Source organism: Mangifera indica, chromosome 2 (genome assembly GCF_011075055.1).
Source record: "Mangifera indica cultivar Alphonso chromosome 2, CATAS_Mindica_2.1, whole genome shotgun sequence".
NCBI classification, from domain to species: domain Eukaryota; kingdom Viridiplantae; phylum Streptophyta; class Magnoliopsida; order Sapindales; family Anacardiaceae; genus Mangifera; species Mangifera indica.
Window position 1 is genome coordinate 13,516,732 of NC_058138.1, and position 120,521 is coordinate 13,637,252.

Sequence of the window (120,521 nt, forward strand, 5' to 3'; positions counted from 1 at the left end):
CTTTTGACTGGGAATTACCACATGGAGTTGAGTTAAACATGGATGAGGCTTTCGGTCTTGCTCTGCAAAAAGCTGTGCCACTTGCGGCAATAGTTTACCCGCGGCTTGCTCCAAATGCTTACGTATCTTAATCAAGCTCGTTAGCCTTTCATTTGTGGGGGGCTGAGGATCCATCATGCTTGTTCTTCGTAGAGTGTGTTGAAATAATAAGAAAAAATTCATATTAACATAAGAGTGTCAACTAACTCAAAAGAGAATCTAAGAATATTTTCTTGTGTTACCGTCATGTAATATTGAGGTGATATTGAGGTGGGGTATCATCTCATAATATTGTTAAGGCCAAAGCACTTATTCCCACCCAAAATATCCTATTTTCCCAAATTTTCATCTATTAATTTTAAAATTTTTATTTATTTACTCTTAGATAGTTAACTTTATTAGTTTTAAAAACAAAATTGTTATTTCATATGTAATATTAAAAATAAATTTAAATTTTATTTTCTTTTCTCCCATAAACTCTAAAAACTAATTATTTCCCCTTAAGACAAGTTTTAAAAAATAACATTTTCCCTTAAGGTTTAGATTTCAAACTTTAGCGTCATCTCCAATGTTATTGCCAGCGACTTCTCCCCTCTGATGTTTCCTCTCCTTCCAGCAATCTCTCTCCTCTCACCATGCGAATGATCATACCAAAGATATACACAATCATGGCAGGCCTAAAAAGCTATAAAACTTACATTTTTGCGACCATGCATGAATTTAAAAAACAAATAGTTTTTTTATGTTTTACCTATATTGTTCATGTATTTGTCTACCCTATTACATAACTAGAGATATTAATAGAGAATAACAATGCCAAATGTCTTATTTCGCAATAGCTCAAAGGACTTATTCCCACCCAAAGTATCCTCTTTTTCTAAGTTTCTACTTTTTAATTTTGAAAATTTTATTTATCTACCAATGACATTGGCAATATTGCATGCCAAACAACATCAATTATTGGCAATCATGGTTTAGAGAGAACCATAGGAAGAAGAGCAATGACATTATTATCATGTAGATCCTTTCACATAGTAAATCCTTTTCTAATTGCTTTCCAGGTTGTTCATGGTCTAATCATGTTTTTCTTTTTTAACATGTATCTATCAAGTCTACTGTACAACTAGAGATATTTATAGAGAATGTCATGTAGATCCGTAAGTTGTATTTTTCAGGCCATTGATAAACCTCTTCACTCCAAAAATTAGATGGGTAGTAGAAGCAATATTACTACCACGTAAGTTGTATGCTCTTGACAAGTTAAACTCTACACTTTGAGAGTTATCAATGCATTGAGTAGTGGCATTTTTATGATGTAGACCATTTATATTTTGGATCAGCATGTTTCTAGGGATATGACTTTCAGGTCTTCCTTGCCATCTTTTTTTCGAAAAGTCCTAGAAAGGATGTTCTACCTAAGATTATCAAATTTTGGCTTCTTCTAGCCTTCAATAGGATATCAAAAGAATGGTATGTCAGTGATTAAGATAAGTTGGCATTTTTGGCGAGCACCCTCCTAGCACCAATCTGATGATGAGATTTATCATGACAAACTGAAGTATGTAATTTTGAGAATTACGTAAGATAGACTATGATGATGGTAGTTAAAATTGACTAATCAATTGTGTATATTGCATATGAATAAATGAGAATATGAGCGAATCTAAGACAAGGAACCCACAACTCAAGAGTTTACGTTTATAGTTATATTATTAATAACTATGTGAAAGTGCTTCAACTAAATATGAGCATTGTTTACAAGAGATATCTTGAGAAGGTTTTGATTTTGAAGGATCTCCAGTTAGTTTTATCTTTCAAAGAACCTTCTCACATATCTTAATATGATTCTTATATAATCTTTTATAGCAGATGACCATGGTTCTTCTTACCCTTCTTTTCCTCTAGAGGATTATATATATATTTATAGGATAAAGAGGAATGGTTATAATCTTTTTAATAATTAAATTCATATTTTGTTACATGTATGGTATGATAACGATCTTATATTTATTTGGCAAGAAATTATTGATTAAGGATAGGTTGTTGGCTAGCAAGTCACTTCCTTTGACAAGAAGCATTTATTTGTATGTTAAGTTGTTGGTCGCTATTCCTATAGTTGATTTTCTTTAGATGAATCATTTTAATTTGGTCTTTAATGGTATCATTTAGCTTTAAAATTAGCTTAATAATGTTAGTTTATTACTGGTTTACGGTACCAGTTTTGAAAATGTATTCTAAAAATTTTCAATTTTGTTTAAGAAGGTAGGGATAAGGTTTAATAAATAGGGCGACCTATGATTATTTACTTACATGAAAAAAATTAATTTTTTTCTTTTAGATTGCAATGTAGAGGTGTGTATGATCCAGTTTGGTGTATTTTAAGAATTTTTTCAAACCAAACTGAAATGTAATTTGAAAAATTTAAAAATGATTTGAAAATTTTTCAAACCAAACCAAACTGAAAAAATATGGTTTGGTATAGTTTAAATTATTATTTAAACTATAGTTATCAATATTCTATGATACATAATACGTATCTTACGATACGATATAATACAGATAAAAAATCATACGCATCATAAGGTGTATAGAATTAATACAATATAAAAAATATATCATACAATACAATACATATTACTAATATGAATTAATACGTTTTTAAAAAAAAAATAATGATGTAATATAGGTATTTATGAAAATTTTTCAAATGTTAAGGGTGTTTATTATATTTTTTAAAATGATAACATGTCAATTATAATTATTTATTATTTTATTGATATTTTATTATTTCATTTTTTTAAAGACAAATCATATAATGTGGTACATAATTCGATTAACATGATTTAAATTTTTTTAAATCATTCATTCATTTATATATATAATAAAATTAATTGAATTATAATTTTTTAAAATATAATATAAACATATAAAATACATATACAATATACATTTTAAAAAATAACAAAATAAATATTAAAAAAAATTATATATCTAATTATTTACTGAAAAATTTTATCAAACATAGTTATACGTATATATATAGAGTTTGTAGTTTGATTTGGTTTAAAAATCACTCAAACTACAGTTCAACTAAAATACCGTTTAAAAATTTTTTAATTCAAATTAAACTATTTTATAAACTAAATTATAATTTTTAATCAATTTAATTTTATAATTTAAATCAAATTATACACACTACAAGCGTAACCCTCCTCCTTCCAAGGACAGATATTTTAGATCCCACAACCATATGGGGGTGGCATGTCCCCTCACGCCAAGGACAGGTGCGCTAGATCCCACAAGCGTGTGGGATGGCATTGCTCCTGACGCCCAAGGGCAGATGCGCTAGTATAAAAGGTGAAGAAAAGTGGGTCATTACATGCCATGAACACACGGCAAGGCCCAGCCCGATGTAAAAAGGCATTTTTCACAGAATCACAGTGCATAATTTTACCAGCCGTGCCAAGGGTTTTAAAGTTCAGCCATGGCACGTGAACAAATAAAAATTAAAAATTATATAATTATATAATATGATGAGTGAACCTTGAAAGCCCCATTAAAGACCTTATAAAGCCCATCCTTTGACATTTCTTAACCTAGCACTATCTATGGGCACATAGGTGAATTTGACTCAGTATGACCCACAACCATGTTTACATAAGAAATAAATGTATTTGGCTCGACATTTTGAGTCCATTTCTAGCAAAATGTCAGTCAAGATTTGATAATACTCCTTCTCTATCATTAATATCAGTATTATCTCTTATTCATTTGACTTTCTTTTTCATCTTACTATTGTTTATCATTAATATTCATAGTTATCAATTTTTTTAGGTGTTACTTGTGTTTGTCATCATTCTTCCCTTATATTTTACTTGATATGCACTCAAAAATATCTTTAAAAAGCAAGTTAGGATTTACTTTTTTATTCTTACATTGTATAGTTTCAATGCTATTGTATTACTTAAGTATTTCATGATTTGAAGGTGTTACATCATAGTCAAGTGTTTTAGGTTTAGGTTTGAATAAGATTGTTGTTTTGATGATTAAGTTATGAATGTTGTTATCATTGAAGATAGTTGGAACCTATTTGCATGAGATATGATTAGTTTTAAGCCAATTTGGGAAATATTGTTCACATACCAAAGCATTTTATCACTTGGTATAAGTTACCTAGTTGGTGCAATTCTATGATAAGTGAATAAACAATCATGTATGAACTGATTTTGCTTATTCTAAGAGTGCAATTAAAAGAATTTATGGATTTAGGGGTTAAGTTAATTTTTTTCTTGGCATATACATGTGCCAACGACATAAAGACTAGTGTCTATAACTAATTTGGCTTGGTGGTGGTGGTAGTAGTGGTGGGGGCTAATTGTAAACATTTAATGCCAAGAGGGTGAAGCTATGGGCCAATTGAAATGATTTTAGTAAATGGGGGTAAGTAATTTTACCAATATAAGAAGCACTTAGGTTAAAGATATGTCAACGACATAAAATCTATGGTTTAGAGTTGATCTGATATGGAGGACAATGATGAAGATGTGATGAAGCTCGTTGTATTATCTGTGTGTTACATTGTTAGGTTTAGACAATTGAAAGGTAATCAATCTGAAAATATTATAGTTTCTCTATTACCTTTCTCAATTCAACAAATGTCCATGAAGTAAGTAAGTTTGGAATCTCACTATCACTCCCATAAGGAAGGTGACACTATAGGAATACACAAAGGTTGTTCATTGTAATACTAAGAAATCGAAGGTCTACTCAACGAGTCATGCAATCTTATGTAGCGTACTAGCGTCCCAAGTAACATTGTTATTTATATAATTATCATAACAAATTTTTTATTTTCTTATTTTGACAAATCGTGGATTTAGATTTATAAGAACCTTGATAACCTATAGACTTAGGTAGAGATGAAGTCCCAGGATGTTGAAATGGAAGAACAAAAACATATTGTCGGTGGGACAATATAAATTATATATTCAACTAGATTGTTGTAAATGACTTTACGAGTTTAATTGTTTGTATTAACATTGTAATTCATGTTGTTTTCAAGGTTTTACTAACATTGTTAATAAAGCAATGTCAAACCAATTGGCTTATCAATCCCTACGATTGATAGGTATAATCTCAAATTTTATTACATAAGAATAGTTAAATGTTGTAACAATGTATTAATGTAAAGTTGTAAATGCATATAATAAACAACAATGTTATGTATATAAACTTTTATATACAACATAGATACACAGATGATATGTTTTTATGTGATTAGATATTACTTTATAGTAATACTACGTGTACATACTTTTGGTATATAATTTGTATACACAAATAATGTGTCATCATAAGATTGGGTGTTATTTTATCTTTAATTCAAAATTATCTAATCACATAATGACACATTATCTATGTGTACAAATTATGTATTAAAAGTGTGTATACATAATTTTATTGATTATTTTATCTTTAATTTAAAAATATTCAATCATATAATGATAGATAATTATATACTTAAATTGTATATTAAAAATTTATACATATAATTTGATTGTATAGTAAAACTGGTAAAATATACTTTACCATGATGAATAATACCCCAACCGAATAAAATCATAAAGTCACCCTTTATATATTGATTAAATAATAATAATAATAATAATAAAAGATTAAAAAAACGATATATTTAACTAACTAACAAATCATGCTTTATCTATAAATTAGAAACCCTCCAGAACTGCAAATAACCTTAGTGTTTAGCCATCTCCCCATGTAGAGGTAGGAAAATTTACGTAAGCATCTATGCATGCATCAAATATTATACAATATTGACTATCCCTTCTGATGTACATGCCATATATGCTAGCTCTTTTTTCCCATTTCCTTTTCCATTTTCCCAATCACACACCATTATAATTCTTTCATAAGACGGTCATTCCGTTTAGGACAAGACATCAAACAAAAACAGTATCGCGCCGCTTCTTCGGATTTGCCTCTGGATTTCCTTTTCTCATCATCGCCACAAATTCTTCATAGTTGATCCGACCATCCTGCAATATGATATATATTTATTATCATTAATTATTATGTTAAAATGAATATACGTATTATATGTCGTTATATAATTAGATATTACTTTATCATTAACTTAAATATATTTAATTAACATCTAATTATACGATAATATGTACGTATAATTTTATTATTATTTTTAAACAATAATATAAGCTTTATTACATCATCATTGTCAACTTCAGAAATGATTTCCTTGATGTCTTTTCCATCACTCATGCCATATTCACGGAGAACTTGTTCTAGTTCTTCAGTGGTGATGTACCTATGTATAAACCAAAGAACAAAATTATGAAGCTAATAAACTACAATATGAAGTAATAAAATGATGTAATTAGCTATATAAATGTTTATTAATTTCACCCGCTATTGTCTTTGTCAAAGTGTTGGAAGGCTGTATAAAGATGTTCTTCTCTATCCATTCTGTTGAGATGCATTGTTGCAGTGATGAATTCATCGTAGTCGATGGTACCGTTACCGTCTGCATCAGCCTATGATTTTTCATGAAAACAGAAGGAAATTAGAACAATTAATTGGCTTAATATGGTCATTAATGTTTGGCTAACTTACAGCATCCAACAATTGTTGAACTTCGTACTCAGAAAGCTTAGTTCCTTGCTTAGCAAGTCCTTGTTTCAACTCTTCAAGTGTAATAGTTCCACTGTTATCAGTGTCTATGCTCTTGAACATCTCCTTCAGCCCCCTGATTTCTTCTTCAGATAGACATCCAGCAATGATCTACCAATAAAATTTAGACAAATTTAATCAATCTCAACTATTCAATTTCTGGTCATTAATTAGGTGAAATGTTAGTTAAGTACCCTGAGGGCAACTTTCTTGAACTTGTTCATTGCCTTGAACTGTTTGAGCCTACTCATAACTGCATTGTCCAGAGGAACATCTGGTGCTTCTCCATCCTCCTTGATCCATGGATGATCTTGTAAAAAATCATGAAAATTTTTATCAGCATAATAATGTACTTGATATCAAGCTTAGTTGTTAAATTTTTTTTTTCGATGGAAGTTGGAAAATTACCTAGAACTTGAATGGCAGTCAGCCTCTGCTTAGGATCAGAATTGAGCATCTTCCTAACAAGATCCTTCGCCTGGGGTGATATTGAAGGCCATGGATCACTTGAAAAATCTATGTGACCACGCAATATTGCATTGAATATCCCATGTTCGGATTCTGCCAAAGAAAAACACCACGTATTTGTGTTGATATAGTACGAACATCCAATAAATTATAAGCAAATTTATAGGTGCCATGCTTTATAAATTGAAATCGAAGTTAGAAAATTTTCTAATATAAGTTAACATTGATTATAATTTAAGTTTAATAAAATTAGATAATTGAATAGTTTATTAAAAATTTAAAGATGATTTTAAATTATTAATAAATTTAGTTAAATATACTTAAAATGTTATAATTTAAATAGACAACATTAATATGGATATTATTAGACTTTTGATAGGGTTCATTAACTACTATAAATATTAGTTAAGTCCCCTCTCTAAAATTAATACACTATAATCTTTCTCTTTGAATGTTGTCATCTAGAGAGGTTTTAGAAACAAAAGACTAATAACTTAAATACAAGTAATTTTGACTTGGCTTTGTGGATTCAAATTGTAAAGTGTTTCAAGTTTTCCTATAAACCCTAAAATTCTGATTATTAAATCTTGCTTGATTTATATTTGTCCAGGCATACTAAATCTTACATTACCTGCCCAGAAAGGAGGAACACCGCAAAGAAGAATGTAGAGCATGACACCAATACTCCAAATATCAGCTTCCGGTCCATATTTCCTCTTCAAAACTTCAGGTGCAATGTAATATGCGCTGCCAACAATATCCTTGAATACTTCTCCTGTTGATATATAAAACCAGTAACTATTAACACTAGAAGAAAAATAGTCTTCTCTGAAGCAATACCCTTGAGAAAAACCTGAAATCTCATCAAAATACATACCTGGCTTGTAAAACACAGAGAGACCGAAATCGGTGGCCTTGAGAGGAGAATCCTCATTCTTGTTGAGAAGAAGGAAATTTTCGGGTTTAAGGTCTCGATGAATGACCCCCATAGAATGACAAGTATGTATGATTTGAACGATCGTTCTCAACAAGGAAGCAGCGGCACGTTCAGTGTAATGACCCTTTGCGATAATCCTATCAAAGAGCTCTCCTCCAGCACACAACTCCATCACCAAATGAACTGAATTTTTATCCTCATAAGCTCCTTTGAGTTCCACAATATTCGGCTGACCCGTTAAATGATGCATAATCTGAACCTCTCTCCGAACATCCTCAATATCTTCCTTATTAATAAGCTTCCTTTTTGCTATAGTTTTACAAGCAAATTGTTCACCCGTCGCCTTATGCGTACACAAATGTGTAACACCAAACTGCCCTCTCCCGAGCTCTTTTCCAATGGTATAAGTGTTCTTAACATCTTCCATGGGACGGCCTAACACGGGTCCAATAGGACCGCTGCTTCCTCCGCCACTATTAGCCTTGGTGGAAGGCTTGGAGGAAGAGGTGGGACCAGGATTGGGAGTAGGAGGAGTAGTTTTAGGATGAGCTGTGGAACTATCGATGGCAGCATTATTGCCAGCGTTATTATCAGAAGAGCCTTTGTCCTTTCCATTATCTTCCGTACCTTGAGAGCAACAATTGCCCATATTAATGCGGAAAGGATTAAGGATAGAGGATTATGCTAAATAAAAACGATGGTGATGGGATTGTTGGAGAGATGGTGATGGGATAGTTGAAAAGTTTCGAAATCGTTGGTAAAGAAAGAAAGGCATGTATAGAAGAGACAAGAAAGAGGAGGTTGGAATTTTGGTGTAGAAATTAGGGAGGATTGATAGTGAGGAATTTTAGGACTAAAGCTTGTTGTTGAAAGGGTCAGGCCAGCAAGTATTTGTTTTGTGCTTTGAGACAAAGGTTGAGAGGATTTCCCGGGGCCTGTTTGTGATTTTTGTATTAACATAGTTTGGTAACTATAATTATTCGTTGGGTTTGTTTTTGCTATAACACTAATTAATTGTCTGACGTTAACAAAATTCCCAAAATGTTTACTACAATTCATTGGAGTCGAATTATACATCGTATTATATATTAAAAACTTAATTTTATATATTATATATTGAGTATCGTATTGTATTTATGATACAATTTTAAAAAAATAAAATAATAAATGATAATAAAATATAATTGATACGTCATTATTTTAAAAAAATATTACAAACACTCTTAAAAATATAAAATTTCTTATATACACCCAATTATATCATCATTTTTTTTTAAAGTATATTGATCTATATTAGTAATATGTATCATATCGAAAGATAAGTATCGTATCGTATAATACGTTTATTATATTGTATTAATTTGATACATCTCATGATACGTATCATTTTTCACTTGTATCATACGTATCATAAAAAACGTATCGTATATCGTAAAATACTAATAACTATGCTACAACTATATACTCTGGACAATCACATGGTTGGACTTACCAAATTAAGCAATTAGAGATAATCAACACTCAATAATAATTCATCCCTTAATCCCCTTGTCTAATTCTCAATAACAAAGAAAGAGCAATATCATGTGTATTCACTTTGAATACACAAATTGGTACACAGTTATATATATCTTTATATAATTAGAGATTATTTTATTCTTAATTTAAAATCACTCAATCATATGATGACACATATAAGTATATATCTATTTACATACTCAAAATGAGTACACATAGTTTTAGTAAAAAAAAAAAAAATGAATAGTTTAAACGTCTAAGCTGATCAGTTACAATATATATCTTTGTTTCGCAAGCTATAAAATCTGGGGTTTCTTTCCTGGTATACGTCTCTCATATCTCATTCAATCCTAGGTCTTTCGACTTGCTTGAATCCAAGTGTAGTCTTTCCTCATACCCCATTTTAATTCAGTCCCAGCAGCATTTTCAACCTTTATCTTTACCATGTAGGAATGTTACATATAAAGAGGGCTGGATCCATCAGAAAACATTTTGTGTTAGTAAGGATTGACGGATCAGCCTTGGTAGGATATGCATGTACTCCTCCTTATAAATTTGTGTATCCCCTAAAGTCCTGACAACTGTAAACAAACACCCTTAAGCATTTTCCATGTGCATCACAAACACCCTTAAGAACCACTTGGCAACTGTGCCATGGTGACACTTTACATAACACGTATATTAGCACTCTAAAAAAATGGCATTGCAGTGAAAGGGGAAGACAAATTTTGAGCAGCATTACCTGTAAATGGAAGAAAATGGTTGAGAGAAATTAAGATGAATTTAAAGATGTTAACCCGGGCACTACTATATCTTAGGTTTTTATCATTCAGAAAGACAAAGTTCTGAATACAGCATAGGCAAAGTTGTTAAACAAAGTTCCCAATCCAGTGACTTGTGAAGAAGATAGGGTTAAAATACAACAACAGAGGGAAAGAAATTGTATAAAATCCTTATCTAATTGATGAAAATTTTTTCACTCAAACATGAAGGGCAAAAATGGAGTATGCACTAGCCTGGAGATGATCTTTGCCACTAAAGAAACTGAAAATCTCTGAACAATGATAAAATTTGTACACACCATTATGTATGTATCCCCGGGTCCCAAAACTGACTTCCAAGCCCAGCAAAGAAGCTTGGGCGGTGTCATATGAGAAAGATCAAAAAAGGGTGAAGACATAAAACGGAAATAATCAAGGAAAATATTAGAAATTATGAAAAAAGCAGCAAACTATACAAAGCCATAATTCTCAAAGAGAAACCAGTATTTAAACATATGAAACTTTGGAGTTCATCCCAGTCATTTAAAACTAGAGAATTAGCCAATCCTAGTAAAAAATCTCAGCAAACCAAACTAGAGAATTGGCAATTTCCAAAGTTGCAAACAGAGATGTTCCTTTCCCGGCGACCCATCTCAGGATTTTTTAATTCTCAAAAAAGTCTTGTACACATTTTGTTTGTAATACAATCAGAGTCAGGAGGAGACGCTTATTTTCTCATTCACTAGTTGCATTGCAGAAGATTTTTGTCATCAATATTGTATTTCAAAGAGTGATGTAAAATGATTTTGGTACACAAAAAAATGCAACTGGTGAACACTCTGTTTTTTCTTGGGACAAGACAAGATGGCAAGTTCTCTGTTCCTGCTTGGTCTGCCAGTATCCCAAGGAAAGGTATAATTACAACTCAGAATAAGTGGATAAGTACTACTGGTATAAATAGTTTACAGAAACTATGCATTCTTTCTTTATCAGGCATGTTTAGGAAGAGAGAGTGGTGCCATACTGCCATTGATGTGTCTGATCAACATTTGGATCAAGTGGCTCAGACAACACCACAAAGAGGCATGCAGTGCAAGTTGTTTGCTAGAGTATCAATGTGATGAATCTGGGCGGAGTTTTTCTTTCCACCCAAGGTTTACCCCCAATACAATCTCTACCCACAAAGTTCGAAAATATAGTTTATCTACTCATCATCCAATTTTGGTAATGAAATCTACTGAATTTCATAATAGATTCAATAAAACATAAAAATGCCTTTTATTATCTTTACTAAAGCCAAATAAAAGTTTGCCTCCAATACTTTATTAATTCTTTCTACCTAGTTAATCAAAAATGGAATTGCATCACCAACTTAGTTAGTAAATATGTAGTATACGAGGATCTTATATATGTTTATTTTATTTTATCATTTTAAACACGTTTCATTATATCTTTGGATTATAAATGTATAAAACACATATTTTTTACCTTTACCATATTAAATAGCCGTATTATACGTGGTCATAATTTGACAATTTTTTCTTTAACAAAGAACTAAATGGCATCATTTTATATTAAGTATATAAAACTCAAACCTAACTAATGGCAAATTGTGTTTACTTTCTTCCAAAGTAAAAAATCTCTAATAATAGTTTTTTCCCTTGTGGATATCTAATTTTCACCATTAAATCATCATTTTATTATTCAGTTTATCGGCGTTGTGAAATGATAATTCACAATAATAACTTATTAAGTTAAAAAACTTATTACTTTATCAATTTTATATTAAAACAATCTTATAGTGATAAATTTGGTTTTCATTGTTTTCATTGCTCCAAAAAAAAAAACTTGATTGGTAATAGTATAATAAATCTTTCTTATTTATTTTTTATTAAAAAATACTAAGTCTTATTAATCTTATTTTGTAATGCAATCACTAAAACTTAAATTTTTTTTTAATTTACGGCAAATGACATAAACAAAATATGACTTTAGGGATATAATATAAAAAGTAGTACAATGTCTACAAACAATGATATGTTAATAAATAATTGAATTTAATTAAGTGTTATTTTATCTCTAATTAAAAATGTTATATTAACTTTATCTGGATAATTCATGAAAAGTATTAAAATTATATTAATGTTGTTGTAATTTTTCAAACTTATTATTTATGTATCATAATAAATATGTATATATATATTATTTATTTTTTCCGTATTCGAATTTTAGAATATTGATTCGCATATCAATTTTCTCTGTTTTCACTAATTAGGATCGCCAAAGACCACACCACCATCCCCCACACCAAACTACCACCACCACACCCCATCAAATTATGGATACTAGCAACTCCAAGGTTTCTAATTCACTTATCTTACTCCAAGAATAGCCTATCCCAAGGAACCAAGCCCTCCCCAACCGCACAAAAGGAATTTTTTGTGAACCAAATTTAGATAAAATTTGAGAATCTCGAATATGAGAAAATAAGTTTGATTGATCCCTCCGCTTCATAATCAACTACCACCACAACCCCTTGTCATTGCCATCGCCACTTGCAAACCTGTCACAACCCATACCAAATTGTTACCACCGTCACAACCCGACACTAGCAAATTATCTCATTCAATTCATCAAAACACACTCCCAAGATCCTGACTTTAACCTTTCATTTTAACGGCATTCAAACACATTCCCAAAACCCCAACATCTTCATGGAATTCAAACAAACTCATAAATAGTATACACAAATCAATTCATCAATTACCATAAAAATCTTCATTAATTAATGAAATTTCATTATAAATTCCTCTAAAATGCAAACAAATAAAGCCATAACCGTAACCACTGAAACCATAGAGAGTCGGGTCATGTCATTTCAAAACATAAACAAAGAGAAGAAACAGGAGGCGACAGACATGAAAAGAGGGCAGAAGGAAATAGCTTGGATTATTTGGATTAACTGAATTAACTGGGGAACTAGCTTGCACTAATTCTTGAACTTGAAAATGGCAAAGCTAATGATGATGTATTATGTGTTAACTGGTCGTAGATGAGGAAGAAGAAGCACAAGAAGAACTCAATTTTGGTGTCCAGGCATAGATGAGCGAGCCCATTACAAGGATGATTGCTCCATCGACAAAGCCAGTTGGGAGAGACAATGCAAGTGCAACAGTACATATACTGATATTTGCACTGCCATGTAAAAACCAACCAAACTTATTAGTTCTAACAATCCATGGAGTACCAACCAAAAAAATGTATCAACTTCTGTCACTGTGCTCCCATTTCTAACTGTTCAATACACTTGTTTCTCTGTAAAGCACCCAAATGTTACATGGTAGTGATGTGAGGTACAGGATTTAGCCTGTTTAACTAACCTAGAGCCGACGATGTGACGCAAGAAGAAGCAACTCATTAACAACCCCTACTGATCACCATCAAGTAGTTGCAACATTTCATTCATACTTTGGACAAACCAGATTATATTATTGCTTATTGACCGCATTTTTTGCTCAACTGCCATTGACTTCTTGATACAGGATACTTCTGGACTCAATCCTTGTGCTAGATCAGTAGCTTCTGACATTTGAAATCTAAGGTGAATTTTTGTGGTATTGGCTCAGGATTATCAAGTAATTTTTTATAAATTTTCTAGCTTTATTAAATGGTTCATGCCAAAACAAATCTTGAAATGCCCTCTCAACCTCACTGTTGCACCGACCCTAAATTAAAAAATTAAATTATCATTGTATCCTTGTTATTTTATATTTTAAAATTATCATACAATCCTAAATTAACAAAAGAAATAACATTTTAAATATTTAAATTATATAAAAAGCCTTTTATTTTCATTTACTTTTACCATCACCTTTTCATCCTATTTTCCTATAGGAAAAGGTACATTTATGATCTAATCAAATATTAGGGGGTACACTAAAATTTTTAAAAATATTGAGGGTCTTTTGAAAAGTTTATAAGGGATTATTGGAAATTTGAAAAAAGCTTGGAGTCTTTTAAAAATTTTGAAATATCGATACACTATAATAGTTTTAAAAATAACAATTATACTTTCATATTATAAATTCTATGAGTAAATATTATATTACGAACATTATACACATATAATACTTTCAAAATATATAAGATTTGAAAAGATTTTAAAGATTAATTTGTAAGTTTTTAACCCTTTTTAAAAATTAAATTGTTATGTTTAAAACTTCTAAATCTAATCAAAAGTTGTTGTTCATTATTTATTTTTTAAAAATTAATAGATAGTAAAATTATTACTTTACTTTACGTCATTAGTTTTTTAAAACAAAATTTGATTTTGTAAGAGAAAGTATTATGTATGCCAACCAAAGGTTGAATATTGTTTTTAAACCAACCTTGGGTAGGAAAATATCAATTACCCTTAAAAGACTTGTTATGAAAAATAGAAATTACATTAATGGTCGTTTGGTTCTCAATGAATAAAGATTATTTTATTAATTTATCTTTTATTACTTATATCATTTTGTTTGGTTTGTATAATAAAAAATTGCAATTATCTTCTATTACCAATGGTGATGTGATATATAATATAAGTGATAATATGATTACCACATTTATCTTAAGTATTAAAATATAATCTTGATTTTATTATAATTATATTATTATTTATTAATTTTTTAGAACAAAAATAACCTCATTTTTAATTAATATAATAAGTAATATAAAAAATATTTTAAAACAACCATACTCAAGATATTTAAATAAAATAATATATTAATATTTTTTTATTACCTCTAACCAAAAACAATAATTATTTATACTTACCAAATTATATCAAACATAATAATCATTTATACTTAATAATTTTTTAAGTAATTTATTTTTAAGGAAATATTTCATTTTCAATAATAAAACATTCTTTAAACTAAACGTCGTTTAATATTCATTCATGTAATTAGGAATTTTGTTGAACTACTCTCACACTTTCTTCAAGAATTCTAAAATGTTCTTTGTTTTTGTCACTCCTTAAACAAAAAAGAGAATTATCAAATGAATAAGCAACTTTTACAAATAATTTGCGAATCCAAATCTCGAACATTATTAGTGAAGGGGATCAAGAAAAATTTTTGAGCCACCCTTTTATTATTATTTATTTTTTTTAACTCTTACACATGGTGGATCAATGAAGAATGAAAACTAGCTAATTCAAGCTTAACAAAAATTGCAGTTATGATAACAACAATGTTCTTCCTCTTCCTTGGATTAACTGGGAAACTAGCTTGCAGTAGTTTCTGAGCTTGAAAATGGCAATGCTAATGATGATTTACCATATGTTAACTGGTTGTAGATGAGGAAGAAGAGCCACCAGAAGAAGTCACTTTTGGTGTCCAGGCATAGATAAGCAAGCCCATTACAAGTATGATTGCTCCCACGACAAAGCCAGCTGGGAGAGACGATGCAACGCCAAGGTATGGTAGTGGCAATGTGAAGACATACACTGATATTGGCACTGCCATGTAAAAACCAACCAAACTTGTTAATTTTAACAATCCATGGAGTACAAACCAAACAAACTGATATTGTACAGGCCGAGAGGAACATGATGCAATTGTAGGCTTTTTTTCCATCTAAAAGATAACTCTATACTAGAGATGAACTTGGAACTTGGAACTTATTCAAGGCTTTGTTTCTGCAGGGTGAAGATTGAAATCGGTAGAATGAATTACATACCTGAAAATGTGGAAGCAAGGCAGGAGACTACTGCTGAAGAAATCTTGAGGAGATGCAGCAATGATATGTTATAACCCATGTTGACAAGAATGAACAATATAGGGAGCAGCGGTGCACCATCACATCCTACACAAAAAAATTGCAAAGAATTTAAATCAATCAATTTTTGACATTAATATGCAATATCATCTCAGCAGAAAGGTTTCTAAAGCAGGAAAGAAGAACTAATCTGGATGACAACACAGCCTACAAAGTGCAAGTTGTGGTTATATCCGTTCTGTTCTTATAAATCCTCTTCTCCTGCTGTTAGACCATCACTGCCAATATGCATTCAAATTTTAGTTGGAACGCATGCAATTATAATTGTTTTCATTTTCAAAACCATATAACCTAATATATAACATCTCTTGTTTTCATGTCAAATGCAACTCAGCCATATACAACGCAAGTAACGACATACTAAATAAAACTCAGCATTATACTAGTAACGTCAAGTTGAAATTCATAAGAAAGCCCATGAAGCATTTTATATCACCCACTTAGCTGGAAACCATTTGTTGTAGAACCATTTTGGTTGAAAGTGAAGCATACACAGAGCCTAAATAAGTGAAAAGTGAGATTCTTTGTTGCCCATAAAAGTTTTCACAACATATCCCTCTTCAATTCCTCAACATGAGACAGTTTATAAATAAGGATTAGATGCATACGCTTTGGCTACCTAGGTGTTGGATGCCAGCAAATATGTTTCATCGCCCATACTATAGTATGGCATGGAAGTTACAAGATAAATCCTAGTTTGCCAAAAGAAAAAATGACAACTTACCATTTGATAAAGTACCAATGTTCAGAAAGCAGGCTGCACCATCTCTAAGATAGTTTGGAAGTTGAATAAATGGAATACCCCATAACTTTGACAAAAATGGTAGCAAAATGCATATAAACAGAGCCTGTATTAATTGAGTCAATAATTTTAGCCAGCCATTCAGATTTGTAATGAAAAAAGCATTAGAAATTGGTGAACTGCAATTGTGTGTGCCCACAAGAACCAAAAATATTAAGTCATAATGATTACCTACCTGAAATGCAGATCCATAGGAATTTACAACAAATAGATCCACTGAACCTCCCTGTAACAAATGCAAAGCAGTAATTTTTTTAAATTACCCAGGTATAATCCAAACATCAGTCCAGCAACATATTTTGAAAGTGGAACTTCTATATATATCTACAATGATACACTTGAATTCAGCCAGTGCAATACTTACTTTTAATCGCTCAGCTGCATTTTTAAAGATTATTTCCTACAAAACAAAAGGAAAAAAAAAAAACAGGTGTCGCCAGTTGGTGAATGTGATACAAGAAATAATTGGACAAGTTTAACTATTTTTCAGAAATCTTAATAACCTTTAGTACTGTATCAGCTGCTTGCAAGAGAAAAGAAATTATCATCAGAATACTCCAAAATATACCAGCATCCTTCAAGGAATGACCACTAGATCCACTGCATAGTGAACACAAGAAATTAAACCAAATACTAATCTTAATTATAAGAGCAATGATTATCAATTCTTTCAAGCTACAAGGACATGAACTTGAGTAGGGATAAGCTTACAGATATTTATACATAATTATTAATATGAGACTTTAATTGCAAACTTTTCAGACTCCATTTCATTAAATGGTACAAACTGAAATAGCTAACCTTGCTACAGTAATGATTACACCAATGGCTACAAGAAAACATCCAAGTAATTGGTTGACTCTATATCTTCTTCCAAGGAAAATAAAGGATAGGAGAATTTGCCATACAAGAAAAGTCTGCAAAAAGGATCATTTGCAAAATCAAGTTTGTCAAATAAACTCCCATCCGCAAAAGCTTAAATATTTGAAAGTTTTAACACTCTGAACTAGAAACCTGTGTAATGTAATAGAATCACAAAGCTAAATTTGTGTTAATGTTAGTAAAGACCCTATGATCTGATGGGCTCAGCCATTGAAGAAGTGAATTACTAGCTTTAGCAATCAAAACCAGTCACCAAATGCTTCTCACCTGAGACAAAATTGGGATTGATGCTCCAGAAAGAATTGCTGATGCAAATTAACAGAAACAAATACAAAACGTGAGAATTTAAAAGTGTACAGGACAAAAATTAGAAAGCGGACAAATAAAATGAATAAAGATGTGAGAACATTACCTCCAGCAGCCATTCCAGTAGCAGCAGCAAGAGCCTCCAAAAGGCCAACAAGCAAAAATGGAGCTTTTGGCATGGAAAGCATCTCATCTGTGACAATGCCAGCATGGTAACGAAGGTACAAGATAGAATAATATACAACTACATACCTGAATGGAAAGACATAGTTTCAGTTGAAGTCAAACATGAGAATTTGTGTCAACCATAGTTGGCAATGGAAATAAATTACAATGTTACTATGAGAAACACCAACATTTTTAATCAATGCACAAAGGATGAGTCTCTTTTTTTACTTTAATCACTTCATAAATTTACATGGTTTTTCTATTCTCTTTGTTGTACCATAACAGACCACAAAAGGCTATAGATGCCAAATAAAGGGTCATTCATTGTTGAGTCATTTCAATGTATATAGTACTAAAAGATCCTCAAGGAATATAATCTTTTGATTGGATGAAAGATTTATGGAATAAATTAAAGTTCCTGACCTTTGAATTAAACAAATTAAGGTCTCTGTGATTTCAAGACCAAAACTAAGTTTTCTGACATTGACTCTCCTAAATAGAAATCCCTCATTTGAAGCAAATACAAAGATTGAACTTTTTTTACTTTAAGATACAATTCCATAAATTATTGTAAAATCATAACACAGTTTTTATAGCGTTACTTGAATTTATTATATTCTAGTTTCTGAAATTGATTTCAATTCACAAAAGGTCTGTCCTTGTGTTAGGGACTTTCATGTTAAATATTGAAACTATATGGACTTACAGATATAGGACAATCCCATTAAGGCAAAAAGAGGATCAGGAGAACACGTGCCACGAGGTAGGCCACAAACACAATCATTATAAAATTAAACTTTCTTTTTATTTTACATAAAGGAGAATTTCAAGTTGCATTTTACTAGCGTCTTTGACTTGTCCTTTTAGATCCATGGATTTCATCAAAATTGAGCCCACCAACAATTACGATTTTTACTTCTAATATTATTCTTTCTTCTTATGAATTTATAAACTTAAAAATGAAAATTGGATGTAAATTATAAAGAGATATACAAACAAGACTGAAAATGAGAGATAGAAGGGGACATAGCAACACGTTTTTGCAGTAAAAGGACAACTAAGACTAGACTTCTGTAAGATATGAGGTTAGGTATTTTGTCCACTTTTTATGTACAGCCAGCCATTTTTTTCTAATTAAATAATATTTATTAACGAAATTATAATTTCAGTTAAGTCATCTTTATGTTTATTTTAACAAATCCCAAAAATAAATGTAAAATGGCATGATTCTTTCTATGTTAACAAATTTTGAAAAAGTAAGTAGTAAAAATACTAAATTAATAGGTACCCGAGAGTAGCAAGCTGGGCAAGAAAGAAGGGGTAATGCTTGAGAGGAACAAGCGCCAGTTTGTACAACACTCGATTTCCGACCCCGAGAACCACCGTGACCGCTGCCGCCACCACCACTTCCACCTTCCGACTATTTTCATCACTACTCCTCCTTTTCTCCACTGCGTAAGACCACGTCCCGGCCTTCTTCTTCTCCACCACCGCTTCCTCTCCCTCTGATCTCTCCCACACTCCTCCCAACCACGCCGCGTGAGAATTCGAACGTTGTTTTAGCGATTTTAGGACGAGCCAGGGTCGATGATTTCTCTGATCCCGTAATAGGCATAAATTCACTGCCGTTCGTGTCGGTTTTCGTGATTCAAATATAGTAGTGTGTGATGCGGAGGGACCGGCGGTGAACTGCCTGTAAGATGACGCCATTGTAGAAATGATAGCGAACTGATGTGCTGTAACGGAGGGCGATAGAGAGAGAAAGAGAGTTGTGTTGTTGAGACTTGAGAATGTGAGCGAAATTATTTGCCTGTGTTTATATATCGTTGTCAAAGCTAACTTTTCTATTCCTTTCAGAGAGAAAAGAAAGTGAAAAGTTCAATTCAGTCCCTTATATTTACATTTTTGTTTAGTAAATATCACAAAGTAGCAGTCTGGTTCTTGAAAGACTAGGCTGGATTCGAGCCAAGCCGAGCTCGGTTCGCAGCCAGCTCGGGCTCGGCTCGGTTTATTTATGGCCGGCTCAAGTTCGGCTCGAGCTTGACTCAAGCCGAACTCGGCTTGGCTCAAGTTCGGCTCTTTTTCGGTTCGGTTCATTTACGGCTCGGTTCAACTCATTTTTCATATCAAAACGACATCATTTTGTATATATATGGATCAAAACGACGTCGTTTTATATAAAAAATTTTAAAAAAAAAATCTACCGAGCTAGCTCAAGCTCTGCTCGAGCTCCATCGAGCCGAGCAGAGCCCGGCTCATTTCAGGCTGAAACCGAGCTGAGCCAAGCTCGAGCTCAAGCTGGCTCGGCTCGAGTCCAGCCCTATGAAAGGCGGACTTAAAGTTGGTTTCTGATTTTGTAGGGGTCGAAGGGTTACTTTTTGTTTCTGAGATTCCATAAAAAGAGTGCGTTTAATTTAATTTTTGACCGAGTTATGACATCCCTATTGTTTGAGAAAATAAAGGATAGAACCAAATGGTGTTAGAAGCTGCAAAACCCTCCCCTAATGGCTGGAGGGTGGGTGGAAATAAGTCAATTGTACTTTAAAAAATACAATGATAGGAGATCAAGACATTCGATTAGTAAAAGGAAAATAAAGTTATTGTTATCTCTTCTTGTAAACCTTGCCACGAGTCAGTTTAACTTATGAATTGGATTAGAATTGACCCATGTAAAATTAAAATCAAAATTGATCTGAATCAAAATGGGAACCAAATTTTGATGGTTCAATTCCAATTTTAATTTTTTTGAACCATCAAACCACTTATTCATAACCGGTTTATGAACCGACAATTTAAAAATTCATAAACCAAATTTTTTATTTTTTAAATTAAAAAAAATTCTTGAACTAGCAAATGCAATCTTTTAAACTCTCGTTTCTCATTTTTCATTTTCTCAATTCTTAATACTCTCTCAATCTTTCAATCAAATTATCTCAAATTCAATTAAATTCTCTTTTTATTTTTATCAATTCTAATTTTAATTTTTATAATTTTATTATTATTATCTTTCTATTATATAATTTCATAATTAATCATAGAATTTATGTTTATAATTAATTTTATTTATTATCTATTATTATTATTTTTTTCATTATATTTTATAATTAATTATATAATTTATTTTATTTATCATAAAAAAGGCAAATAGAATAACGTAGACTTTAATTCTTCTAAACCTCAAGAGGATACATAAAAAGTTTAATTGAAAAATTAAGTTCAAACCTTTTTTTTTAAGTTTTTAATTTTTTAATTTTTAATTATTAGAATTATTAATTAAAAATAAATTAGGACCATGAATCAGAACCGATGGTTCAACGTTGGTTTCTAACCAGAGTCATAAACCAAAACTATTGGTTCTAAACCAGTTATGGACCGTCATGTAATAGTTCCAATTTAAGATTCTTATTTTTTTTAATCATGAATTAGTGGTTCCGAACCAAAACTATCGATTTATGAACCATAGCCAAATCTATCTTTACATCTGTTAAACGATATTAATCTCAAACATCTTTGTGAACAATATCACAATCTCATCAATTTTTTTTTATGTCACACAATTGAAATCATTAATCATAATCATGATGAATGACCCATGAGAATTAATATTGAGCTTCATCAAGAATGACAGAGTTAAATTGCACTATAATGATGCAAGGTAGAGTTATGATCAATAATTAATTGGTTAGAAGCATATCAAATTGAAATCCATATTAAATAAAGTAGAATTCATTGATTCATATTCATTTTATTATTATCATAGGATATGTGATATCTATTATTATTATGTTACGATATAATATAGGCCAAACGACTATTTCCCACCCAAGGTTTGATGTTTTCTTAAATGTCTCTCCTTTAACTATGGAAACACCAAACACTCACCCATGGTCGGTTAGATTTAACAAAACCCTAACGCCTGAAAATTTTATCTAATTTTGCCCCCCTAAACTTTAAAAACTAAAATTTTTCCTTAGCCTAAGTTTTAAAAAATGGCAGTTTCACCCTAGGGTTTGGTTTTGAAATCTCCGGCGACCGTTCCGGCTCCATTGCCGACGACCTCTCCCTGCAGAAGCAGCCTCTCCTTCCGGCGAATGCTTTCCTCCTATTTAGAGGCTCGATCGACGTCGGAGACACCTTGGGAGACGAAGAACTTCATCGGGAAAGACGAAGTTCTTCATCTTCCCAAACGAAGAAGAAGACCTCTGGGAAGATGACCGTCTTCCCAGACGAAGACGACGGCTTCGTCTTCCCCGATGAAGTTCTTCGTCTTCCAAGGCAAAGACGAGGCCGATCGAGCCTCCAAATGGGAGGAAAGCATTCGCCGGAAGGAGAGGCTGCTTCGAGAGGGAGAGGTCGTCAGCAATAGAGCCGGAACGGTGGCCAGAGATTTCAAAACCAAACCCTAGGGTGAAACTGCCATTTTTTAAAACTTAGGTTGGGGGAAAATTTTAGTTTTTAAAGTTTAGGGGGGCAAAATTAGATTCTATTTTAGTTTATTTTTAATATTATAGCGAAAATAACGATTTTATCCTTACCACCGTTAGAGTTTTATTAAATCTAACCGACTATGGGTGGGTGTTTGGTGTTTCCATAGTTAAAGGGTGGAAACTTGAGAAAACATCAAACCTTGGGTGGGAAATAGTCATTTGGCCTATAATATAAGTAAAAAATAAATCATTTCAGTATATTAAATTAGTATAATATAATAAATGTATCTTATGATAGGATATATAATATTGATTTGAATTTATATATGTCTCTAGAGAAATAATAATTTGGTAGATGTATATTTGAGTGATATTTTTTAAATTAATGATGTAATAATTAAAATTTGTTATTATTTTATTTATAAAAAGGTTTATTATACGATACTACACAATACACAATAAAAAAATTATGTTTACGATATATAATCTATCAAATAGTTCATCAAAATTTTTGATAGTTTATGTATACTATGTCTAACATCTTTTTCGTGTTTTATCAATATGAGATTCAATTAAGAGTGTTACAATCACCGTTTTCAGGACTCAAGATCCTCATCAAGATTTGTTCTAGTATCATTTAAGAAGACACACAAAGTGGATCTGATATTATTTGTAACATTATTAGATCAATAGTTTTATCAGGTTTTACAATCCAAAACATATTTTGATAGTTTAAAAAACTTACAGATAGAGTTGAACTCGAATCGAGCCCGTTCGAGCTCAAGTTATTCACCAAATTTTCTAATTAAAAATTTTGATACAAAACAACATCGTTTTGACTAATATGTATTAAAATGACGTCGTTTTAATAATGAAAAACGAGTCAAGTCAAGTTCGAGTTTAGCTTTTATGAGCTCGAACTCAGCTATATATAAGCTGAGCTGAGTTCAAGTTCGGTTTGGTTCTAATCTAATCCTATTTATAGATGATTGAATTAGTTATATCTTAGTATCCACAAGTGATATAAAATACACACATATATTCAACATTTTTTTTTATATTTTATCGATATAAAATTCTACTAAAGGTGTCATACTTATAGTAAACCAAACCATTTGATATTTCAAATGACTTTTTGGTCAAATGGCCTATTATAAATAAATTACTATGAAACAACAAATTTATTTCTTTATTAGTATTAAAAATAATGGTAATATGATTCAAGAATTAAATGCAATGGCCAAGGGAGGCTGCCCACTTTTACAAAAGTTGGGGGACATTATAAAACTTTATAATACTTGGTGGGTCCAATTATTTTTTGAAACCTTATGAGAGGACAGTATTGATTGCCACTATTCTGTAGTTACGTCTGGCAATTCAAGAATAATTATTCTTCCATTATGTATATTTTATGCAATAATTAAATTATATATATAATTTTATATATAAATAATGGTATAATAATATATTATTATTTGTATATAAAATTATACATAGATATTCGAGTATCACAATCTATAGGGAAAAGCATACACACAATGGGAGAATTTGACACTGGTAATCTATTATGTCAAAATTGAAAAAATTAATGGGCATAAAATTAATATATATAAATAATTATAATGTTTGATTCATTCTAATTCATGAATATTTATATATTATTTTATTTAAATATTTTTAAAAATTATTATATAAATTAATATTATGATTGATTAAACTAACAAACTTTATATTAAAATATTTATTTTGTGTGTTTTATAATAATAATATTATGTTATGATATTAAATAATAAAATTAATTAATTAAATTATATATATATGAATTTTTTTATATTATTGATTATTTTAATTAAAAATGATGGTATTTTTATCCTAAAAATTTAATAAAGATAAAATTGCAATATAATTAAGATAGTTTTAATAACTTTTTAATAACAAATGTCAAAATGATAATTCCCTACATTACATATCATCTTTAGTAATAAAAAATTATTATAATAATTAAAATAATACCAATGACAAAAAATTTACCCGAGTAATTTACCCCACAACAGACCAAACACCTTTAAAAGGACGTTTCGTTTGAGTAATATTTTATTATCAAAATAAAAAAATTATCTTGAAAATAGATTATTTTAAGTATAAATCATTACTATTTTTGATAAAATTTCATAAATATAAATAATTATTATATTTAATTAAAGATAATAAAGAATATTAAAAAATTATTTTACTTAAATGTCTTTGAATATAATTATTCTTAAATATTTTTTTCTATTACTTATTATATTAATTGAAAATGAGATTATTTTTGTTTTAAAAAATTAATAAATAAAAGTATAATTATAATAAAATCAAATTTACCTAAATAATTTTTTTAATACAAAAGATAAAAGTGATAATCAAATTATTATCTATATTATTTATCACATCACTATTAATAAATTACTATTTATTAATAACAAATCAAATAAAATAATATAAATAATAATAGATAAATTATCATAATAATCTTTATTGGGTGAAAATCAAGCAGCCCTACAAGTTTTTCACATCTTATTTAATTGACAAATGAGGACTCATCGCACCCTAAACAAATAATATATTCTTTTATCCATATAAAATTATGTGTTTAAGACGGCTAGGTGGACTTGACTAATGTTTGAATTTTGTACAAGTGAGGTGGGTACATTGGCAAATTTGACCATCCTTTTTCTTGCTATAGAAATTTAAACGAAATTTATATGCAAAAATTCCTAAAAATAATCATAGATGATTGGATATTAATATTTAAATCATAGATTATCATCATGTTTGAAGACTGACCAATCATGAATGAATTTTACCTAATTAGCTATATATTTTAGATTAGGGAAATTGAAATTTTTACCCTTATTTTAATCCATGTATACATAAATATCACTTATTATAAAGTTTAATATATTATAACAGTAATCAACTTCTCCAAAATACCCATCTTTAATCTTTTATATAGAGATTCTCTCTATTTCCTCTCATTTTCTCTATAATTTTTTTTTTGTTCTTCCTCATCTTTCAAACGATAAAATCATGTAAAAAGATTCTATTTCTTCTTCCTCATCTTCGAAAACAAGAGAAAAAAGAAAAAAAACTAAATTCTTCAAAGTAAGGATATAAAAAAAAAAAAAAACTTATAAAAACTCAATCACATCCACTTTATACCCTAGAAGAAATGATGATTGAAGAAGACCATTTAGTAGGATTTAATTATAAAAAATAAAAAATTGGTACTTAAAGATTTAACTAGAAAAAAAGTTGGCGACGCCAATCGTTGTTTCATATTATTTTATATTATAATATATAATATTATATTATTATATATTATAATATTAATATTATATAATATTATAATATATTATATATTATATTAAAATAAAATACTGCTGCCTTTTTTTACAGGCATGGCCCTCACCCCTTTATAAAATAAAAATACAAGGACTGGCATGCCCCGTCACCCTTGTATAAAATAAAATAAAATAAATGAAGGGTTATCGCTTGCGAAAAAAGGGTTGGCGTTCCAACCTTTAGCGTTAATGCCAACCCTTTTATTTTAATTTTTAAAAGCTACAGTATTGTACAGAATTTTTTTAAAAAGTGCTTCCAGATAAAATAATATCCTGAGATTGCAGTATTATATTTTAATATAATATATTATAATATATGGCATAGGGTTGGCGTCAACCCCAGTTAACTTACGCCAACAATTTTTTTTTTCAGTTAAATCTTTAAATGTTAATTTTTTTTTTCAGTTAAATCCTATTAAATGGTTTTCTTCAATCATCATTTCTTTCAGGTTATAAAATAGATGTAGTTAAATTTTTGTGGGTTACTTTTTTTTTTTTATATTCTTACTTTGAAGAATTCTTAATATGAAGAATTCAGTTTTTTCCTTCCTTCTTTTGTTTTTTAAGATGAGGAAGAAGAAAAATAATCTCTCTGTATGATTCCATCACTTGAAAGATGAGGAAGAAGAGAGAAAAAATTGTAGAGATAAAATGAGAAAAGACAGAGAATCTCTGCATAAAATATTAAAGAGGGGTATTTTAGAAAAGTTAATTACTGTTGTGATATATTTGTTTAAGTTTTATAATAAATGATATTTATGTATATACGGATTAAAATGAGTATAAAAATTTTAGTTTCCCTTTAGATTATTCCCCACTTTTGGCCACCTTAGGCCTGTAATTGGTGGCCCCTCGTGAGATGTGATTGAAATGAAAAAGGAACTTATCAAAAGATTAACTTTATCTCATAAAGATACCTGTGTCAAGCTGACCCACCACTGTTAGAGGTGTCAAAGAGTCGGATTGCTAGCCTCATATAATTGGGCACAGCCCATCGATTCAGAATGAAAAAAATTGGGCCGTGCCAAACCCATAGATTTAAATTTCAAATTCATCAACCACCTTCTGGGCAATACCAGTGGGCATACTCAGTGTCTAATCATTTGAAATTTTGGTAGACGTCAAACTTCCAATGCAGGAAGAAAGAAATTTAGAACAGAAGAGTATCTTATTGTTGATTGCGAAATGGGTCAAAGTCAAGAACAAGCTTTACACGTGTTTCTGGGTCTCCTTGAAGACAGAGGAAAACTTTCCTGCACAAGTGAAGAATGAAAGAAAAACAAGTTTACCTCAACCCAAAAAAACCATTTTCTAGAATTAAGGCAACAAGCTAACCATTTTCTAGCTATTCAAACAAGACTCCAGGCAAAATCTTACAGCTAGTCAGCATCTTCTTTAAAGACCAAAGAATAGAGTCCAGCTACTGTGATATTATTTCTTATTTTATCTTCAGTTAAATGATATAGATATGAAAATTCAACCATTGAATAAAAATCTATTGAAGGGAATAATATGCCTTGGCGTCAGCTGCATGCTTTCAAATAAGTAAAAAGTGCATTCACATGGCACTGACCACGCTTTTTGAAACAATTAATAAGGATGAAAATATTCCTCAATGCAAGTCAAGGTTCACAAAGTGAGTCTTTTCTACCTGAATAATGTTAATTTACAGAAGAAGTCGCAGCCCAATCCGACTAGCAAAAAGATTACTAGTTGATGTAACGGGCCTTGCTATATTATCTTTCAACCCTTTGCTATGGTAACTTTACCTACTGCAGTAACAATAGCAGTGCATCATCACAATATTCCTCCTTCTTTCTTGTTCTTCAAACTCTTACACTCATCCTTCATCTTTCTTGCAATTCTCAATAACACACCAGCCAAAGATATTGGGGGATCAGGAGATTTCTCAAATTATCATATATTGCTTCTGCCGGCAGTGCAGTATCTAACAAAGCCTAGATGATATCACCAAAGCAATGCTGATTAAACAAGCATGTTAAGGGGGGCACCATATCTCTCTCTGCACCACGACATTAGTTGCTTCTGAGGGCGGTTTGCTTCCTTCACTTTTTTGCTACTTGCAAGCATCATATGAATGTCCCTGGAAAGCAGCATGTTAAGGGGACACCATATCTCTCTCTGCACCACATCATATAGTTGTGAAACAAGCATAAGCCTCAGAATTAAAAAAGAAAAACAGAAAAAAGGTATATACTATGAAAAGAATTGGTGTAGAAGTTTTGATCCTTCAATTAATTTAGTTGACTATCAGTTCAAATTCTTAAGTGTAAAATAATTCCTTATACAAGGGCCTACTTTCACAAGTTTCCAGTTTAATTGTTCGATTGACAACCAAAAATCTCTTTATTATCTCTTTTGTTAATTAGTTGCGTCTGACAACAAACATTGTTTTTCTCCCAGTTTTAACTATAAAGGAAGGACAACATTAGTGTTTCCACTCTCACTTGAAAGTAGTACAGGAAGTCTAAATCAAAGGAAAGCAAAGATGTTTTACGTGAGAAGATAATAACTAAAGCACGCCCAAACAAAAATATGATAAGCACCTATAAGGTCACAATTCAAGAAGCAGTGAGCATTATTCCTGACTTGAGAAATTCTAAGCAACTTGTAAATGAAGCTTCGGGTGATACTCTTGTAGTTTTGACAATAATTCATTGCAAGAGAAGCTTGTCCCTTTGGACATTTCTTGGGAAAATGTAGGTAAAAGATTCACCACATCAAGATCCTTTGAGATATTACACAGACATATCAAGATGGTTGAAGTTAATTCTAAGTCAAGAGGAACACCCTTTTGTGCCATATATTGGATCAAATTAAAAATTTCTTCTGCTTCACCTTTTGAACTAAAACCTTTTAGGAGTGAATCATACACACAGGCATCAGGTGTAAAGCCACTATCAACCATTTTATGAAACAAACTTTTAGCCTCATCCAACTGTCCAGCTTTTGAAAACCCATTTACTAATGTGGAAAAGGTTAAAGCATCAGCAGCCACACCCATCTGAAGCATGTCATTCAGTAACTCTTTGGAAGATTGAAAATCACCTGCTTTAAGAGTTCCATCAATCATGGTATTAAACGAAAAGACATCTGGTTTACAGTCTGAATTTCTCATTTCAAGAAACAATCTCTTGGCTTGCTCCAAACTACTCTCCTTGCACAAAGAAGCCATCAATGTGTTATAGTCAAACAATGTAGGGCCAAGTCCAGAAACTCTCATTTTACTAAATATTCCTTTTGCAACATTAAGCATACCCATTTTGCAAAATCCATCAATCATGATACTGTAGGTGATTGAGTTTGGAACAAACCCCAATTCAAATACACGTTTCCACATTTCCAAGGCCTTATCAATTGCTTCAACCATAAGATATTTTCCAATTAAAATATTATAAGTCACCAAATTACCTGAGCTCCCCCTCTCAACCATTACATGATAAATCTCCATAGCCTCATCAAGACGGTCTGCTTTGCACAGCCCTTGAATTAGCAGGTTAAATGTCATATCATCTGGTTCAACATATCTCTCATCCTTTACAATTGAATTAAAAAGTTCCAAAGTTTCATCAACCTTGCCATTCTTGGAAAGTCCCCTCAGTAATGTATTGTACGAAACCACATCAGGTATATTCCCTTTCTCTATCATCATTTTCATAATTTTATAAGCTTCATCAAAAAGAGTTTCCTGGCATAATCCATTTATTAAGACATTATAAGTTATAACGCTTGGCTTTTCACCCTTTTTAAGCATTAAATTCAATAGATCAATAGCTTTAGTGGCCCTCCCACCCCTACAAAGACCTTCAATTAAAATTGTATAAGCAACAACATCAGGGTGAATCCCACGGTCCATCATAGAGTTTAGCATTGAAGTTGCTTCTTCCACTTGCCCCTTCTTACAAAGACAACGCATTAAACAACTGTATGTAACTACATTAGGAGAAATTCCTTCCTCCAACATTTTGTCAAAGAGAGCCTTTCCCATATCAAAGCTTCCTTTATTACAAAAACCACTTATAAGGGCGCCATACACAACAACATCCACAGCCAAACCTTTCCTCTTCATCTCTTTAAAAAGTCCCACAGCCTCTTCCACCTTCCCATCCTTACAAAGGCCATCTATCAAAGTGGTATATGTAACAAAACTTGGACAACAACCTATGGCTTCCATATCTAACAAAAAACTCAATGCTTCCTCCAATCTTTTTGCTCTACAAAGTCCATTTATAACTGTATTATAACTAACAATATCAGGCAACACACCATTTCTTTTAGTCTCACTAAACAACACTATTGCCTTGTCAACCTCACTATTTCTACACAAACCCTTCAATATGAGATTAATTCCATAAATATTCACATAAAAACCACGCTTTATGATTAACCCGATGACACCTAATGAAAATTCAAGCCTATGTGTATACAAAAAACCTTCAATTAAACCACTCATCGATCTAAAACTTGGAGAAATACCAACACGGGTCATTTTATTATAAACTGAAAAGGCATACTCATAATTTTTGGACTTCAAAAGAGATTCCAAGAGTGAATTACAAACTGACCCAGATGGAAATAGATTCAAACATAGGGCTTTATCAAACAACGAAACAGCATCTGAAAATTGAGAATTAGGTTTTTCACAGAGAACTCTCAACTGGGTTTCAATTTCAAACAGTGAGGTGAGAGATGAGACTGATGAGAATAATTTCATGTTTGGATGGCCCCATATATCTCTACGCAGCACACCCTTAAGCTGTAAAAAAAAAAAAAAAAACTAATTTATAATTTTCCCATTATGAAGCGTAATTACACTAAACCCAAAAATTTCTCAGGAACCAAACAAACCTCAACCCCATTGGTTCTTCGTTTGCCAATTTTTCACAGAAAACAAATAATAAAATCCATTAAAAAAAGAAAAAATAAGAAACCGAACCTTCATGAAGAGAAACCGTTGGTCTTGCCTCCGAACTGAAACTCAAAGAAAAGAGGGAGTGGAAATTATTTATTTATTTATTGGTTAAAGACTGAAAGTGTTTCAAGAAAACAGAGGGAAGGGTTTTATTGGGGTTTTAGATGTGGAAAATTACATAACCATATCTTGTAACAACTATCACCATTGCAGGAACACCCAAGACTAGGGATGTACAAATCTGGATAACTGAACTGGTTAACCGGATTAGCAAACCAAACAGAATTTCCAGTTAGAACAGTTCAGTGGAAATTCTGAACCAAAACGCAACCGATTTTATACAATAACCGGTTGATATCCAAGCCGAATTTTCAGTTACCCAATTTTAAACTAAATTTTAAATTACTGGTACAATTATAAAAATAATTCACCATCAACGTGTAGACTTTAGTTTGTAATTACCTTGCCATTTGGAGCCTAATAGATTCTTAAACAAAGATCTGTCTTTCTGTTTTCCTAGGCTCTGCTTTTAGAGGGATTAACCATGTTCATTCTTGACATCCTCTTAAGTGCAAATTGAATTATATGCCATGTAAGTATTGAAAGGTTCGAGAATGAAAATGGAACTAATCTATCAATGTAATCGGCAGATTTTACCATACCAGAATATGCATTTCTATTACAAGCTCAGGTTTGCCAAAATTAACGACATTAATGAAAACCTCATGGAACAGAATTTTAAAGAGACAATTATTCTGTCACTTTTAAGAAACTTTGTTTTTTTCACCGATATTACTGTATTGGGACAGAATACCTGGAAAGAAAATCCGAAAATGGAGACTGTCTTTCCGAGTCGGCTGAAATTACGGTTGAAGGAGACTGTCGACTGTCAGCTGTCGTCGGGCGTCGACTGAAGAACAAGGAAGAGCTGAAGTCTGATTCAGCTAAAGAAGACAAGACAGAAATTCTGAAATAGAATAGAATTCGGAAGAGGTAAGAGAGTCGGCGACAGCGGCGTCGGAACAGGTAAGAGAGTCGTCGGAAGAGGCAATAGATTTTACGGGTTTGGGAATGAAAATAAATTTAGGGCAGGAGTCAAGACAGAGGAGGGGCTTTCCACTTTTTATAGGTCGCAAAATTTTTACTTTAGTGATGAAAAAATTCCGCGTAAATGTTTTTAAAGAAATTTTGTACCCAATTATTTTTTTAAGTAAATTTATCGCTAATAATACTATTTTTCTTTTCATCATCTTCACTTCAATTTTGTTCTTTTTCGATCCAATTGATAATTCAATAATATACCATTATATTAAATATAAAATAATTTGATAACTTATATTATATTAAATTGAAATTTTTATTAAAAATTTGTTATAAAAATTTCTATGAATAAAAGTTTAAAACTTTGAATACTGATCCTTAAGAAAAATTTGATTTTATTGATTTGTATAGTTACTGATTATATTAATTATATATATAGTAAATATTTATTGTAGTAGTTAAAGTATAACAAATTTTGATATCAGATTAGAATGAAAAATATAAACACAGTTTTTTGAAAATTGAATGCAAAATACAAATTCGAGTACGAGCATAAACATGCAAGAATGCAAGGAATGCATACATTCTCGCACTCGCATCTTATATTTTTATTTTTATAAAGTTATTTATATTAGTCATGAGTGCAAGAAGTGCTCATGTATATAGATATTTTTATATTAAGTGAAAGAAATATACGCATTTTCGCATGCACAAATCATATTTGTGTTCACACTCACACTTCGCACTCAGTTCCTAGACAATTATGTTTCTGCTTTCTGTTTTGATCTGACATCAGAACTTATTTTATCTTAACTAATATAACAGATATTCACTATCTACACAACTAATGTAATTGGTAACAAAACAAATCAACAAAATCAAATCCCTCTCAGAAATTAGTATTCAAACTTTAAACTTTTATTTGTGAAAGTTTACACAATAAGTTTTCAACGAAAGTTTCGATTTATTATGATATAAGTTATCAAACTATCTTGTATTTAATGTGATGATGTATTATTAGAGTTTACCACCATTGGCTAGGTCAAGAAAGAACAAGGATGAAAGAAAGATATACTAAAAGAAAAAGGGTATTATAAAAATAAATGATGAATTTGCTTAAAAAAGTAATTATATCAAAAGTTTGCCTAAAAACTTTTAGGCGAAATTTTTTTGTCTATTTTAATTAATATCTTTTGATATAATTCAATTTGATTTTTGGAAATTTTTTTAACTCCCTCACACAAGGGAGCCACCATATCAAAAAAAACCAAACATAAAAATAATCACACTTAATGAAACTCTATGGTTTCAACATTTCTAAGCAATAAAGACGGTAAATTTCCAACAAAGTAGCCAAGCTAGTTGTCATAGGCTGAATTTTTGTAACCTGCCAGTAGGACATCCCCGATGTGCCGTCTCGAAGATCAACCTCACATGCGCCCACATTTTGGCTTAGGATCACTGGTTTCATTCTGCCTTAGACTCATTAAGGGAGTGACTTCAGTTCCCGACCAGTTTGTGCAAGGTTAGCCTAGTCCCCTTTTCAATGCGCTACACGCCTCATGGTTAGAGCACCTATAACTATAAATATTGCATCAACGAATCTAATAACCATGCACACTCACTTTTAAATGCCCCATCACTTGTAGTTGTCCAAAACCCTGTCACGATTCCCAATCTGAGCCCGTGACAAACTCCCCCACTCAAAATGGAGCACGCCCTCATGCTCTACTTAGCTTGCAAAATACCCCCAGTCTTCCACTGGCCGTATCAAATGAGCACGCGATGAGTGTCCCCCATATTGGCTAAAGGGATGCCTGACCTCTTGTCAAACGCGACATACCCTGTCATGTCGATTTTCTCATGACACCCCGAAAGACCCTCATCCTCCACCTGGTGCACCCTTCACTATGGCATGATGTATTCTTAACATTTTCTTGTTAGCTCTGAGATTTTCACTTATCCCGAGCAGAACGGTCAATCCGTCATCGCCTACAATTTATTTGGAGGGATCTATTTTTGCTACCACAACATTGGTGATGTTTTGGCTCTAATACCAAATGTTATAGGTTGAATTTTCCTAACTTGCCTGTGCAACATCCCTAATGTGTCTTCTCGAGGATCAGCCTTGCATGTCCCACATTTCAGCTTAGGGTCACTAGTTTCATCTTGCCTTGGACTCATCAGGGGAGTAGCTCTAGTTCCTGACTAGTTTGTGCAGGGTTGGCCTAGTCCCCTCTTTAATATGCTACCACAGCAACATTGCGCATGCCCTGTGGCTAAAGCACCCTCAACTACAAATATTGCATCCACAAACCCAATAATCACGCACACTCACTCTTAAACGCTCCATCACTCATAACTGCTCAAAGCACTGTCACAACTCCCAACTTGAGCTTGTGACATAGTATGTGAAAAAGCAATTCCATATCTGGGTTGCTCGCCACATGATTCCTACATTGTGTCCATCTTTCTTACAGTTTTTTGTTCTTCCTACTAGTCTTTGATTCTCATTTTCTTCTTATTTGCTATGTTCTTTATCTGTATTATCAACATAATCTTTATTCTTATCTTCGTTAGTGTCACTCCATTTGTCATAATTGTTTGCATTCAACGTTTAACCCAAAAATGGAATAAACCTCTTTTTAAGTATTGTTCGTGTAGAAGTTTAATTGAACAAGATGTACATTAAACCTAGGTGAATTTTAGCACAAGAATGTAAAGAGACACAATAAATAAAGTGGAGAGTCAAATTTTAATATATTTTGGTCAAAATACAGATACTTTATGTTCACGGTTTAATTATTATATAAATAGTCATGACAATGAATTATGAAATTGTAATAATGACATGATCTAACTAATAAGAGTGTTTCTCTTTGTGTATTTGTATTTGTATTGAGTGTATATGTGAATCTCTCTTGTTTCTACTTTCCACTGTTAAGAATTCATGGTAGTGAAAATTAGAGTTACATGTATAATTGTAAATGAAGTATGTAAATTGATGGGTTGATTTATGTCATTGTAATTCTTATGTGACAGAGAATAGTTACACTTTAATTATAATTGTTGAATCTGGAGGGAGTGAATCTACGACAATAGGGAACAAATATTTAGTGCTCAATTGAATATGGGAGTCACGATGAACTTGGATCATGTTTCTTGTTTGTGGCTTCAGGAAATGACTTTAGCTTGTCCAAAGATTCATCTTTAGGCTGTGAATTAGAGCAAATACTTATTTGCCAATCGGCGGTCACTATTAAGGGTCACACCCATGAGTTTGATTAATGAGATTTGTTTGCATCACTTATTCACAAATGAAACTCGGAGTAAGCTATTGAGAACCTTTTGAATCAAGTACCTTTGGTGATTCAAAAGATTCTCACAAGGGTCATAAGGTGTTTCTGGTTACAATTCAAAATCCATGTAGCCGATTAGGAACGTCATGAAATCTCCCGCTCTTTGGGGGATGCCCTCAGCACCGAGGAACATGTACGAGGGTGTATGTGCGATTCATCTAAATCATGAGTTGAGACAAAATAAAAGTAAAAAAAAATTTCCAATATCAATATCAGTGCCATTGAATCGGACAGAATGGAAAAACTGCACATGAACTGGTCAAGTGAATGGCAGAATCCGCAGCTCTTGAAGCATAATAGGCCGCCTTTCCTGTTGAAGCTTTCGTAAACACATAATTTTTTTGGTTTAGAATGCATGTTTAGGTTTAATTTATTAAATCTAAAATTGATTGAATGAATTAAATAAAAGTGGGATCGGAAAGATCAAATTAATAAAAATTTCTCAAATTAAATATTAAGTCGGAAACCAATTATGAAGTCTTTCATCACTATAAGTTTAATTAAGCTTGTATCCGATGTGGTCTTATTCACCAAAATGAATGACACATTTCAACCAAATGAAAATTAAGAAACCAATAATTATAGATCATATTTAACTAACTGTGAAACTTATTTACCAAAACAAAAGTGGATTGAAATACAAACATGAATTAGATGTATTTGTCAATGTATAATTGATATATAGTATACATTATTCTAATATTGAGAATTGTACTCTAGGATGTTATATTGTTAGCTGTGATAACTTTGATTCGAGTTCAATGACTTATTCAATTTGTTCGTTGAGCTATTTATTCAAATTATGTTACTTATTTATTAAAATGGTGATGAAATATATTTAAATTACATATAGATCTAGTAGGAAATCTATTGAGATTTCTTGAGCCTAATAGCGAAAACTATTGGTTTAAACAAAATAGTGGAAATGTCTTCTTAGTAGAAGCCCATATTAAATAAATTTAAAATATAATACTAATTAATTGTAATTTGCATTTGTAGATTAAAAAATGACTTCAAATAATACCTGATTACGAGCTCTACTTGAAAAGGATGTTAAATTAAATGGCAACAACTTTTACATTAAGAAAAAAAGTTGTATGTCATCAAGAACACCTAACCTATTTGACCTAATCCTAATATCACATAAAAGAAATGAAATATTTATCAAAAGTATATTGGGACGGTAATGACATGACCAATTTGATGATACATCGATGAGGCTAGATTTGATCTCCTGCACCTCAAAAAGTTGTTCTTTGTGCATGTTCATCATAGAAAGTACAAGATGTTGAAGGCTCTATGTATACTGATGCAAAATGTTAGACTAAGCGCTTTAAACCCAATCGCCAAGGCTAATTTTGTAATTCTATTAGAATGTTATATTGTATTTTATTGATGATAAAGTTTATATTTCTTCGTCTGTTATCATAGATGTGCGATGAATATGTTTTGATGGTTAGATTCGTAACAAGAGGATTAACGTATAATTTGATCATAAAAACCCTATAAGCTTATATGATAATTAACTTTGAAATGTCCATAGCTACAATATTATCTTAACTAAAGTCATATATAATACAGTTAAGTTGTCATCGTGTTGAATAATTTATCAAAAAGTAATGATAAATATAATTTATAAAAGTTACTGGTGTTAATCTAATGTAACACATGAGTGTATGTTGATTTTATGTTTATCAAATTGACCTACCAAAAGATTTTATACAAATGATAACTTTAGTAGTTGTGAAATAAATTCTTTAATTGATAGTAGTGTATATGATCGTCAAACTCAAGATTAAGGGTAAATACGTCTGAGTACATTGTTCAAAAAGCATGAATCAAAACCTAAACTGAAACCAATTGGTGACTTAAGTTTTTTGAACTGGAATAAGAACTTGTAGCAATGGGTTCCTCCCCATAAGCTACCCGTTGGCTCCGATTCTGGTTCCAAGCAGCCGGTGCATTATATTCTATGGCTCAGTGAGTGAGAACTACTTTGTAAATTAACTTGCAGACTCAGCCAGTGGAGGAGTTCTACCGCAGCCGTGGGAATTTGTTAAGAGTTCAACTTTCTAGGTGGTATTCCAGAATCCTTGCCAAAGCTGCTTCAAGTTCTGAATCTGGAAGACCATGATAATAAACAGTCCGCAGAAGCATGAGGCATTAGAATCCAGTATAATATTGGCCAAAGGACTATTTCCCACTCAAGGTATGGTGCAATAGCAAGTTTCTACTCTTTAACTATGGAAATACTAAACATCCACCCATAACCAGTTAAATTTAACCGAACCTGAAAATTCTATCTCTTTTTGCCCCCCTAAACTTTAAAAACTAAAATTTTTCCCCAGCCTAAGTTTTAAAAAATGACAGTTTTATCCTAGGGTTTCTTTTTAAAATCTCCGACGACATCTTCGGCTCCATTGTTGACGACCTCTTCCTCCTGAAGCATTCTCTCCTTCCGTTGATCTCTTTCCTTCTATTTGGACGTCTGATCGGCGTCGAAGAAGCCTTGAGAGACGAAGAATTTCGTAAGTTGTCGTCTTCTTCTGGGAAGACGGTCGTCTTCCCAGAAGAAGACCTCTGGGAAGACGATCGAACCAAGTTTCTTAACGAATAGGAGCACAAATGTGAGTCTGAGTTTTAAGCAAAAAATGATCATGAGCTTGAGCTTGAACCCGAAAATAGGCTAAGCGCGTTGAGCTCAACTCGTGAGCTAAGCATGACTTGCTTTAATGAAAAAAATTATAAACAAGTTGCATATGATACATATCATTGTACATTTGAATAATCTCAAGGCCAAAGGACTATGTCCCACCCAAGGTATGTTGTTTTCCCAAGATTTCTTCCGTTAACTTTGAAAATTATATTTACCCACCCGTGGACGGTTAAAACTAACGGTTTCAAAGGTAAAATCATCATTTTGTATATATTACAAAAAATAAACTTAAATTTGATTTAATTTTCTCACCTAAACCCTAAAAAATAACAATTTACCCTAACCCAAGTTTTAAAAACCAGCATTTTCCCTCCTAGGGTTTTCAATTTTTCAGATTCAATTTTTTGGCGTTGTTTCTTCCTCTCTGGTGACCTCCAGGCGACGTCTTTTCTTCTCCGACGTAGTCTCCTTTTGGTGGCTCTCTTGGGAGTGGTCGTCGACAAAGATAAGTTGTCTCCGTCTTTGAGTCAGAACTTATTTGGACTTGACTTGATTTGTTTTCAACCTTAGTTGGGAGCAAGATGGTATCATGCGATTGTTAATCATATTAAGCCAATAGATACCTAGTTTATGGTTGTTGTTTGGAGCACGTAATTTACCTGTTTTTTATCAATTATGGATAGAAACCGAAACCGGCAATTGGACATCCGACAATTTTGATTTTGATTGGATAATTTGCACACTCCAACTTGAGTACTTGTAAACTTTCAAATTAAAAAGAAAAATTTTAGTATATTATTTTTTTACATTTCAATCTCCTTTAGATTCTTCTAGTACGTAAACAACACCCGTTGAATTGTTGGGATTTAATAATCCTCACGATTTTCTCTTATATTTTAAAAAGTTACTGCTTCATAGATACACAATGTACTTTCTTCTGAAAAGCCATTTTGTTATAAATAAATAAATAAAAGACTCTGTAATTATAAATATACTTAAATAATTTAAATAAATATCTTCATAATTACTTTTCTTAAGAAAGAAAAAAACTACTTAAAATAGACTTTCCACCAAATAATTATTAATTACCCTCCACACAAAAAAAAAAAAAAAAACTCTTAATCACATGATTAACACAAGAAAAAAATCTATCATACCAGAAACAATAATGAACCGGACATATGCAACCGTTGTACCGGTAAGAAGAGCTGACATTGACAGGCTAAAGCTAAACCCTTAATTTTAGGCATTGATAGTATTAAGTTCGACTTTCTTCCGTGCTTGACGGATGGGTCTTATCGTCCAGCTCTTCCGTGCCGTTGCATTCGAGGGCCAGTCCTCATAAAGTCCGCAATATCTTTGCATTTTTTCTTAGAAGCCCTACCTACCTCACAAATAAATTATGCCCGAAAAACCATTTTCCCCTTAAAGTTTTAATGGGAAATAAATATATATTTTAAAATTTTAAAAATTTATTTATAAGATAACTTCTGTTAAATTATTATTTTATTAATAATGTTAAAATAATATAAATTTTATTATTTTCTACTTTTAAATTTTAAAAACTAATAACTCTAACTATATATAAAATTTTCTAACTTTTAAAAGTAAAATTCTCCACTCCCAAAACCTAAAGTTTATTTATTTCTCCTCTCTGACAACCATCTTCGACCACTAGTAATAACATTTTTAATCCACGAAACATTGGCCATCAGATCTTAATCTTTCCAATGTGAAGAAGAGTCATCGAAGATACATGTTTGTTGGTTCCAAAACATCTTCATTGATTTTTCTTCACATCAAAGATATGAAGATTTGATAGTCAGAGAGGAAAAGAAAATAAACGCTAACTTTGGAGGGAAGAAAATGTTATTTTTAAAAATTAGAAAACTTTAAATAAGATAAAATTGTTAATTTTTAAAATTTATAAGAAAAATGTAATGAATTTTATATTTTTTAAATATTATTAGTAAAATAATATTTCATCTTTACTTTTAATTAAAAAAATTTAACAAAAATTATCTTATAAATAAATATTTAATTTTTTAAACCCCAATAATATATATTTATCTTTATATTAAAATTTAGAAAAAAATGGGATATTAATTAAAATAGACACTAATTTTTTTACATAAACCTTTTTAGACAAATTTACAGTGATTTTACTTTTTTAATCAAATTTAATTTTGTTTCTAATAATACCTATCTCGACTAATTATGACACTCTTTTGGCTAATTACGTCAAATTTGATATAGTTTTTTTGATAATTTTTTAGTATACTATGTGTGATAAGTTATGAATAGAAGATTCAAAAACTTATATTTGATAAGTTATGATTCGAAGATTCAAAAATTTATTAAAAAACCGATCAATTTTTGTATAATATAAATCTTATGTTTGATAAGATGAACATAAGTGCAAAGAATAGTGCGAGTGCGAGTGAGTGCGTATGGGTGCACGCAGGTGTGTATGGGTGTGTGCGGGTACATATGGGTGTGCGTAGGTGATTGTGGGTGCCCATGGGTGCATGCAGGTGTGTATAGGGTACACACAAGTGTGTGCAGGTGTGTGTGTGTGAGTGCATATGGGTGCGCGCAAGTGATTGCATGTGCCCATGGGTGCTTGCGTACTCCTAGAGCACCCACGCACACACACCCGTGCACACATACACCCGCTCACGCACAGACTTGCACGCACTCGTGCACACCCATATGCACTCGCACTTACCTACGCGCATCCATACAACCCCCCTCCCCCACCCCCTGCGTGCACCAATACTCATCTACACACACCCATACTACCCACGAGGACCTATATGCACCCGCACACATCAGCGCGCACCCATACGCACATGTGCTCACAACTTCGCACCTGCGCGCACCCATACGTACCGGGTTGCACTTGCATCATTCTTCATACTTATGTTTATCTTTTCTTTTCGATTCGTATTAGAACAAAAATTGATCAATTTTTAAATAAGTTTTTGAATCTTCGTATCATAACCTACTAAAAATAATATGTTCAAAGGTTATTGAAAAAAAACTATATCGAATCTAATGTAATTAGCTGAGAGGATGATGTAATTAGTCAAAAGAGGTATTATTGATAATAAAATTAAATTTGTTTAGAAAAATAAAATTTTTATAAATTTACCTAAAAAAATTTTCACAAAAAAATTAATACCTATTCTATTTAATATTCCTAAAAAATAGTACTTTCTCCCATAAATTATCCATCGAACAAATTAATTAAAATAAGCAGCTAGTTTGTCGGTAAACATTTTTTGGCAAGAATTCTTAGCTTTTATCTTTTTAAGCAAATTATATTTTTCATTTCAAAAATACCCTTAATCTTAAATCTCAGCGTTTACAGTAGCTTTCACAGATTAATCTCTTATATTTCAGAAGATACGTATTACGCTTAATTTTTTTGTAATGAATAAGATTAATTTTTTTATATAATATTTTATTCTTATATACTTTTATACAATTTGCCAAAATGTGTGAAATGATGTGTGAGAAGGTGCGAGTGCGTGAAAAAGTGCAACAATTTGGAAAGGGTGCGGAAATGGGTGCAAGTGCATGAAAAGGTGAGACAATTTAGAAAGGATGTGTGAAGGGGTGCGGGTGTATGAAAGAGTGTGACAATTTGGAAAGGGTGCGGGTGCATAAAATATACAAAATATATATTATATTACATTATATATATTATATTAATAATATAAATAAATAAATAAATAAATATATTTATATATATTATATATATAATTATATATTATATTATTAATATATAATATATTATAAATAACCGTAATATAATATATAATACATATATATAAAAAATATAATATATTATATTATTAATATATAATATATTATTTATTACACACCCCTTCACATTTTTATGCATTTTTTCATAGTTTCATGCACCACTTCACATTTTCATGCACCTATTTACACTTTTACGCACTCTTTCACAGTTTTATGTATCCATTTACACTTTCGCGCACCCCTTTACAATTTCAAGCACCCTTCATAGTTTCACGCACCCTTTCAAAATGTCGCATCCCTTCAGAGGTTGACGCACCCCTTTCAAAAGTTGACGCATCCTTTTAAGATTTCACGCACTCCTTAAGAGAATGACACATTCTTTTACGATTTTACACACCCCTTAAGAGAATAACACACCCTTTTAAGATTTCACGCACCCTTTAAGAGAATGACACACCCTTTTACGATTTCATGCACCTTTTTAGAGTTGACACACCCTTTTACGATTTCACGCACCCATTTACGATTTCATACACTCTTTTACGATTTCATACACTCTTTTACGATTTCACGCACCTTTTTACGATTTCACGCACCCCTTCAGAGTTGATGCACCCCTTCGGAGTTGACGCACCCTTTTCATATTTTCACGCACCCCTTCGTATTTTCACACACCCCTTTACATTTTCTCACATTTTTCCACCCGCTCAAAAAAACTCATTGTTTTATGTTTATTATTTTGTAAAGGTGTATATATATATATATATATATATTAATTATTACATTCTAAATTAATTAGTTTTTTATCTGTAAATCTTATTTATTACAGAAAAATTAAGTTTAATCTGCATACGCTAAAATATAAAAGTTTAATCTATGAAAATTGTTGTAAATAAAAAGAAAATAAGATAAATGATATTTCTAAAATAAAAAATATCATTTGTTCAAAATGATAAAAATTGAGAGATCTTACCAACAAAAAGTTTAAGCAATAAATTCAATACCAATTTTAATTAATTTCCTTTTTCCATTTGTTGACTGTCGTTTTATTGTTTGTTGCATTATAATCGCGCCATAACTCGTGCTTCCACTACTTTTTTTTTTTCAATTATTTTATAAAATAAATAAAAATTAACAACACTTTTCCAAAGCAAGAGGCTTTGACAGATGGGAGTGCCAAACGGAAGTGAAAGCTACCAAACGACAAGTTGTCAATTGTCAACGACACTTTTCTGTTTGTTTTGTCACCAATCAAGACAAATTTACAGAACATCATTTGACTGGTTACCGTTTCACTCGGTAAATACAAAACCTTTTCACATTCACATTCGCGGCTGCTCCCCCTCATTTACACGTCCCAATCATATGGAAGTGAAATGGTCGTTTCGTAGGCCGATCTGGCAAACTCATGATAGTAGCGCGTGGGCTTAGAATTTTTCCTCGAGGTAATTTTGTCTAGTGAGGATTTGAGATTATAATAAGCGGCGCAGGTGCACCAGTTCCTGAGTTTTCGTGTGATAGTATTATGTCACGGGATTATTCCTGTACGAGTTTCAACTTAATTTTAAAAATATATATATTTGATAGATAAAATTTTAAATATTAATTTATAAATTAAATTTTTTTAAATAATAAAAATAAAATTATTATTATTATATTCGTAGATTATAAAATTTTAAAAAATTATATTATTTTTATTTAATTTAAAAAATTAATAATTTCTCCTTATAACTAAATTTTAAAAAATTGTATTTCTTATTAAGGGTGTATTTGATTGAAAAATTTTAAATATTATTTTAATAATTTATCTTTTATTATTTATATTATTTTGTTTGATTTATAAATAATAAAAAATTTTGGTAATCTTCTATTACTAATGGTGATATGACAGGTAATATAAGGTAATCTGATTACTATCTTCACTTTAGATATTAAAAATTATTAAATTAATCTTGATTTTATTATAACATATAATTTATTTATTAATTTTTTTAGGATAAAAATAATCTTATTTTTATTTAATATAACAAATAACATAAAAAATATTTTAGAATAATTATATTAAAGGTATTTAAATAAAATAATATATTAATATTTTTTTATCACCACTAATTAAATACAATAATTATTTATACCTATCAAATTTTACCAAATCTTATAAAATATAGTAATAATTTATACCCAGTAATCTTTAAGATAATCTATCTTTAAAATAATCTTTCAATTTTAGTAATAAAACATTCCTAAAACCAAACGCCTTGTAAGGTTTCATTTTTGTTTAGTGATTGTCGTTTCCACCATCAGTCAACCTTCTCACCATTTTTTTTCCAGACAACGTTTTCATTGAATTTATTTTTAGGGTTTTATGATTTATGGATAAAATGATGATTTTACCTTTATCTTTAACATAAGTTAACTTATGATTAAGTGTTTGAGTTTTTTATTTGATACAAATATATTTTTGAAATTAAATTAAAACTTGGATAGAAATTACGCTTTTAACCTATGTCACGTGTTTTCATTTTATTTTGTATTTAAAATTAAAATATTTACATTGTAGTATTATTTGTTATATTTTAAATATTTTTATATCTGAAGAACAATTAATGTTTGGAGCTATCTTAAATAAAAATCTTAATCACAATCATGTTGAATACTTATTTATAAACTATATTCTATTATAACTTTAAATATTAAATTATTCATATCCTCGACCAAGGTAAATTTTTTTTCAAGACCATGGTATAATTTATCTAATTTTTGGTTCATAAATTTGAGTAGGTATATCATAAATTAAATAATTAAAAATTCTTTAATGTTGTTAGGCTTCATAAAATATACCACTGGAAGCAACATATCTACCAATATAAATAAACACATTAAAAACAATAATTATAAGACATTATGGCATGAAATTTCTCATATGAATCGCATTAATAATAAATTAATGACTGATAAATATTTTTAAATTTAAAATTAAAGTAAAAGTAGATAAAATTTATTTACTTATTTCATAATAAATAAAGCGAGAAATTTCGGGTATAAATTGTGGAAGTGTCGAATTAACAATTGACGTGGCATGATTTCATTGGTTAAAATTTAATGTTTGAATAGTTTTGACCATAGACGACCTGCCACTCCTCCTTCACTGAGCTTATTCTTTCCCTACAGCCAGAAGAAGTAGGTGAAAAAGCAGAGCCTGCCTCTGTCTCTCACATTAGCTTATTACTGCGACAACCGCTATCACTATTTCTCACTACCTAATCCGTATTCAAATATATGAACCTCTTCATCTCCTCCCTTCAAACCATTTTTTCATTAATTTATTTTTTTATATATTTATTTTCTCATTGATTGCGGTAGTTTAAGTTGCCTTCTTGTTGTTGTTGTAGTTGCTGCTTCTTTACTGTTTCTTATCGAATTGAAACCCTAAGGCTTCTTGCCGAAGTCGCTATTTATATTTCTTTGTTTTACTCGCTCTGTTCGCAGTTCAGATCTTGTTCTGCTGATGTTGTTTGCTTTGCTCGCCGATCTGCTGGTTTTGAAGTTGTTTTGAATGAGTTGAATCAACGGTTATTGTGTCGGATTTGGTCTGCTTTTGTTGAGGTTGTTTGTTGTTGAGGGGAATGTGAGGTTTCGATGTTTGTGTTTTGGAAATGTCGGCATCTTTAGCGCCTTTCGAGCGGCCGCGGACCGGAGGGTCCAATACGGTATGTGTTTATGTGTTTGTTTGGGGAGAAAGTGAATTTGATTGGATGATAAGGTTTGGATCTTATGGTGGATGATTGTGTTTCTAATTGTTGTTTTTGTGTGTTTCTTTTTTTGGTTTTTTTTTTTTTTTAGTTATGGATGGTGAATATGTGGAATTTGGAAAGTTTGATCATGTATGCTATTTTTCGTGGGATTGCATTTACTTAATTGGTTAGAATATCTGTTTGGTTTGAGATACAATGTGAGAAAAGAGAGGAACTGCGATGAAAAATTTCTTTCTGTTAGATGGTAATGTAGCACAAACAAAGCATTGAAATTCAGTGGAATGATCATTTTTGGCTTCACTGACAAGTGAATGTTTTATTTATATTAAATGGTAGATTCGAAAATGTTTGAAATTAGAATGGAGTAATGTTTAACAAGTCAACTTAGTTTGAAAGTCCAGTATTACTGATTCAGAAATTGGATTCACATTGTAAGTTTTGACAAGAGTGCATGAAGTGAGTAATGTTACTTAATTTACTAATGTTTACCTTGGTTGCTGAGAAAGGGACCCAAGAGATAGAGATTAATGTAGGGTTCTTGTTTATATTTGTTTAGTAATAGATGGAAGTAAATTGCAATTTCATATTTTGGTATTTGGCTGTTGTAGTCATACTTAGAAATTTAGAGAAATAGTTGTTTTGTGCTTTGTCAAATAAATCTTTCTTTGACTATGTGTTTTGTGCCCCTTCAAATACATTATTGAGGATTTAATTGCTATTTTAAGGATCTGAAACGTAATTTGATGTGAAATTTGGAAAATCTGTTTTAGGCATCCTCATTGTCCTTGCCTTTTACTCATTAAGAGGGACCCAACAAAGCCTTGGGGATTTAGGGTTGGGAAAGTAATAAAAATAGATACATTACAAGTTTTGATGAATATTTGGTTGATTAAACTTTGGAGGGACTTATACTGAAGTAGATGTTGTCATCATGATTAATCACTTATGATTATGATAAATCTTTCTGAACAGAAGATTATTTTAGGATTGATTGATGTAGAAACAAACATATTCATGATAAAAGATTGGCTTAGATTGTGAAGGGATTACCTTAGTGGTCAAGTCTACAGTGTTCTTCCTAAGATGTATGTTTTATTCCCAGGCCTCCTACTTGGAAATCAAATATATTTGTTCTGTCATTTTAGTTTTTTTTTTTTCCCTTCTTTTTTTAGTGCTTTATATGCAAATCAGTTTCACTTGAACTGGGTACATTCTGGTTCTTTTTGAGTTTTCTGACATCAGGTGGTTTGACAGGTTTTCAAGAGTGGTCCACTTTTCATATCTTCAAAAGGTTGGTAAAGGTTTATATGTATATATTTTTTTGGTAATTAGTAAAGGTTTATTTTTCCTCATTGCTTTTTCTCCTTAATGGAAGGGTCTTTGAATATTTTTTTAGCCTTAAGAAGAGATCACAAGCACCACAATAGAGATGTTGGGGACATTTGATTAAGCCGGTGTACTTTTGGATCTTTTGTTACCAAGATCCAGCTACCATGTATCTGATTGTTCTCTACTCATCATTTGTTTATCCATGTTTTTTTTGACTTGAAGCAAGCCTATAATAAATTGTAAGACATATGTATCGGTGTTTGTCCTTGTATTGTTAAATTTTTTCAAGGAGATAAAAAAGAAGAAAAAAGTTTTGCAGGTATTTTAACTTTTTAGGACTAATCTGCATGATGCATATTGCTATCATGTTATGCTTTTTAATTTGTATGAATTAAATTGTCATCAAGTTTCATTGGATATCTTGTTACGCAGTGCTGATTTAAGTTGACACTAATTTCTGCAGGAATAGGCTGGAAGTCATGGAAGAAGCGGTGGTTTATCCTGACACGCACTTCCTTGGTTTTCTTTAAAAATGATCCGGTTAGAATTATTTGTAATATTATTCTTTGTTTTCCATGCTATATATGGTCAGTTTGTCGGTAGATTTTTGGTTTAGATTAGTCTTCTCTGTTCTCTGTTAAACCCATATTGAACATTTGGCACATTTGCAAATTGCCTAAATTGTTGGCAGTTGTGAATAGATTCAATATAAACTGAAAAAGGAATGGAGAAGAGCCATTTTAGTGGATGCTGTGCAGTTACAATGCCACCAGAATGTCGCTCTCTGCTGCCTTCAGCACAATAATTTCCACATGGCACATTATATGGATTGAGAGCTTTATTGTATGAGAAACTGGCAAAGGAACATCTACTTTATCATTTTTTTTCCTTTTTCTAGTGATTACCCTGTGTTTCCTTATATTTTTCCACTTATTAACTTGGTAGCCTCATAGACTCATTGAGAGAAATACAAAACTATCAGCTGCATCAACTGATATTAATAATTTAACATAATGTCAGTTTGAGACTAAATGGTTTCCACTTGCCACTTTGAAAATTCTTATATTAGCACCACATACCATTGATAGTTTTTTATGCTATTCTTTTCTGTGTACCTCCTCAAACTTTACTTTTTAACTTTACAATGAAATATTATTCATTACCTTCAATTGTGTGCCATGATAAAAATATAGTATGTTAGCTAAATTGTCTCATAGTGGTTCAGGAGGACAATATATGAAGTGACTGAGTCAATTTCATTTTGGTCTGCCCTAGGACCTAGAAATCAAATACAGAACATAAATAAACCTATAGATCATAGATAGTGATGAGTTTAATTGAAAACGAGAAAAAAATACTTTATGATCATCTTTTAATTTTTATTTTTTAAGGATCTTTCTACTTCCCTTTCATTTACCCCTTCACCTTTTACTTAACTTGCACCCAAAGAAGTTGAAACCTATAATATTTTTTTTGTTATGGTTGTATTACATATGTACTTGATTGAGATTTCCAGTGTATTGAGTAAAACATTAACAGGCCAGTTACTTCTATTATCAAACTACAGTTTTTTGTCATACATATTGATGCTTAATCAATCTAATGATTTGAATTAATTGAAACAAAAAACTTTTTATCTTGTCATGTAGAGTGCACTACCACAAAGAGGTGGTGAAGTAAATCTGACTTTGGGGGGAATTGACTTGAACAACTCAGGGAGGTATGCATAATTTCTATTTTGTATTTATTAGTACTTTTTAATTATCATGTTTTATGTTTACACCTTTTTTTTTTTTGTAGTGTTGTTGTTAGAGAAGATAAGAAACTGTTGACTGTATTGTTCCCTGATGGACGTGATGGTCGAGCTTTTACCCTTAAGGTACCTCATTTATTGGTTGAATTATTATTATTATAATAATTGTAATTTGAATGCTCTTCATTTTCATGCTTGAGATTCTTAATTCAAGTTGAATTTTTTTTAAACTTCAGGCCGAGACAGCTGAGGATTTGTACGAGTGGAAGACAGCTCTAGAACATGCCCTTGCACAAGCGCCAAGTGCTGCTCTTGCTATGGGACACAATGGGATTTTCCGGAATGATACAAATGATACAACTGAGGGGTCTTTTTATCAATGTACTTATCAATCATTATTTTCTCATAATTTGTTGATCATCCTCATTCTTTTATCATTTGATCCTTTGTTTTCTATATGTAGTTAACTAGATGTTAAATATGCTATACAGGGAGGGATAAGCGTCCGGTTAAATCTTTGGTTGTTGGAAGGCCAATTTTGCTTGCCCTTGAAGATATTGATGGAAGTCCGTCATTTCTTGAGAAAGCTCTTCGATTTCTAGAGAAGTTTGGTACGTGGTATTCTAAAACCACAATTAGTTTCTTGTTAAGGTCAAAAATTTGAACATTGTTGTTTTATGAGAAGAGTAATGTTTTTATTTTTTCCTTTGTCTATGTTTGTGTTTACAATAGTAAAGAAATTGGTGCTTATGTTATGTAGAAATAAATTACTGCTATCCATGTTGTTTGGTCAATCTTTTTGAGACTGTAATGAAAAAGCACTTTTCCCATTTTAAGGGTGTCTAAAATCGGTATCCAAGTTGTGTTGAAGGTTAATTTAAAATTGCTAGTGCTTGTCTTATCAAGATCTTTGCAGGGTGAAAAACCTCCAATTTTGAGTTTTCAGTTTCTCCTCTAATATATGCTTGAAATGGTTGGTAAAAATTTGTGGGAAATAGTAATACTTTCCCACTTTTGGTGTGCTATGATGAGGCTGGGAATGTTGTACTGGTTGTGAGGAATTTTATGAATTCTGTGAAGAATGCACTTTTAGACAAGACGGAAATGTACGAAATTGATTTATGGGTGATTACATGTCCATTAGTTTTGTTTCAAGCCTTATTAACGTTACTGGAAAATTAAGAGGGATTGCTTGTGGGAAGATTTTGGTTATGGTAAAAGAATCATCTTTAGTGAACTAATGTTGTTTACTAGATCTTGTGATTGAGATCTCGGGATTGATAATGTGAAAAAAGGACTTGTGTTTTATAGGTAACTGGCTTTGGAGATTTCCTTTGTTATGGAACACCTTATTTTATACACTCTTTAAGAGAAATTATGATCTTCATAAAGATGGGAGGATTCTAAGATGGTTCTTGGTGGATCTTACAGAAGGGGTAATGATTTGTTTTGGGACATATGCTTGTCTTCAAGAGAATCCTTTGTCTGAACTATCAGATGGTTGGGATTCCTTAATGTCTCCACGGCTTTGAGGTGGTCTTTACACAGCTAAGATTCCATACGGTGCTTAAATACAGGAAACAATTTTTTCAAACAAAGGGGGGGGGGGGGGTTGAAGGAGAGGAAAAAATGGCATCTGTTGTTGTTGCATTAGTGACACCACTACCATCATTATTAGTATCAGAACTTATAATCTAACCCTCTCCATAAATGACATTTGTTTGAGCTCACTTTTTGTGTCGATATTCCACCCAAAGTATTTAGGCATTGCTGCCTCTCACAACCAGTGAACAACAGTGAATTGTGTGACATTACCTCTGCACCAGAACTAGGGAGGGCAAATGTACCCATTGATGTACCTTCCTGCTTTCTTCAGCTGCCAAATCTTTTATTCAAGTTTTAATAAGTTGTGTTTATGGTTAGTTTGGTGTGTGTGTATGCGTGTTATCTTATTCAAAACTCTTTGGTGCATGTAGATTGGAAAAAGGATGAAGATTTGTTGGTTCTTAATGAAAGCTCACCTGAAGTTTGTAAAATCTGGGACTTGGGTTCTATTATATGTGTTTTCTGACTGTATGATATTTCCCAACAGGAGCTAAAGTTGAAGGAATTTTACGACAGGCAGCAGATGTTGAGGAGGTGGACCATAGAGTTCAAGAGTATGAACAGGGTATCCATTCCATTCAAATCTGTTATATTTTTATATGGAATTTGTTGATTGATCAGCAAGGTTCAAAATGAATTTCATATCCTTATGCTTGATTAATTGTTTCATCTATCTGTAATTTTACATGTGCAACCTTGTATTTAGGCTCTTCATATTGCAGTTATGTCTCAGTTATTTCTTCTTTACCATTCTAGGAAAGACTGAATTTGGTCCTGATGAGGATGCTCATGTTGTTGGTGACTGTGTTAAGGTACATGTGTCCATAGCTGATGCCATTTGAGACTTCTAGACCTTTGTAATAGGTTTGACATTCAGCATTGCTGTTTTTTCTGCAGCATGTCCTCAGGGAGCTTCCTTCCTCTCCGGTTCCAGCATCCTGCTGCACTGCATTGCTGGAGGCTTACAGTAAGTTCATATTTACCGAGGCTGGTTTTTGTCTTAACAGAGAAAAAAAGTAATGAAAGAAAGAAAAGAACTATTGGTTTCTGGGATGCCTTTCATCATTTAAGATGTTGCATTGGGTTATTGAGAATAATTGATGGGGCAGATGTCAGTTGGAACTTAGACATTTTCATGTGAGATTTAGACAATATGGCATTTTTGGAATTGTGATCTTTGTTTAATCTTTGGATGAAACTCTTAGATTTTCATGATTGCAATTTATGTGGTAATATATTCACAAAGCCATATGCTCCTTTTTGGTCATTTTTGGGAAGACGTATAATTGTTGATCTCATGTGCCTTCATCAGTATAGAAGGGCTGTTGCATGTAGTAGGTGAAACAGACTTTTTATTATATGCGCTTCTATGTTGGATTATTTATTTCAACCCAATGCTTCCATAAACTTCTGATTGTTATTTGTTTTCAATTTTGTAGTCTTGTAAATCTTGGCATACATAATTTTCATTTTTCCCATTTTAATTGATTTGATGCTAGTTGCATTTGAATAATGATATAGTTGCTCTCTTATTTGATTGATAAGAAATTGATCGGAAGGAAGCTCGGATAAGTGCAATGCATTCTGCAATTTTGGAGACATTTCCAGAACCAAATAGGCGTTTATTACAGAGGTAAACTTCCATGTCTCACTTTTCTTTTCTGGGAAACAATGAAACTGTATTTGAAAAAAATGCAAAATAATGGGCAAGTTGTCTACCAAAAAAAGACAATCTCTTCCAAGAATCCAAAAGCTCCATAAACTACACACTGTGTAACACAGCTCTTATACAATAAACATTAAACGATCCTTTCTCAAAACAGCACCGAAATCTTTCCCTAGCAAGGCAGTTGAAGTTTTCCAATTCTATAGAATAACGAGAAAAGAGAATTTCTGATACTCTGCAGTTGTAGATACAAAAACAGCTGAGAAATCTTTCACTAGCAAGTAGCAAGGCAATTGAACTTTTCCAATTCTTCAAAGTAAAGAAGAAAAGAGACTTCCTGATGCTCTGCATTAATAGATGCCCAAAATCTTTCCATGTCTTGCTTATTTGATATGTCATGATATTGTTTCCTCCTTTGCATCTTTTTGTGTTGTCCTTTGCACTTTTTTTTTCATTTTAATTTTCTATGATCTGATTTTGATTTTAACTTTTGGTTATGAATCTCAGAGGCTATGCATTATGTGAGTTTCATTTTTTTAAGTTTTGATGTACTTGGAGTTTGATAGTGATATATGTGAGATATATGAACATAGAACGATGAAGTTAATGGCCATTGACAATTAGCGTCTCCAAACTTGCGTACCATTGCAATGTGCAACTCTTAATAAGGAACAAGTTTAAGCAGACTTGAGACTTGAAGTTCTGACTCTCCTTCACTTTTAGTCCTGAAGCATTAGGAGAAACAAGCTGGGCCCTTCTTTAAGGAAAAATGAGGAAAATTTTATGCAGCTGCATTCAATTGAATTTTGGTGAGCAGATAAGTTTGGATTTGGGAGGACTGTTATTTGACCTGCGGAAGTTAATGAAAGCAAGGGACCATTGCACTTGGGAACCAATCATTTTCAGAAAGCATGACTAACTACTACTTTGCTGATGACATTTTTATTGAAGTTTTGATATTTTTGGATATTTGATGGAGGAATGAGTGGTGTAGATTCTTTAATTCCTATTGAAAGTAGTCATGAATAATTGAGTCTTAGTAGGTGAGGAATTGTCAATAACTGTCAAGGTAAATTTTGATTGGAATTGTGAGTTTTTCAGAAATTTGAAGGATGGGAAAGTGAATGAGTTATTGTCGTATCATTCTTTCTTTGAAGGAGGATCATATGGTTTTGGAGCTTGAATCTTCAGGCTGTTTTACAGGAAAATCTTCCTTCAATTGGCTGATTGATAGTCTCTTGGAGCAAGTAAAATCTTCATTGATGTTTTGGAGGGTTAAAGTTTCTTCTGAAGTTCTGTTCCTGTCATAGTTGGTGGCTCATGGAATGGTTCATGCTATTGATTTTATTTAGTAAAGGTTGATGGATGCTTGTCTTTTTTTTATATTGGTGTATTATGTGTGGAAAGGATGTGGAAAGCTTTAGTCACTTATTTTTTAATTACTTTTTTGCTTGGGTAATGGTGGAGTGTTATTGCATCATTTATTTGAACATGATAATGCTTTTGAATGGCACTTTTTAAAAATACAAGATTCATGGTTATTTTCCCTAGAAAAGGAAAATAATTGGAGGAGGTGGTGTATTTTTGGCTGTTTTTTGGGTTAATTGATGCAAGAGGAACAAGAGGATATGGAGTTGCTGTGGGATAGAATTGATGTTCTTGCTTCTTAATGAATTCAGATATAGAACAATGGCTGTTGAATTTTTTTCCTCATTCAGAAGAATTTGAACTCTCTAGTGGCTTAATTTTCTGTTTTCACGTCCCCATATTCCTCTGAGTGGACTCCTGATTCATTTCACAATTATTTAATTCCTTTAACTAATAACTTGTTTCTCCTTTTTCATATGAAAAATACTATCCAAGAAAATTTTGTGATCTGTGTTACTTTTGTGGTGAAATAGAGGACTAATCTTGTTTTTTTTAGAGTAGTGGTGTGGGGAAGAGGCTCTAAGCGATACCTTCTTCTTGGGGTTGGGATGGTAGTTGCATGCATTGTATAAAAGATTTCATATTCTTAGTGAAATATAATATTTAGCATGCCATTTTGCAGAATTTTGAAGATGATGCATACAATTGCTTCACATGCTCATGAAAATCGAATGACTGCATCTGCTGTTGCTGCCTGCATGGCACCCTTACTCTTGCGGCCTCTATTAGCTGGTGAATGTGAATTAGAAGATGACTTTGATTTTAATGGTGACAACTCTGCTCAGCTTCTTGCTGCTGCAAATGCTGCTAATAATGCTCAAGTCATCATTGCCACTCTTTTGGAGGAGTATGAGAATATTTTTGATGTAAGATACTCTCTGTTTAATTACATCATGGGATTGCTAGTGTAAATGCATTGTATATCTTACACTTTTAATGGTAGTCAGGAAACTATGGGTTGATGGTTTAATATCTGTAACAAGCTTCTCTGTGTTCTGAATATTCCATATATTGTGAGTCTGAAACTTATGTTCTAGGGCTTTATGGCTTGTGATTTAGGCGTTGAATCTTATAGTTTGCAATGGGTGTTATTTTATGCTAGTATCTTTTCATTCCCTTAAATGTTATTGTTCTTGTAAGAAAAAGCGAGGAAAATTCTAGAGCATATTGTGGTTTTTAACTGAGTGTTAATTTACTGATCTGGTTAATAATATTGACCAAGAACAGAACTGGAAAAAAGGGTTACACTGGTAAAGAAGGGGGAATACTAATATAATTAAAGATTGATTTGTTTGAGTAGTAATCTAGTTTTCTTGGGCTTTTTCCTCAGTTTGTATGTGCCGCTGCAATAGGGCTATTGTTTTGATTATTCAATTGGATGCTTCATTTTCTTTATTATTTGAGTTCAGCATGCTGCCTTGGATGAAATGCCAGATTTTTAAATGTTGTATTGCATGGTTTAGATATGAGGTACTGTTGCTTCATGGTCTTTGTAACTATTCCATTATTAATAATATATGTTTCCTATTTTCTTATAGATAGAATGAAATTCTTGAACTACTGTTCATTTATTAGTGTGCAGAACACTTTTGTTTGTTGGCCTCTTTGCTTAAGTAGCTGATACCTATGCCAATCAATTGATTGAGTCAAGATACTGTACAAAATGTTTTGGCCTTTAGAAAGGCATACTCAAAGTGTATGGAAATATTCATTTTGTAGATTGTCATTGATTGTAATTGATGGTTGATCATGTCTAATGGCTTTCCAGTCCTAAGTACTGTAGTGAATCATTTGCACATGATTGTTTATAATCTTTCAGGTCCTTAATGAGAATTTAATGATGGTGACCGCTATACAATGTCCGTGCTCTGATGACATCATTATTATTTGATTTTAATAGGATGCTGCTTATGACTACAGATCAAGTGTTTTCTTTTGTTTTAAAATTTTGCAAATTGGAGTAGATCAGGTGCATTTTGTATTAACTTCTATATTGATATTTTCATATGCTGCTTTGTATTTCAGGATGAAAGTTTGCAGAGATGCTCAATCTCAGCTGATTCACGGACTGACAACAGTGCCAGTGAAGATTCAGCTGATGAAGAAAATGTTGATATAAAAGATAATGGTTACCATGATGCAGAAAATGAAGTTGATCCAGAAACTGATGATGAACGTGAACGTGAACGTGCACTTAGTGGAAAGTTAAGTGAAAGTAGTGGTTATGCTGGCAGTGATCTTTATGACTACAAGGTCCTTGAATCCTCCTATACATACAATTTTGAACATTTATTTTTCCTTTCAGGGTAAAAAACATGTTCCTTCTTTTAAATGTTAATAACTGTTGAAGGAGTGCAATGTAATAATAGTAATCTCTGAATGTTAAAAGACGTTGCCAAATTCTTTGGGGATTTTGTGTTTCAGCTATTTTTGGGGTGATTTGGCTTGAAAGAGTAATCAGTTTTTTGGTGAAAAAAGCATAGTAATGAATTGTGGGGTAAGAGTTAAATTTTTTGCTTCCCGTTGGGCTTTAGTCTTCAATAAGTTTCAATAAGCCACTCTTCAATAAGCCATCATTCCCGTTGGCTTGAAAGAGTAATCAGTTTGTTGCATTCAGTGTCATGAGATATTGATGGCAGAGTCAACATATAAGTAGAAATTAGAATTACATGCTTTGTCAGCTTTGCTAATCCTTTTTCTTGCACGACTAGAATTCTCATCACCAATATCTTGGCACGCTGAATTGTCTCATTTTTACTTGCTTTGAAATGAAAATTCAGTGGGTTTCTTGGAGAAATTGCTCATCTTTACTTGGGGAGCATGTTGCAACTTGCAATTTAGGGTATGTTAAATAAGGCAAAGACTTTGGAAATGTGCATGTGTAGCTCTTTTGTCAGTGATATGGCATGAAAGAAATCGTTGACTCGTTGGAGTAAAGGAGGAAATGAGTGTTTTGTGGGGGACAACCTGATTTTTTGCTGCTTGGTTGGAGTAATAGCAAAAGATTTAAAAATTACATAATTTTTCTTCGTTTATTATAAATGGCCAGGGGTTTTGAGTTGATTTATATGCTCTAGCTTTATATAGCTTTATGGGCTGCTGTAGCCTCTCTTCTAAGTGTTCATCACACAAGGTTTTTGAGATATATTTGTGAAGATCCCGGACTCTTGTACTTGGTGTTTCCTATGAAGGAAAAATGTTTCATTTTTGTTTTCAACTAGGTTTAGAGAGATGGGGATACTGAACTTATCCTTTCATGGTGACTTATTTTAGATGTAGCCATGGTGTTTGTATTCATTTAAACACTTGTGGAAGTTAACTAAAGTCATGTTTTATTGATGTTTGTTTTTTTTGCATATCTTCAGGCATTTGGTGGTGATGAGTCTGGTGGAGCAACCCCAAGATACAATAATGCTCCAGCCGATAACTCTAATCTGCCTGTTGATTCTCCACAGATCAGGAATCCTACTGTTCAGATGATTGAACAAGGTACACCAAAGAAAGGAACTGAAAATTCAATAACAGAGATTGAGGTTTCAAATTTTTTACCTGCTGGTGAATCTTACTGTTCAATGGGTGAGATTCTGTCTTCAATGGATCCTGGGCATGCGCTTTCTGTATCTGGACTTGAATCATCTGCTGAGAAGCCAGTTGGTAAAGTTACGAGCTCCAATCTGAGTGTAAAGCGATCTGCATTTTGGGGAAGAAGCAATGTGAGTTTTTATACATTTTTCATTTTCACTGAAAATTACATGATCCAAATGTTAACTTACATCAACCTGAGAAATGCAGTCTCTGAGTTGCTTGTGTCTTTCTTTTTTCTTCTGGTAATTTTATTTAGTTTATTATTTTATTGAAGATAATTTTTCTTAATAAACTTATGACATTGAATTAAAGGAAAATGAAGTACAGAACTTTTTCTTAACAATTGATTTTCTTAAAGCTTTGTTATTTCTTCTATTTATTTGCTTTGTTCTTCATTTATTTTGCTTATATTATTTTTTTTTTTGATAAGACACCAAAAATTTGGTAATACTAAAATCAATTTAAAAAGTGATGTACCAGTAATCCACCAAACGAAAAACAAAACAAACTAGACTTTGGGGTTTTAAAGAAAACAGCAGCAGCCCAATCCTTTTACATAAAGAAAAATTTATGAATTTAAGAGTTATATGGGTTTTGCTTATATCACTCTGGATTCGCTTTTTGTATTGAGGCTATATTTGGATGAATGCATGTTCTTGGTATTCATTTGTTGCATTTGAGCTTGAGCTTATCTCAATAAATTTGTCTTACTAAGAAAATTTTTGGCTTTTGTTTTTGTATGGCCTAGATGTCACATATTCTCATCTTAATATTACTAATTCTTTACTACATTAATGGTCTAGATAATCTAATTGATGCTATACTGGAGAGTTTCTATGTTAATGGTAATCTGCCATTATTATGCTCTTCCACTCATTCACTATGTAGTTCTCAAATTTTCAGAAGAGTATCAGTATTATAGTAGAATCTCTGTGCTTTGGGTCCATAAAATTTCAGGATACTTCTCTGTTGTTACACAAATTGGGAGAATGTTTTGGTTGACGCTTCTGTTTTTTAAGTTTTCGTTTGAAATGTGGAGCTGTGCCTGTTAATGGTGGACAACTGGTTCATCTCTGTTGTAAGGTCATGTCTTATATGTTTCTCGTTACTTGTCCACCCACACTCCCCTATCACATGAAAAAAAAAATATTGGTGTTGGGTGCTTGTAGGCTTTTATATTTCAGATCAGAGAAGTAAACATAGGATATTGTACTCTTTCAACTTTTGAATGCAATTTTTTGTATTTGATGATCTTTATCATCTTTTTTACAGGCCAGAAAAACGCCTTCAATGGAATCCATTGATTCTTCTGGAGAAGAAGAGTAAGGCACTAACTTGCATTCACTCTTTCCTTCACAATATTCAATTACTAATAGTATTGATGTATGCTGTGGAGGTATAATACCATTGAGGTGTAACTGCACTAGTTTCTTCTTAAATCAGTCTTACAACAAACTTTAAATGATGTCAAACTAATGGAGGTCCTACATTACTTGTTTTAAGAAAAAATGAACCCCCTGAAAGCTGTTTCATTTTTTTTAATCTAACTGAATTAGCTCAAAAAATAATGGGAGTGATGAAACAATAGTTTATCGAATGACAGAAGTTGACTTAGATAGTGCAGCATTATTCAGGCCTGAACTAGGTTTAGATGAGCAAGTAGTTAAGTTTTTCTTTATGATGAAAAAAAAAAATCTACAGCTTGTCTTCATTATCCTGCTAGATGCAGTAAATGACTTTTAAGTGTCAAAGTAAGTTGAAACAAGTTGAATTGTTATCATTGCCTGAAAAATCACTGGCCAAAGAAAGGTGATTTGCTTACTATATCTTACCTGAGAACCTAATCCCAAGCATAATTGATATTTGTCAATATTATCTATATTATGATTCCATTGATAGTTTTCAATATCATCTATATTATGACACATAATTTTTAGTATTTGAAATTATGTATATGATGATTTGTAAATTATGTATATGATCTGATATAGATGCCAAAATTATTTGACATGATTGAACTTAGCTAACAATTCATTTAAAATATTACATCCCCACAAAGTTGCTGAAGAACTTTTGTTTTTTCCTTAGTATTGTCACTGCCGCCATTTTTAGTGATCAAACCACTGTGAATAAAGTTCAATTCTGTTAGAATATTGCATCCCTGGAAAGTTTCTGGCATTGACCTGTTAGATCGTTTTAGGTATTTTGAAGTGTCTATAGTCAGCTCAGTTTTATTTGATTTGCTTTATATTGGTCTAATTATTTTAACCAAAAGTGAATATGTTGACTTGTTAATAGGCTTACTATTCAGAGGCTTGAGATCACAAAGAATGACTTGCGACACCGGATTGCTAAGGAGGTATCAACATATATACTGAAATTATTTGTATTTAGTCATAGAATAGGGGTTATTACTGAGAATTGGTCATAATTTGATACAGGCTAGAGGAAATGCCATTTTACAAGCTAGCTTGGAGAGAAGGAAGCAGGCTTTGCATGAGCGTCGCTTGGCACTGGAGCAAGATGTATTTTCTTCATATTCATTATATGCTGGCTTTCTTTCCTAACGTCTACTCATATTTTCTTGTATTATTTGAGAAACTTTTTTGTTTATTGGACTTTAAATGCATTGACATTGTTGGGATCTTAACTTCACAGCCTTTATTTGCATGTGTATAAACATATCAATGTTTGTCTTGCATCTTGTATTTGTGTCTACTAACATCGATGTAACTGTATAGGTGTCGAGATTACAAGAGCAGCTACAAGCTGAAAGAGATCTTAGAGCTGCATTGGAAGTTGGTTTGAGCATGTCTGCAGGACAGATTTCCAGTTCACGCAGCATGGATTCTAAAGTATATATCAAACTTAGGAAACTAGTATTTATATATATATTGTTAATCTTGAGCACAGATTCTTATTACTTCAATTGATGTGAAGACGAGGGCTGAGCTAGAGGAGATTGCGCTTGCTGAGGCGGATGTGGCAAGGTTGAAGCAGAAAGTTGCAGAACTCCATCATCAACTTAATCAGCAACGGCAACATCACTATGGATCTCTTTCTGATGCATGCGACCGATACCAAAATGTCCAAACTCATAATTCTCAACAGTGAGTGCAAAACCATACTAACATTACGATTTCTCAATTGTGTGGTGCTAAAAGTTATAGTTAGTTGCATGCAACTTTGTAACAATTATGAAGATAACTCATTTTAATTAGTGTTTCTCCTAATACCTTGATATTTTAATCACCATATCTGTGTAAAAGATACTTTTTACTTGGAAACACTGCCTTATCCATCAAGAAAGTTGTTGCCTGTGTGATTGTTAGTCCAGTGCCTTTTGTAAATATGATAAATTGTAATTTTTTTAGGTTATTATTTCTAAAGTGCATTTGATATCTGCAGGAGGTTTCTTCCGCAAGATTTTGATACTACCCTTGCATTTGTTAATCATGAAAGGAAACAAAGAACAGAGGTATGTCTTCGAAATTGTTCAGCCATCAATTGGTCTATAACAAAGATGAATTTTGCAAACTGAAACGGCTAAGGATAACCAGGTTCCCCTTTGCCTTGTCTACACTAATGTGATGAATTAAGTCCTTGTCATGCATGAATAATGATGATGGTAATTAATAGTAACATGAAAAATTTTAAGTAGGAGCATATAATCAAATGAATGGTTGGATTCACATGAGATACTTGTGTTGGTTGAAACCTCCCAGGATTTATGGGCACCATTCTATTTTCTTTTGATGTAATGGCATTTAAATGTCCTTTTCCTGTAGGAACATTTTTTCCCTTCAAATTGCCTGTTATGCTTTTAACCAATCTTAATATAAAATTCCCAGAATTTGTTAGGGACGGATTGGAAAAATGTTAAAGGACAAGTACCAATAGTTGGAAGCAGCAGCAGACTGCCTTCACGGAAGCAATTTATAGAGTCAACTAGCTTGAGCGACTCTAAAAGTACTGAAGCTTCCACGACTGTGTCTTTGGATGATCTTGCTATTGAGTCCGCGTTAGTTCCAACCACTTCAAGAGCACTTGAGGTGATTTTTATTTTTCTACCATTTTTTGTATACAAAACTCTGAAACTTGAAAATTTTTTAACTTAGAGTTGGAAACTGTTGATTTTTGTCTTTCTGTTTTCAAAATCAACCCTCGTTAACTTCTTTTTTTTACCAGACAATTGATTTTTCAAGACATTCATCAACGGCATCTTCTGCTCTAGTGGAATTAACAACACGTCTGGATTTTTTCAAGGAAAGGCGATCGCAGCTAATGGAGCAGCTCCACAATCTTGATTTAAATTACGGCACGACATCTTCCCAAGATTTCATGTATCGACCATCTTCACCACCATGGAACTAACCGAAGATGGCAACTCAAGAGGAAGAATGTTTGTCGCATTGTTGTAAATCCTTAATAATGCATATAGTTTTATTCTCATGTAGATGTGCTTACTCCGATTATTCTTGGTTTTGTTTAGAGTTTTTAATTAATCTTTGGTAGTGAAAATGAAATTTAGTTACTAATGTTATTAAGTGTTTTCGAGGGCCTTGGTATGTAATTTTTTGAGCTACTGTAAACAAGATAAAATGTTATATTGTGTTTTTTTCTTTTTTTTTAATTAGTAAATTGGGAGAATTAGAATTATATGTAACATTTTTGTCCTTTTCCTTTTAAGTGACAGTAATTTGTATTTTATGATTTATATGGAATTTGGATGGTGGTTTCATTTATTTTATTTTTGACATTTTAATTTTACTTCACTGTGATTATAATCCTTTCCTCTCAGACGGTGTTCTTTCATCCCTTTTTTTTTCATATAATTTAGCAATCCATAATGAAGATTGGGAAATTAATAAAAATAATCAATTTTTAAAGGGTTAAACGATAAAATAGTCTATGTAAGTAACGGTGATTTGATTATTGATCACTCATTTCAAGACGTTTACCATTCTTGTTGTGAGAATTTAGTTTTGAGTTAACTTTGTTTTTTTTTTTAATTTTACAATCAAATTCATCTCTAAAATAAATTATTAGCTTATTATTAATTGGTTTATTTGATTTTTTTTTTTTAACGTATGTAGTGATTGTTTTCGGTCTCGTTTAGAAAATGCAATTTTCTTGTTTTTGAGTTTGAAATGAATTGGTATTTGATAGAAATTGTTTATTCGTTAAACTAAAGTGTGATTTAAGTGTCCAAATTGTTTATTTTGCTGAAAAATAATAGATTTTTTGTTAGTTGGAAGTTTTAGAATTTAAGGTTAAAATTTCAAACTTTGATTAACAAATTGAAGGTGTTTTTAGTTTAAATTAGATGTTAAATTAAAGTTAGATTTTAATCGAAATAAATTTAAATTCGATTCGATTTTAGTGAAATTAAACTTAAACTCAAGCTCAAAAAGCTCACAAAATGATAGATTGATATTTATTGTTCATTGTTCAATGAAAGCAAGGGACAAAATTAATAAAAACTTGAATTGATTTTTGTCACGCTCATTTATTTTTCGTTGTTCAATGAAAGTAGGGGACAAAAGAAAGTGGGGCGTTTACTTGGGTGCAAATGGATATTTGTCACATGTGCATTTGCTACTTATTGTCCAATGAAATAAAGGGCAAAAGATGGAGAGCCTGCCTAACTCGAGTGCACATGGACATTTGTCGCCTGCCCATTCACTAGTTCATCTTTCAACGGAAAAAATGTGCCAAATAGGTGAATAGAACAGACTGCCTACTTAGGGCACATGGATATACTGCCAAAACACACCAAATGGGGTTAAAATGACATTTTCCATTTCTTAAAAAATTTTCTTTCTAACTTTTTTAAAATTTATTTGACTTTAATTTCTTATCTTTTATATGTTTTATTTTTATTTTTGTTTTATTTAATTTCCCTTAGAGTTTTAATTTTTTAATGAGTTTTCAAGACAAACAGATGCCTTTTGTAGTGCTCTCCTAGTAAAATCTCTCCCTCTCTAATATGGTCTCTCTTTCCCAATCATCATCTAGTACATCAAACGATATTGTTTGAATGATTCATCATTATCCAGACGAAGATGAAGGTGTAATCAACTTCAACTTTATCTTCATTTAGACAATAACAAATCTTCTAGACGAAGATGATTCATCTCTAGCGATGAATCGTTTATTCAAATGAACAATAACAATTGAGATAAACTAAAAATATATCTTAGGATTGAAAATTGAAGAGTACGAGTCATTCCTCCTAACACTTCTATCATCGTTCCTATGGTTAGAAATCTTTAAATTTTATTTGCAATTCTTTAAACAAAATAAATAAATGTTTACTTATTCATATTAAGATGAATTTGTTATCATATCTCTTTGGATCTAACCAATTTTTAAATGAATTTTCGGACGAAAAAGTGTTTGACAGGCAAGGATTTTGTAGGTTAAAGATGATGGTAAAATCTGCTGAGAATTAGTTGATATGGGTTAGGTTATTTTAATTAATTTTTTGATAAAATATTTTATATTAATAATAAAATTATGTGTATATATATTTTATATATAATTTAAATATATAAATATTGTATCATCATATAATTAAATAATTTTAAATTAAAAATAAAATAGTACATACTCATATAATAATATATTATCTATATACTTAAATTATGTATTAAAAATTTGTATATATAATATTATTTATATAATAATATTACGATAATTTATAGTAATATTAATTTTTTCCCATTCCTGGCAATTTATTTTTGCATTTATGAATAAATAAATAAATAAAGCTAAAAAATCCGAACATTCCCAGTGACCAATAATGAGAAGCCAGCTGAGCCAGAAATCAATCAGCGCAAATAGGAGGTTACAAATGGGTCCCATTTTTTTTTTCGAATTTAAAAAAATAAAAGAAATTGTTAGTCACCTTAATCCAGCGCGATTTTACTCCCACCACGTAAAATTTTCTCTTCTTTTTTTGAATTTCTCATCCTCAGGAAAATTCTTTGTACATGGAATCAGGATTTCACCTTTTCCTTCTCTTCTCTTGTTCCGTCAAAGTAAGTTCCTCATATTTCCCTCTATTTATCGTTTCTGTGTGTAGGGTTTTGCAGAGCATGTAAGTCAAGTTTCCGTTTGTTGTTTTTCATTTTTTGTTTTTTAATTTACGAGAGGATCAAAACTAGCAGAGGCGTGTTGGCTTGACTTAAATTTTGTGATTGAATTAAATTTGAGTTTCCTTTGAATTTTAAATTTAAATTTTGAAAAAAAGAAGGAAACTTGGTAGCATATCAATCTTGCTTAACAAACTTGATATTAGCTTGTTGAAGTATTACGGCTTTACACGTTACGTGAAGAAAATATATGTTGATAGTGTTGCCAGTTTGAGTAATTTTTTATTTGATGTAATTCAAGTTTCTGCATGTTCTTCTGGAATTCATTTTATTTGTCTCAAATTGATTGAAATTGAATTCTGTTTACTCGTTTAGGGGTTTTTATTTGTGCTTGTGTGGCAATAGAAGGTATTTCAGTTTTTTGCTTAGCCTAGTTTATCTCTTTGTGTTATCAATGACAGGTTTGCTGAAGGCTAAGCTCTGTTTTATGGTGACATCTTGCCTTTGCTGAAGATGAAATTTGATTTTCTTAGTATTGGATGGTCTAGCATCCATTTGAAAGAGGATATGCAAGAAAACCTTGAATCTAAGTCTGTGATCATCGAACAACCGGAACAAAAGGCTGGTTTTGACATCAAGCTATGGATATGTTCACTCATATCTCTTGTTCCTTGGGCGATTAATGGTAGAGATGATAATCGGGGACCAACAACTATAAACAGAAGGTTGAAGAAGCGTGCCCGGCTACAAGGGTTTAATGACCCTACTCTCAGAGTTAACCATGTGAAATTTAGACCATATGTGTCAAAGGTCCCGTGGCATAAAGGTGCAAGGGCATTTCTCTCCCAGCTGTTTCCTAGGTATGGACACTATTGTGGACCGAATTGGTCCAGTGGGAAAGACAAAGGTTCTCATATTTGGGACAGGAGACCGATCGATTGGTTGGATTATTGTTGTTATTGCCATGACATAGGTTATGACACTCATGATCAGGCTGAATTGCTGAAAGCAGACTTAGAGTTTCTTGAATGCTTGGAGAGGCCGCATATGAGTACTATGGGAGATGCTCGTGCGGCTACTATTTACAGGACAATGTGCATCTTAGGTAGGTTGGCCTACTCTTTCTTTCTTTTATTCATTTTTATCATGTTGGTTTTATGTTCTTTTTGTCATTGCTTTTATGCTATTGATTCCAATCAGCATGCTGTGAATGGTAGGTCTGAAGACTATGTTAATACCGTATAGAAGACACCTGGTGAAGCTACAAGCTGGACATCCGTTATTTGATTTTAGATGGTTAAGCAAATTCAACTGGAGAAGGATTCAGTTGCAGAAAACCTGAAAAATAGATCACAGAGTTCTGGGAACTGGCCAGCCACAGGGATGAGTCCCTATCTTGCAATCGCAGCAGGTAGAAGAGTATATAGGTATCTGATATTCTATTATTTATTTTTGTTGAAGTTTACCTGTGCTAGAGCTTTATTGAAGCTTCTGTCGGGAATAAGAACTTCCGAACCCAGTCCTCCTTTAGCTTTTCCCCCTGCCTACTGCCCGCACTGTTAAATGATATACAGAACTAGCTTAACAGCTTTAAATTTGCTTGCCACTACCTGAACATAAATGTCGATATTTTGCTTGAATAATTGTATTTACATATAGGATTTACAATTCTTGATCATACTGGTCTTAAATGTCAGATGTGTGCTTTTGAGGAAATGAAATGCTAATGGTAACCTCATTTAGCTTGAAGATTTTCTTTCAGCCCCCAACCACGTAACAATCCAATTAAAATTAGTTGAGAAGTTTTCTTCCATTTTCATTAGTTTTATCTCTTAAACTCCTTGAAAGTTAAGAATTTTGATGGAGATTTGAGGGAATGAGGGAGCTTGAAATTGCATTATTATTTGACAAACTTATCACTAAGAATGACAACAAGGAGAGGCGGAGAGGGGATTCAATCTTTGTTTCTGTTATAGGGATAATAAAAATTTTTCATCCCTTTCTTATTAAGAAAAATTCTCTTTTGTATTCGTTGAAAAAAATCTCTTCCCCATACGTGTGGGAAAAAATCCCCTTTTGATATCTTTTAAATACAACATAAATATATTAAATAACAAAATTAAATAAAATTAAAATTAACCTACTATTTTAAATATCATAAATATGATATATTAATTACTTTAATATGCATAATAAACGTTTAAATAAATTTAAAAAACATAAATAATATAAAATTATAAAAATATGTTAATATTTTTAGTAAATACAATAATATAAAAGGATGATGATAAAGATAAAGATGGGGATGGGGACTGGGGGCGGGGACATATGTATCCTTTTTTTTTATTACGGAAATTTTTTTCGTCCTCGTTCCCTTTTCCATTTCTATCTGGAGGGTTGAGACTCTTTAAATTCAAATCGAAATTATCATCTCTACTGATCACTGGTAATGGTAAGGGTGTTTCTTTTTGGGGAAATTATAATAAATGCCTAAAATTGAAGGGCGTTCAACGAAATTGCGCAAGACTCTAAAAATTAAGCGAAATTGCCCTCAATTTGAGAAATGACTTAACTACCATTATATGTAAACCCCACATTTCCCATGGATTTACTGTTTAAGTTTAAAGAAAAATTCGGATTTCCCACGAGTCTCCCACAGGCGCAACGGGTTTCGGTCTTTTTTGTCGATTTTTCGTTGATTTTGCATGTTTTCTGACAACCGAAAATGACAAATAAAGATAGTACATTATCCCACTTCTTGTTTGAATCAATTTATTGTTAGAAATATTGAGATTTGAGAGAGATTTTGATGTTTGAATGTTTAAGGTTTTAATTTTAAACAATACATAAAATGTTTTGATTTTTGGTTGTTTTGCTTAAATTTCTTGAGGGATTTTGTGTTATTGGATGTATAAATTTGATTTGTGTTAAAAGTAGAGACTGAAATGACTATTTTTAGCCAAAAAATGGGTTAGATATGAAACAATCCAATTAAAATTAGTTGAGAAGTTTTTTTCCATTTTCATTAGTTTTATCTCTTAAACTCCTTCAAAGTTAAGAAATTTGATGGAGATTTGCCGGAATGAGAGAGCTTGAAATTGCATTATTATTTGACAACTTATCACTAGGGACGACAACAATGAGGGGCGGGGGGAGGATATCAATCCTCGTCTTTGTTACGGGAATGATAAAAATTCTTTATCCCGTTCTTACGAAGAAAGATTATCTTTTGTATCCGTTGAAAAAAATCTTTTTCCTATACTTGTAAAAAAAAATCTCCTTTTGATATATGTTATATACAACATAAATATATTAAATAACAAAATTAAATAAAATTAAAATCAACCTACTATTTTAAATATCATAAATATGATATATTAACTACTTTTATATGCACAATGAAAGCTAAAATAAATTTGAAAAACATAAATAATCTAAAACCATAAAAATATGTTAGTATTTTAAATAAATATATTAATATAAAATAATGAACATAGAGATAGAGATGGGGATATAGATGCGGACAGGGGGCGGGATAGGGAGAAGATATATGTATCCCCTTTTTTGATTGTGAGAATTTTTTGTCCTTCCCCTTTTTCGTTTCTATCTAGAGGGTCGAGGCTCTTTAAATTTATATCAAAATTGTCATCTCTATTTATCATTGGTAATAGTAGGGGTGTTTTGATAGTTTTGAAAACTTTTAGGTGCATTAAGATTAAACCATTACACAAGGGTCTGCGACGTGAAACGGAGTTTTATATAAAATTCAAATAATAAACTAAGAAGGTTATAAAAAATTAATTTTGAGCGCAAACCTCTTGACGACGAATTTTTGACCGTCTAGATGAAGAGTCAAACTCTTTCAACGGCCACGATCGTTCAATGACTTGTTCAACGGAGCTCGCAAGTTGTGCAACGTTGAGTAGACTTCAAGATGTTACCAAGATAAGGACGGCTATTATTATATTATAAGAAAGTTCTTAAGATTTTAAAAATAAATGATAAAACGTCATTTAATAAATACGTATTAAGTATTTATTAAATTAAAATCGCGCAAGGGAGATATTTATATATTTATTTCAACTTGGAAATAGACCCCTCATTTTTTTCTAACAATTTCGACATACATTTATATGTTGTTAATAATAGATAGTGTTAGATCGTAGTTAAATTAAGCTTAAGTTTGTTTGAATTTGAGTTTGATTTGATTTATATGAAACTAAATCTAAACTTATTTTAAAGGAGTTTGAGTTTGATTTGTTTTAAAAGAGTTAAGCTCGAGTTTTTAGTTAAACTCGTTGTTAAAATGATATTATTTTAATATATATTGATCAAAATAATATTATATTGTATCAAAATTTTTAAATTCACGAGTTTGAGAAGTTAAATACTCGAGTTCAAATTTGAAATTATTAAATTTTATATTTGAGATGTAGTTCACCGAAATTAAATTCGTTTTGGGTTTCAATAAACTTGATTCGAATCTAACAGTAATATAATAATGGGTAATAGTATTCTTCTATAAATATCTCTCTTTTAAAGCATGAAATTTATATCTAGATTATTAAAATTATACATTAGTCAATTAGAAGTAAAGACTGAAGATATATATCATAATTTTATATTTATAATTTATTTACCAATTTTATTTTAATTTTTTTAATTTTTATTGCTTTTGTTTTTTATGGAAGACTTTTTAAAATTCCACATATTTTTTAACATAAGTATTTATTTTTAAATTTGATACCATAATTATAAAATTATTTGAATGAAGCTTCTATAAACAGAAAAAAATTAAAATTATTTATAAAAAATTCAATTCTAAATTTTAATAATTCTTAATTTCTCTAATTATTATCAACAATTTGAAAATTTAAAAAATATTTTGTGATATATAAAAAAAAATATCAAAACACTAAAAAAAAAAAAGAAAAAAAAGCTAAAATTAGTAAATTTAAATTACAAAGAGAAATGAAAAAAACAAAAGAGACAGAACGTTGCCGTTTTGAGAAATGGCCGCCTGAAAGAAATCCGCGGAAAGAGGGAGGAAATCGCATTGAATTGAGAGGCTTCAAACCTCATCCCCAATTGGCCAAAACCCAATTTACCATATACCAAAACCAACACCTCTTCCTCTCCTCTCTTCTTCTCTCTCTAAACCAAACCCTAACAATCTCCCTTCCTCTCTTTCCGATGATGCTCTGATTCTCACCACTTTCTAGATCTAATTCCACTCGGTCCGTTCCTCTATCCTTCAACTTTTATCTTTTGCTTTCTTTTTCTTTATTTGTTCTTCTTTGTTTTTGTTTTCACATTTGTTCGCGATTTCTGTTATTTAATTGATCTGATTTTATTGTTTCGTGTATTTTCGTTTACGTTTCTGTCGCGGATCGGATTTCGCTTTGATGTTGACTTTTTGCTTCGTTCTTTAAGTTTTGTTTGTTCGTAGAACATTGGTTTCCTGAGATTGCTAATTGGAGTTATCAGTTATATTTACTTAGGTTTTTTTTAAATTAAAGAGGACGGGAGTTGTGAAATTATGGCGGATTGATTTTGATTTTATGAATTAGAAAGCTTCATGGAGCTTTCTTGTAGCCGTAATTAGTTTTAAGTGGTGATTGGTGGATGGGATGTGTGCATGTATATGTTATTAGTTGTTTAGTTTAAAATCCGTTCCTGGAAACTGGAAATTGTTTAGGAGTTTTGCTGTTGCTGATGTTTTTGCAGATTTAATGTAATTTGAAGTTGGTCGAATATATTTTATGGATGATGATAGTGCAGATGGATAAAGTGTCCGCTCCTTCATCAAGGGAGCGTGTGCAGCGTCTCTATGAAAAGGTATCATTTGATTAATTCTTCTACTCTTCAATCTTTACTATGATTTTCCCCGCAATTTAAATCATAATGAGATTAATAAGATGTCATTGGATTTTGTAAAATTTGTGCTGTGGATGGTCCTTATATTCTGTCCTTCCTTTCTCTTATTTGTTTGTTTAAAGCATCTTTCAATGAATCCATGGGCAGCAACTTTTTGTTTTTGTTTGTATACAGAACATTGAGTTGGAAAATAAGCGGCGGAAGTCAGCTCAGGCACGCGTTCCTTCTGATCCCAATGCATGGCAACAAATGCGTGAGAATTATGAAACAATAATTCTTGAGGACTATGCCTTCTCTGAGCAGCACAATATCGAATTTGCATTGTGGCAGTTACATTACAAGAGGATTGAGGAGCTGAGAGCACATTATAGTGCTGCTATATCTGCCACTAGATCAAACACATGTCAGGGTGTGAAAGTGCCTGCAAAACCTGATCGAGTCTCCAAGATTAGACTGCAGTTCAAAACCTTTCTTTCTGAAGCAACTGGATTTTATCATGAACTTATATTGAAGATAAGAGCAAAGTATGGTCTTCCTTTAGGGCATATTTCTGAGGATTCTGAGAATCAAATTACCATGGACAAAGATGGGAAGAAACTTGCCGAGGTGAAGAAAGGTTTGGTATCTTGCCACCGTTGTCTTATATACTTGGGTGACCTTGCAAGGTACAAAGGATTATACGGGGAGGGTGATTCCAAATCTCGTGAATATGCAACAGCTTCGAGTTACTATTTGCAATCTGCATCTCTTGTTCCCTCAAGTGGCAACCCCCATCATCAGGTTTGTGATTATTTTTCGATGTGATTATTAACGAGGAAATTCAAATTCTATTCTCATTTTTTCTTATATGATTTAGATTTGCCATATTATACTGTGATGATTCTTCTATTGTGATGTGCTTGTATTTTTTCAGCTTGCTATATTGGCTTCTTATTCTGGTGATGAGTTGGTTGTTGTTTATCGTTATTTTCGGAGTTTGGCTGTTGATACCCCCTGTACAACTGCCAGGGATAACTTGATTGTATTATTTGAGAAGGTATTTTCTTCATTTAACTAGACAATGTACTAATATTCAGTACAGTTGATGTGACTGCGTTTTCACTTATTGTGTTAACATCCCTGGATAAAGACATGCATGGGATACTGTTTTTTGGATGTGGCTTTTTAGAGGAAGTGTAAAAGAAAATTTTGACAGTGTATCTTGATTGTCTCTGGAGTTTGAAAGTTGTGTAGATTATTACCTCTTTTATCTTTCATGTCATTGTCCTGTCTCTCATTGTGACATTATAATTGTGACACTGGTAGGAACTTTTGCATCATTCATAATTATTTGATTGATAAAGTGTGTTTTGCTGTGTATTGATTTCATATATTAGGGATATGTAGTGTTGGGTTTTCAGTATTTCTTCTATAATGATGGTCTGACAGAATTCTTGGAAAGATTTTTGTGGATATCTTAGTATTTGAGTATGTTGAGTACCATGCATCTTCATGTGCATGGTTAGTCTAGTTGTTTTGTGCGAATGACTTGAGTTCTATTCTATATATTCATAAATTAATCTTCATTTTGTTTTATTACGTGGTCCCTTATTTTTGTGGCAGAACCGTCAGATATACTCTCAGATGTCTGGGGATGTTAAATTGTCTACTGCCAAGGAGCATCAACGCAAAGGAAGAGGGAAAGGTGAAGCAAAACTTGCTTCTAGAGATACTGACATAGAGGCCAGCTCTGTGAAGGAAATTGTGCCTAGTGTACAGGAGATGCTCAAATCATTTTGCACCCGCTTTGTGCGTTTAAATGGCATTCTTTTCACACGTACAAGGTATTTAAACTTTTGAAATATATTTTATATACTATACACTGGTTTTTGAGATCTGTCCTTACTATTATTTTTATTGCTCAGTCTGGAGACATTTGCAGAAGTCCTTGCTTTTGTTAGCAGTGGATTATGTGAGCTTCTTTCATCTGGCCCAGGGGAGGAGCTGAGTTTTGGATTAGATGCAGCTGAGAATGCTCTTTTTATTGTTAGGTTTATCTCCATCCTTGTATTCACAGTCCATAATTTGAAAAAGGAAACTGAAAATCAGACTTATGCAGAAATCGTACAGCGTGCTGTGCTTCTTCAGAATGCTTTCACTGCTGTGTTTGAGTTAATGGGGCATGTCATAGAGAGATGTATTCAGCTGAGGGATCCATCTTCAAGTTATCTGTTACCTGGTCTTCTGGTTTTTGTTGAGTGGTTGGCGTGCTGTCCAGAAATAGCTGCTGGCAGTGATGGTAATGAGAAGCTGGCAACTGTTCGAACAAATTTTTGGAATCAGTGCATATCCTTCCTGAATAAAATTCTGTCACTGGGGCCAATGTCCATGGATGATGATGAAGATATAACTTGCTTTTTTAACATGAGCAGGTATGATGAAGGGGAAACTGAAAATCGACTGGCTTTATGGGAGGATTTTGAGTTGAGAGGATTCTCACCTCTTCTTCCTGCACATACTATCTTGGATTTTTCAAGGAAACATTCCTTTGGAGGTGATATCAATAAGGAAAGGAAAGCCCGCCTTAAAAGGATTCTAGCTGCTGGGAAGGCATTGACAAATGTAGTTACTGTTGACCAAAAAACAGTATGCTTTGATTCAAGGGTGAAGAAATTTCTTATCGGTGTTGAGCCTTCGGATGATGTAACATTCAGCTCCTACCCAGACGTTTCCAACTCAAATGATATAGTGCAAGAAAATCAAACTGAGAAAGAGATTGATTTGGCTGTTGTTCAACCAAACCTAGAGCTTTACATGGATGGGGAAGAGGAGGATGAAGTGATTGTTTTTAAGCCAGCAGTGACAGAGAAGAGAGCAGATGCAATTGGCTCAAACTGGATGTCCTTTGATGGCTTGAAGCCTGCTCATAATGCATCTGCTAGTGATCTGCAATTACATGGTGGTCCTGTTTCGGCTCCTATAAATAAGCTATACCAGGCATCTACTTTTGATAATAGTTCCCAAGTACCTGTATCTGTTGCTAGTATTCTACCTCAGCAGCTCCAGCCGTTTCAACTGCATGCTTCAAACTGGTTAATGAAAGAAGAAGCTTCTCTTGCTAATAGCTTAAAAGGTTTGAGGGTCTCAGAAAATGAGCATGTTGTGAAACATGATTTGCAGGAAAATATAGGCGTTTCATTCCCAGATTTTGGGCTGGTTCCAATCCAGCAATCTGTTAATGCTAGTACTAGTAGTTTGGCCTACAGTCATTTGAAAGAGCCAGAAGCTATGATACCACCCAAGATTGATGCTGTTGCTGGAGTTACTTTTGACAGTTTAGCTGTAAAAGCTACATCAGCATTGCCAGCAGGCCAGAGGAAAAATCCAGTTAGCCGCCCTGTTCGGCATCTTGGACCTCCACCTGGCTTCAGCCCTGTTCCTTCCAAACAAGTGACTGCACCAATTTCGGCTTCATACTTGACTAGCGAAAATCCTCTGATTGATGATTACAGCTGGTTGGATGGATATCGGTTGCCACCTTCAACGAGAGGCCTTGGTATTTCCACCAATTATCCATCACATGCAAATCCTCAATATATCGGTAATAGCAATGGTGTTACGGGGACAGTCAGCTTTCCGTTTCCTGGAAAACAAGCTCCAGCAATGCAGCAGCTCCAGTTTGAAAAACAGAAAGGCTGGCAGGATTTCCAAACTTTTGATCATCTAAAATTGCAGCATGAACAGCAGCTGCAGCAACAGCAATTGGGTAATGGGAACCAGCAGTTTGCTCCTCTGCCTGAGCAATATCAAGGACAGTCTATCTGGGCCGGTCGTTATTTCGTGTGATATCAGTTAAAAGCATAGCTGGTAAGATGTGTGCTAATGCTGCTCTAACCCTGCATTACTTTCATTACTTTTATTTAAAAAAATTTTTTGCACCTTCATTTTATGCCCTACTTGATTTTCTAGTTGTTAAATATAACTTTAATGTTTAGAAGTTTTTGTACTCTAATATATATTTTTTATTCTTGAAGTTATTGAGAATGATTCTGGTGGATGTACCTGCATTCTTTTGCTAGCATGTTCAAACTCCAACTCTGAAGCCTTGTCGGTGTTAAATTTTATGTTGTTGGAGCATTGGTGGCCTTGGCTCATTGCAGGCGCTTGCTACTACAGAAGTGAGTATCCTAAATTTAATTTAATTGATGAATAAATTTGTTTATAAGTGTGCATTATTGGTGCTTACATATGCATTGGTGAGCAGATGTTCAATACCTTCTATATGTATGCTTTTTTAAGTTAGTACTCTATTAATGAGTATCCTAAATTTAGTACATCATTAATGAATATGTTTTGGCTGTTTTCGTTTGTTTCAGATTTCACTGAGCTCTTTTGGCTGGGAAGAGAAATATTGAAACATCGTATGGTGAGAAGTTGGAAGAAGTAATTTGCCTTATCGGGATAGGGGCTGGAGAATAGAATGTGTTAATATGATCATCATTGGTTTCAAAGCTTGTCAATAAAGGATGGGTGTGCTCGCTATGCTTCTTAACTTTTGTAAGGGTGAAGATGTTGAAGCTGCTGCTACCATCATCGGTTGGCAGCAGCTGATCATATAATAATGCATTTGGTAAGTTGTATGCAGGTTATAGCATCAGGGGTCGTCTACTGATAGGAAGGCTTGGCTTCCAGGTATGTTTGGTTGGGTGTCTGAACTGAAGTTGGCTGGTTTGGTGGGTTTTTTATTGAAGAAGAGCAGAATATATAATGGGTACAAGTGTCTGTGTGGTCGTGTCTGGATAATCGGAATAAAAAAAAAAACCTCAATGTTCTGTTATGTTACTTTATGCTTTATCAGTATTTTCTTCTAAGTTGTAATTGAGCTCGCAGGTTGAGTGGACGGTGTGGTCTTCTTTATCTTAAATAAGCTTGTGAAATAACACTACCTGTGTTAGTGGTGAAACGGTGTTTGATGTGTGGATTTCATCTTTTACTGTTTGATGATATTTTACTCTTGTCGGTATATTTGTGTTGAGCAATGCAATATATACTTAATTGGATATATAATTAGTATATGTTGATAATGTATTATTACGTAATTAAGTATTTTATTTTTAATTTAAAATTATTTTATCACATTAAAAATGACAGTGAGTCTGGTCAGTGTTGGCAGTCTGTTCTGTTGGACCTTCGGCTCTCACAATACTGGGCCTTACGGGTTGGGATGAACCGTAGAAAATATGAGGCTCATGACTTGGTGCTACAGTGATAGACCAAGTCGGGCCTTATAGTAATGAATGTTGTTGTGTTAATCTTTTTTAAAAAATGCTTTTTAATTAAAAAAATTTAAATTATGTTTTTAAAATCGTTTTTTAATTATTAAAATTGAAGACAGTATTTTAAATATTTTATTAATAATTTTTTATTTATGATAAAGGAATGTGTTATATCATAAAAAATATTATAATGTAATATAAATTAATTAATTCTATTTTAAATTTAGATCTATTTATTAAATATTTTGATTGATAAAATATAAATATAAATATAAAAAATTATTATTTGTGAATACAGTTTTAGAATAAGAAAAAATGAGAAGGGAGGGATTTTAGAGAATAATGAAATTTGTAAACGAGAAGGGGGTGTTGGGTTTATATAAAATATAAAATTTTTTTAAAAAATGCAACGGCTTGCGCTTGACGCAGAAGTTGTTCTGCTGTGTGGTAGAATTCTGTCACATAGGACACGACAGAAGGGTAAGGGCAGAAGCCGTTCTTGCCCTTCATATTTAATACATTTTCTTTAAACATGTCAACAGTAACTGGCCGGGGCTCTACAGGCTCACGACTCGATCCTGATAGCTCATGGTTCGGTTGTAGGTTGGTTTGACTCAATTAATTTAAATCATATAATAAAATATTATTTATATTTTATTATAATTTCCCCTATTTATATATAAATTATATATAAATAATAATATATTATTATATAATTAAATAATTAAAAATAAATTAATATTTAATTATAAAAAATATATCATAATTTTTATATAAAAATTACATATATAATTTTATTAATATAAAAAATAAATATATATAATTGTATTAATGATGTTGGAGGGAATATTTCAAAATAAGACGAAGGCAATCCTTGTGAGGCTGACAGGGATGGATTTTTTATTGTCTCGTTCCCGTTTGGTCATGCATCCAGCTGTCACGCATAATTTATTAAAATATTAAAGAATCTGCCGTATTTTCAAATAATTATCAAAATGCTGTCAACCTTGATTCATTTGCTGAAAGCTCTGACCATTTTCTTTCTTCCCCATTTCTCGTATCTTTTTCTCGCATTAACTTAAAACCCTATATCTGAATTGACAACATGACGCGGTGGTGGTGGCAGAACGGCACAGCGTTGTCGACGGCGACACAATACAGATGCTTGGCTAGCATTGCGAACTTGTCGGCTGCGACGCTTGGCCTTTCCTGCCTCTTCTTGGTAGTTTTTCCCCAATCAACTTCAATCACAGCACCGTCAAACTCATTAATCTATTCCAAATTTGTTCTAACCCCATAGACAAAAAAAGTTTCATTGCTGAGGAAGAAACAAAATTCCAACCCCCCACCAAGCGCCAACTCCCGTTATCAATAACGTCAGAGCAAAATCACAGCACAACCTGCACAATCCTTGGTACCCTACAACACAACACAAACAAAGATTTTGTATTGGACTTGTTTGTGTTGAATTGAAATGGTTTATCACTGCAACTAGAAAAAGAAAGTTTCTGGAATATAAAATTAAAGAACATTAAGTTTAGTTAAATTGTAGGTTAAATGGTGGATACGGGATCGAGGATTCTCTGTTATTCTTGTAATAGGGGAGAAACGAAGATGGACATGAGTGAGAAATTTAACATCATCAGATCCCATTGTCATCTCAAATACCAAATCATTTATGGATGTATTGTCAAGAATAAGAAATTAAAGAATCATAAGTATTCTCAAAATCTGCAAGGTTAGAATTACAATCATAGAATATGATCCTAATTACATATTTCTACCTTTTGTCACATGTAACAGGAATTGAAATTGTTGGATACCTATTTTCAATTTTGATCTCCACGTATAATCGACTTAAGAGTGTAACATCCATAAGTGTGAAAAAAATTACAATTTTAACCTATTAAATGATCATATATAAAGGGTTTATATTCATTCAAATCATATAAGATAGACGATATAAATATCATATCACATTAAATAATTTAAGTGTTTGAATTATCGTTTATAGTGATATATTATTGTTTTAATAGTTATCTAATTTGAATTTTATTTGAGACATGATTGTGTACGACTCCCATCGTTATGTCATATTGTTCTTATCTATTTTAAACTTATATGATATTTTCCCTTTCATTTAACTAGTGAACTAGTGGAAAATTTTGACAACTTAAGGGGTTTTCGGCTTCAAAATCAATGGCAAAGAGTTGAGGTAACTAGGAGTTTTTGACACAATGCGATTGATCAATTTTACGATTTTCCATAACTTGATTTTGTTGTTTCATTGAATAGGATCATACTAGGATCTTTATGAAAAGACTACTGTTGCCATAACATGATTTTCGATGGATGGGAATAGATGTTTTATGATTGAAAATATGTCATGGTCGGTTGCATTAGATCCGATGTTGTTTGCCATAACTATGATTATTAAATATACTAGAACATGTTTTTCAAGCAAGATTTTGAGATATGTTTTTGTGAGACTATTACAATGGGGCAATGTGACATAAACTATACACTTATAAAGAGAACGTGAGAGAGTTTATCGATTGTCATCCATTATAGGATATGTTAGGGTATAAAATACATTAATTAACATCTGTAATAGAATAAGTCAAGATCGAGAGTTTGTCGATTAACGTCTACAGTGAGATAAGCTAGGACAGTGATAATCAGAGAAATTGAGTCATATGGTTAAATTGTTGAGTCTCTCTCTTAGTGTAATCCAATTGATATAGAATAAAAATCAAAAGAATTTTTTAAGAAAATGCTTACATCACTAACTTCCGAGAGATGATTTAATGAACTTTTTAAGAAACTCCTATTTAGTGGGATCAATTGTTGCTAATTATGAATTGTTGTAAAACTTTTAGTGTAATTTTCGTAAATTGTGACGGTAATTTTAGATTATTAGATTAATGCACTTTGAAAATAAATGATATTGATTATGATCTAGTCTTAAAATTGTAACTTAACTTGTATTAAGATAGTATTTGGGTAGAAGTCTATCCTAACTAATTCTAGTTTTATCGTGTTTCTAGTTTCTAAATTTTAGAAAAGGATTGATTCTAACTCTGATTTTGGTTTCGATTTTATTCATATATTTTCAATAGATTTCCGCTCATCCTAAACCTCAATGTAAGCGAAAATTAATACTAACCTAGGATCATAGGAAAAACATACCCGATTTACTAAATCTGATAATTAATGATGATTAATAATTCGATACTCTCCTAGGAATATCCACAATACACTTTACTGATTTGTTTCCTTGTTTCTATAAAAATTCTTCCAGAGAATAGAAGAGAAAGAGTATTGTGTTTTCTATATTTTTTTTGCGTAAGAATTTTAACTCCCAATGAAAGTTACGCCAGTTCAAATAAAAAAAGAGAGTGCCAATTATTTTTAATAATTGTCAAGGATAAAATTAGAATTATTATATATTATAGGTTAATATTGTATTTACAGTTATAATATATCGGTCAACCCATTATAGATGGATCGGATCCAATACTCAAATACTAGAAGAATTTATATGGGGAAGAGGAATAATTAAATATATGAATTGATTAAAATAATTGGAAGTAAACATTGGCATGCAAAAGCGGGTAAATATGCAAAGAAATTGACATCTGTCAGACTCACCATGGCCTCCCCGGAAACTTATGCCATTTTTTTTTTTTTAAATGTTTGTATTATTGTGATATCTTAATTAATCAATGATTATGACATCTTTTATTATTATTATTATTATTTATGCAATTTTTTTGCCTTTTTTACTATAATTCTTTTTTTTTTAAGGCACTCATAAATTCTTTTGGAATTTATTTTAAATTATTACTCAAGTACAACATTTCCGTGACCACAAAGACTCTCTTTTCCAGCCTGTCACAAACTCATTCATTTTATATACAAGTCTCTTGGCATTATTCACACCCATTATTTGCTTAATTTGCAATTTCACCTGTAAAGTTTCAAAAATATAAATATTCATTACTCTATTAACATTCATCAAAATATCATTTAGCTAAAAATATTAAAAAAACTAAAAATTTATTATATTTTTCTTTATTTAAAGTTTGAAAAGTGAACATTTTTTCTTTAAGGTTTTTTTCTCTTTTTCTCTGATCATCAACGTTCTCTCTCTCCGGTCTCTTTTGTTGATCTCCCCTGTCATCTTTGTTGAAATCATTTTCGTCTCTGACGAAATCAATAAGAAAGGGCAACGGGAATGACTAGAGGGAAGAAAATGTTGATGGTCGAAAAGAAGATGGGCATCAAAAAGTGAAATCTAGGTTGAAAATGCTCACTTTTCAAAGTTTGAATAAGAAAAAATGGTTAGATTTTAAAACTAAATAAAGGATGTGATAAACTTTTAATTTTTTAATATTTTTAATTAAATAATATTTTTATTTTTAATCTAAACAATAAATTTTATCATAAGGATACGAGTTTAAATTTTTTAAATTTAATATATGAAATTTTATCATTTATTGTTTCAACAAAACTCGAGGGAACAAGTCTTTTGGCTTATATAAAATGGAATATCCAAAAGATATAATGTTATTTTATATAATTGTTAACTGAGATACTATATCATACAATTTCTCTCCTTTATTGATATCAAATATTATAGATTTTCTCCTTTTCTGATCGGATCTGTTTCTCATCCACAATTTATTTCCATCTAAGAAACACCAAAACCTTATCTTTCTCATATGTATACACATAACATGTCACCCGACGCAACCAAAATTTCTTTAACTCTTGCCTTTCCTTTCCCATCAACCCATCTCCATTTCTCTCTCTCTCTCTCTGTCTATATATATTTCTCTTCACCGCCATTCAACTAAAATCTTCCCTTTCCACACAACAACCAAAAAAAAAAATTTTTTTGAATAATGTTCTCTAAATTACACTCCTTTTTATGTTTGTTTTTTGTTCTTCTTCTTCTTTTCCATAGCCACACCCTTCATCTCCATGCTAATCCCATCAAAACCGTGGTGGTTTTAGTGATGGAGAATCGTTCCTTTGATCATATGCTGGGATGGATGAAGAAACTCAACCCCAAAATCGACGGTGTTGATGGTTCCCAATTCAATCTATTAAATGCCTCCGATCCCAACTCTCGTCGCTTCTTCTTCAACAACCAGGCTCACTTCCTCGACCCTGATCCCGGCCACTCTTTCCAGGCCATTAGGGAGCAGTTGTTCGGTTCTAATGACACCTCAGCTGATCCCCCTCCTATGAACGGCTTTGCTCAGCAGGCTTTCTCCATGGATCCCTCCTTCAACATGTCTAACGATGTGATGAACGGCTTTGATCCTGATATGCTCCCTGTTTACAAAGCTCTCGTCTCTGAATTTGCTGTGTTTGACAGGTGGGTTCACAGTTCTCCTGGCTGTAAATGTTTACATTAATGGCGCCCATAAATGCTATATTAATTATACACAGAAATGTTCCTATCTTCATCTTATTATATATGTATATATAGAAAGTGTTTCAAGATTTATCTTGGTATTATTGAAATATTATTTTAACACTTCAATGCCTCGTCTAGGTAGTTAAAAAAGGGATTTTAGGTATAAAAAAGTATTAAAAAAATATAAATTTAAGTTTTTTTATAATATATTAAAATTAAAATTTTAACATATTTGATTTAGTTATTTTATTCTATTTAATTTGATTAAAAAATAATAATTTAACTTAAATAATATATATATATATATATATATATATATATATATATATATATATATATATATATATATGTACGTACGTATAGAGATTTTATCACGTGTCCGTAAGAAGTGGCGTCTGTTGGTTTTGACCTAACAAGATTAAGACCAGATAGATAGAAAATCAGAAAATTATATCTGGGGATCAATTGTAATTTAGAAAATTATATATGGGGATCAATTGAATTTTTAATAAATAAGAGGGATCAAAGGAGTTTTAACATAACTTCACAAATTTTTGTATTTTGCTTAGGTGGTTTGCGTCGGTGCCTTCGTCGACGCAGCCCAATAGGCTGTTCGTGCACTCGGGGACATCGGCCGGAGCAACGAGCAACATTCCGGCGTTGCTAATCAAAGGGTACCCACAAAGGACGATTTTCCAGAACCTCGACGACGCTAAAATAGACTGGGGGATATACTACCAGAACATTCCAGCGACACTGTTTTATAGAAACCTAAGAAAGCTGAAATACATTGGAAAATTTCACCCTTACGGCTCGTCCTTCAAGAAAGACGCACAACAAGGCAAGCTTCCGGGTTATGTTGTGCTGGAGCAACGGTACACAGACAGCAAAAAGGAGCCTGCAAATGACGATCATCCAACACATGATGTGTATCAGGGACAGATGTTTGTGAAGGAGGTGTATGAGACTCTGAGGGCCAGTCCACAGTGGAATGAAACTCTGCTTGTGATCACTTATGATGAACATGGTGGATATTTTGATCATGTGGCTACGCCTGTTCGTGGGGTCCCTAGCCCTGATGGGATCGTGGGGCCTGAGCCTTTTCTTTTCAAGTTTGATCGGTTGGGGGTTAGGGTTCCGACGATCATGGTGTCGCCTTGGATTGAAAAGGGCACTGGTAAGTACATCTTAACCCATAAAAACTTCCTACTATCTGTCAAAAAATATTGACAAATGTTTAATTTACCTAATGAACTGATGCACATTGTGTCAGGTCTAAGTAATTAAATTAGTCCACTAAGATTGAAGGGTTTTCGATATGATTCAAAACCCTCTAACATTTTAACAGATAGGCTTATGTGTTTCTATAAATCAATTTACTATATTATAAATATTTTAATGAACTGTATCGAACTGGCCCGTAGGCCTTACCCCAAAGCCTCGATAAGATTAGTATAGCTCGTAGACCTGACACAATCCAGTGCAGTAGCAAACCACCCTAGCCCCCTAACTTGACTAATCCACCCTCACTAATTAGCTACTCAGGCAGCCATTTCACACTACTTTTTTCAAATGGAGATAAAATATAAAGACTCCCCACTTTGTTTTCTTCCTCAATTTGTCAAAACAACCCACTGCGATGGGTTGCTTGGTTGGCTGAGCTTTTCAATTGTCAAACTTAAACCTACCTTAACTTTTATCCACAGTTGCTTTTTTCAACTGAAGGGTTTTTATATGTATAACATCCTTGATTTTGCCCTAGTAAAATACAAGTACATAGAGAAGAAATCAATTATCAAGTTGTAAAGAATTGAAAAAGTCAGACTAATTTTATGATGTGATAATGCAGTTGTGCATGGACCTAATGGGTCACCTTTTCCAACGTCGGAATACGAGCATTCTTCTATTACGGCAACAGTCAAGAAAATCTACAACCTGCCTAATTTTCTTACTAAGAGGGATGAATGGGCGGGCACCTTTGAAGGCATTCTCCAGACTCGGACAGAACCCAGAACTGATTGCCCAGGTAATTGCTTTATCCTCTACCTCTATGAATCTCCCTAACTCATTATATTTTCATTGCAATTCAATTGATTTCACTCTGATATTTGAACAGAGCAACTCCCAACGCCAGTCAGGATCAGGCCCGGTGATGCAAATGAAGACGCACAGCTTAGTGAATTCCAACAGGAGCTACTGCAACTTGCAGCAGTACTAAAAGGAGACAATATCTTTACGAGTTTCCCAGAAAAAATAGGTAAGAACATGACTGTCAAGCAAGGAAAGGAGTACATGGAAGATGCAGTAAGGCGCTTCTTCGAGGCAGGGCAACAAGCTAAAAGAATGGGAGTTGACGAGGAACAAATTGTACAAATGAAACCCTCCCTCACTACAAGATCATCAAAACCTTCAACAAAGCAGCCATAATGAAAAACAGCAACATGACTCTACGTTTCTTTTAATTAAAAAATTTATGAAATTATCAATGGTTCTGTAGATCTAAATAAACTCCAACAGAAATATGTGTCAATCTGATTTCTATAACTATCAAGAAATCACTCCAAGAAAATCAGCATTTGAGCCATTTTATGCTCATTTGACATGCAAATAAGTGCTTTATGCGTGATGAGCTACCATGTCTATATCAACTTGAAAATATGAAAACTTAATCTTTCCCCATGTGTTATTAACCAAACAAAAAGACTAACAAACAATCTCAGCAAGGAATTCTGAATTTACAGGTTTTTAACATTCAGCATCAAAATTTAACTATATACTCTAAATGTGAGCAAAATGCGAGCAGAAAACTTTAGAGGCCTTAATGCTTACATCAGGAAGTATGAACAATCAAGGATCCCCTTATTTGATTTATAATTTTCTCTTCTTTGTCTGTACCACCTTTTCATTTACCTGTGATTAGAATCAACAAATCTCATCTGGAAAATGCTAGTAGCAATGAACAAACAGAAATTCCACTGATCTGTGATCTTCCGCTGATATCAGCCACTTGTTAATGTATCCCACCCAGGAATATTAGCAGTAGCCTCGTTCACCATCTTCACAAGTCTCACCTGCAACAATCACAGGAAGCATAATTGGAGAGAGTCTGACATTCATGACTGTCTCAAGCAAGTGAGATGGGGTATAAGAATCAGAATACTCTTATTAGGTATTAGGATGGCATAGAATATGTCAATAGACTAGCATGATAATAGACAGCATGTACTCATAATTTAACATTTAATAATTTACTTTCTCTTCTTTATACTTATAATAAACTATCATGTAAGAACAATTATATTTAACTAATAGAAATAACCATGTTGAAAAAAATCCACATCCTGAACAACAGCCTCAAACAGGAAGCTAGAGAGGACATCGACAGAACAGCCATATAGTACTGATTGAAGAAGCAACAAAGAGTGTGTTCCATGTGCAATAGTACTAACCAAGATGTTTTATGTTAATACTATAATGAAAACCTAAAACCTCATTACCTAATTCTATTATTACTATTTATGACTTGTAATACAGCGCAGAAAAAATATCCAGGGCAACCAACTACTTAGCTACAGCCCTTAAATCACTAGTTACAGATTCATAATTCAGGTGCTACTAAGTTTACCTTTAACCAGGACCAGATACTCTTATTGTCTGGTCCACAGACTGAAAGAACTATGCTGCAGGACTGGGGGACTCAAGGGTTGGACATCACTACCACTAGCATAGTATGACATCTAAATAAGTACCAGGATATTCTTGCATATGGTTTCCCAAATAACTTGTTAATAAATATGAAGCAGAATTAAGGACTTACCACACTTTCAGGAACTCCTGGAGGGGGTAAGGAGAGGTTTCTTGGTGGCGGACCACTAAGATAAGACCTCTTGTCAAAACGCCATTCTCCGATCTTCCCATATGTCAGCTCTCCCTGGATTACAACAAAATTGAGTTATTTCTAAAGTATTATCAATACACAAGCTAGTACAAGAAACTTAAAGAAAAACAATTATGATCAACCTATAAAAAAATATAAGAAAAAATAAAAAAGATGATAACATTACAGTTAAATCATTAGGTTCCTAAGATTATCCCCACAAACAAAAACTAGAAGAGAGTGTTATACCTTTAAAGAGTAGTCACATCCATAAGTATAATGGATTATGAACTTCTTCCCCACTTCTAAGTCCCATGGTGGCTGAAAACAAGAGAAGATGCAAATTGATGATGCTTGAGCAACTTAAAGAATGGAATAAACATATAAAATTAGCTTTTGATGCATTGAGTATTGAAAGGACCTGTAGCATAAAGTCTTTACGAAGTGTATGCTGCACTCCATGCAATGCAGATGCTACAGCATATGCATACCTTAGTGCAACAAGACATGTCAGTAACATCAAAAACCAGGATCAAAAGACAAGTTTAAAAAATCCTTAGTTAAAGCTTACATTTCTAGCACCCATCCAAATGCCTTATCAGCCTCTGGGTCGTCTTTCATTCTTAAAGAAACATTCAACCACACAGGTGAAATGTCCTCTAGCAAAGACTGAAAAGACATTTTAGTCTACACAATTAAATAATACAAAGAGGGAGGGCAGAGCGCAATGATCAACAATTCAATCTTTTTACCAAAATTATGGCTGCAACTTCTTAGATTACTAGATTAATAAGTTTTAATATACAATGCAAACTAACTACACAATGAGAACAAAATGTAAGATGCAATCTCAGCCATTGAAAGAAACAAATCTAAATGGTCTCAAAATCGTATTATGATTTGATTGGATAGCTCTATAAAAGTCAGTAGAAAGTTAAAATATTAACAGCATATTAGCACTCAGTATTGCAAGATTTGAGCACTTAGTTCATATATTTTATAATAGCAGAAAGCTTACCTTTGTAATGATTACAGGAGAATTTCCAATTGGATCAATATTTGTCACTGGACCCATTTCTTCAGGATAAAACTTTCTAAGAATTTTCTCATGTTCAGCTGGTTTAATGTAGAAAAAAGGGAAACCGGCTGGATTACTTCCATGAGCCAAATTAGGCAACGGATTAACAAATATGTGGTCAGGCTCTGCCATGAGGATATATCTGCATCAGTTACATAATCCATTACTTTTAGAATTTATACATATAAAAAAGAAGTTATAAATTACAAGTTAATCATTCAAGCTGCAATTGCTGATATAACAGAAGAAAAGTGGATAGACAAGTGTATATATAGTTTGGGTACTCACTCTTCATCAATTGTTGCCTTTTCAAGCCATTGCACAAAGGCCCATGGTCTGTTTAGAACTATATATCCCTGGATATAACAAATAGTATGCAGTACAATTAAGAACTATAGAACTTTGCAGATAAGAGGTGTATACCAACACAATGAAGAATGGTTACTAGAATTAGCAAATGGAAGATTGAGATGAATCAACATGAGTGCACATCAGTTGTCTACCGTCAATAAAGATATACGGAAATAGAATTCTAAATGGGAGTGAAAAGTTAATCACTTTTTAATAGCTACAATTATCAAATTGGATCACTGGTTTGGTTTTCACACACCATTTTTCAGTTAAGGTAATGTCATTTAACAAAACATAGTCACTAACTAAATTAACAATACTAATAAGGTGTTTGGTGACTTACAGACGAAAATGGAAACAGACTGCACATGTGATGAACTATTTTCCAACTAAATATGTGCAGAACCTTACATGCAATGGTATTTTCTAAATACTGAAACATAAACAGACAGAAAATAAGTGATACAGAAACAGCAAATTTAAATATTCTCACCCGGTCAAGACCACCTGGAAGAGGATCAACAACAAAAGATGGAATCTCTTCCATCAACTTGTCAGGCTTTCCTGAATGCAATATTCGTGTAAATTTTCCCATATCTGATCCAGGCATGTCTTTTACTTTCTTATACCAGTAATACATAATGCGAGACTGCCATTGGCTATATGGAGCATCAGTTGCCGTAAGGGCAACATGATATTTCAAATCAGTACTCTGTACTCCAGTATTGGCATCAACTGCATTCAATTCATCTGACGCCCAGGAGGCCTTGTAGCTTATTGCAAGAGTTAGCAAATTATATGTTGCAAAGAAAAATCCAAGTGCCAAAAGCACCAAAACTAAAGGTGACGAACGCCCTGTATTTTTTCTCCCACTCATTTTAAACTCCTAATAAACAAACATGAATATATTTCAACTCCTAATTGATCAACTAAGCTCACTTAGCTGTCTGCAAAAACATTTAAATGCAATCGCAATACTCAAAAAATGGAACCCTCCAAATTCCAGGAAACAATTGCAAGAAGCAGGAACCTCTGTCGAACTTTTAAACGAGTCAACCACAAACCCAGAAAAAAATAACGATAAGTATGCATAAGAATAACAATATCAACAGTTAACTCAATAAAACACAAATAAAAAGCACTTTTTCATTGGCAAATACGAAACACGGAGAAAAATATCAAAACTTCTGATCCTAACACAGTACAAAACTCAACATACTCTCATACTTTTCCCACAACACTTTTAAGCCAAAACATTAATCTAATCCCTTTCCGCATCAAATTAAACATACCCAGATCTGAAATTCCACTTAAAACCAGAAAAAAAAAAAAAGAGCAAATGAACACAGATACACTGAAATAACATTTAAAAAAAGAACTTCAAAACTGAAAAAACAATAAGAAAGCCATAAACAACATTGAAGTTTGAACAAAAGGAGAGAAACACATTACCTGAAACAAGCTTCAAGACGTCAAATGGTTTCGCAAGAGAAAGGGAGAGACTTTTCAACGCCCCTGTTGTTAGAAGACGCGGAGGTTTGACAAGCTGTAAATTTTTTGAAGTCATTTTTTTATATACAAATATACAATATGGTAAATGGCATGTTTCCACCTAAGGTTTGGCTTATAAAATTTTGCATCTGAAAGAGCATAAATAACAATTTTTTATCCAAAATTAATCCTTATTTGTAAAAAAATACACACTGCTATGTAGTGAAATTAGAATTTTATCTTCACTATTTTATTTTTCAAATATATAATCATAAATTAAAAGAACATTTTAAATATCTAAATTATATAAAAGTCCACTTATTTTGTTTTTCTTTTTACTCTTACTGCTTTTCTTCCTTATTTTCTAGTTTCATGTTGTTGTTGATTTCACCCTCTTCCTTTTTGTAGCTTCTCCGTTCCTCTTCTACTTTTCAATTCTTTTTTAGTTTGATTATTTTAGTTCAATTGATCAATTCAGCAACGATTCGATTGACTATGTCATTGATGACAACTCTTATACGAAAAGATGGGGGTGGTAAGGGTAACAATGGTGAAATCATGGTAGTGATGAGAGAGTAAGACCAATGACTAGGGTTTTCAAAAGACTTGAAATTGATTTACGAGTTTTCAAACGTTTTTCATGTTAAATGTTATATTTAAAACATTTTAGATTGATTTTTAAAAACTTTATTTTTAATATTTTCAAAATTAATGGGTGATGAAATTACTATTTTGTTCTTTCACCATTAGTTTTTCAGTCAAGTTTGATATTGGATAAAAAAGTGTTATTTATATTATTTAAAGGTGAATAAGGGTTTTGGGTCAAACCTTGGACGGGAAATGTAATTTACTCCATACAATATTTTACCAACCACTCAAAAGGGAAGTGTAATTTGTTAATGGTTTATCTCGACCAATTACATTATATAAATGTGAAAGATCTGCAAATGGCATTTTTGTTTTTGTGGAGATCACGTTTGTCATATGTTATTTGTCAAATACAATAAATTTTCATAATCTTTTTCATCTCAAAGATGTATATATTTTAAATACATAAAATAGATATACAGATGATATATTATCATATAATTAGATGATTTTGAATTAATTATATGATAATAATCAATCATAAAATAACACATCATCTATATATTTATACTATATAATTAAAGTATATACACATAAAATTACCGTATAAAACGATCATTCTCAAATTACTTTGACTTTTCTTTCCAGATGCTCCCTAGAATTCAATTCAATTTTCCTCAACTTCTGTTGGGCTCTTGATGTTAAGATTGCAGTGATATTTTGATAATTTAATTTCAACAACTTTTTATTGATCCTTGTGTTTGAACAAAACATTTGGAACCCCTTTGGTTTAAAAACTAACCAAAAAACCCATTATCATGTGTAAATGAAAATAACCAAAGCCAGTAACTCAGTTTTGCATTTTTCTTGACTTGGTTTAGGTTTGGTGAAAACCTAGTTGTGTACTACTTTTATCTTATTTTAAAATAAACCTCATGAATTTCATATATGAGTAATATCATATGTATAAATAAATTATACAAATTTATTTATATAAACTAACGTGGTTGATCTGATTGGGTGATAAAGTGAGAGAAAAAATAATAATAAAATTATATACATAACTTTTATTTATAATTTTATACACAAACAATAATATCTTGAATATGATTGGATATTATTTTATCTTTAATTTTAATTATTTAATCACATAATGATAAGTTATTTGTATACAAAAGTTGTATACATAACACTACTAAAAAAATAAACAATCACAAACTATCATCTTAATTTATATATATATATAAGTTAGTATAATTTATTTTTATTCGTAGTTTTATTCTTTGTACCTTGAGGGGTGGCTATGTTATTTTCGAACATTTTAAAGGTTTAATTTAGAGTGAAGAGAGGTTTAGGGTTAGTAAAACTAACCCTAATCAAAGATTTCTCCTCAAATTAACAAGAGCAACATTATTATCCAATAGTCCTTTATTTAATTCCATAAGGACTAAGATTATATCTACGAACAAATTATATGGATTAATTTTTATAGATTAAAATAATAATTTATTATTAAATAATATGATTATTTATTTTAAAATTGTCTAATCAAATATTATTAAATCAATTTATATAAATTTATATAATTTATTTTTACACATGGTATTGCTTTTTTTATTTCCTGCATACTAATTCAATCTAATTAAAATTTTTATAAATTTAAGATCCCAAAACATACACAATTATCAGCAATGCAAACAAATAGTTATAATCCTAATTAAACAGACAAGCTCTCTTAGGAGTCAAATGGTAGTCCTTGAAGCTCTCCGAATGAGAATAAGCCAACAAAGAATGCGATACAGCACAAAGAACCCAACCATTATTCCAACATTCATCCACCGCCCGTCTTCTTCTAGCCCTCGACTCTTCAACACATCGTTTCCCGTAAGCAGACACTCGGAATGATCCTGAATTCCCCATGAAAAACATTCTCCCTTCTCGTTCCAATACTCATTCGTCAGCATCGAATCCAATGGATATCTGTAAAGCGAAACGTAGTACATGAAGAGCCAGTACTTGGGGATGTTTTCCTTGGGGATGAAGTAGCCGGAGAACAAGAAAAAAGCTCCGAGAACAGTGCATATTAAAGAGTTCCCAGAAATGAAGTCGGGAGAGACTGCACTGAGGAAGAGGACGAGAGAGCTCGCCATTAAAACGATGAGCCAAACCACGAAGGTGAAAAATGCGAAGGCGGAGATAGAAGGATTGAGGCCTACGATCCAGTAAACGGGGACGGAAAATAGAAGAGATACTGCAAATAAGAATGGAAGAAACACTATCGTGTTGGCGATCATGTAGGAGGAAATTTTGTAGGCTTCTCTTGAGGTTTCCTTCATTAAAACTCGCCGCTCTTGGAGGTAAATGGGGAGAGCTTCGACTGTTGAAGAGAGGAGGAAGCTAAGACTGAATGCGAATAGGCCTAATCGCTCTGCAACTCCGGCTTCATCTTTTCTCACGTTTACGTACACACTTCCTAAACCGAATCCTCCAACTAGAGCTTGCATTGTTCGTGCCAGCAACAGCTGCTTTGTTCTATAAATTATCTTCCAGAATCTTGAAATCAGAACTAAAATCTCATACAGATTGAGGAGATAGAGAGTATGGTTAAAGTTTCTGTAATTCTCCTTGTGTTGTTGAGTTCTCAGCCCGATTTCTTCATCGGCAGATATGGAGTAAGAATATTGGTTTGCTGATATGTAATTTTTGGAATAAGAATTATCTTCCAATGTTTGCATAATTTCCATGGCGAATTCTAGCGCATTCAGCTGCACCGGAATTTGATATCCCAGATGAATAATGGTTTCTTCAAGCGATTCCAGGCTGCCATTGTGGACAACAGAGCCATGAGAAAGGATCAAGAAGTTTGAAATATACTGAAGAATCCTGTAACCCGGCTGGTGGATGGATATCACAACCGTTCTTTGCTTTGCTTTCGCCATTGAAGCGAGCAGCTCGATCACTTGAAGAGCCGAAGAACTATCCAATCCGGAAGTTGGTTCATCCAGGACCAAAATCGATGGATTGTGCATCATGTCAACACCAATTGAAACCCTTTTTCTTTCTCCACCGGATATTCCTCTATTCTCTTCGTCTCCAACGAAACTATCTGCAACATGCGAGAGACCAAGTTCATGCAACAAGCTCTCAACCCTCTCTTCTTTCTCCTTTGAGCTCATCTCTTTGAGCCTGAATTTTGCGCTAAACATAAGCGTTTCTTTTACTGTGAGTAATGGAAGCAAATCATCTTCTTGTGCCACAAATCCGCATATCTTCCTCAGTTGAAACGGACTAATTATTGGATGGTCATTAATCGCTATACTTTTAGCATCAAAATCCTTCTCCCTTATCCTTCCTGATATTATCCGAAGCAGACTCGATTTCCCGGTCCCGCTAGGGCCAACAATAGCGAGAATCTCAGAGCCTCTGGCGTCGAAAGACACCGATTTGAGTATATCAATCACTTTAGGCTTCTTCTTCCCCAAGTGATAAAATGAACCGCTTGGTTGAATGCTATAGGAAAGGTTTCTTACGTTAAGTTTATAGGAGGTTTCCACAGGCGGTGGCGGTGGCGGCGACGGCTGGTAGAAGGAGGAGGAATGGCTGGCGGATTCATCAGGGGAATTAGAGGTGGAGAAGAGGAAGACGGAGTCGTCTTCAAGGCTTGGCTTTGGTTGTTGTAAGCAAGATGGAGACATGGATGTTTGAGGTGGAGTTGCCTTGGGGAAAATGCATTAATGGAGAAGGCTTTGAAGTGGGGAAGTGAAGAGGATGATCAGACATATGGAGGTTGGACCAACTTTGATTGATTGTGGGAAAAGGTATTGGGATTCTGGTGAAGGTGGTGAAATATTTGGCAGTGTTGGTGACCAAAGGATTTTGACCTTTAATTAAAAAAAAGTGTAAAATATTCAGCATAATTTAGATAATTCAATATGCATAAATACTCAAAATTTTAAGTATGATTTTACATTAAAAATTGAATTTCTATTTATGGGCCATTTATACGAGAAAACTTGTTTACTTTTTTGCTTAAAAACAGAGGTTTGATATGTTGCCTCCGCCATTGTCAAATTGTACTCTCTCTCTCTCTCAATTTAACGGGAAGTACTTAGGCCCGTTGAGGGGGGCTTTTAATTAAGAATGTATAAAACAGTGTTTTGAAAATTAGACTGAATTGGCCTGTTCAACTAAGAATTACTCTATAATCTTGTCTAGTTTTCATATAATTGTTGACTCATTAAAAAAATTGATCAAATATAATTAAAATCAGTATAAATAAACAAATTTAAAGTCATATTGGTTTTTTATAGTTGAAAATTTGGGAATGTTTGATAGATAATATTCATTAATTAAATAAATAATTATATATGGTTAAGAAATGTTAATTCAATTTTTCATGATTATTTATTCAATTATAAGGTGTCGTTTGGTTACCAAAGTTCAAAAATTATTTTGATAATTTATCTTTTATTTTTTATATTATTTTATTTAATTTATAAATAAAAAAATATTATGATAATATTTTATTATTAAAAGTGATATGACAAATAATGTAAAAAACAATTTTATTGCTATCTTTACTTCATATATAAAAAAATTATTGAGGTCATTTTAATTTTATTATAATTATATTATTATTTATTAATTTTAAGGATAAATAATTTTATTTTTAATTAATATAATAAATAATATAAAAATATTTTAGAATAATGATACTTTAAGACGTTAAGTAGTATAATATATTAATATTCTTTTATAACCTCTAACCAAATAAAATAATTATTTATATTTACCAAAATTTATTAAATATAATAATTATTTATACTCAACAATCTTTTAGGTAAGCTATCTTCAAGATAATATTTCAATTTTGATAATAAAACATTACCCAAACTAAACCCTCCTAAAGGTTAGATTGAAATCAGTTAGTTTGACTAGTTAGTTGAATCGGTCAAACCATAAACTAATAAAATAACCAGTTTAACTAATGATTTAGTTTTAAAAACATTGGTATAAAGTGTATTATAGTAATCTATTGATTTTGTTAGGGGAATTTTTTATTACCACAAATATGGTTACCTTAATGTGTTTAGCAAATTTATATGTATAAATAATTGTTGTGCTTAATTGGCAGTAATAAAAGAATACTGTGATATTATTTACTTAAAAAACAATATATATTAAAAAAATTTACAAAATTAAGATTATATTAGTAATTTTTTAATACATAAAAAGAACGTGGTAATCAATTTATTCCCTATATTGTCTGCTATATATAATAACTTTGTAAAAATAATATTTATAATAAAAGATAAATTACTATAGTGTTATCTTATTCTCCAAACTAAACAGACTTAAAAGATTATTATAAAGATAAATTATATTAAATATTGTTTAGTATAAATCATTATTATGTTTAATTAAATTGATATACATAAATAGACAATAATAAAGAAATATTAAGATATAATTTTATTGAAAGACCCTCATATGATAAATTAAATCAAAGGTTTGATGACAAAGGGCAATCTTAACCATCTTCTCATCTCGATCGACATCAATAAATGCTTTTAGATATGAATTTAGTAGGTTGCCAGCTAAAACCATATGATAATATTTTTGTCTTAAATTTAAAAAGGGTAAAATTACAACAAAAAAATTAAAAATATTTTGATAATATTTTAATAATTAAGATAAATGTAATAATAAAATTACCTTCTCACGTCATATTAGTAATAAAAAATTATTAAAATCTTTTCTTATTTAATAAATCAAATAAAATAACCCAATAATAAAATATAAATTACTAAACTATTTATCCTAAACGCACTCATTTTTTATGAAGTTTTTGTGGGGTGTACCCAAAACTTTACCATTGTAAAATACGAAGGACCGAGGCCCTAATAAGATGTGTCAAACAAAGCTCGTGAAATAGACTTAAATCTTAAGCAAGCTCAAGAGGAGACCTATGTTATAAATCATGGTCTAAATGGTAATTACACAACCAGTGACTGATGCACAGCCATTTGTTTCGGCTTATAAAGAAGAGTTTATTAAAATAGCTCTTATGAAATGTAACTTTCATGAAAAAGTTGTTAATTGTTTTTGTTAGGAAATGTAAAGAGTTCTCTAATATTAATTTATCAAAGCAATTTTAACATACAAGAATAAATCAAGTAAAATCTATAAGAATAATAAAAATATATTTTAAATTTCACTTCCTTAAATGAGCATGTAAGGGCTCCTCCGATATGCGGTAAAATAGTTTATTTTAAATTTTGTAAGTGTTTTTAAAATATAATAAAATTATACGTATATATTTTTAAGTATATAAATTATATGTTTTCATGTGATTAAAGATTTTCAATTAAAAAGAAAATAACACATAATCATATAATGATACATCATTTATATAATTAATTATATATTTAAAAGTATATACACATAACACTACTCTTTAAAATATAATCCAATAATCTCTCTCTCTCTCTCTCTCTCTCTCTCTATCTATATATATATATATATATATATATATATATATATATATATATATATATATTCTAGTTATAAAGCTACAAATTTACTCAAAGAAACAATCCTAACCACCCACAGAGAAAACACGCTAAAGTTTAAGAACAACTATAGTTTACTTCAACCCTAGAAGTTAGTAAAACTATGAAACACTAAAATTTTTAGAAAGAAGGTTTGTGATTGAGCATTTGTTATATCTTTGAAACCTTGATTCAGTTAGGAACAGTTATCAAAAAAATATAGTTTATTTCACGTATGATGTGATATTCACATTTTGTTATTAAAAGAAAAATATCCTGACTTAGCTTTGACAAATAATATGACTATGCATTGTGTTATACAATCAAATTTTTTCTTAATCAAACTCACATAAATGATATTAAAGAAGCAATAAGCTATATGATTATTGACCAATTATGTCTCTTATATGTAGGTTAAACTAAGGTACGGGTAGATGACCTCCACCTTGAATAAATGGGAAGAGTGAGAGTTGGCAGGTTCATTTGTCCCACAATTTCCCCAAGTGTAACTAGTCTAGTTTCCTATTATCACAAAAGTGTAATACTGTTCTATTATGAACTCTAATGGGAAAGAAAATTCCTTCCTACCAAATTGATGTTATGCAATTATCTTGTTTTAGTAGGAGTTAGAATTAGAATATAAGTCTAGATTTCTTAATGTATTATGATTGAGTATATTCAATAATATGATTACATGTAACTTTACCTCTTCTCTAGTAAAGTCAAGATGCTGTAAAAGTAAAAAAGACTGAAAAATTAGAGGTACATAGTGATGATATGATTTGTAATGCCCATAAGTATATTTCAAAAGTATTTTAGTCGTTTGAATTAATTATGGAACTATAAATTATGTTTAAGTGTTTGGAAATATATTGGAACAACTATTCATAGGAGTGCAACACTTATCCCATGGTTTGCATATTGTTCTATGAGAGAAATGATTGACCACGGAGTTCGAAATATTTTTCCCAAGAAACACCCAGTTGAGAGTGTGGTTGTAAAGGACACACGTCGTAAGTTGAGGATAACCATCTTAATGGAATGTTTGTTTTAAAGGAGAAACATTCATTTTGATGGTTATCTTTTAGAATTCTATATAAAAAGGAGCCCTATGCCATTTTCATACATATGTTGGCCATTTTTTTATATTTTCAGTACACTAAAATGTTGCATATCATTTTGGCAATTGGTCCAAATCGGAGGTTTCAAGGCATCAATTTAGAAAAAATTGTTGCTATCTACAGAAGTAGATTTCCTTTTATTTAAGAGTAACGATTTTATAAGTTATTCATGTTAATATGATTAGGTTGACATTTAAGTTAATTATTTATTTAAAGCTTGTTATTATGGTGTTATGAAGACAAAATATCGAGATTATGATATATATATATATATATATATATATATATATATATATATATATATATATATATATATATATATATATATAAATGTATGATTATAATACTGAGATGTTTTGATAGATGAAGTTAATCTAGTGCATATTAATATTTGATTCGACATTATGCATGATGAGATTTAGTAATGGAAGACTGAATGACCTTTAGGCAAATTTAAATGATGAATTGAGATTAAATAGAATAACAGATAAAAAATTCTAGATATGATAAAATGTATGTTTCAAGAACAAGAACGATCATTTCATTTATTGTATAAGTTATATTGAATAATCGCTTTATAAAAAATATCTTTTAAATAAATTAAGAGAAACAGTTATTCTAGAAACATGAACAATTTTTCTATGGTAATCATTCATATAAAAGTAACACTTGTTATAGAGTTAAGGTGAATGGTAATTTCAAAATTATGAATACCACTAGTTTAATAATGGAACATTATGACTATGTGTTTAGATATGACGCATGCTAGAAAGTACAAGATGTATGGGCATGAGATATAAATATGAAGCATACTTGACTTGCCCTACAAGACATCATAGTGATTTGACCAACCACAATGCATGCATACAGCATATTAAATGTACAAGTAGCAATGTCATCTTTCACAAGATATATGTCAGTGTAACACCCCACCTCAAAGGTCCTACCCCTAAGGGTAAAATGTCACTAAATCTCAACCAAGCATATTCAATAACAAAGAATAAATACATGCTCCATAAATCAAATTACTGAATAACCAATGTGTATGCTTAATACAATCCAACATCAATGATAATAATCATAGCAATAATAATGATCTTAAAATGAGTCCGTCCATTAACGTTTTGACGTTCTAAAATTACAATTCAAATTACTTCGCTTAAGTTTATACTCTCAAAGCGATTCAACACAATCACACATCTATCCTTCTAAATTCCTAGACAATATTAGGCTTTAATAATTGCCCTAATTGGCAGTTAAGTGACAAACAACACAAAACTTGCTCCTTATCTAATTTCATCTTGGATCGTCTTCCTCTGTCTAAGAAGATGAAGACGATTCATCTTCATCTGATGAAAATAGATAGTGATGAGGGCAAATCAACAGGAGAGGAACATCACAGTGATGGCCAGTTGTTGACTAAAATTGAGGTTGTGGTTGGAGAAAGGAAAGAAAAACCTTATAAGGTAAATGGTTACTTTTCAAATTTTGGGTGGAGAGAAATTATTAGATTTTTAAAACCATGAGGGGAAGGGGGATGTGATAAATTTTTTTCTTTTAATATTTTAGCTAAATAACATTTTTACCTTTAACCCTAATAGTGATTTTCAACAAAAATGTGGATATTTGAGTTTTTGAAAGTTAATATATGAGAATTTGTTATTTCACCGAACCTTGGGTGAGAAATAATCCTTTGGCCTTTCAAAAAACTCATAATTCAATTGACTAGATAGATTCTGTCAATCAGATATAACATGACACTTTCGTAGCATCTATATTGCACTAGCTGTTAGAAATTTTGTCACTTGAGTAGGTTGATTGGACATGGATTTTGCTAATCAGATTTTTGGAAGCCAAAAACATGGTTTTTAGATTATCCTACAGCCAAAATTTGGCAAACTCGGTAGTTCAATTTGGTACACTAAATTTTATTGCACGTTGCCTCTTGAAATCTTGAAAAGTCATAATTTCCCCTAAAACTTTGAAATTTGCAATTTAACTGATTTTGGAAAATTTGTTCAAACTCAAATTTGGGATATGATATTTTAGTTCACAAAACTTTATAATTTGATAAAAATTGGTTGAAATCATTAAATTAGAAAAATGACATTTTTAACTAAAAAATTTGAAAGATATGAAATCAAATTTTTGAGAGAGTTTTCACTTGTAAATAATTATTCCAATCAAGATTAATGTTTCAATATTACAAAAACATCAACATCTATCTAAACTTGATATTTTTTTCAGGTCTTCAAAAATTCTTCATTTGAGTTTTATTGTTGATTTCCCATTTTAATTCTCCTTTAGGTACAATAGGTGAATTCTTACAATCTAACACTTACGTTAAAGTAAAAACATTAGTTAATGTGCTTACAAACATATTAAATTGTTATTATCAAAATAAGAGTATAGTAACTTATTGAGTCAACATTAATTTATATGAATGGCCATACATGGTTAGCGACTGACCATTTGTCCGCTTCCATATAAACAAATTGAATTTTGATCTTTAAAGACTTTTTTCAAATTCCATATACACTCTCTAATATATTTTGTCCTTTAAGGACTTTTATAGTAGATCCTATATAGCCTTCATTGCCTCTTACAAACCATGTGCCTTGAGTGAATGCCTCGGAGCCGTCCTAGGTTGAATTAGAGAGATCGATACCATGCCATCACATTGATAAAAGACGAAGGCCCGTGAACAAGTGTAAGTCTACGAGACTCCTTGTGTCTGTTATAAATTATGATGTATAATATATCCCATAAATTGGCCCTATAATTCATGATTTTATAATATATGTTAAAAATTTTAATATATTATTCTGCTACATTGATCATTATTAGAAGGCCGTGAATATTTTACAGCATAGCTAGTAGTACTAACATATGCTTTGCCATGTTATTAAATCATTTTAATATCATAACCCTAGATATAAATTTTCAAACAACGAATCAAATTATGTGTAAGACATCTTATTTTATTGTCTTATTACTCATGCGTGCATAGAATTACACCCTTGATTCAATTAACTTATTGTCCATATTAACTTTAAAGTCAAGGTATTGCATATTAATAATAAAATAAAACTATATATATAATTTTTATGTGTAAGTTGATACACAAATAATATCACATCACTATGTGATAGAGTTTTGGTTTATATTTAATTTTTAATTATTAAATCATATGGTAATATGTTATTAGTTATATATGAAATTGTGTACAAAAATATGTACATTAAACTACACTTAATAATATCAATGTCAGTCTCATTACTGCACATGTCCCCCAAGGAGGAATTATTAAAGAAGTTGATATACTCCAAAACTAAGGGCCCTCCTTCGACAAATTGGCTTTGCTCTTTGCTTTATCTTCGTTTCCTCTCACTCATCCCATAATTCAAATGAACCCATGTTCAAACAAGCATGTCTATATCATAACCCTTAGAAGTCTTCAATGGTTTTTCGATAATGGATTTCATAAAGGACAAGCAATCTTAATGAATTTCATAATCAATTGCTTCATACGTGGGTGCTAGATTTTAGAATTCAAGATATTAATGTACTTGAAAAAACAACAAAAATGGTAGGCAGAATGGTAGTGAATTGAAGGGTGTAATCCCAAAAGTCACTTCTTTATCCCTTCTGGAAAATATTCTAATGTTTTATATATATATATTTTAGTATACAAAATAAATATATAGATAATATGTTCTCATGTGATTGATTGTTATTTTATATATAATTTAAAATAATTTAATTCAATAATATTATATCATTTATGTTTCAATTTTGTGTATAATAATAACCCAGTTCCATAAGAGTCCAGGATAGGTGGGATTATAATGCAACAAATTAAAGGGAGCAGGGAAAATGGAAATGGTAGATGAAGGTTAATAAATGAATATGAGGAGAGAAAAGGAAAGGATGACCACTTCTATTTTACACCATTAAATGTGATTGTTGTGTTATAATTGGCCTCTCATAAATGTCATTTAATCACCCTATTAACTCAAAGCTTAAAAACCTTGCGTGTTGCTTTTGAGTTCATCAACCCTCAGTGATTCAATTTCATGCTAGTTACCACTGGTTTATCTATTATCTAGAAGGGTTTTTCATATTATTAAGGCCAAAAGACTTGTTCCCATGGTAAGGTATATCGTAAAGTCTTATATTTTAATTTTTAAAAACTAAACGCTTATTTATAAATTAAAATTTGTTAAAATTTTTAATTATAGTTAAAGGTAAAATTATCTTTTAATAATAATATTTAAAAAAATAAAAGTTTATATTATTTTATCGCCTTAATTTAGAAAATTAACAATTTTTTCTTAAAATTAAGTTTTAAAAAGTGATATTTTTCCTCTTATTTAGGGTTTCAAATTTCGTCAATGAATTTTCAATGAACAATAGTCAATCTCTCTCCCTCCCAGCGACATATCTCTCTTTGACACTTTCTCTCCGACTGATAACCTTTAGATTTGACGAAATCGAAATCGAAACTCTTTGTCTAACCTTCGTAGTCTATACAAAATCAATTTTGTCTGGACGACAAAGACACTCTAAACGATGACAAAAGTTTAGATGAAGAGTTTCGATATTTCGTTTAGATTCTATTGAATTTAAACATTGTAGATCAGAAGAAAAGTATCAAAGAGAGAGAAATTGTCAAGAGGGAGAGAAATTAACATTTGTTCGTCGAAAATTTATCGATAAAATTTGAAATTTTAGATAGAGAAAAATGTTATTTTTTAAAATTAAAAATAATATAAAATTTTATTTTTAAATATTAATATTAAATATTAATTTCATTTTTCATTTTAATTAAAAATTTTAATAAATTTTATTTTATAAATTAGTATTTAAATTTTGAAAAGAAGATAATTAGATTTTGAGATTTGACTCAATCTTGGACTGGATGAGTCCCTTGGCCTATTATTAATAAGAAATTTTTTTATTGGATAAAATCTATTATTAAATTGAATTCATCTGACTCTGATCAGAACATTAAATATTGAATTGAATTATTAAATTATTTTATTAAAATTTAATTGACATTATCCTTTACAATATTCTGATTCTGGATGATGTGGACGGACAGTTCATTGGTGCGTCTAAGCTGGACAAGTGGAGCAAAAATCTGGAAACCCAACAGAGGCTTGTCAAATCTCCATTTATTATGTTGATGAGCCAATTTCCCGTTTGAGCCTTAAAATCTTGAAAAATATTTTTCTACCTATAAATTATAAAAAGTCAGCAATAGAAATAAAACCTTATTCCTACTTGTTGTTGATCGTTTGCCTACTACATTTGATACCTTTGTGTTGTTATCATTCTCCATCTAGATTTAATAAATTTCTTCTTCATCTTTCCCACCTCCTCTTACTTCTTTTTCTTTTTTTCCCATTTCTACTTGCATCATCTGTTTCTTCTTTTTTTCCCACTGAGCAAAAGTCTCTCTTTCCCATTGAGCAAAGTCTAGAACGTCTCTTTCCCTCTCTCTCTCTCTCCCGCCTTCTCCTTTCCCTTCTTCTTTTCCCCCCCTTCTTTTTTCCTTTTCGTTTCCCTCCATTTACTCAACTTTTCCACTCATCAACTCCTGCCTCATCCTTGTCTTCCCTTTCTTGGTCAACGTCTCATCAACCTCAATTTTTCGTATTAAAAAAATAAAAAATAATTAGGACAGGGATACAGCTTACATATTCTATTAGAGTGTAAATGAAACCAACTCTATTATATATCATATAAAGTGATAAAAGTACTCTTAAACTAGTAAAGTTTATGTATGATTTCGGTGAATGAGTGTTAAAATACAATTTTCAAATTTAAAGGGTTAGAGAACAATTCACCAAAGTTCAGGATGAAAATTGTCATTCGCCTTAAATTCATCTTGTGGATGAGGACCAGGTCCAGGAATCGAAGACGGTGACCACTTTGCAAATTTGCAAAATTACTTGAGATAATGTTAACCCATTTTCAACCGTTCCATTGGATTTCTCTTTGGTACTGAATCATTTGATCACTTCATGATCTAATAGTTGAGATGAGAACAACATCATCCTCTATGTTGCAGAATATTTGCATTGTCCGATAATGATAGACATATAGAAATGGACATACGCCTGTGCAGTTAAAAGAATTTTTGAAAAAGGGGACTCGCCCGCTAATAGAACTAGAATTCTAATGAAACATTTTTTTCCCAATATGTAGACCATTATTAGCTTATATATATATATGGGTAATTTAGGGCAATATAGAATTTATTTCATTTGGGGTTTTATTTTGTACATTAATCTAGTGTTACATGTGAAAGGAAATTAGTAAATATCTACATATTAGATTTTAAATGGACATATATAATAAATTATGGAGTTGGCTCGTGACTCCAATGGTGCTAAAGGTGGGATTATTAGTGGAGTCTGATGAAGCTCAAGCTCATAATCCAATAGTGCTAAAAGTAGTTTGTGACTATAGATAAATAAACAAGTTTTAGGTAATACCTACTTAGTAGAGTATGTTAAGTAGGTAATGCTAAGTATTTTTTTTCAGACACAAAAATTTTATTTTATTTGAGTCGAATCATTTTTTTCTAAATTAAATTTGATAGGTAACATTATAATTATTATTTAAAAAAATTAAAAATTTAATTTTAAAAATATTTAAAAGAGATATGAATCTTGTTCTCATGTCCAAAAGACTACTTTGGGTCTCATATTGCACGTGAAAAAAAAAAACAAAATCCAAATTCACCACACTTTCTTCACGTGCGCATGTGAACCCTACCGAGCTGACCATCCTCACATAAATTCAGGATTCTTCACCTACATACTCAACTCAAACAAGTCTCTCTCTCTTCTTCTTCTTCTTCAATGTCTCGCCATAGACGTCAAGCCTCCCAAGTCCTCCCGCCGGATCTCTTCGCTGCCGACGAACCACCACGACCGCCCACTCAGTCCCCACAAAACCCGTCTGCAACTTCAACCACTAATGCCACCACTACTCTCAGCTCCCCCGCAAACACAAAACCAGAAACTGAACAAAATTCCACTGCCTTCATTTCTCCGGCTCCACCAAACAAATCTGTGTGAAGCTCAAGTTTAGCGTTGAATGTTGATGGGTTCAGTTGCTGTACAATATTATCTGTTATGTGATGCTCCGTCTTCTTTCTTTTTTGTGTCGTTTTAGAAATGAAATGGCTTCTAATTAGTGTTTGTATCAGTTAAGGTGCTTCCCTTTGTCTCTGTTCAATAATATAAATAAATTTCACCTCTTTATTTTGTGCTTTTGTTGTTTAGTTTGGCTGAAGTTGAAGGCGAAGTCTCTTTCTGTCCACAAAACTGGTCCAGAAAAATCTACAGAGAGAAAAGTAGGCGTGGTAATGCACACTAAGGTTTATCCATTTAGGGATATTAATTAAATAGTCACTCTGTTTTTTAACCTTTTAATTGGATGAATATAAAATTTAAGAGTATTTTAAATATTTTATGTTTTAAATTTATTTAATTAATATCCCATCATTCACATACACATTAATTTATATTTAATTGGATAAATTTTAATTGGTTGAATATAAAATTTAAAAGTATTTTAAATATTTTATGTTTTAAATTATATTTAATTAAAATCCCATCAATTTAAGGATAATTTATTTTATGGTTTTAATTTAATGGCTAAATGACCAGATTCCATCCGAGGTTTGATGTGAGGTGATGAAAGAATAGATTCTCACGCTTTGGCTTTAGAGAAGCCAGTCCTTTACCGAGTTTGAAAATTCATTTTTACATTAAATTTGTAAAAAAATAAAATTATTATATTTTTAATCGGCACAATTTATTGTTTGTATGGATGTATATAGTTTGATTTAAATCATAAAATTAAATTGAATTATTTAGAAATTATAATTTAATTTAGATTGATAAATTATTAAAAAATAATTTTTAATTTGAGTATAGTTTGAATAATTTTTAAATTAAATTAAATTATAAATCACGTTTTTTAAATTTATATATGTAATTATAATTGGTAAAAATTTCTATCTTAATTGTCTTTGTAACAACCATCGGTTTTCGCCAATTTTAAGAATATTATTTTTCATACGGTGCATGAATGCGATATTAATTTCAACGTCGTGTCATTAAGAGGTTCTCAAATCAATTAATTATATTTGTTAGAAAGAGAGAAAATAATAATTATTATTATTTTATAAATTATTTTGATTTAGGGTCTAAATAACGTGCCACTGTTATGCTATTTCAGATTTTTTTTTTCCCCTTCTTGTCAAAATTTATTTACCATATCTGATTACAGTGAATAATAACAATCAAGTATGTATAAGAATTCAGAATATAATGCACTTGAGGTTTTCTTTTACAACTTTTACAATTTCTCTTAATATTGAATCACAATTTCTTACTATTTCAACGATTATAATCAAAGTGTAATGACTTGTTTACGATATTAGGATCGCATACTCATGACAACACCTATCAAGATTGTGATTTTACCGTAGCCTCTACTAACATAAATTACACATATAACTGTAGCCTCTACAAACATAAATTCAAGATTGTGAAAAGGCTTAGGGAGAGATCTTTTGAGTATTCTACAAGCACTAAGCTTCTAGTATTGTAATATTACTATTTGCCAATATCATTTAGTGTACTTCTTATTAGTACTAATTTTATTACCAACAATTTGACACTAGAGAAAGTTTCCCTAATAGCTCTTTTATATTCTAAGAACAATATTCTCCTTTTTTTTTTTATTTCTTTGCAATGAATATTTTTTATCTGTTGGCAAATTGTGGAAAGAGAACTAGGTCAATGAGTGCCACCAATCACATTGAAGAAGGTAGTCCCAATCACAATTTTGTACCTCAAGGCCATTCAACCTTGTTGCTGAAGAACAACACAATTCAGTAGCTAGACGACAACTAGTTGTGGCCCCCAAGGTGTGACATAACTAGCTGGCTTGACTAGCATAATTCAAGCACTCATCCAACAACTCGATAATGTTGCTCTAATAGCACCCATTTGGGTATTAAGGAATCAATGCTCCACACGTAGACTTAGCTTATCTAATGACATTGATGGCTTATGTAATATCCCTTTCCAAAAGTATTGTCCTTAATAGAGAAACGTTACTTATCGTGACTTTTTTAGCATGATATAACTTAATCTGTATGGTATAAATAAAAACTTTGTGCAAATAATACTTTAATTCTCTTGATACAACTTAAATTTGAAAGTGTCAAGAAATGTTTGTTACTAACCATAAAATAATATTGTGTAGTTGTAGCCAAACACATCATATAACAAAAGTCTTATACATAAACCAAAAAAAAAAAACATAAATGGACAAAAATAACCTTACTACATACTTGTGGGTATTACAATTTCTCTCCTTTATAAGAATTTCATCCAAGAAATGCAATTGAATAGCTTGAGATGACACTTTCGCATATCATGTTTCACCTCCCAAGTAACCTCCTTTATCTTGTGATTCCTCTAAAAGACCTTAACTGGATGGATCTTCTTGTTTCTAAGCTCTTTGATCTTTCTGTCTAAAATCTACATGTCTCTCTTTGTAGCTTATATCGTCTATCAAATCGATCTTATTGGTCTTTGAAACATGCGAAGTATCTTTAATATACTTACGAAACAACAAAACATAGAACATATTCTAAATGCAACCCATGCTCGTTGATAACACATACCTATATACCATTTCATTGATCCTCTCTAATGCCTCAAATAGATCGATAAGCCTTGAAGCCAACATGTTTTCCTTTTTGAACACTTTGATATCAACTTGTAACGCTTTTCTCCAAAAGTACTACCCTTAGGAGAGAAACGTTACTTATCTTGATTACTTTTTCATGATATGCTTAATATGTATGACACAAATAAAAACTTCATTAAAAAAATATTGAAATGCCCTTAATATAACTTAAATATGGAAGTGCTAAAAGATATATACTAATAACCATAAAATAATAGTTTGTAGTCATAACCAAACATATCATATAATAGATTTTTGAGAACACCACAAATGGACAGAAATAACCTTACTACATACTTTGGGTGTTATGGCCCAATACATTGTTAGACTTCTAGGAGCAAAGGTAACATGAACTAGAAGGAGAAGAAACAAGAAATTCTTGGCCTTTTTTTTTATCCAAGACTCCAACTCACAAATGGTGGGCACATGAAATGAGGGTTCATTCGTTCACAATGTAGATGGTGGAACTAGAAATGAAATGAGGGAGGATAGAGAAGAATCTCTTGAATTTGAGGATATGACTTAGATCAAAATGACATAGTTTCACATTAAGGGATTAAAAAGAAAAAGACGTGAACCAACTTCAAATATTAAAAAATAAAGATTGATTCCAAGTCAGTTTTGGATCTTTAGAGTTAAAAACCAAATCCAGACCTAGGACATATCATTTCCTCTTTATTCCTACTCGTAACCTACCCAACTTTTGTTAGTTAAAGGTAAGAAAGTTGGGTATCCGATGATTCCAATTTTAAATAGATAATTTGCTCACCTTAGCTACACTTAGCAAATGATTGGTAACATTGTCAAAGCTATTTATAAATGGGTTAATTTTGACTATTTTTGTAAAGTATGAGATTTAAATTTAATTTTTAAGAATCCATATGTACCACAATTAACAAGGGTGTATGTGAACATGCATGGAGGATATATACTTGGTAATCATTGATGTGTAAAATTTACTCTAATGTTAAGTACATAAGATTAAGGTTGTGATCTAATAAGAAGAATGTAATTGTGTTGAATTGGAGTATAATTTTGTGTGTAAAAGCATTAAACAAGAAGAAATTTTTTAATATAGTTCGATCCACTGTTCAAGAGTTTATTCCTACAATTATGTCATATAAGTCTTAGTGAATCACAATAAAATATCAGTGGAATTTATAAAAGAATTTTCAAGAAATAAACCCAAAAACCTCTTTAGAATCTTGTATACATATGATCAAAGGTAGGGTTACATCTTCGTAAGTTCTAGTACAATGAATCAATCTATGAAAATGTAGCATCCTTTTCTTTCCTTTGGCGATGGCATAACATATAATAGCTCTCTCTATAACTAAGCTACTATAATGTGTTGTTGGCATCAACCTAGAACAAACAAAATACTTGCCAAATTGGAACCACCGAGTGTAAGTTTTTCCTATCAAAGTTCTTATGTCGGCTATTCTCTATTTCCCATTGTGCTTCACTTGTCGCTAATGTCCTAAGAACTTTATCATAAATTAACATTGTCCAAATAACCCTTATACTTACATCTTTTATGTCTGAAAACCCATAATGCGTATTGATAGTGATAAGATCAAATACTACCTCTACTTATTATCCTACCTTTTTTTAAGACATTGGCAATAACATCGAGCTCCTTGCAAAAGTGCTCCCAACCCAAAGTTTTAGTTGTATCCAAAAAACCAAGATAACTGAGTTATAAAAAATCTATTCCTCATTCTTCAAACCTCCTCTTACTCTTAGTTGCTTCCTCAAGTCGTTCCTAAGTTGTGACAATCACAAACCTCAAATTAGGGCCTCTAATTTGTACGCTATTCCCTTTACTTTTACTCTTTTCCCCATTTTATCTTTCCTTTCTCTTCACAAACATATTCAGAAACAACAAGTTTTAAATAGTAACACTCCAAATTCACAATTATTCTCCCAAATTCAAAGCACATCAATCAATATACTCAATCACTTCAACCAATAGAGATTAGGGTCCTTGATTGTACCATTGGGACAACATATGTAGTATGGTCAATGTGATACTTGTTGGGGCTTCTTATCCTTTTAGCATTAGTTAATAATTGCGTATTAGAAATTGTTTGTAACATGAGTTAACTTATACACATTGAAGATTAATATCCTCAAGATGTAAGTTAAGGTTTGCACATCATTGCCTAACATCATGACATGAGTTTGGTCTTGCATGTCGCATATGGATGTTATTGTGACATGAGTTATTTGCTCAAAGTCATTTAGTTTCTACATATCGATAGTTATCTACACATTAAGAATTTGTATCTTCATGACGTGAGTCTTCTTGAATTGGATTTATTTTTGCAGCTCAAAAGTTGCACACCTTAAGTTGATGTCATTATAACATGAGTTGTTTGCTTGAAGTGAGTTAAACCATGCACTTTCAAAGTTATTTGTATATTATGATTTAGTGTCTTTATGACCTGATTCATTTCTTCAAGGTGGGTTAATTTTTTCACCTAAGTTGTCTACAATGTTGAGTGTAAACACCTTAAAGGTTAGTAACAAGTCCATGAAGTGATGCTTGTTGGGTAGGATTTTAGGTATCATGCTTAGAAGCAACTTCTTATTGTCTCTGCTAGGTTTCCTTTAAAGGGAAGCAATAGGTCCATGGTGTGATGTACATTGGAGTACTTGGGGTCTTATACTTGAAAGCATCATATTATTACCCTCACTAACAAAGACAAGAGGTGACAATGTAAGAGGTTCGAGATGTTATGACAACAAATTATAAAGAAGGGATTGGATCCATGATGTTGCTATTAGGACATCATTATCTAATCATTGGATTAGTGTCTTGATGGTATTGGATAGATCACCGGTGTTATCTTTCATTGTGTTGTTGTGTTTAGGTGCTACATGGCTAGGTTTGTTTTTGTTGGTAACATGATCAGTTGGCTATTGGAGACACTTTGACTAATTTCATTGAATTGAATAGTTAAAGTCTTGTTTGGTCTTTTTCTATGGGAAGTCATAAGTAGAATACTTTGATTGAGATTGACAGAAGGATAAAAAATGGCAGTCTTCAATTTTACTTTTCTTTCATAAGGAGCCATTGAAAGACAATTTCATCATAGATCAACATAATGCGACATTGTGTTAGAAGATCAAAAAGAGTTTTGTTAGGCCTTTACATTGATGTGTAAAATTTACACCGACCAGAAATATGTAAAACCAAATGTGTGATTGTAAGCAAGAAATGAATTTGAGTTAAAGTTAGAACATAATCTTATATATAAAAAGAATTAAACAAGAGAGTATTTTTAACGTGATTCAATCTATTACTTGAGAGTCTACTTTCATAGTTATATTATTTAGGTTTCTATGAATCACAACAATATATTAGTATGAGTTACAAAAGGATTTTGAGTAAAAGAACCCAAAAGAATCCTCCTTATCTTTGTACAATCTTTTATATATAAACGAAAATATAATTACACCTTAATTAAGTTTTATTACAATAAATTTAAACTTCTATTCTTATTACATCTCATATAAAATTATTATAATTACATGATGTTAATTTAGTAAGAAATAATTGTTTTTCTATATAGATAAGAGTGTAAAAGACAAATATTCATATTAATAAAAGATTTAGAGTTTACCGTATTTAAGATATCCTAAGAAGTTAGAGATGTCAAATTCTTATATATATATTTTTTATAGCTTTTGCATGAGAATGCTTATACTCATATATTAGATTGATTCGCATGCAAAAATATGGGTCTACTGTGACTTGTCACTTTGAATTAGTATCATTAGAGTCTAACGAAAGAAAAAAGTTATATTATACAATAATAATTTATTCCAAATTGGTTGATCTAAGGTGCAAGTGTCAACAGCATCAGTTTTTAAGGGTGTTTGCCGAGTAAATAAATAGAAAGCTTTAAAAGGTACATCTAAATCAACTCGATCATCTCTGAAACCCAATGGAGATGATCTTGTTCTTTAAAAGGGGACCATAAGAATCCCAATGGATCAATAAGTACAATTTGTATCCAATTCAAGCACTAATTTGTAATTCCATGCAACTAGGCAGTCGGCCTTGGCCTTGGCCTAGGAGAATGCCACCAAACATAGAGGGCCCTCAAAATTTAAGTTGAAACTCTTGTGCATTCCCGAAGGAACCACACAAACAAAACAAAAGCATTCCAATTCCCAAGGCATTTTCTGCTTACTCGTTTACATGCTAGTAAATTTACTTTTTCACTTTTTGAACAAAATCAGCTGGCGTAGAAGAGAATCAAGAGATAGAGCCCGCGGGTCATTTTCTATTTTTACCTCTAATAAATAAAACAATCAAATAAACAAATATATAGATACGTTTTTATAAAATTAGATAATTTTTAATTAAAAATAAAATAATATTAAATTATATATGTATATATTCAACAACATATATAGTAAAATTCAAATAGAATAACCTAAACAACAAAAAAAAAGTTTTTAAACATGAGAGCATAAATTTAAATATCATATATAATTATCAGTATTCTATAATATATGATACGTATTATATAATAAAATGATACATATTTTAAGATCTATAGAATTAATATAATACAATGAACATATTGTATAATATAATACATATTACTAATATATTTTTTTTGAAAAATTGATGATATAATAAAAATATATATGAAAAATTTTAATTTTTAAAAGAGATTGTAATATTTTTTAAAATAATAATAAATTAATTAATATTTCATTATTTAATTTTTTAAAAACTATATCATATAATACAAGATTTGATACTTAAAATAAAAAATTAGATTTTAATATATAATATAATATACTATTTAACTACCTTAATCTCACATACAACATATTAATATTAAATTAGTATCTTATCTACTACTATGATTGTAATGACGGTCACCATTCCCATATCTTATACATCTTTTATATGCTATTATTTTTTCTTTATTTTCTGAGCGAAAGAGTATGAAGTTCCTACTAAGTCTCGGTGTCAAATATCAATACTATTATGGTTAGCTATGATGATAACCAGGAGGGTTACCTTTTTTAGCATAAGCAAAAACCCTAAACTATAGATGAATCCAAGATAAGATTATTTTCGAAATTTAACCAACGGTCTACTTATTTAAGGCAATGGAAAGAAGGCAAAAAGAAGAAGTCAAAGCAGCTTTTTTGTCAAAATTCATTTTCTCGTGAAAAAAGAAACATCCAACAAGAGGTAGCCACATTGATCGCTCTAGCAATGAAAGACTGAATTTTTTCTGACCTCGCGTGCACCCACTTGGGCTAATTCTTCTGAGTCGTTGCAGCACCAGTAGTGACCCGAAAACATTACCAAAACCCAGGCTTTGATTTTGAATCAATCACAGTGAGAGCGAATGTGAATTGTTTTTCTTGATGAAGGGAAAAAGTAACTTCTCTCGCTAGCTGTGTTGAAAAAGGACGAAAAGGTCAGAAATAGAAGAGCTGGCTGCAGCGGAGAAAGCTTCACTTTGACTGGATTTTGGACTAGTGTGTTGTGTCGACTTTCACAATCCATGGCTTGCTGTATCGATCTTCCACACTAGGATCCTCTGTGTTTTCTTCTGATGGTGGGGCCAGAATTATGGGGTTGGCACAGCAACCCATAAATGAGCCTTCATCCACTACATACATACCAACATGGAAGGTCTTTGTACTCGTGCTTGTTACCGATACATTGGATGTAATATATTTATGGAAGATTTTGTTCAATCATAGCCTTATTTTATAATACAGATCTACACTTCTGTTTTTCCCATCACAAATTTGGAGTTAATTTAATGCGCCTAAGAAAATTATTCTTACCATCAAACCCTTGCAAAATTTCCAAAAACTATACCCCTTTAGATTATGAAGAATTCTTCAAGACTATCAAACACCTTTATCAGGAAGATTTTGATACTTTTGTTTAAGTTTTTCGATAACCTCACAGGCTTTGTGATAATTCTAGGAATATAGTTTTAAAAATGGTTTGAAAATAAACCTAAAGGCCAAGATTTAGAAGATACGTGGACGACGAAGCGGAGTGCTCTCTAGTCTCTAAATGGTTGAAAGTTCTGGAAATGTAGACTGTTTCAGTTCATATTTTAGACTTACATGAGATTGCTTAAAGCTCGTTGCTTCGGAGATGATAAAAGGACCTTCCCGAGGAGTTTCGAGCCTGTTATTTTAACCTTCAGAAATTGACAATATTGCATCAGCTTAATTTCAGGTCTCTCAGGCTTATCGCAAAACAACATAAGTAACAGTAACATCGAGAGATCAGAAAAGAAAAGAAGAGAAGACCCACCATTACACACCGCTCACAGTGGCCTGCATGCAAATGTTTTGTGAACTGAAAGACAAAAGAAAGTAAACTATGGAGGATAGAGGGGAAAAAAACCTTCATATAAAACAAAACCAAACTACAAGGGTAGCACCAAAAAAAGCTCAAAATTAACCACATCGAACATGTTTTTCAGTAAGGAGGACGAGATGGGGGACCCCAATGCATAACATCTGGAGACATCTGACAGTTGAGAGGAGTGGGGCTGGCGACAGCCGCACCGTACACCACCATGGACTTCCCCGCACTTGAACCAGGCTCACTCACTTTGGTCTCTTGGTGGTGTTGTTGATGGTGATCATTATGCTCAATTTCCTCGGAAATAGGCAAACTATGAAATGAAGGATTGGAGAATGTGGCCGCCACAACCACCACTTGACTTGCCGCCGTCACTTTCCCCGCCACTATCCCCCCGAACACCTGCCCTTGCGCTCCTGCAAGAGTTACACCAAAACAACAAGAAGATAAAGAAGAAGTAGAAGAAGAGGCACCACCACTACTCGGAGACGTTAAATAAGAGCCCAAGAGTGAAAGAAGATTGAAGGGTCCATGTAAAGTGAGCGAAGGAGCGTGAGAAATGGGTTGTCGGAGAGTGACATTGGAGACAGAACCGGAAGCGCTCATAACGGAAATGCCAGCTTGGTTTCTTCTGGCGAAGTCGATGATATGATCGATAACATCAGCTCCAGCGGATATCTCGAGGACAACTGGTTTCATAGCGGAGTCAGTGTCTTTGGTGATGACAATGGGCGGTTTGGGTTTGTTCTTGGATCCGGGAGGTCTTCCTCGAGGCTTTCTTGGTGCATTATCAGAAGGGGATTGAATGATGTGGTGGTGTTGGTCAATGAGAGTGATCTTGGTGGTGGTGTTGTGGATAGTTCTTGTTTTGGAAGAGGAAGCTGCGGAAGTAGGAGGGCGAGGGGGGCTGTGGTTGGAGGAGTCGTCGGAGGAGGAGTGGGGTTGGGAGAGGGAGATAGCTCGGGAGTAGTCAGCCATGGAGGAGGAAGTGAGAGAGAGTCCACCAGGGTGAGAGTTGGAAAGAGATAGAAGGGGTCAGAGGGGCTGGCTAGGGGCTGATGGCTACACACAGAGTGATGGACGTATGCTGTTTTTTGAAAACAACTCGACACTCTTAAAAAAGATGATAGGTAGGCCCCATTGCTTTGAGTGGGGTTCCATGGAAAAAATTAGGGAACAGGACTATTTTCCACCCATTGTTTACCCTATTCTCAAACCTATACCCATAACGGGTCAAAAATTACTTTTTTTATTCATGACCAAACTACCGTCTATTTTTTCTGTTAAAGAGAGGGATAAAATATTTATTTTACTATTTATATTATAAAATTATAAAATTTATTACTTTTTACCTCTCATAGGTTTTAGAAACTAACATTTTATCTTTACTTAAAGTTTTTAAACTTTAAAAAGTAACATTTTCACCCCTAAACCTAGGGTTTCCATATTTTTCAAAATGCAACCACCCTCATAACTTTCAAAAATAGCAGTTTCACCCTCGCTCTTCAACTTCATCTTCTGACATCGTCACATGCCTCTTCCTTCTCCTGGTACGACGACGGTGGTGCAACGAAGATTTATTCATCTCCCCGTCGCACGATGCGACGAAGAGACTGAGATCTCTTTGTCGCACCACTGTGCGACGAAGAGATTTCTCTTCGTCTCTCCAACCAGATGACGAAGCATCGTCTTTCGTCGCTCATCGCGTCGTCCAGACACGACGACGAAGCATCGTCCTTCGTCTATTCTTCCAGATCTGGGTGACGAAGGGTCGTCTTTTGTAGTCGGAGATAGGAGATCGATCAAATGTGTCGGCCGTCAGTGGTGGCCGGAGAAGGAAGCAAACCTTAGGGGTGAAATCTAAACTTTTTAAACTTTGAGAATGGGTTAGTTATTAGTTTTTAAAACCTGAAGGGGAAAAATGGTGAAATTTTAAAGTTTTAAGGTTTTAAACAGTAAAATGATGATTTTACCCTTATCCCTAACTAGAAAAATGGACGACAGTTTGGTCATGAGTGGAAAAAAGAGTTTTTGATCTTTCGTAAATATAGATTTGAGAATGGGCTAAAAGATGGGTGGGAAATAGTACTTTTTCCAAAAAATGTTTCAATTAAAATTTTTCTCGATTTTCAAAAGGAAATGTTCCATTTTGCTTATACATGTCGTACCCTTTGTTTTTTGGTCAAAGGACAACGTCCCACTCAAGGTTTAATGAAAGGTTCTCGCCAATTAACTTTTAAAAACTCGAATATTTACTAATTTATTATTATGAATACAGATAAAATTATTATTTTATAAAAAATAAAAAATAATTTATTTTCCTCTAAGTTTATAAATCTGATTTCCTCCCATAAAGGTTTAAAAAATCACCTTTGCCCCATAGGGTTTTGAAACTATCATCAGAGACAACAGAGTTCGCCGTCTCCGATCACGTTTTCTCTCCCTTCCAATTTCTCTCTTCCTCCTGGTCTAAAACCCTAAATTTTGGTTAGAGATCATTGGCGTCAGACGTTGCTTTCAGATAATCTATTACGTAACGGATCTTCGACGACATCACTTCCAATTGTCATCTTTGTGGCCTTTTCATGACTACGTCTTCGTCATGGAGGCTAGAGGGAGCGCCGATAGATAGGTCAACCGGAGAATATCGTCGAAGAAGGAATGAAACCCTAGGGAATAGCAATTTTTCAAACCTTGAGTGGGGGAAAAATGTGATAATATTTTATTTTTTTAATATTTTTAGTTAAATAATAATTTTACCCCTATTCATATCAGTAAATATATGGGTATTTAAGTTTTTGAAAGTTAATATGTGGGATTCGTTCTTTCATTAAACCTTGGGTGAGAAATTGTCCTTTGGCCTTTTGAAATCAACAATTTCAACTAAAAATCACTTAAAATTAAACTATTGGTGCACCAAAATCATTATAAATCAAGTATATTATTTGTTATCTTATAGATATATAATTTTATATATAAATAATGATATATTATCATATAATTATATAATTAAAAATTAAAAATGAAATAATATTAAATTATATAATAACACATTATTATTTGTATATAAAAATTATATACATAATATTATTGATTCAAGATTAAAAACCCAAATTGTAAGAGTTCATTTTCATAACGTAATGATGGAATTTTTGTATTTTAATTTGCAAATTTATTATTATTATTTTTTTTTTCGTTGTTTCAAACTTAAAGTAGTTATAGAAATGATAGATTGATATTAAACTTATATTAGATTAAAAATATCCTAGTTTTTGTTATTAGACTGATGAAAAACAAAAACTAGATTTATGGAGTTGATAACAATAACAAAAAAAAAATGGGGATCAAAAACTGTTTATAATTTATGCAGAGACTTATTATAGAGGATTGATTGAGACTTTAAACTCTCCTTTGAGAATCAATCTAATGTGTACTTATGTCCACATATATATGAACACTGAAAGCTTTGTCGATCGGTCACCTTATAAGGTTCGAGATGATCGTGATATTTGATGTTTGATGGCATTATAAAGCAAAAGAAAAAACAAACAACACCTCTTTTGTGATAATGAGTTGTAAAGAAAGAAGAACCAACTATCATGAGGAACAATATACAAAGGTCCCATCTATGATAATAAACAAAGTTGACTCTTCGGAGCCTGTTAATATGAGGCATAATCACAGCATGGCTTGAAAGAAAATAGAAAGGGTCATGTGAATAGTGATGGAGGAATTATGTCTTCGTCCATGGAAGAATTTCCTTCTTTTTCTTGTTCTTTTATTACTTTAAACGAGTGTTTGGTTAGGGTATTAGATGATTATTCTAGTAATATGTTTTTTATTACTCACATTATTTTGTTTTATTTATCAAATAATAAAATATTTTAATAATCTTGATTTTGTTATAATTTTATCATTTCTTATTTATTTTTTAAAACAAAAATATCTGTATTTTTAATTAATATAAAAAGTAGCATAAAAAATATTTTAAAATAATTATATATCTAAAAACATTTAAGTAAAATAATATTTTACTATTCTTTTATTATATAAAAAATACAATAATTATTTATATCTACTATCAATTTGTATCAAATATAGTAATAATGTATACTCAATAATCTTTTAGACAATTTTTCATTTTTTATACTAAATAATTATCGAAACCAAACACAACCCAAGAGTTATATCTTTCTTAATATTATTCTTTTCCTCTTTGAATTTCCTTTCATCTTAAAGGTTAAGAAACTACCAATTAATCCATCCATTTCCATTTTGCTCAAATTATTTGATTCTTCTATTGTCATTACCTTTATAGTTATATATCTAACAATGATCTTAAAGCCTTTTTAACAAGACTGATAGTTTCAAACCCTTTCCCTAATTTTTTCAAGTCATTAACTAAATTCGACAATGTTTTTTATGCATATATGCCATATTTTCCTTCATTTTCATTTCAAACAAATTCATGTTTTCTAAGCAACAATTCTATTTTTGATTCTTTGACTTGATTCATACCATCATAAGTCGTTTGAAATTTTCTCATACTTCCTTCACCAACTCACGTGCGAATATTTGGCTAAAATCTATAGAATTTAAAACACAAAACAAAATGTTAATCATTTTTACATTAAGGTTGAGTTTGTTTTCATCTTCCTTATTTTAATTTTTTTTATTTCGTCTCATTTTTTTATCATTTGTCCCAACTCATTCTTATCTTCCATTGAATATAGTTTGCACCACAAAATAATGGAGATTTAGTAGTGCAATGTCTTTTGCTAAATAAAGGGGTTGTGGATGATATGCAAATCATTTTAAGATTATGTTTCCCTAAAATCAATAGATTTTATATCATAGAGCCAAAGCTCTTATACCAATTGTAAAACTAAAATGATAAAGTATTCCTAAAGAGGGTGAGTAGGAGTTTTAAAAATTACACGGAACTAAAAACTTAATCAATCTAAATCAATTTTAAAAAGTTTAAGTAAACAATTAAACAATATTCAAAATGTAGTCAAAATAAATAGAGAATGCTCAAACAAGTTATAGTATCTTAGAGCTTCTATTTGAAGCCTTCTATGTTCATTTCTTTAATGTAACCCCTTTGAAGTTCCACTATATACAAACTGCGACAATCCAAAAGTTTTATTAGAATTTCTCTTTTTCTTTTTTGATAAGTAATTCAAATTAATATTTCACAAGCGTAACAAAAACTTAAACCCAAGTCTTTTTCTTTAAAGTTCTAATACTCTAATAATTTTGCGTTTTATCAGGATTTTAGTTTAGTTTCTTCAAAATCTTATCCTAGTTTATCCAAGATTTTACCCTTATAATGGTTATTAAGAATTTTACCTAACAAAGTTTTGAGTATAAGGTTTAAAAATGAGGCATGCCTCTATTTAGGTTAATCACACAAATGAAAAATAAATTTCTCTCTATAGATAAAATGTTTAAAACAAGGAGAGACTAAGTTCTTCAAAGAATTTGAGTTGAAGTGCTTGGAGAGATTGAATAAAGAGTACTAGAGTTTTCAGTATATTTTGCTTTGCTTGATATTTGCTTATGGAATTCTATAGCCCTTGAATGGTTCTCAAAGCTTCCTTTTCATACTAAAATTTTGTTTTGGAAGTCAATTGAGTCGTAGGTTTGAAATTAGAGCTATTGACTCTAAAAAAGATTTTTGAATTAGGCTTAAAGTCACAAGAAACGTTGTGCTCCTAACTTGAAGATTTCATGGTCTCTTTTTTCTAAAAATTTTATCTTTAATCAATTATTATTGTTAAGAATAGGAAGGAATAATTTTTGTGTATATCAATGTCTGAATTATACATTAATTTATACATTTCTTAAATCTTATACAAGAAAATAAAAATCAAGCTAATCAATATAAATAAATACATAACAAGAAACTAAATATTCAAAATATCTTTTAATATAGGAAACCAAATATATAGAATATATTCTTACATCCCTCAAACTCAAGATATCAAAGAATTAGCTATCTTGAGTTTGTGATGTAAATCATGAAAGTGTCATAAAGGATGCGTTTTAGTAAAGAGTCAGCTATCTAATCAATAAAAGGAACGAAAACAAGATGAAGGGTCCCTTTGATAAGATAATTGCGAACAAAATAACAATTAATTTTAATGTGTTTAGTATGCTCATGAAAAACATCATTGTAGGCAATTTGAATGACACTACGATTGTCACAGTAATATTTGTAGCATTTGATTAAGGCACTATGTTCTGCAAGTGCTCAATACTCTACTTCTATACTTGAACAAGAAACTATTATTTGTTTATTACTATGTCAAGAGCTGAAAGAATCTTATGGAAAAAAATAATAACCAATGGTAGAATTTTATCTATAGGATCACCCACCCAGTCAGCATCCGAATATGCATGTAATAGAGAGAGCAAGATCTTTAGCACTTTTCCTTCTATAGGAGAAAGTTTGGCATTGGCCTCAAGTGGAGTAGAGATAGTTTTAATATTTAACAGATTAGCATGAGATAAAAGATCAATAACATATTTGGCTTGCAATATGTAATAACTAGTATCATTAGAAAAAAACTTATAACCCAAAGAAATAACTCAAGAGACCAAGAGCCTTTTATTTCAAACTGTATATTGAGAAACTACTTTAATTCTATTATACCCTGTACATCGTTTTTAGTAATAATCATATCATCAACATACAATAACAACATGGTACATTCCCTTTCAGTTTTGCAAATGAATATAACATTATTATAAGAGCTAAAGGAGAACCCCAATTAACTAATGGTTAAGTTAAATTTGACAAACTATGCTCTTGAAGTCTACTTAAGTCCATATAAGACTTTAAGAAGATGACAAACTTTGTCAGGTGGATAAGTATATCCAGGTGAAGGTTTCATATAGACTTCTTTAGAAAAATCTTCATTTAAAAATGCATTCTTTACATCCATATGAAAAAATTACCATTTTCTACCAGTTGTAATAGCTATAAGACTATGAACAAAAGTGATGAAAGCAACTAGAGCAAATGTTTCCTCATAATCAATATCATACTCTTGAGTAAGTCTCTTTGCTAATAATCGAGTTTTATAACATTCCACTGAATCATCGACATAGGTTTTAATTTTGTAAATCCATTTACATCACATAATAGATTTACCGAGTGGTAAGTCAACCAAATCCCTAGTATAAGTCTTTGTTAAGACCTATAATTCTTCTTGCGTTGTTTGTTACCAAAGAGGATTAGCACTAGCTTCTATATAAGAGGAAAGTTAATGCAAGGAAACAATAGTAGAGTGAAAATGATAATCACACAAATAAAAAGGGAATTGGCGTGCTCTAGTGAATTTATTATTTTAAGGTGAAGGAGAACTTGGTGGAGGCTCAAAATCTGTAGACGAGCTAAATGTTTTAGAATTGGTTATAGTGCGATCATCTGTAACACCTATATTAAAAGGATTAAAGAACATGAAGTAGTTTCATTGTTATTATTAGAGGATGAAACCTGAAGGAACAACTCAACAGATGGATCTGTGAAGAAATATGAGTTGTTTTGATACAAATGAAACTCAGACATAGAAAAGAAACTTTTATGTTCCCAAAATGTAACATGGCGAGAGATACGAAAACATTTAGAAACAAGATCTCAACAACGATATCCTTATGTACAATACCATAACCCAAAAAATAATATAACCTAGAATGAGGTTTTAGTTTTGATTGTTCATGTGGTTGTAGAAAAACAAAACAAGAAGATCCAAAGACCTTAAAAATATTGTTATTAAGAGTTTTATCATACAACCATTCATAAGAAATTTGGTTATTAGTTACTGTAGTAGGAATATGATAAACTGTGTAGACATCTCTTAGAGTTGTTTCACCTCAAAACCACTCAAGACATTATGTAAAGACAAAAAAATATAGACAGTATGCAAAATGTGTTTGTGTTTGCATTCTACATGATCATTTTGTTAGAATGTATTAAGACAAGACCTATGAATAATAGTGTCATGTTTGAAGAGAATAGTAAGAAGTTCAACATCTTTATATTTCATAGTATTATCTATTTAAAAAATTTTAATGAAACTAGAAAATTGAGTTTTGACAAGAGCAATAAAGGTTGCATAATTTCAGGCAACTGAGAATGATTTTTCATAAAATATATTCAAGTAAATTAAGAAAAATCCTCAACAAAAATTACAAAATAAGTAGTATCTCTTATGATAGATACGAGAAATGGTCTTCAAATATCAATATATACAAAATAAAAAATAGCAAAAGAAACATAAGTGCTATTATTAAAGGGTAAAACATAATTTTTACCAAGTTCTTAAAAAGCACAATCAAAATTATTATTTTTAACATTTCCTAAAATACCATTAAAGCATAAAGATTTTAATTGAGAGGAAAAAACATAACTAAGATGAGAATACTAAGTAAAAGAGGACATAATAGCATCACACTTTAACACATTAGATGTAATTTGGAAAGACAGTTAAAAAGATGTCAACTTAAATAAACGAACAATTTTTCAGCCCAGTCCCAAAGATCTGTC

At 31.7% G+C, this 120,521-nt stretch overlaps 11 protein-coding genes across 21 annotated transcripts in view; 5 read left to right on the forward strand and 6 right to left on the reverse strand.

The window, feature by feature from the left end:
* LOC123209637 (flavonoid 3',5'-hydroxylase 2-like) overlaps positions 1-131 on the forward strand; it is a 1,902-nt gene extending 1,771 nt beyond the window's left edge. Inside the window, exon 2 of the mRNA XM_044627764.1 lies at positions 1-131. This exon is cut by the window's left edge and continues 499 nt beyond it. Within this exon, the coding sequence (XP_044483699.1) occupies positions 1-131 (131 nt within the window).
* Positions 132-5,793: 5,662 nt separating this feature from the next.
* On the reverse strand, positions 5,794-8,842 carry LOC123208965 (calcium-dependent protein kinase 34). Its single transcript, XM_044626659.1, has 8 exons — positions 8,090-8,842; positions 7,844-7,987; positions 7,153-7,305; positions 6,939-7,054; positions 6,688-6,855; positions 6,481-6,608; positions 6,283-6,382; positions 5,794-6,095 (listed from the first exon to the last, which is right to left on the reverse strand). Exons 1-8 carry the CDS (start codon positions 8,796-8,798, stop codon positions 6,000-6,002), a joined length of 1,614 nt encoding a protein of 537 aa, XP_044482594.1. The 5' UTR covers positions 8,799-8,842; the 3' UTR covers positions 5,794-5,999.
* A 6,670-nt stretch (positions 8,843-15,512) lies between these two features.
* On the reverse strand, positions 15,513-20,269 carry LOC123208964 (protein CLT1, chloroplastic). 4 transcript variants are annotated; one of them, XM_044626656.1, is made up of 10 exons: positions 19,698-20,260; positions 18,348-18,493; positions 18,203-18,240; positions 17,855-17,970; positions 17,557-17,653; positions 17,418-17,453; positions 17,229-17,279; positions 16,976-17,099; positions 16,153-16,278; positions 15,513-15,931 (listed from the first exon to the last, which is right to left on the reverse strand). In XM_044626656.1, the coding sequence occupies exons 1-10, from the start codon at positions 20,117-20,119 to the stop codon at positions 15,756-15,758; spliced, it is 1,332 nt and encodes a 443-aa protein (XP_044482591.1). In that variant the 5' UTR covers positions 20,120-20,260; the 3' UTR covers positions 15,513-15,755. The 4 variants fall into 4 exon arrangements, 2 of the variants coding, with proteins under 2 accessions (XP_044482591.1, XP_044482593.1); XM_044626658.1 differs by having other exon boundaries at positions 18,348-18,434; positions 19,698-19,988; XR_006500880.1 differs by having other exon boundaries at positions 16,153-16,469; positions 19,698-20,269.
* A 7,494-nt stretch (positions 20,270-27,763) lies between these two features.
* LOC123208562 (pentatricopeptide repeat-containing protein At4g28010) lies at positions 27,764-34,377 on the reverse strand. Its single transcript, XM_044626097.1, has 5 exons — positions 34,283-34,377; positions 31,967-32,119; positions 31,331-31,406; positions 28,787-30,996; positions 27,764-28,361 (listed from the first exon to the last, which is right to left on the reverse strand). The coding sequence occupies exons 1-4, from the start codon at positions 34,375-34,377 to the stop codon at positions 28,840-28,842; spliced, it is 2,481 nt and encodes an 826-aa protein (XP_044482032.1). The 3' UTR covers positions 27,764-28,361; positions 28,787-28,839.
* Positions 34,378-45,145: 10,768 nt separating this feature from the next.
* On the forward strand, positions 45,146-61,789 carry LOC123208427 (rho GTPase-activating protein 7). Of its 2 annotated transcripts, none has more exons than XM_044625950.1 (22): positions 45,146-45,689; positions 46,989-47,025; positions 47,527-47,603; positions 48,713-48,783; positions 48,864-48,942; positions 49,053-49,197; positions 49,308-49,427; positions 50,909-50,986; positions 51,178-51,233; positions 51,319-51,388; positions 51,967-52,054; positions 54,138-54,381; positions 55,541-55,720; positions 56,881-57,228; positions 58,373-58,422; positions 59,399-59,459; positions 59,542-59,625; positions 59,842-59,955; positions 60,041-60,210; positions 60,509-60,578; positions 60,952-61,152; positions 61,289-61,789. In XM_044625950.1, exons 1-22 carry the CDS (start codon positions 45,636-45,638, stop codon positions 61,472-61,474), a joined length of 2,583 nt encoding a protein of 860 aa, XP_044481885.1. In that variant the 5' UTR covers positions 45,146-45,635; the 3' UTR covers positions 61,475-61,789. The 2 variants fall into 2 exon arrangements, with proteins under 2 accessions (XP_044481885.1, XP_044481884.1); XM_044625949.1 differs by having other exon boundaries at positions 45,147-45,689; positions 55,541-55,768.
* A 2,200-nt stretch (positions 61,790-63,989) lies between these two features.
* LOC123198426 lies at positions 63,990-65,946 on the forward strand. 2 transcript variants are annotated; one of them, XM_044613138.1, is made up of 3 exons: positions 63,990-64,143; positions 64,659-65,302; positions 65,415-65,946. In XM_044613138.1, the coding sequence occupies exons 2-3, from the start codon at positions 64,711-64,713 to the stop codon at positions 65,537-65,539; spliced, it is 717 nt and encodes a 238-aa protein (XP_044469073.1). In that variant the 5' UTR covers positions 63,990-64,143; positions 64,659-64,710; the 3' UTR covers positions 65,540-65,946. The 2 variants fall into 2 exon arrangements, with proteins under 2 accessions (XP_044469073.1, XP_044469080.1); XM_044613145.1 differs by lacking the exon at positions 63,990-64,143 and adding an exon at positions 64,184-64,202.
* A 3,291-nt stretch (positions 65,947-69,237) lies between these two features.
* Positions 69,238-75,076, forward strand: LOC123208311 (protein SMG7). 3 transcript variants are annotated; one of them, XM_044625742.1, is made up of 8 exons: positions 69,238-69,434; positions 69,925-70,035; positions 70,249-70,854; positions 70,988-71,110; positions 71,677-71,897; positions 71,979-73,920; positions 74,133-74,231; positions 74,430-75,076. In XM_044625742.1, exons 2-6 carry the CDS (start codon positions 69,964-69,966, stop codon positions 73,897-73,899), a joined length of 2,943 nt encoding a protein of 980 aa, XP_044481677.1. In that variant the 5' UTR covers positions 69,238-69,434; positions 69,925-69,963; the 3' UTR covers positions 73,900-73,920; positions 74,133-74,231; positions 74,430-75,076. The 3 variants fall into 3 exon arrangements, with proteins under 3 accessions (XP_044481677.1, XP_044481678.1, XP_044481676.1); XM_044625741.1 differs by having other exon boundaries at positions 69,240-69,434; positions 74,088-74,231; XM_044625743.1 differs by lacking the exon at positions 70,988-71,110 and having other exon boundaries at positions 69,239-69,434; positions 74,088-74,231.
* A 4,974-nt stretch (positions 75,077-80,050) lies between these two features.
* LOC123208769 (non-specific phospholipase C2) lies at positions 80,051-83,365 on the forward strand. Its single transcript, XM_044626290.1, has 4 exons — positions 80,051-80,715; positions 81,327-81,934; positions 82,607-82,783; positions 82,874-83,365. Exons 1-4 carry the CDS (start codon positions 80,237-80,239, stop codon positions 83,182-83,184), a joined length of 1,575 nt encoding a protein of 524 aa, XP_044482225.1. The 5' UTR covers positions 80,051-80,236; the 3' UTR covers positions 83,185-83,365.
* A 48-nt stretch (positions 83,366-83,413) lies between these two features.
* Positions 83,414-87,616, reverse strand: LOC123208770 (hydroxyproline O-arabinosyltransferase NOD3-like). Of its 4 annotated transcripts, none has more exons than XM_044626293.1 (9): positions 87,516-87,616; positions 86,557-86,949; positions 86,001-86,068; positions 85,653-85,854; positions 85,206-85,321; positions 85,056-85,125; positions 84,884-84,955; positions 84,575-84,688; positions 83,414-83,828 (listed from the first exon to the last, which is right to left on the reverse strand). In XM_044626293.1, the coding sequence occupies exons 2-9, from the start codon at positions 86,938-86,940 to the stop codon at positions 83,757-83,759; spliced, it is 1,098 nt and encodes a 365-aa protein (XP_044482228.1). In that variant the 5' UTR covers positions 86,941-86,949; positions 87,516-87,616; the 3' UTR covers positions 83,414-83,756. The 4 variants fall into 4 exon arrangements, with proteins under 4 accessions (XP_044482228.1, XP_044482226.1, XP_044482227.1 ...); XM_044626291.1 differs by having other exon boundaries at positions 86,557-87,103; XM_044626292.1 differs by having other exon boundaries at positions 86,557-87,095; positions 87,516-87,606.
* A 2,158-nt stretch (positions 87,617-89,774) lies between these two features.
* On the reverse strand, positions 89,775-91,912 carry LOC123209609 (ABC transporter G family member 23). Its single transcript, XM_044627723.1, has one exon. It carries the CDS (start codon positions 91,835-91,837, stop codon positions 89,885-89,887), a length of 1,953 nt encoding a protein of 650 aa, XP_044483658.1. The 5' UTR covers positions 91,838-91,912; the 3' UTR covers positions 89,775-89,884.
* Positions 91,913-111,990: 20,078 nt separating this feature from the next.
* On the reverse strand, positions 111,991-113,034 carry LOC123209615 (AT-hook motif nuclear-localized protein 28-like). The gene has a single exon (XM_044627730.1). It carries the CDS (start codon positions 112,943-112,945, stop codon positions 112,082-112,084), a length of 864 nt encoding a protein of 287 aa, XP_044483665.1. The 5' UTR covers positions 112,946-113,034; the 3' UTR covers positions 111,991-112,081.
* Positions 113,035-120,521: the final 7,487 nt, after the last annotated feature.

What these genes read in the sequence shown, in the direction of transcription:
- LOC123208311 (XM_044625742.1), top strand. Translation starts at nt 69,964, where the DNA reads ATGATGATAGTGCAGATGGATAAAGTGTCCGCTCCTTCATCAAGGGAG. An exon ending in TGATTGTATTATTTGAGAAG is followed by an intron (nt 71,111 to 71,676) that starts GTATTTTCTTCA and finishes TTTTTGTGGCAG; the next exon opens with AACCGTCAGATATACTCTCA. An exon ending in ATTCTTTTCACACGTACAAG is followed by an intron (nt 71,898 to 71,978) that starts GTATTTAAACTT and finishes TTTATTGCTCAG; the next exon opens with TCTGGAGACATTTGCAGAAG.
- LOC123208769 (XM_044626290.1), top strand. Translation starts at nt 80,237, where the DNA reads ATGTTCTCTAAATTACACTCCTTTTTATGTTTGTTTTTTGTTCTTCTT. An exon ending in GAATTTGCTGTGTTTGACAG is followed by an intron (nt 80,716 to 81,326) that starts GTGGGTTCACAG and finishes TATTTTGCTTAG; the next exon opens with GTGGTTTGCGTCGGTGCCTT. An exon ending in ACCCAGAACTGATTGCCCAG is followed by an intron (nt 82,784 to 82,873) that starts GTAATTGCTTTA and finishes ATATTTGAACAG; the next exon opens with AGCAACTCCCAACGCCAGTC.
- LOC123208427 (XM_044625949.1), top strand. Translation starts at nt 45,636, where the DNA reads ATGTCGGCATCTTTAGCGCCTTTCGAGCGGCCGCGGACCGGAGGGTCC. An exon ending in TGAGGGGTCTTTTTATCAAT is followed by an intron (nt 49,198 to 49,307) that starts GTACTTATCAAT and finishes TATGCTATACAG; the next exon opens with GGAGGGATAAGCGTCCGGTT. An exon ending in AGTTCAAGAGTATGAACAGG is followed by an intron (nt 50,987 to 51,177) that starts GTATCCATTCCA and finishes TTACCATTCTAG; the next exon opens with GAAAGACTGAATTTGGTCCT.
- LOC123209615 (XM_044627730.1), bottom strand. Translation starts at nt 112,945, where the DNA reads ATGGCTGACTACTCCCGAGCTATCTCCCTCTCCCAACCCCACTCCTCC.
- LOC123208770 (XM_044626293.1), bottom strand. Translation starts at nt 86,940, where the DNA reads ATGAGTGGGAGAAAAAATACAGGGCGTTCGTCACCTTTAGTTTTGGTG. An exon ending in GTAAAGACTTTATGCTACAG is followed by an intron (nt 84,956 to 85,055) that starts GTCCTTTCAATA and finishes TCTTGTTTTCAG; the next exon opens with CCACCATGGGACTTAGAAGT. An exon ending in CAGGAGTTCCTGAAAGTGTG is followed by an intron (nt 83,829 to 84,574) that starts GTAAGTCCTTAA and finishes TGATTGTTGCAG; the next exon opens with GTGAGACTTGTGAAGATGGT.
- LOC123208965 (XM_044626659.1), bottom strand. Translation starts at nt 8,798, where the DNA reads ATGGGCAATTGTTGCTCTCAAGGTACGGAAGATAATGGAAAGGACAAA. An exon ending in TTTGACAAAGACAATAGCGG is followed by an intron (nt 6,383 to 6,480) that starts GTGAAATTAATA and finishes GTTTATACATAG; the next exon opens with GTACATCACCACTGAAGAAC. An exon ending in CTGAAGTTGACAATGATGAT is followed by an intron (nt 6,096 to 6,282) that starts GTAATAAAGCTT and finishes ATCATATTGCAG; the next exon opens with GATGGTCGGATCAACTATGA.
- LOC123208964 (XM_044626656.1), bottom strand. Translation starts at nt 20,119, where the DNA reads ATGGCGTCATCTTACAGGCAGTTCACCGCCGGTCCCTCCGCATCACAC. An exon ending in GTAATCATTACTGTAGCAAG is followed by an intron (nt 17,654 to 17,854) that starts GTTAGCTATTTC and finishes TTCACTATGCAG; the next exon opens with TGGATCTAGTGGTCATTCCT. An exon ending in CATTGGTACTTTATCAAATG is followed by an intron (nt 16,279 to 16,975) that starts GTAAGTTGTCAT and finishes TTTTTTGTGTAG; the next exon opens with GATGTGATGGTGCACCGCTG.
- LOC123208562 (XM_044626097.1), bottom strand. Translation starts at nt 34,377, where the DNA reads ATGAGTCCAAGGCAAGATGAAACTAGTGACCCTAAGCTGAAATGTGGG. An exon ending in TTTTCGGATTTTCTTTCCAG is followed by an intron (nt 31,407 to 31,966) that starts GTATTCTGTCCC and finishes CCGGTTAACCAG; the next exon opens with TTCAGTTATCCAGATTTGTA. An exon ending in TTGTTACAAGATATGGTTAT is followed by an intron (nt 30,997 to 31,330) that starts GTAATTTTCCAC and finishes TTTTTTTTACAG; the next exon opens with CTTAAGGGTGTGCTGCGTAG.
- LOC123198426 (XM_044613138.1), top strand. Translation starts at nt 64,711, where the DNA reads ATGAAATTTGATTTTCTTAGTATTGGATGGTCTAGCATCCATTTGAAA. An exon ending in CAGGACAATGTGCATCTTAG is followed by an intron (nt 65,303 to 65,414) that starts GTAGGTTGGCCT and finishes TGTGAATGGTAG; the next exon opens with GTCTGAAGACTATGTTAATA.
- LOC123209609 (XM_044627723.1), bottom strand. Translation starts at nt 91,837, where the DNA reads ATGTCTCCATCTTGCTTACAACAACCAAAGCCAAGCCTTGAAGACGAC.